Source organism: Apostichopus japonicus, chromosome 21, assembly GCF_037975245.1.
Source record: "Apostichopus japonicus isolate 1M-3 chromosome 21, ASM3797524v1, whole genome shotgun sequence".
NCBI lineage: Eukaryota > Metazoa > Echinodermata > Holothuroidea > Aspidochirotida > Stichopodidae > Apostichopus > Apostichopus japonicus.
Window position 1 is genome coordinate 4112764 of NC_092581.1, and position 125373 is coordinate 4238136.

General features: G+C 38.5%; 7 protein-coding genes across 12 annotated transcripts in view; 3 read left to right on the top strand and 4 right to left on the bottom strand.

Moving 5' to 3' along the window:
* Nucleotides 1–8433, bottom strand: part of LOC139962442 (uncharacterized) — a 15233-nt gene extending 6800 nt beyond the window's left edge. Inside the window, exons 1-4 of one of the 2 annotated variants that reach the window (XM_071962392.1) lie at nt 8146–8433; nt 3683–4051; nt 2119–2315; nt 1–1338 (exon numbers count right to left, since the gene is read on the bottom strand). The exon at nt 1–1338 is cut by the window's left edge and continues 402 nt beyond it. In XM_071962392.1, the coding sequence (XP_071818493.1) occupies nt 1–1338; nt 2119–2315; nt 3683–4007 (1860 nt within the window). In that variant the 5' untranslated portion in view covers nt 4008–4051; nt 8146–8433. Of the gene's footprint in view, nt 1339–2118; nt 2316–3682; nt 4052–7916; nt 8062–8145 lie in introns of those variants that run through there. The other variant, XM_071962393.1, reaches the window with a different exon arrangement.
* A 20656-nt stretch (nt 8434–29089) lies between these two features.
* LOC139962446 (uncharacterized) lies at nt 29090–47348 on the bottom strand. Of its 2 annotated transcripts, none has more exons than XM_071962404.1 (8): nt 47009–47348; nt 43873–44069; nt 42014–42590; nt 41232–41501; nt 40081–40353; nt 39145–39414; nt 38200–38472; nt 29090–29320 (listed from the first exon to the last, which is right to left on the bottom strand). In XM_071962404.1, the coding sequence occupies exons 1-8, from the start codon at nt 47331–47333 to the stop codon at nt 29130–29132; spliced, it is 2376 nt and encodes a 791-aa protein (XP_071818505.1). In that variant the 5' UTR covers nt 47334–47348; the 3' UTR covers nt 29090–29129. The 2 variants fall into 2 exon arrangements, with proteins under 2 accessions (XP_071818505.1, XP_071818504.1); XM_071962403.1 differs by having other exon boundaries at nt 41978–42590.
* Nucleotides 47349–64600: 17252 nt separating this feature from the next.
* Nucleotides 64601–70681, top strand: LOC139962445 (metabotropic glutamate receptor 3-like). Its single transcript, XM_071962402.1, has 3 exons — nt 64601–67317; nt 67772–68913; nt 70014–70681. Exons 1-3 carry the CDS (start codon nt 66345–66347, stop codon nt 70593–70595), a joined length of 2697 nt encoding a protein of 898 aa, XP_071818503.1. The 5' UTR covers nt 64601–66344; the 3' UTR covers nt 70596–70681.
* Nucleotides 70682–71409: 728 nt separating this feature from the next.
* Nucleotides 71410–79502, top strand: LOC139962449 (uncharacterized). Its single transcript, XM_071962411.1, has 10 exons — nt 71410–71731; nt 72442–72583; nt 74477–74595; nt 74714–74926; nt 75422–75594; nt 76016–76272; nt 76837–77038; nt 77699–77772; nt 78259–78375; nt 78738–79502. Exons 1-10 carry the CDS (start codon nt 71624–71626, stop codon nt 78935–78937), a joined length of 1605 nt encoding a protein of 534 aa, XP_071818512.1. The 5' UTR covers nt 71410–71623; the 3' UTR covers nt 78938–79502.
* Nucleotides 79503–80017: 515 nt separating this feature from the next.
* Nucleotides 80018–87628, bottom strand: LOC139962451 (uncharacterized). Of its 2 annotated transcripts, none has more exons than XM_071962415.1 (5): nt 87486–87628; nt 86742–86843; nt 84604–84920; nt 83825–83929; nt 80018–82703 (listed from the first exon to the last, which is right to left on the bottom strand). In XM_071962415.1, the coding sequence occupies exons 2-5, from the start codon at nt 86824–86826 to the stop codon at nt 82128–82130; spliced, it is 1083 nt and encodes a 360-aa protein (XP_071818516.1). In that variant the 5' UTR covers nt 86827–86843; nt 87486–87628; the 3' UTR covers nt 80018–82127. The 2 variants fall into 2 exon arrangements, with proteins under 2 accessions (XP_071818516.1, XP_071818517.1); XM_071962416.1 differs by lacking the exon at nt 87486–87628 and adding an exon at nt 87276–87404.
* A 57-nt stretch (nt 87629–87685) lies between these two features.
* LOC139962450 (organic solute transporter subunit alpha-like) lies at nt 87686–98506 on the top strand. Of its 3 annotated transcripts, none has more exons than XM_071962413.1 (8): nt 87686–87827; nt 93358–93446; nt 93817–93977; nt 94533–94606; nt 95380–95541; nt 95838–95949; nt 96266–96518; nt 97066–98505. In XM_071962413.1, the coding sequence occupies exons 2-8, from the start codon at nt 93359–93361 to the stop codon at nt 97314–97316; spliced, it is 1101 nt and encodes a 366-aa protein (XP_071818514.1). In that variant the 5' UTR covers nt 87686–87827; nt 93358; the 3' UTR covers nt 97317–98505. The 3 variants fall into 3 exon arrangements, with proteins under 3 accessions (XP_071818514.1, XP_071818513.1, XP_071818515.1); XM_071962412.1 differs by lacking the exon at nt 87686–87827 and adding an exon at nt 89372–89554 and having other exon boundaries at nt 97066–98504; XM_071962414.1 differs by lacking the exon at nt 87686–87827 and adding an exon at nt 92446–92590 and having other exon boundaries at nt 97066–98506.
* Nucleotides 98507–99207: 701 nt separating this feature from the next.
* LOC139962441 (protein SFI1 homolog) lies at nt 99208–121573 on the bottom strand. Its single transcript, XM_071962391.1, has 23 exons — nt 121414–121573; nt 120662–120882; nt 119411–119570; nt 117260–117421; nt 116589–116659; nt 115438–115530; nt 113645–113742; nt 112418–112484; nt 111114–111244; nt 110861–110942; nt 110110–110202; nt 108919–109004; nt 108418–108589; nt 107604–107680; nt 106674–106873; nt 105843–106003; nt 105477–105551; nt 104726–104977; nt 103750–103895; nt 102943–103047; nt 102058–102792; nt 100668–100746; nt 99208–99643 (listed from the first exon to the last, which is right to left on the bottom strand). Exons 1-23 carry the CDS (start codon nt 121559–121561, stop codon nt 99548–99550), a joined length of 3510 nt encoding a protein of 1169 aa, XP_071818492.1. The 5' UTR covers nt 121562–121573; the 3' UTR covers nt 99208–99547.
* Between the last annotated feature and the right edge of the window lie 3800 nt (nt 121574–125373).

A 125373-nucleotide genomic window follows, 5' to 3' on the forward strand; every position in this document is an offset into this window, starting at 1 on the left:
TCCCTGATCGTTTGCCATCTTGTTTAAGAGGGCCTCACGACGATTGACGGTATCATGCGGTACCCTTCGAGTCCTGTCCTCTTCTCCCTGATTGTTTACCATCACAAACTCGTCCTCTTCTTGGTGTCGGGTACTCCTACCCAACTCCTTCTCCATATCCATGTGGGCCTTGAAGCAGCTTTCACACATGTCTGCTGTGTTTGGGTTGCCAGTCATTTGGCACTCCGGTAGGATGCACTTCTCCATGCCGGACACCACCGTATCGACCGCGATGGAATTCAAGTCGTCCACGTTGGGTCTGAAACGATCTTGGTCCGGTGGCGATGGAGGTGAGGCATTTGGGATTCCCCTGTCGGAGACGGGGCTCCTCGGGGGGTAACGGTCCACGGCGCTAGCCTGTTGAAATCTGTTGCCATCGTGACAGACCTTGCAGAATCCTTCCAGACCGACGTCTGCCTTGTTCAGACAATCTACTGACTTACACTTCTCCCTCTGGCCCTTGTTGTGGCACTCGACACAGTAGTCGCCGGTGCACAAGGACTGCTGGTACGGACAAGCAGGGGTCTTGCACTGACCTTGCTTCCTCTCGGAAGGTCTCGCAGTGGGAGGAAACTGTTGATACTGCTGGGAGATGTCCCCATATCCGGACCCTCCCTGGTACTCGGGAGTGCTCCTACCGATGTATTCCTCTTGATACAACATTGGCTCTGGTGCAATTTCACTCCCTTCAGACTCTGTGGCAGATCCCGGATTATATTCACCCTCGTTATAGATTCGAAGGTTTGTCTCCGCCAAATCAAAGTAGGGCACCCAAACGCTGTAGTTCCTGCCCATGTTCACACAACTGAGTTTGGCACCGTTCAGGCCCACGGCGGTTTCACGGTTCTTGGGACAGTGGATGAAGTTATCCACATGTAGATAGTCTGTGATTAGCGCAGGCGGGTTTTCTCCGGGCAAAGTGAAGTGGACCTTCGCAAGCTCATTGTGGATCATCAGCGGTACCATCAAGTCGACTTCATCCTTCTCATCTTCGGGTGCGGTGTGGACCAGCGGGAAGAAGTGAGAGTGGGAAAACCCGAGCACGATAGGAAACTTGCAACAGAGCGAGGGATCCCAGTCTAACGGTAAGTACAGCCCCGAGACCGATTGCGGCTGAAGTGAGGCACCCTCCAGGTTTCGGATCTTATCGTTAGAGATGATCATGATTGGACGCCGCAGCATGTTGGCGAGCGCATAGATGTGGAACTCTTCCAAAGACTTATATGGAAGATCGTATCCACTATCATCGACGATAGGAGCGGCCATGGTCTTGAGCATGTCATATTCCTCATTCCATTCCTGTGAGCCAAAAGAAATACATATGAAAAAAAATTATGAAAATGATCCCTACATTGATATTTAAATCTATAAAAAACAAACTCTGGGGTAGTAGTAGTAGTAGTCCTATTGACATACAGTACTTAGTTCTAACATATGAACTGTATATATATGCCCCCCCCCCAAAAAAAAAAGTGCAATATTACCAAAAAAATTATGCATGTGGCCAACCTCCAACTTGTGAGCAGCAGGGCTCATTCAGTATTTGCATATATATGTAAATTGATAAAGTCAATAGAATTGGTGGCTGCCAACAAAAATCAGGGTTCAATCAGGCTTCACAGGTCTGGATAAGCTTAATTGCACAGGGTATGAAAGAATCTCTGTATCTATTGGTTTTGAGACATGGAAGTCTCAACCTGCCACTGCCTCTGGATATCTGACTACTATGAACTTATGAAGTAGCTCATAGAGGGAGTGGGTATGGTCCTTCCATACCGCGTCCAGTTTGGACTCGAGAAGTATTAGTATTGCGACGAAAATCAATAATCATTTCTTTGGTCTTAGCAACATTTAATTGGAGGAAGTTAAGATCACAGCAGTTCGCAAAAGACTGAATTTGACGTAAGTAAGCTTCATCACTATTACCATTGACTAAGCCAATCATGGCAGTATCGTCGGCAAACTTGATGAGTGAGCACCCTTGTTTTGATGACCTTGCATCGTACGTAAACGTCTGGAACTTAAACCCTGTACTTTTGTGTCGGAACTTAAACCCTGTACGTTTGTGTTGCATCTTACCTTTGTGTTATATCTGAATTCAAAGCTCATGGCAGCCTGGTCGACAGAGCTTCGTTCCGCCTGCCATCTGGGCATGTTGTTATCAGAAAAGGAACCGTTGACCATGCTTTCCCACAAACTTGTCCTGAGAAATAGTTCCGTGTCTTCGATCCCCCACATGTAGAGCGCCGCCGCATGGAGAAGACAGTTTCCGTCACCTACAGAAGAATAATTGACAATTTTGTAAGGTAGTACTGTACCTAGAATCAGATTTAATATATATTTTATTACATAGCTGAGTACATTGATATGTTTTACTTTAAAACATCTTTTCCAGAACGAATGTCATTGTCATTAAGGTACCGTACAATTTTTTTCTGATTGAAGTTACTTTTGTAACATGGACGTGGTCTAAAAATATGTAAGCCCAATACAATTAGCTATACCAATACCAATATTCTATACTATATATATAGATTACCTCCAATATCCTATTTAGTAATTTATGTAGATTACCTCCAATAATTTATACTATATACCTCAAATATTCTATAATATAGATTACCTCCAATATTCTATAATATAGATTACCTCCAATATTCTATACTATATATATATTACCTCCAATATCCTATTTAGTATTTTATATAGAATACCTCCAATATTCTATACTATGTATATATGGATTACCTCCAATATTCTAAACTATATAGATTACCTCCAATATTCTAGATTACCTCCAATATTTTATATTATATATAGGTTACCCCAAGTCTTACTGTATGTATATATATTACTTCCAAATTCTATACTATGAATATAGATTACCTCCAATATTCTATATTATGTATATATAGATTATACCACCAATATATATTCTATACGATGTATATAGATTACCTCCAATATTTTATATTATATATAGGTTACCCCAAGTCTTACTGTATGTATATATATTACCTCCAAATTCTATACTATGAATATAGATTACCTCCAATATTCTATAGATTATACCACCAATATATATTCTATACGATGTATATAGATTACCTCCAATATTTTATATTATATATAGGTTACCCCAAGTCTTACTGTATGTATATATATTACCTCCAAATTCTATACTATGAATATAGATTACCTCCAATATTCTATAGATTATACCACCAATATATATTCTATACGATGTATATAGATTACCTCCAATATTTTATATTATATATAGGTTACCCCAAGTCTTACTGTATGTATATATATTACCTCCAAATTCTATACTATGAATATAGATTACCACCAATATTCTATAGTCTGTATAGATTACCTCCAATATTTTATGCTTTATACATAGATTACCTTCAATATTCATTCAAACATTTTCTCTGTATGTCATGATAATCTAGCTGTGAACATATCATTATGTCTCAATTTGACAATTTCTGAACAGTGCGCATTTAATTAACAGAGTGCTGTAAAATTGCAACTCCTGTAGGTAATGCAGCTACCTGTAGACCTACCGTTCCCCGTACAGTACATCTACAGTACCCCACTGACCCCACTTTCCCCCTCTACCTGTCATCTAGCTTACCTGTGGTAACCAGGGGATATAGAGTGGGAAGGCTTGTCGACCAGTTTATGAGTCCTTCCTTTTCAAACTGCCTCTTAATGGCCGGTTCTGTTATTTCTCGCTGGAGGAATCTGGTCATGTCTTCCGGATACAGTACCCAGTGGTAGGGTAAAGCAGCAGTGTACATCGGAAGTTGTTGGAAATAGGTTGCTCCCGTACGGTCGCTTAGCCTCTTGCATTCCTTCAGTGCCTTGAACAAATCTTTGTACACCACAGTAGGTAGAGCAAGTTGGTAGGGGAAGGGCATACCCAGGGGAGATCTGGAATTAGGTCTCGCCTGAGCCATTTTTGATTTTTTGTTGTATAGAAACTGATTTCTAGAAAGGAACTCTATTGGGAGAAAAACAAAATAAGAAAAGTGAAACTGTTGAAGGAAAATTTGGTTTGGAAGATTTTGCCAGTATGTAATGAAATTAGATCGGGAATACTTAGTATATATATGCAGGGATGTGCCCACGCTGGGCAGCCCCACCCAGCACTAAAAATTACCGCCCAGCACTGTCTTAAAAATCAGGAATCCCGCCCAGCACTATTTTCATCTAAAATCCTGACATTCCTAACAGTATATTCAACATAAATTGGGCCTAGCCTATGACAAAATCATACAGACTAGTAATGCATCAATTACGCATGCTAGAAACATTACTTACAGCTCTCAATCGGTCCCTTGTAAAATCTCTTTTATACCAACTCATAACTTTTACCACTTTTACGTAATATATATTTCACTAAAAAAAATAAAAAAATGTATATTGTTAGCAACACTAGTACTTGTGTAAATGCTTAAAAAGCTTCACAAGTGCCAGCATCTGGCATCTGAGCACCTTCAAAAATCGACCCTTAGACCCTTCCCCCAGGACGGCGATCAGTATACCCGGCACTCAGGAAATCCTGGGCACATCCCTGTATATGTTGATAAACAGTGCAGAAGATACTGCAATAAGATTCTGATTATAAGAACTTCTTATAATCAGTATGGCGCATCCATTCACCAATTATGACTTCAATCCAACTTGCCATTGTTGAGATATCATGTTTTCGAGCCAAAGGCGTCACATACACACACCCACATACACGCCATCACCATAGCATAGATTCCTTTCAGAGCCTTTGGGCAAGGAATAAAAAACCAGAAGTATAATGGCGGCGGAACCAGGGCGGCACAGGGGGCACGTGCCCCCCCACTTTTCCTCAGGTTAAAAATGTGCCCTTTTTCTACATAAAAATTGAGGTGTCTCAAGTTAGCAAGAGGCCAGGGAACCAGAATGAACACTCGGGAAGGGCCGTTTCCAGCCATCTGAGGGGTTTGTAAAACCAAAAATTTTCTAGTACGCTCCGCGCCAACCGATGGTGGCGCTCCGATCAGATAGTCGTGCATACAACTTTGCAAATCCTGGCTACGCCCCTGACTTTTAATGAATTTCTGTGGGTCAAACTCAAAGCTATTACGAATGGAAAAAATTTGTTAAGATATTGACAAGTAATAAACTCTAATTCGGAAGATTTCTACATTAGCAACTAGCATGATTTCACCTCATCTTGTCTCAAAAGAAAACTTGTTCCTTGTTTCCCAATTTGCACATTGGATATTGCAGTGCTAGTATGCATATTTTCCTTGAGGGGGGGGGGGGGCGGCGTCGATGGAGTGATGTTTATACGCAAATAAGATAATACAATAAGAGTTATAAAGGGTACTAAATATAAGGCTGCATCAGTCCAATCGAATTTCTGCAAAGTGCCCTTTGATGTCGGTGCCCCCCCAGATTAAAAGTGCTTCCGCCGCCCTTGCCTATGATTTTTTGCTGGCCCAAGTTGGTGTTCTAATCACTCTCCTTCATGATATATATTGGTCGTTTTCTTTTTTATTTGTTTTCTTTGCTATTTTGTTACATCTTTCTGACAACAAAATGAACTTTTTTTTTTTGGTCAACCAAAGGATATGACCTGGTTGTCGGCAAAATCCTTCAAACTTCCTACTTTCAATTCCAGAGTTAGTAGACCGCTACTGCTAATAATGTTGACAGTAGTCTTTGTTTTACAGCACAAATATAGTAGTAGCCCTTTAAAATCACCACCCACTCGTGCTGGCAACTCATGGTTCCTTCAATACTAAATCACTGAAGTGTGATATTATTCCATAACAACTCCCTGATGTTAGCCACTTCCTTTATGACACTGCAGTCGGTCATCGACTGTTTCAGGGAAGGATTGCGCAATCCTGGGATCTTCCCATGGTTGTGCAATCTAACAGAGGGCAGCAGAGCAAAATTTGGGTAGTGAAAACTGTATTATAGAGGCTGAGCCAGTGGAACTCTTGCTGAAGCCCATCATGTGTCACATGATTTCAATTTAATTGTTTTTGATTGGTTATAAGCTCTCAAATATGTCAAAAGCTTTTTATTCACAGTAAGAAACCACTGACTTGTTACAGATTGCTTTATTCCTGATCTTGGACAGTCTGAGAGAATTCTCCTATTTTTAAAAAGGAAAGGTCCATTCCAAGCCTGCTGAGGAGGTGAACCATGTTAGGCAGGGCGCATTTCTAAGGGCAGTGAATCCCTGTGGCCATTGCGCCATTTTTTAAGAACATTCCCTGTGATGGAGAGTTTGGAAAGGCCACCAGAACTGGACATTAGGGTTTTACAGTAGTCTGAACTGTTTTTAATAGTACTTACAAAACTGGTACTTTAAAGTTTAAGGCCTACCTGATGCACTGCTAAGAACAGATGTATATGCTATTTAGTGACAAGAAATAAGGAGCATTCACTCTGGATTAACTGTCAATTTGTTCCGATATATTCTTTTGTACCGTACGGAAGTATGCAAACCATTCCAGGGCAGAGTATCTACACTATTGTTCTTCCTTATTTAAAATGGGAAAAAAAAGCCTTTTTGGAGCCGTTGCACTTTCAATAATTTACACTTTTACTGCACAAACTCACTAAGGATCTCATGTTGAAACAGTACAGTAAGTTGACAGTCTCATGGATATTTAAGTTTTATCCTCTATGTGATATTTTGATGGTTTAACCAGATTCAGCCAGAAACGATGCTTGATGCACTGCTAAGAACAGAAGTATATATATGCTATTTAGTGACAAGAAATAAGGAGCATTCACTCTGGATTAACTGTCAATTTGTATGCAAACCATTCCAGGGCAGAGTATCTACACTATTGTTCTTCCTGATTTAAAATGGGAAAAAAAAGCCTTTTTGGAGCCGTTGCACTTTCAATAATTTACACTTTTACTGCACAAACTCACTAAGGATCTCATGTTGAAACAGTACAGTAAGTTGACAGTCTCATGGATATTTTAGTTTTATCCTCTATGTGATATTTTGATGGTTTAACCAGATTCAGCCAGAAACGAAAAGAATTATGCTTGTAAAGATCAGGAGTCTAACAGCTCAATAATGTATTGGAATTGAATGATCAATGAAAGTGTCTCAACATACAAAATTGATTTTTCTTTGTTTTGCTGTGGAAATTATGGCTGTTTTTTTAACGGTCTTGAAGATTGGCACTTGAAAAGGTGGTTTCAATTTGACTTACGAACACGCTGTGTCTATTTGAGCTACTACATATACAAAACACAGTATGCGATTGAAGTTTGGGAATATATATGAAGTTAACGCCGGTTAACGCCGGCGTCTCCCAGTCATGAGATCCCCGGTTCGATTCCCCGCCGACAGCAATGTGTGTCGTCTGGCAAGGGTGTTGTTCAATAACAACTTCCCGACATGGACGTTAAATGGATGTGTGCCGAGAGATTGGCTTCGGTCAGCTTGCGAGTCTATAAGCCTGCATGGCTTCTTTCGCGAGTTCCTGCTTGCGGGAAGATCACATATACATACATACATACATACAAGTTAGCGTTAGCTTGTTAATGATATGTCATGAAAGTAAATTGAAGTATTAATGCCTTCATTTCATTCAACTCTAGACTTATATATAATTTGCAATACAATGTAACCAAATGCATGTTTGAGTCACAGCAAACACCTCTGGGAGATGCGATGAAACACACCGTAACTCTGTTTTACAAGTGTAAAACGTGTGTATTGCTAAGTACCTAACTCAGGCGCCTACATGCGTGCTTCTAAGTTATGGAGATAGGCCTATTCTACAACATATATGTACATATTAGGCTACAGCAATGTGTTGTTTATATACAGGTTAGGACAGTAGGCTCACCTAATTACGGTGGAAGTTACTGCCGATCATTTCCATTGCGAAATCTCCAACCATACTATTACTACTTCCATAATCGAACGTTGAAAACACCATTGAGTGTATATGCTTTAGTGCGTTAGGCTAGGCCTTTAATGTACGTGATAATCCATCCGTTCATCGATATGGAATTTAAAAAAATGCTTACTTTTTACGGATATGTATTACAACAGAAAATTACTGTATCACTTACCCGCAAACTTCTCGTAAGGTAACGTTCATTAAGTATCCAAAATGACAGTTCAAAAGTGGTTTCTCATTCATACTTTACTAACGTACTGAAACTTGTAAGTTGTATTAGTTTTGGCTTGTATGTTTAAAAATAGCACTGTGTACGTGGGTCTCATAGAAATTGGTTAGTCTAGATATAGGACATTACAGTGCTACATCCTCTTTAACTAGTTGCGCAATATCGGGAAAGACCCAGAATTTTCCAGCCCTATGGGGAAATAGTGAAATCCAAACAAAAATATAATTCATCTGAGAACGTCCAGTCCGGAGTTTATGTTCAATATGTCGTCATCAAGAGTCCGTATTCATTAGGAGTACTTAAAATTTCAGTATCAGCATAATTTTATGTGTATATTTTTCCAGTTTCAAACTGACGCAACTCGATCGTTCAGTATGACTAAAATGTTATGCAGTGAGGTCATAAAACGGTTATAATTATAATCATCACCAACCTTGGTTATGATCATTTTGATGATGTCATCATTCGGATTGTTACTCGGCTTGGTCGTGTGACATCCAGCACGCCAAGTTTGAAGTAGGCCTGCACTTGACCTCACCGACTTTTACATTTTACGTTAACTAAAGCATTAAACAGTAATTTTAAACAGTAATTACTTGCTGTATGTGTATGACACTTTTTAAGTAAACAGTCTAGCAACTTTGTTAATCGATCATAAAAGTTCAACCACTTACCATTCATCTTTATATATATATATATATATATATATATATATATATATATATATATATATATATATATATATATATATATATATATATATATATATATATATATATATATATGATATTGACGGTATAAATTTTACACACGCATTTTTGAATACATATCTCATTCATGGTAGACAGGTGATGAAAAGATCTCATCAAAAAACTATTAACTAAAAATGTAACTTTTTATAAAGCATTGTGTCTAACTACTTGTCTTGACTAACATTTTTTTTTTCATTGATAAAAAAGGTTGTGATTTTCGTTTATTTGTAATTATTTATATTTAACATTTTTCGGTGACGGGATGTTGGATTTAGTTAAGAAATAGTGAGCTGTATAGACGACTAGCTTAATTTATTAATTTAATCAACAGTATACTGGTAGTGGACAAAAGTGTGTTGTTGAAAGATCATTGCATGATATATGTTACATTGGCAGAGTTGTAGCGTTGGAGTGTCGATTTAGTATTACGCAAAGTCATGCAGAACGAATTATTAACATGATTTATACCCAGTGGTAGGTAAGCCGTGTTCCAAAAAAAAAATGTTTGGTTTATCTGCTAATAGACTATAGTCGAAAGGGCGGTTAATTAACTGATAGTGATTTTGGAATTTGATTATTGGACCCAGTTCTAAACCAGCAAAAAATCATCTAGCGATAAAATTTCAGACAAAAAATCATTCGAGACGATAGGCTTTCATTTTTTTTGTTTTTTTGTGGAAGAGCAAATATTACAAACCATGCTATACGTATCAACACATATCTTATTGATGCACAGCTTGATAATTTCCAACAAGAGAACAAAACAAGTTCAGTGTATATAGAGTATAGATAGAGTCATTAGCATATGAAAGCATTTCTTCCGCAATTGAACTTTGTGGAAGCCTGCATGCAGTTGTAATGTGAAAGTTATTGGGATAGTTCCTATCAACAACAGAAACTCGTTTTCTGTTATATGAGTATAGTGAATTGGTTTAGTAACAAAGTATCTTAATTAAACCATGCAGAAACCATGCAGAAAATCATTGTAAGGTCTGAGTTGAAACTTCCCTCTTTCTAACGGGTGAATCATAATAACTATTCCAAGGTATGACACGGCGAGTGGCCGTTTTGGAACTTGAATCCAAATTACAAATTAAATGGCAACAGAGTTATGTTGGCTTAGGACATGTGCACAAATAATAATAATAATAATAATAATAATAAATAAATGCAAATTTATATAGCGCCAATATCCAGAGGAAAACCAATGCTCAGTGGCGCTAGTGCCCAGGAAAGGCAGTCAAAAATAGATGTGTTTTGAGTCTGTTTTTTGAAAATGTCAACGTTGGGTGCCGACTTGATGTGCAGTGGTAGTGAGTTCCAAAGAGTATGGAGCGGCATTAGAGAACGATCATTGACCGAATGTCTTGAGTTTCCACTTAGGTTAATGGAGCAGTAGCTGATTTGAGGATCGGGGAGAGCGGATGGTGGTCTTCCGACTGATCATGCTACTCATGTATTCTGGTGCTAATCCATGCAGGGCAGGATGATCTTGAAGTTTATCCTGTAGGAAACAGGTAACCAATGCAAAAGTTGCCAAAGAATAGGAGTGATGTGGTCGAACTTCTTTGAGCGTGTGATGATTCTGGCTGCTGTATTTTTGCGTGTGTATATTTTGCGTTCGCTGGAGCAATCGAAGCTGATTATCTGGTAAACCATATAGAAGCGAGTTGGCATAATCCAGTTTGGCAGACATAATAGCATGAATGACATATAATGGCATATATCAATATATCTAGCAATGAAGCTGACATGTAGCTATGAGATGTGAACTGTTCCATCGTTAACGTTTACTGAATAATCATACACATACAGCCAATACTAATTTGCCCGCTGTGATAGCATTATGTGAACATTTTCCCCAAAACACAATTTTGAGAAATCTTGATTTTCATGTGAGCAAGACCAGAGTATTTTAACGACGTTACGTCATACTTCACAGCAACATTGCTCCTGTAAGTTGTGGCTCAGAGCAACGTTGTTCCCCTAAGTTGTTGCTCAGAGCAATGTTGTTCCGGTAAGTTGTGGCTCAGAGCAACGTTGTTCCCGTAAGTTGTTGCTCATAGCAACGTTGTTCCGGTAAGTTGTGGCTCAGAGCAACGTTGTTCCAGTAAGTTGTTGCTCAGAGCAACGTTGTTCCAGTAAGTTGTTGCTCAGAGCAACGTTGTTCCAGTAAGTTGTTGCTCATAGCAACGTCGTTCCCGTAAGTTGTTGCTCATAGCAACGTTGTTCCGGTAAGTTGTTGCTCAGAGCAACGTTGTCCCAGTAAGTTGTTGCTCAGAGCAACGCTGTTCCGCTTGAGGTTGTTGCTCAGAGCAACGTTGTTACGGTAAGTTGTTGCTCAGAGCAGTATTGTTATCAGGCGCGTATCCAGGATTTTTTAACCCGGGGGGGGGGCGCGAATTACTATCTAAGCGGAGCGGCACCATCTGTTGGCGCGCAGCGTATAGAAAATTTCTGGTTTTGATACCCCCCCCCCCCCCCAGATCACCGGAAACGGCACTTCTCGGGCTTGAAATGACCAACCAGATGTATACTTTTGGCCTGAGAACCAAGTATTTCGTAATAGTTTTTTTCCATCCATAACCTTTTTGAAGATTGTCAACCCGGCACACGTCATGTTCGACCTGATCGCATGTCCTGTGGGTCTTTGCTTTTGTAGGTGATTCTACGTCGCGGCCCACAATACCCGTCAGTCCCACTTTTCAAGGTTTTAAGCCCCAAATTTGTTCAGAATTTGAAAATTCACAGTTCTCGTGAATAAACTCACTTCAAAACATACCCATAATGTTGTACAAAATTTCATCTATGGACAACCAATATAGAAAAACTACCTTCAACCCCTAACAGACCGGTCAAAATTGCACAAAATTGAGGGAAGTGTGATGCAGAATGTTGGTCAGAAATTTTCAAAAATTCAGACACAGTTAATTTATTGGTGTACAAATATTAAACCTCTTATAACGGCTATTATAAAACTTGGTTGAAGGAAATGAAATAATAGCAGATATTTCCGAAACCGAACACTACACACATAGGCGTAGGAGGCGCGGCGGCAGTGGCGGAGCTAGGGGTATTGGTCAGGAGGGGCGAGAATGGTCCGTAGGGGCGCTTTCGACACTATCTAAGCGGAGCGCCACCACTGGTTGGCGCGTAGCGCACAGACAAATTTTGAGTAAAGATACTCCCTAGATCGCCGGAAATGACCCTTTCAGGGCCTGGCTAATTTGCAGATAAACGAAGAATAGGGTGTCTTCGCCAAATTACACCAACAAAATGTGACAAATGTCAATAAGTAGATGAGAGCGCAATAAAAAAGTCAATAATCTAGTATAAGTAAAAAGTGGTAAAGAGCTGAAAAAGGCACCAGCAGTCCATTTGAGTCCGTCAGGGGGCGCATCCGCCCCCTGACCGTATGGACGCTCCGCCACTGGGCGGCGGGGGTGCAGCCCCTAATTCGCCATTACTAATGTAAAAGAAACTTTTGACATAATTGGACCTCCATGCTTTTTATACATCTACATGAGACATGTCGTTGTTTACATTAGCATCCCGCGGTATACTGCGCAATTTTAACGGACCGTACGGTACATGATGACATGCGATGTAATAACCGATGCTTGCTTATATGATAGTGACATTGACACGCACGAAAATTTTTGGTTATTTTTTCAGGCAAGTCGGACAGTTTTGAGGATTTTCATCCTGGAACGCCATTTTCATGCTCACTGATATGATGTGATATCTGCTGTTTGCGTTACAAATTCGAACAGGCGCGTAGTGAGGAATTTGCCAAGGGAGGGGCGAAGCCTGTAGGCAAATTATCTAAGCGTAGCGCCACCATAGGTTGGCGCGAAGCGTACAAGAAAATTTTGGCCGAAAATGCCTCCCAGATCGCTGGAAATGGCACTATACCCAGGACCATTTGTTAGCGCGAAGCGTACAAGCAAATTTTGGCCGAAAATGTCTCCCAGATCGCTGGAAATGACACTTCCCAGGCCTTGTAAGTTGCATCTAAACACTTTCTATTTTGAAATTACTTAGCGATATCATTTAAAAAAATGCTGAATGGGGGGGGGGGGCGGTAGCCCCCATCCCAAAATGCGTCATGTTCCCCGACGACACGGTCGAGTTCGAGACCAGCCACAGTTGGTTTCATAGCACAATTCTACATACGCGTTATGATAGACCATATATAGTATATATATAGATCATTGGTGAGAGAGGAAAATGGAGACGTCAAAAAATGGAGTTGTCGGTGTAAGGGGTAGGATGAGGCACACTTTTACGAAATCATTGATCCATCACTGGCTACCCTTCAGCGCTGTGATGTCACTGTTCCTCTTTCTCTTCCCGGTGTCTTCGCGTTTTCTTTTACTCCCTCCTTTTCTCCTTCTTCTCTCTTTCTTCTTTTTCTTTTCCCTTCCTCCTCCTCTTTTTCCCCTCTTTTTTCCTTTTTTCTTCTCTTTTTTTTCTCTCCTCTTTTTCTTCCCGGGGGGCGCGCGCCCCCAACGCCCCCCTGGATACGCACCTGGTTATTGTAGTTTGTTTCTCAGAGCAACATTGTTCCAGTACTAGTCCATCACTTTTACAAGTCACAATACACGGTCACGGTCTACATGGTTACTGATACTGTTTATGACCTCTACTCACGCAGATACTAGCTATCCAGATTTTCAAGCATGAATAGGCTAACTGTGTGGTAAGGTGCTTCCCTTCTAACCGTGGCGCTATGGCAATGTAATGTTGTGTTTTGAATTTTTACTCCAGATATGATCTATGGTTGTTTGCATAAAACCAAATGCAAACGGCCTTCTCTTTATATAATAGAATACCGGGCCTTTTGCGTAGTAAATTGATAGTCATAGATGAATACGTCCATCAGATGCCGCGAGAAAGATTTATGTACATAGGCTACAATTGATGTACACAGTCGTCAAAAAAGTTTATTACGTTCATTCATTAATGGTATGTTGTTTGTAAAACGTGGAGGCAAGTCAGCCCGCACATCACCAAAAATAATAGTTTGTCTTGTCAAACTTGATGAGGAATTGAGGATTTTACAATCGTTTCTTTTCAGTGAGGTATAAGGTTCAGTTGAAACAAGACAGGCAAAATTTCCCGCCAAATTATTTTGTTTGAACCAAACAACAATCGGCCAGTTTTCGCGATTTTTCACCGGCGATGTTACATTTTTGCCAACAGTAGTTCTAAACATCGGCCAATCCAATGTCTGATTTAAAATTGAGGCATGGAACCCTGAGTTTTGTATAAACGAGGATTGCTAAATAATAATAAATTAGTTCGTTGCGTATTACGCTTAATTTTTACAAGCTAAATTTGGCTCAAATAGTGCACCACTTGCAATGTAATGTACCGTAGGCTATACAGATATATATTTAGTGCATTGGTAGTGCAAACCATCGTAGTGTAGGCAATGCATCAGTGCACGTGCACGTTACGTAATATGATTTAGCTTTACAGCAAGCGAGCTGAATCTGCGTGACTGTATGAAAAAACATAGCTACGGTACAGTTAAAGATTGCTAAATTATCATCTCTGACGATAAATTGGAAACAATTTACAGTAATAATTTCTTCACTAAATATATAAACGAAGAATAAATAGGTGTCATCGCCATTTGTCAGAAAATCGCACCAACAAAATGTGACAAATGTCAATAGGTATTTCAGAGCGCAATAAAAAAGTCAATAATCGCGAATAAATAGAAAGTGGTAAAAAGCTGAAAAGGGCGCCAGCAGTCCGTTTGAGTCCGTCAGGGTGGCATCCGCCCCCTCTGACTGTATGGACGCTCCGCCACTGGTAGGTGCCCGAAAAATTCTCAGCATATTGCCCAAATTTTCACCCAAAAAATTGGAAAACACACTGCAAATTATTACTCTTTCAGTAGGTGCCCGAAAAATATTCTCAGCATATTGCTCGAATTTTCACCCAAAAATTGAAAAACACATTGCAAATTATTATTCTTTCAGTAGATGCCCGAAAAATTTTCAGCATACTGCCGAATTTTCACCAAAAAAAAATGAAAAACACACTGCAAATTATTATTCTTCCAGTAGGTGCCCGAAAAATTCTCAGCATATTGCCCGAATTTTCACAAAAATAATTGGTTGGAGGGCTGCAGCCCCCCAGCCCCCGCCTCCTACGCCTATGCTAACACCCTCATTTAGATTACTGCTTCTTTGTGTAATAACCACAAAATGTGTTTTCCTACAGCTTTCAGACTACACCCTTATTCTACTGATAATTTGCTCTCCATGGCCTATGTTTTATGTCAATACTCTCTTTTCAGATTCTTTGCAACGTAATGTTCTGTTTGATCAATTCAAATTGCAATTGGCTGAGCTCTTGACCGTGCGTGACTGTTTAATGTTGTGTACCTTTTTCGAGCTGTCACCGAGAGACCTTGATGGAATAAGTCATAGTGATAATCCTTGTCTGCATGTCGTGCATCATTTGGAGGTGAGAGGTTTCATCCAACCAGGAGATGTGATTCAATTATCAGTTGCTCTGTTGAAAGCATACCAACAGATAATGTTGTGTTTGTTCGTTTGGGGTGTTTTTTTTTCCTGTCCTTTACGAAATAACCAATAAAGTAGGCTTAGTAGAATCTTGATTGTTATAACTGATTTATTCTCTCTTCTTTTCTTACAACTTCGAAGCACACTTCTTCTTCTCCTTCCTCTAATTTTCCACCCTCGGAAACCCGTCACGTAAAACAAGCATATGATTGGACAATGATTATCACATGAGTAGGGGAAGTACCCTTTACGTAATTAACTCTGAAATTTTGAGATCACTATACGACATTCCCCTAATTTAGCAAAAAAAAGGTTTGATACACAAATCCTTTTTTTCTTTTAACTCTTGTTACACCAAAACTCTGAAAATGATGCAAAAACTTTTTGTTTCCTTTTGTCAACCAACAAAAACTTGAAAATTTCTGAAATCAAGAAAACAACCTTTTGAAAAAACATAAAATCACCAATTTACATCTGATTCATTCTATACATAACTCTCAAACACTCTAATATACTGTACATGTCAAATGGTTAGTTTCAAGATGTAGAATATCATTTCCTGTAATAGGTTAATAACATGTATTAACATTGATGTTCATAGGTCCTGTTACTTATAAGTAAATGACTTTGAAAAGGTGCGCTCAAGACAACCAGATAATAGTTTTGTCTTGTTGGACAATTACATTATAGCATCATAGAGAATAATAAACATATTCAATCCAACTTTGTCTTGACATTGTGAATCTGAGGACTTCAAAATACACAATAATACTATAACTGGCGATCCAACCTCAAAAGCATTTAAATGAAGAGATTGACAATATCATATACTGTAACATTAACACAGGACCATAGTTTTAGAAAACCTCCACTAAATTACACATGAAGCTTAATCTTTCTGAAAAACCTTTGTGGACTCTTAAAATGCTTGTAACAATATCCTTTGACTCTGGATATGTTTCAACATTCCACCAAAAATAACAAATGTGATTTTCGCCATCATTAGTAGTCATTGCAAATGACAACAAAACTTGCAATTTTCCTGCTTGAAATCTAGCTCTACAGATAGTCATTTCATTATCTGTTGGCGCTTCAACAATTAATTTGAGCTGTTTCTCAAGCTGATCTCTACTAATTGGATACGGTACAGCTAAACCATTGTTAACTAACGGACAACTCATATAATCTTCTAATCCAACTGATTCAATTTGTCTTACACACATAAATTGTTCTCGTGTAAGAGTAGGTAATGAGTTCCCCTTTTCATCTGTAAACTCAATGGAATGTGATGTCTTTTGATCAGTAGAATTTGCAGTAGCTTTACCCAAAGCTTCTTTTAGCTTTTGCAAATGTGTTATATTCTTCTTCTCACTAGAAGCTCTGATAAATGCAGGCTTAAGTCTGTTGTAATTGAAAACATCATGTAATATCTCCCCTTTTAGTGTAGCAAGAATATAATGTGTTCTATCAAGAATTTGAGGAACTACGAAAGGTTCACACCATTTAGCACGAATTTTCCTTGAATTTGCCGTTAAAGATGAAGAAGATGGTTTATATAGGTAAACTAGTTGTCCTATTGAATATACAGGCATTCTGCTTAACTTCTGTGTTATTTCTACATTTTGCTTTTCCTGATGTTTTCTCTGAAGAGAAAGAATAGTTTTTGAAACAGTTTGAAATTTCTTTTTCAAATGTTCAACATAATCTTGATAAGTATGAGACATACCCGACATAGGGTTGAAAGACAAATTACTCAAATCAGGCGCTTTTCTACCAAATGTCAATTCGTATGGACTGTAATTGCCCAGATAAGGCGACGAGAACGAATTATAGGCATAACATGAAGTCGCTACAAAACGCACCCAATCTGTTCCGAATTGGTTTAAATTGACCTTCACAAAGTTTGCAACTGTTTGGATGTGTCGTTCGACTTGCAAACTACCATGGTTTTCAACACTTATTATCTTCTGGTCAATTTGAAGTGTGTTACATAGTAATTGAACCAATTTGCCTGTGAGAGAAGATCCTGAATCAGTTATAAGACTTGATGGTGGTCCAAAAATACAAATGATCTTTTGAATAAGTGCCTCACAAATAGTTTCGGCATCCAGACTTTTCAGTGGTGCACAAATAATAAATCTTGTTATTTCACAACAGGCTACCATAAGGTGCTTGAAACCTGTAGGTGAAGTCGGCATTGACTTGAAATCAAGACTAATTCTATCAAAAGGTCTGTAATTGTCAGGAACTCTAGGATGATAAGGCCTTAAACAATCTGGCTTATTTCTAAACTGCTGACATCTTAGACAAGACTTGACATACTTGCTAATTGTGTCAAACATATTAGGCATGTAAAAATTACGTCTGATAGTGACATATGTACGAACAACTCCTTGATGATTGCATAATAAACTGTCATGATATCGAGAGATAATAGTTTCTGATAGACTCCCTGGAACAGCTAGTTGCAATGTAAAATCATCATCTTTATCATGAAAGAATAATCTGAATAAGACACCATTGCATAAAATGTACTGTTCTGCTTTCATTTGCACACTTTTTGCTGCTTTTCTGTCCTTAGGCAAAATGTCATAGGCTAGATAATCATAAACTGGCTTAAAATAAATTGATGTTTCCTGTTCTATTTTTAACTGCTGCACATCAATTGGTAAGTTGTAATCTCTAATAATTTTCCTCTTTATAATATCCATCATCTTATCTAACTCGGCCTGTTTTGGAACATGACGTGTCACAAGACCATCTACTTTGGATATCAGTGGTTTGGGCACCCTATACAATTCAGGAGGGGGATCTCTGACCAACTCTTCAGGTTCCCTATCCACCAGTCTGGGTTCATTGGTTACCAATGGTGGTGGTCTGGTGTTAACATGTGGTCTGAGATCTCTAACACCATTTCGCAAGTGATCATGTTCTGGCAAATTAACAGGTCTATGCAATTGAAACTGTCTTCTGGAGTTCCCACTATCAGAAGACCGATTAGCCGTTTGACCATTAGTTTGAGCGATTTCACTATGCGATTGCGTTGGCTCTGCAACAGTTTGATTTGTCTTTGAGCCCTTTGGGAACAAATCTGGAATATCTATACCATGTGTCCTTGCATATGACCTTGTAACTATTGGGTTACATACAGGTTGTCTAACTTCATCATTCAACAGTTCTGAAGTAAACAGAGAAAATGCTATAGGAACAACTTCGTCAATCTCGGAGTGACTATAATTTGGATTTCTTGACAAAAAATCTGCTAGAACCAAATCTGATCCCTTTTTGTAAGCAATCTTGAATGAATAATCGGATAATTTCAGGATTAATTTTCGCAATCTAGAGGTGCTAGGTTCATCCTTAGATTGTAAGATCTGAACTATAGATGAATGATCAACAAATGCATTGAATTCATTTGGCTTCAATAGATGCTTAAATGCTGTGATGTTTATCAACAATCCAAACATCTCTAACTCTGTAACACTATAGTTTTGGCAGGCAGGTGGTAAGACTTTAGAATAATAACCAAGAATATATTCTTTGTCTTCAACAGTTTGAGTTAAGTAAGACCCAGTAGCAGTGCGTGAAGTATCACTGTACAAATTGAATGTACCAATACTTCTTGGCAAATGCAATATTGGTGGATTAGTCATCATTGATCTTATCTGTTCAAATGCTGCCTCATGTTCATCACTCCACACAAATCTTTTATGCTTTCTTGCAAGGTGATGAATTGGTCTCAATACACTTTGGATTTTGGGAAAAAAATTTGAAATATAATTTACTGCTCCAACAAATCTCCTTGTTTCTTTTGGAGTTTTTGGACGTTTCATTTTCCTAATTGCTTCACATCGGTCTGCGAGTGGTTGTATACACAGACAACCCCTTTCATTCACAAAAATCTTATGACCCATGTATAATACACTGCTTCTGAACAATTTACATTTCTTAGGACAAACTTTCAATCCATTATCTGCCAAACATTTCAGTAACAATGTTAAATGCTTCTTATGTTCACTCTTATCTTTACTGAATAAGATAATGTCGTCGTGATGTGCAATACAAAATTCTGTAGAACCAGGTATAGCTTGAAGAATATCATTGATTTTCGCCTGAAATATACCAGGAGAAATATTAAGACCTTGTGGCAATCTTTTATAGTAAAAGTGATTTCCTCCATTATAGGAAGCTATTCCTGTATACTGTTGTGCATGCTTGGAAAGTGGAAGGCAATGAAAGGCTGACTTAATGTCTACTACACTCAACACTCTGGCTTCTGAATTCCCTATTGTCTTTAGGGTCTCAGAAAGCAATGGGAAAGGATGATTGATTTTCCTTATTCTAGAATTCAAGTATCTGAAATCTGTAACTACCCTCTTTTCACTTGATTCCTTCTTTGATATGAGTAACACCGGAGATGTGTAAGACTGATGTCCAATGGACAAAATACCTAATTTAACCAAATGGTTTAACTCTTTGTCAATGGCTTGCTTACCACTATCGGAAGCAAAATAAGGTCTGATATAAAATGGTTCATCATTGGATAGCTCAATATCAACTTCAAAGTTTGGGCAGCTTGACAACTCTCCATGTAAGGAAAATGCTTGTCTATTTTGTGAGAGCAAGTCATACACTTCCTCTTTTTCATCAGGTGTTAACACACTCTGAGACAAACTGACATATTTATGGATAATCTCATCTTCAGACAATTTCAAATTTGGATCATCTAGATCCAAATGTGGATATTTCTTAACACGTTCCTCAACAATAGTGCTAGACTCCACAGATACTTTGTGCAATGAATCATTACTTGACTTTTGGGTTACATATTGTGATGGCAAAGGTTGTACAACATCAGTCAACTGGCTGAAATGTAGAGTAGCAACTGGCTTATCTGACACAACATGTATAGTCTGACGAGAAATATTCTTAACTGGAATACTTGTTCGACCTCTTCTAAATTTCACCAACATTTGTGATGGACACCATTTGGAAAGATACCTGTTGGGTTGAATGATTACCTCTGCATTCCTTAAATAAGGTGGTACTTTTCCTTTCAAAGTGATGAATTTTTCTTGACCAGGTTTAATTGCAACATAAGCAGAAGGTCTGAGATGCAACTGTTTGGCTGAGATCCTGAACCTGTTAGTTTTGAATTCCAAGGTCCCATCTAATTCTGCCAAAGTTTTTGATCCCAATATCAAATCAACTCCAATCAGATTATCAACAACCATTGCTGAAATTCTGAAATTTCTCTTTTGTATTGCTATTTCAAGCTCTATCATAGTATCTGAGGTCAAATATGATCCATTTCCTAAACGAAAAGTGACTGGATTTACATGAGAACATTTCAGTTGTGACAAATACTTAGAAGAGTTAACAAATGAATGAGCAATGATAGATTTTGTAGACCCACTATCAAATAGTACAACAATACCCTTCTTGTCAGGTAAATAACCTTTTGCATAATTGTTGGAATTTAACTGAATCTCAACTTCAACTTTGTCCAGATATTCTGCCTTATGATGATTATTATCACCTTGTTTCTTATTAGGCTTAGTTGGTGTCCTCAAAGAATTTACGTAGGGAGAGGGTTCAGGAGCGCACTGAGAACTCTCCCCTTCTAAAAATCCTGAGTCATACCTTGACCACCAATCTGAGGATTATCCCTTTCAGAAGTAGGTCTTGCCTCTCTTTGGATTTGGCGTTGTTCAAGGTCTCTTTGCCGTTTTCTACAGTTACGCCATGTATGACCGGGATACAGGCAATAGTCACAAAAAATTTTGCGTCTGTAATATCTACCAGTATCCTTCCCTAAGTTATTGTGCGATCCTGAGGTTCGCCTATTAGGGCTTTTACCTCCTCTGTTAACTGATGGGGAATTTGATCGGTTACGGTTGGGAGTACTGTCACGCTGCAATTTGCGTGGTTCTCTGAACTCTCCTTGTGCCATATTTAAAGTCTGCAACTGATCTTTCAACTGTGTTATCTCATCATATATTGCAGAATTTGGGGCAGGGGCTACTTCTCTAGCAGAGAATGATACTTCCTTAGAAGCTTTTTCATCCTGGGGATCAAAAAACACTGGGTACGAGTAACTATGGTCTCCAAAATGTTGTCAGGAGCTGACATTAGTACAGCAGTGCGACATTTTGATGGCAGGGTTGATAAGAACTTATCTCTTACTTGGTCATCCCCATACCCTATTATTTGAGCAAGTTGTCTTATTTTGGATAAGTGTTGCTCAGCACTTTCCCCAGGAATATATGTAATATTCTCAAACTGGGTGACATGGGCTAATTGAGACTGTGATGGACTGAAGCGATTGACAAATACAGTTTGTAAATCCTGTAATGTCTCAAATACCTTTCCTTCAATCCATAATCTAGCAGTACCTTGGAGGCTACGTTTGAAAAGTTGTACAACATTGTGAAGTTCTGCCTGATCAGCAGGTTCATGCAGGTCATGAGCCTCTAAGTAATCTACGTAGGTATAAAAATGTGCTCGACACAAATCACGGTCGATTCTATCACCACAAAATCTTGTAGGAAGAAAATCTGTTACTCTTAACCTTTGCGCTGGTTGTGCCATGTTAACTGATGAAACACTAATACCCAAAATAAATTCACATCAAAAATACCACAAAACTCAAAGTGAATTGTGAGACAAAGCTTAGCCAAATCTGAAAATTTGCACAATTTAGAGCTAGGCCCTTCAGTATGGCAGACCAATATTTGCCTTAATCAATGTGCATGCAACACCAAGTAACATGAAAAGATTGACCAGTGTATCAAATATCTGTTGTAGGCTATGTAAGGTTACAACTCGACTGACGATAATATAAATAAATTTTTACGTTAGACTGGTTTGTAGTTTCTTGCACATAGGCTTTCGAGTAGTAGGTACTGGTATGGTAGGCCACCGGTAGAAAACTGTTGGTAGATGCTGGCTAATACCAAATTTCAGGAACGGTTAGAAATTGCTGCAGAGACTTTCTGATGCTAAAGTCTTGAACGTGTTTTGTTTTGTTTTGCATAGGATTAGTCCAGGCAGGCTAGATTGTTGAGCTGAATTCCCTTGTAAGACTGTGTTGGCTAGGTTTTTTCAATGCTTCAGGCTGCATTAGTGTAGTAGGCTGCAGTATGCTATTCCAGGTTACAGTGCTGTAAGCTCCAGTAAGGGCTAGGCTCCATGGCTCTGTGTTGAAAGCATAGGCTAGGCTATGGTGAATTCAAGCTGAAGGTTAGTGTAGAGCTAGGCTTTGGTTGGCCACAGGGTCATCGGCTCCACAGTGAATATAAGCTCGAAAAAAAACATCCAATCTAGGCTACGTCATCAATGAGGTTCTATAATTTGCCTGTTCAATTTCAGTCCGATGCCAGTCACGTTACGAACTTACGGTTGGCTATGGCTCACAATGTACGTAGGCCTACGACCGATAGGCTATGATAGGATTCGTTAACGATGCAGTTAAGCATATGGAAAGTCTCGAGCCTAAGTTGCGTTGTACACTCTAAGCAAAAAAAGGAGATCGATGGTGGCTTCGTCACTGGATGGCTAATTTGGATGTGCGTAGGCTAGGCTAAGTTCATAGAATATCAGTGGTTGGTCATGGGATAGCCTAAACTTTTGATGGTCATACTCACAAATGATGGAAAGTGTGTTTCAGTCCCAAAGATTCTAGGCTTATTTAAATGCCTGAAGACGGACACTACATCAATCGCAGCTACGCCTGATGGTTACAGACGTAGTCTCGGCTAGGCTAAATCGTTATAGCGTAGGTTCGTCTACCTAAGCTAGTCAGACGTTTGGTTGAACTGTACGGTAGGATACGGCTTGAATAAAGTTCCGCGGATGGGCCGAAAGCTCCGCTCCTGCACCATGTTGTGTTTGTTCGTTTGGGGTGTTTGTTTTTCCTGTCCTTTACGAAATAACCAATAAAGTAGGCTTAGTAGAATCTTGATTGTTATAACTGATTTATTCTCTCTTCTTTTCTTACAACTTCGAAGCACACTTCTTCTTCTCCTTCCTCTAATTTTCCACCCTCGGAAACCCGTCACGTAAAACAAGCATATGATTGGACAATGATTATCACATGAGTAGGGGAAGTACCCTTTACGTAATTAACTCTGAAACTTTGAGATCACTATACGACAATAAATTCAGAAGAGCTAGAAGAGGAGGAGGAAGAGGAAGAGGAGGAAGAAGAAGAGGAAGAAGAAGAAGTGGAAGAAGAAGAGGAAGAAGAAGTGGAGGAAGAGCTAGACGAGAAGGAGGAGACGGAGGCGGAGGAGGAGAAGGAGGCGGAGGAGAAGGAGGAGGAGGAGGGGGAGGAGGAGGAAGAGTATGATGATGAGTTGTAATCATTGTAAAAAGATAATCCTGGATTTGAGGTTTTAAGGTTTTAAGGATTAACTTTTTGAAGAACCTTGTACATGTCTGCTTAACTGGATGCACTAAATTTAACTGGTAGAAAAGCATTTGATTTGAAAAGAAGTAAAACTGGAGGTAGACTTCCCAGAATAATTTCATGAGTGTTGTTATTGACATCATTGTGCTTTAGTGTGATTCATTGTTAGACTGTGTTAGGTTTCTCTTGGTCGTGAAACTTCATCTTGGAAAAGAAACTGAAAAAATAGAATTAGTCAAGCAAAGTATATATATATATGTGACTCCAAATCTTTCGGGGGAAGGGGAAAACAAAAAACAAAGTGTGGAGAGCATGTTACACCTAACATTTCCAAGAACTAAATCCAATGTACTTTGAAGAACTTTTCATCACGGTGAAATAATCATATTGCATGCCCAGGTACCGAGAACTCGAATAGCTCAAACCAAATCAAGCATCTCCCAAGTCTTGACAACTTCAAAAATATTACAAATGAAATAATCAACAGTATCTCAGAGTGAAAATCAAACCAATTATCTGCAAGTAACAGAGAGTACGATTAAATGCCCATTACCTGATTTGATTCCTTGCTGGAGACAGAAGGACTCGACGCGATGGTGTGTGTGTTTGTAAATGGGACTTGCTTGTAAACTTGGTAAGTTGATAGTGGGTTAACTTTATACTTGGTGTGTGGATCCATCTTATTGAGTACTGTGAAGTTCAATGGTCATTTGGGGTTCACAGAGGTCAAAGTCTGAAAACGATCACGTTAACTCAAAAAGTACATCGTTGTTGAACTTCATACATGGCATGTAGATTCTACTTGTTGGAATAAAAGAACCCTATTGAAATTGGTGGAGGTCAAAGGTCATTTGCAGTCAATATTTTAGTGAAAGTATGAAAATGTTGTAAATACAAGAAGTACATCTTTCTTGGACTTCATACTTAGTATGTAGATCCAGCTTGGTGAGTACAAGAATCCTATTGAAATTGGTATAAGTCAATGGTCACATGAGGTCAAAGGCATTAAAGTCTGAAAACTTTTTAAACACTCCAAACTTGAAAGCTACAATTAATCAGTGAGCAAAATATGGCTTATCTCCTTACTCACAGGAATTTATTAAGCTTTATGAACCAACTCGTTCCCTGCGCTCTTCTATCGTAGCATACGCCCATTAAAAGCCCCATTGACTTACAATCTAAATCAAAAAGTAATGTGGTCTTTAAGTCTAGATAGAAGTTCTCACTAGCTAAACACTACCCATTACCGGATAGCTGACCAGTTGGCCTTTCATAGCGCCATCAATTTTCCGAATCATGACCATGTAGATTTTGGCTATCCGAGCCGGAATTTTTCGTCACTTGTAAACAAACCTCTTCACTCAGTGGTAAACAATTTTCGTACGATGCTCCTGGGAGGCCTAAAGGGGTCGAAAATTGCCTCAACAAACCCAATTTTCTCACCAGATGTACTTCCATTCATGCTCTTCAACATGTAAGCCACACAAAAAATAGATCATGATTAATAACAGATCAAAAAAGATGTTCTCCTGCTGCTTTTTGGCACTTTTCCTGAAGGAGAACAATCGAGCAGATGGATATAGACTCTACTAGGAGTATGCCACCCTAACAAATTGTTACTTTCTGTTACAATAAATCCACGCACTCAATTTTACGGTGGACGTAGTTTTTAGTACGCTGCCCCATATTTGTGGAATCAACTTCCCATGAATATCCGCTAAGCTCCATCTGTTCTCAATTTCAAATCGATGCTCAAGACCCACCTGTTTGGTTATTTTTTGATCACTGATGTTGTTTTTTCTCATCGTTTTTCGCCTTCATCTTGTTTGTGTTTTGTTGGCGCATCAAGGCATCTGCATTATGCGCATTATAAATGTACTTATTATCAAAATTATTATTAAATTGAAATTTTAGAATGTAGATCAAGTTTCTTTTCTATAAATGAAGAAAATGTCAAAAAAGACAATTATTCATGTGAATTGCCCTTTCTAGGTGGCTGGTTTACAATATGTGTCTGTAATCTATTCATACTTTATTTCGTTTCACTATTTAAAAACAATTTTTTTTAAGCTTTTCTAAAATGAAGAATCAGAAAGAAGCTTCCATCGTCAAAGTTTGAATTGCCTTTTTCTACGTGGCTGGGTGACAATAGGGAAGTGCCTGCTTTAAAATCAAACAGAAGATAGCTGAATCTAACAAAATTTAAACAACGCATGGTAAATTACTTAAGTTTTTGCAAAATGTTCCAAATGTTGAATATGTTGAAATGATAAACAAAGATTGATATTTTTTCTTTGTCTTACTTTTGACATATGATATATCTGCAAAACAAAATTCTGCCTTAACTGATATCCATGGCATGCTAAGCGTGAATAAAATATTGCTCAGACAAGGAATATATTTCCCATAAAGGCTTGAAAATAAGTACAATATGCCAGAAAACTAACAGCTTTATAACTTGGTACCAAAATCTTATACAAATTTGTAATCTTATCTCTACATTAATTAACATTGACTACATTAATTACACGGGAATTTTAAAGGTACAAGTAAGTTTGGCTTCCAGTTCTAAGGGAAAATGTCAAATGAAAAACCTGAGGACACCGGTGAAAATATTAAACCAATGTTACCATCAATGAAGTATCAAAAACCTTTACCCATGGATTACTCTTTGTTCTTCCAACTTAATTTGTGTTTTTATCCTTAAAAACAAATATTTATAAATGAAAAATATAATTTCAGTTTGTAGAAGAGAATTTCTGGGCATCTTGGGCTACAATTATATTCTTCTCTGTAAAATATAATTTACCTCTGCCTTACTGATTCAAGTACAGTTAAATATCACTGACATTATAAATTAATACAGTTAACCATCTATGTTTTGTATGTTATTACACAGTCGAGGATCAAGAAAAAAGGGTGAAAGTTTGATAAACAGTACAAAGAAGTAACTTTGAAAGTGAGTTAATTAACAACACTTAGCAGAATGTGCCAAAATAATGTTTCAACAGAATACAACCAATTTTTCAAAATATAGATTTATTAGCTATCAGTCTCTCAAAATTTTCAGTGAATTGTTATTGGACAAAACTGAATACCTTTGGGAATAAAGTGCAGGACAGATTTCTGCTTACGATGAGATAATTCATCTAAGTTATTATCGAACTTAACAGCCTAAAAAATTCAAATGTTACAACAGTTTATGTAAAACCATCTCGCCAAAAGCCACATGACTTTTTTTTCATTTTCTTAGTTCTTCTTCTTAGTTCTTTCTTAGTTCTTCTTAGTTCTTCTAATAGTTCTTCTAATAGTTCTTCTAATAGTTCTTTCTTGGTTCTTCTTATAGTTCTTTCTTAGTTCTTCTAATAGTTTTTTCTTAGTTCTTCTTAGTTCTTTCTTAGTTCTTCTTAGTTCTTCTAATAGTTCTTCTAATAGTTCTTCTAATAGTTCTTTCTTAGTTCTTCTAATAGTTTTTTCTTAGTTCTTCTTAGTTCTTTCTTAGTTCTTCTAATAGTTCTTCTAATAGTTCTTTCTTAGTTCTTCTAATAGTTTTTTCTTAGTTCTTCTTAGTTCTTTCTTAGTTCTTCTAATAGTTCTTTCTTAGTTCTTCTAAAAGTTCTTCTAATAGTTCTGTCTTAGTTCTTTCTTAGTTCTTCCTCTTCTTAGTTTTTCTTCTTCTTAGTTCTTTCTTTTAGTTCTTTCTTAGTTCTTCTAATAGTTCTTTCTTAGTTCTTCTTAGTTCTTCTAATAGTTCTATCTTAGTTCTTCTTAGTTCTTCCTTAGTTCTTCTAATAGTTCTTTCTTAGTTCTTCTTAGATCTTCTAATAGTTCTATCTTAGTTCTTCTTACTTCTTCCTTAGTTCTTCTAATAGTTCTTTCTTAGTTCTTCTTAGTTCTTCTAATAGTTCTATCTTAGTTCTTCTTAGTTCTTCCTTAGTTCTTCTAATAGTTCTTTCTTAGTTCTTCTTAGTTCTTCTAATAGTTCTATCTTAGTTCTTCTTAGTTCTTCCTTAGTTCTTCTAATAGTTCTTTCTTAGTTCTTCTTAGATCTTCTAATAGTTCTATCTTAGTTCTTCTTAGTTCTTCTTCTTCTTAGTTCTTCTACTTCTTAGTTCTTCCTCTTCTTAGTTCTTCCTCTTCTTAGTTCTTCTTAGTTCCTTCGTAGTTCTTCTTAGTTCTTCTAATAGTTCTTCTAATAGTTCTTTCATAGTTCTTCTAATAGTTCTTTCTTAGTTCTTCTTAGTTCTTCCTCTTTTTAGTTCTTCTTAGTTCTTTCTTAGTTCTTCTAATAGTTCTTTCTTAGTTCTTCTTCTTCTTAGTTCTTCTTCTTCTTAGTTCTTCCTCTTCTTAGTTCTTCCTCTTCTTAGTTCTTCTTCTTCTTAGTTCTTCTTTTTTTTCGTTTAGCGTCATAAATGATTGCCTCAAAGTAAAATAACTATATATGTTAACAGGTCACTGTCTTAATGAAAGGACAAACAATGTACACTGAAACTACACACTACACTTTCCCAACATATTCCCAACATATCACCCCGATCCTACAGTCCTTCCACTGGTTGTCGATTAGCTCTCGCGTCATTTTCAAAATGCTTCTCCAAACTTACAAAGCAAAATGCGGCTTATCTCCTTCTTACTTACAGGAGCTTATTAAGCTTTACGAACCAACTCGTTCAATACGCTCTTCTAACAAATTGTTACTTTCTGTTACAGTAAATCCACGCACTCAAGTTTACGGTGGACGTAGTTTTCAGTACGCTGCCCCATATTTGTGGAATCAACTTCCCATAAATATCTGCCAAGCTCCATCTGTTCTCAATTTCAAATCGATGCTCAAGACCCACCTGTTTGGTTATGTTTTTGATCACTGATCTTTTTTTTCTTGTTGTTTTTCTAAGAAATGTACTTATTATTATTATTTCGGTTGCACAATCAGCACAGATGACCAAATCTCCATTAATCATGTCTGTGTTTTGTTGGAGCATATAGGCATCTCCATTATGCGCATTATAAATGTACTTATTATTATTACTATTATTATTACTTAAATATATTCTTCCATATGGTCCAGTGATAACGACTAGTTACTTCCACTCATGCTGCCCGGAGGTGCATTCTAGGTACCAATGTATCTTCTTACGGTAATGAGTTATACATGAGACACCGAGATGCAGGGCACAGCATTTTCCTCATTTTTTCAGCATTTTTTTTCCTGCATAGAACCAATCACGGCATGTACACATATATTTTGTCGTCAATTTCAGTGCGGCATATCGGACAGGTGTCTATCCTGGTTGCACAATCAGCACAGGTGACCAAATGTTTACAGGGAAGAAATAGCATCTCGATGTCGTTGTCCAGACAAATTTTACATAGGTTCTTCTCTCGAAGCTTTTCAATCTCCTGTGACTCCAAATCTATCGGGGGAAGGGAAAACAAAAAACAAAGTGTTGAGCCTGCATGTCACACCTAAAATTTCCAAGAACTAAATAAAATGTACTTTGAAGAACTTTTCATAACGGCTTTGAAATAATCATATTGCATGCCCAAGTACTTAGAACTTGAATAGCTCACACCGAATTAACGCATCTCCCAAGTCTTGACAACTCCAAAAATATTACAAATGAAATAATCAACAGTATCTCAGGGTGATAATCAAACCAATTTTCTGCAAGTAACAGAGAGTATGTTTAAAATGTTTTACACGGGTCCAAAAATCGGGAACCAGGTACCCGAGAGCCGTTACCGGTTGCATAACACCACACTAAGTCAATGAGTAATCTAGCCTGTTTATTAGCTGAAATTGTGACGCAGTTATAAGATATCCATGGAATACTTTCATTATTGCTGTTATCTCCGACCACATGGTAGCCTAACACCACACTAACTCAATGGCAAATCTGCCTATCCATAGGTTTGCCAAAACAAACAAAAATCACACTTTGCGTAGGGTTTCGGGTAATAAATTAGGAACCGGGTAGTATCGAGTCGGGCGGGTACCCGGATACCCCGTGCAAACACTAGAACTTTAAATGCCCATTACGTGATTCTCCTGGCTTTACAAAAGTTCACTCTACTTCCAAGGGCTAATTGTTGATGCAAATTTACATATCAAAATCAAGCTTATATATCTTACAGTGATGAGGAGTAGAAGTTCCTGTGTAGTCAAGTAATGATAGAGGTATTGATTTCATGAACGGACTAGAAATAGCAAAGTGTATTTCTCAAAGTGGTGATTGAAAGAAACTCTTGCAAATAATTAAGGCTTGACTATCTAAAAGTCATGATTAGAAGAAACTGCTGAGTAATCGAGTAATTATCAATGGAGCTGAATACATGAACTGGTAGTCCATCGGGGCAGGCTCGATATCGTTCACTGTCGTTGCGTATATTTAGTACCAAGGATTGACCACGTATTCTGGTGTGTTTTATATGCTGATTACAATTCTCGATGTTGGATGGTTCGGGAAGTGTTATTTTACGAGTAAACAGCAGTTTAAGACGGACTCATTGAGTCCGCTTTGCGTTGTCAGGACTTCCCCCGACGCAGCGATTTTTCAGTAAAGAGCGAATCAAAATCCTTATTGTGTATCATGTAATATGTCAGCTGATACAGAAACTGATCGGCTGGGCGTGATGTATATACACAGACTGTGTGTATGTAACGTTTGTACGTGTTCACAATTCGTCTGCATAACGAACTGCATAACATTTTTCATTTTTATTTCATTTATTTCGTCTATGCATAAGAACAATAGAACAAAGTGGTATAGTATAAACAGGACACTAGAAAAACAATAGTAGTTTATCGAGCTAGCGACCAAAAATAACAAAAAACGATGAAAGAAGGAAACAATTAAGAGTAGAGATAAATAAACATGAGATAATCAATACTCAGTCAGCGTAGTTTTCAATTAGGTGGGCTTTAAGTTTGTGCTTAAACGTTACATAAGATTTAACAGTTTTTATATCATTTGGAAGCACTTTCCAGGTTTTATAGCAGTAGTTGTTCAAGAGTAATTTACCGTGTTTCGAGTGATGTCTGCTAACAGAAAAATGGGTATTATTCCTCCTACTGTTACGAATATACGCGGAATTACTGGGATTAACAATATCACTAAAGACACGGGGGAGAATATTGTTGATATACTTATAAATAAAATAACACATCTTGAGAACATGAATTTCGCTGACCTTAAGAATACCAAGGTCTTTGTGCAAAGTACTGGTAGGATAACGTCGATGTTTAAAGTAATGGTTTTTAACATTATATTTTGGAGGATTTGTAAAGGCTTAAGTATGGTAGCTTTAGCCATGCCATAAATTTCAGCACCGTAAGAAATCTTAGAACAAATCAGTGAATAGTGTCAAAGGCTTTCTTGAGATCTAGATAAAGACCCAACACATTCTCACCATTATCTAGATAAGTACGAATACAATTTGTAGTCTCGAAAAGGGCATGACTTGTATCATGACCCTGAAGCCGAATTGAAAGTCAAAAAGGGTATCTTTGTTGTCCAAGAATATTCTCAGACGTTTCTCGATAGATCTTTCTAGCAGTTTATTCATACAAGGTAGCAAGCTGATCGGCCGGTAATTTTCTGGAAGGGTGTGATCCCCCTTTTTAAAAATCGGGATGACTTTTGCAACTTTCAGGGCATCTGGATAAGTACCAGACGTGAGCACAAGGTTGAAAATATGACAAAGAATTGGAACAATAACATGTGAGATGGATTTCCAAATTTTAGGAGGAATACCAACGATACCAGGTGATTTTCCATCTTTTAGGGAATGGATTTCTTTGTGGATTTCTACAGATGTGATGGGCGAGAGAAATATAGTATATGGAGTACCATGCTGCATGAACTGCAGAGGATCAGAACCACTAACAATATCATGACCAAGTTTGTTGCTAATGGTTGAGAAATAATAATTGAAAGCATTAGCAATGCCAATGTCATCAGTAATGGTTGCATTGTCATAAGTGATAGTATTAACTATAGAGGTAGACTTCCTTTTCTTGTTAAGAAGTTCATTAAGGACAACCCAAGTTTTTTGGGTCGAGTGCTGCCTCTAAGCCTGAATGATATGTTTGTATAGTAGGATGACTTGGAACAACTGATGGACTAGTTAAGAAAACGTCTGTACTGTGCCAATTTGCTTTCTTTTCTGGTGTAGGGTTCTTAATATATTTACGAAACATGGTGTTCTTGTGACTTATTGACTTTTTAATACCAGTTGTGATCCATGGCATATTTTTAGATTTCTTTCGAGACATTTTGACTCGTGGAAAACAGGCATCGTGAGTGGAACTAAGCATAGAAATAAAAGTGTTGTAAGCGTCATTGACACCCGTTAAACCATAAATAGATGAAAAATCTGTACCATCGATTGAGTGAGTGAATGTCGCAAAATTATGACTGTTGTAGATCCTAACCATTGGTCTAGTCATATTCCAGTTGGTATCAATGTCACTGATAATACAAAAAATTGGCAAGTGATCACTCATATCACAATATAAATTACCAGAAGTGATATCTGTTGTGTGACCAGTTGGAAAACGAACAAAAGTATGATCGATGAGAGTACTAGAACTCTCAGTAAGTCTGGTAGGTAAAGTAATTACAGGTGTGAATAGATTGCACCTCATAAGAACTATCTACTGCAGCAATAGTATTGATTTAAGGAGATCAATGTTTATGTCTCCTCCAAAAATACACATATCTTTGGACTCAACAGACACTAAAGCAGACTCTAAAGCTTCAATAAAGTGATTGATATTACCTGTAGGATGCCTGTAACAAACAACAAACTTGTAGCACTTGTTGTTGCATTTGACATCCAGCCATAAATCTTCGACTTGGCAGTTGTTACATTGGCAATTTAAGTTACGATTAATTACATTCTTCATCAAATTAATTTAATAAACTTACGATTATAAAAAATGCCAACCCCCCCCCCCGCATTTAGTGGGCGGGAATACAATCTCAAACGCATAGTCAGGTAAAATATTACAAAAAGACTGTGAATGGCAGCAACCTATTTCAGAAAGCATTCCTCGATCGTTTGTTACTCGCTTGACTCCGCTCTACACAACACATATACTGTAGCCTATTGTACTGTGTATAGCATACAACTCAATTAATAAAAAGTGCATTTGTAATTGTATACATGTAGCCGATGTACATATGTACGAGGTGTTTGTGTACATTCGGAGTTAGTTTAGTTTAGTTAGTTAGTTTAGTTTAGTAGAAAAAGGATCAGGAGGGACACTTAAGTCCCCATCAAGGACCCTATAGAGAGAGAAAAAAACTGAAGACACAAACACTCAGACCCGATTACAATGCTTAAAGTGCTTGTCTTAAAGATGATATTTGTCCAAAGCATTCTTAAACCCATTGACACTACTTGCAAGTACAACTTCAAACCATTCCACGCATTCACAACCCTATTAGAAAAAAAGTTATGCCGAATATTAATCCTACTATGTGACTTTTGGAGTTTAAGACAATGACCTCTGGTACAACTACTGTTAGCAAACATGAAAAAGTCGGTATAAGGATAAATTGTCGAAACCATACACAATCTTGAAAACCTGGATCAAGTCCCCACGTAACCTCCTGAGCTCCAGTGTGGTGAGATTCAACAGTTGTAACCGCCTATATTAAGGAACACTCTTTAATGAACTAATCATCCTAATAGCCCTCCTCTGGAACTTTTCAAGATGCGATACTTTTAGTTTTATAACCAATGTACACAAAAAAGGCATTTGACGATCTGTCTGTATCTTTTGACTTGTTCGCTGTTTGACGTGTCGCTGAGAGCCATTCAGAATCGAGGAAATAATTTCAGTGTCAGTTCAGTTTGGGGAAAAAATATTCGCGGCCCGGAAAGGGTCATATCCGGCGATCTAGGGAGTATCTTTACTCAAAAAATGTCTGTACGCTACGCGCCAACTTGTGGTGGCGCTCCGCTTAGATAGTGTCCAGAGCCGTATATACCTCTGATAGTGCCGATGGCGCCCCTACGGACCATTCCCACCCCCTTACCAATACCCCTAGCTCCGCCACTGGCTACTAGCCAAAATACCATTTATTTCATGTTTAATTTGTTATGAAACAAAGAAATGAAATCAACACCAGTGTAAGTTCGATAGGCAGACTAACTTTAGGCCTTTCAATATTCAATTTAGGCTTATGGTCTAGCCGCGAGTCTTGGATTATGTTGTCAAAACAGGTCCTAACTAAGCCCAGAGCATGTTCATATGGCTGCTGGTAGTACTGACACACACAGAAACAAATGTAGCGTGTAATGTAGCTTATACAGGCCATTAAATAGATAGGCCTAGGCAATGCTACAGTATTGCCTAGTCTCAGATCCCTTCTTGTATTTTGTACACCTAACCAAGCGAGTTGGCATTTGTAAGTTTCCAGCTATATAGCATCAGCATGGGCACTCGATTTAGTAGCACCTATAGTCTTATTACAGTTTTTAAAAAATTTGGAATAAAATATTTTACATCAAAGCATCTTGCTTGGTTTATTTTATTTTGATGTAGGCCTATGTATGGTGAGGTCTTCTTTTAGTATGGGAAATCCTGTCAAGTAGGGGTTGCATGTGTTCTCTAACCTTTGTAGTGTGTGGGCTTGTAACTATGCCCTACCAAGCACATGGCTCCAGGCTTACACTGAAATAAATTGAATATCAGTTGAGTTCCAGTGTGGACAATTAATGTGAACCACAATGTGATCGACAGGACAATTCAAAATACTGTATCAACCAAACAAATTTGTTTTCGATTTGTTGCAGATGAAAGTGCAGGCCCATCGGCGCCAAAGAAAAGGATATTTGCGGTGCTTCCTCTCCAGAGATTTCTCTGGCACAACAAAAACTTTGGAAATTCAGGACTCAAGTTTTCGAAAGGAAGAATATCTGGGCAGAAAGAACAGCTGCCTCAGTGTCTGACACGAGATGCTGAAAACGGCTCAACGAAGCTGCTGAATAGAGATGTGATGAAAGGATGAAAATGCTATATTGCCCAAGACATTCTGTTTACACATAACAGAGGAAGACTACTTCTTCCTAAGCAAGTGGCTTTGGGTATTGGTCATGTTGACAGTGACGAAGAAGTCATATAACTCAGAAAGGATTGTTTGTGTGACCAAAGCATAACCTGGTTAATGTTTTGTTGTTGTTTATGTTGATCATTTTCTTTCATTTTCCAATTTTGTTTAATTCATTTGATCTTTTCCTTTCTTTTTTATTTTGTTTTATTCATTTGACAATGAATAACTTACTATGGTAGATTGAGGAGTTCCCTAAAGTTTCACTTTTTGGCTACTACTACAGGGCAACAGGTGGCCCTGTGTGACCTTTGTCTCTATTAAACATAGTAATTGTTTTGTGTGGTCCTTTGTTTTCTAGGAATACATGTACTGGCTCCAAGCCTCAATCACTTTTGAGAACTGTGGGAGAAATAGACAGTTTAATAGCTATTTTAGTTTGGTAGGAATATTCTTGGTGATGAATGTGTATCTACAAATTTATTTAAGGACATTTATTAGTTTAGATTCGGGTTAAGTAATGTTTCTGGTAATTATTTAGTAACTTAATTGACAGCTGATAGGTCAATGGACCCCAGATACCAGGGAGTGAAGAGCAAGCTGGTCTAGAGCCGTCCAGAGAGCCAACCTACCCAGAGACGTCCCCCAACAGAGTGAACCTGCCCTGGAAGTAACCCAAGGAAGCAGTTATATTTCGCGACTTTGTATTTGGTTGACCCGTGCCGCGATTGTGTTCTTATTTCGTTAGAACATTTAAGCATTTTATTTTCCAATAAGTTCAGTGGATTTCTTGTTAGACGTAACAGCTCTGATAAGATCTGCAAGTTACCCATTTATATCATAAATGACCCCATTGTTTTTAATACAAGATTAATGTGCATAGTAAACCTACTATTTTACCTTATGTTTATTTTTGTATGAGCGTTAAGCCTTTTCAAGTTGTCCCCACGATCTCAGAGTCATCCGGTAATACTTTCATGGGAAGGTGCTACTTGTATTTTTCCCAAACCTAAATATATATGTATTTGCCTGGTCACTGCGTTTTTGACCAACTACATTTGCGTTAAAGGTGAGTCTCGAGGCAGACTTCGGGAGACGGACAGTGTTAAAAATGCATTTATTCAATTTATGTTTAACACAACATAAATTTGTTGTTTTCGACAAATAACACTGCTTTAAGAATCCAACAACTCTGAAAATATTCTTCGGACATTCCTCTATTACTTCAGCCAACACATCCTGGTTCTTAATACTGTGTTTAATTATTTTATCATCTTGCTGTGACAAGAAACTGCTCTGTTTAATTGTCGTACAGTACAACGTATAAGAATGACGTTATTTGTTTATTGTTTACTCTTTACATAACACCTCTCCTAGCACCCAACAACTCTTTAAATCATTTTGATATCCCTACATTACTTTCAACCAACACATCCTGTTTCTAAATAAGTGCAAGAACATTTAAATTATGTCGTTTCATGTTAAAAGGAACTCCTGAGTTTTAATTACCTATACCTATACTATAACAGTGACGTCATATGTTTATTGTTTACTCGTAAAGTATTACCTTTTTTAGCATCCAACAACTCTTTTGTAAGTATTAGGACATTTCTTCACATCATTCAACCAACAAACATTGGTAAGTGAGTTTAGTAACATTGAAAAACTATTATCATGTTGCTGTGAATAGTCCTTGCTGATTTTCAATTTAGCCCACACTTCGTAGTGAGGTAATTTGTTGTTTACACGCAAGATAACATCTCTCCAAGCATCCAACAACTCCTGAGATAATCTCAGGACATCCCTCTAAAACTGTCAACAAAAAATATCTAGGTTCTTATAAGTGCAAGACCATTTAAATGCCGTTTTCATGTTGCTGTGACAAGTAACTGCTTTGTTGTAATTGTCGTACACCGTATAAGAGTGACGTCATTTGTTTGTTGTTTACTCGAAAAATAACACTTCTCCAAACATACAACATCGCGAAAAATGTTCCCAGGACATCCCTCTACAACTTCCAACCAACGAACCTTGGTACTAAATATGTGCAACGAAAGTCGTTTTTTAAGCACTTTTTGAAGCCTGCCTCGATGGACTATGACGTCATATGTTTATTGTTCACTAGTAAAGTATCACCTCTTTTAGCATCCAACAACTCTTCAAGTATTCTTAGGACATTTTTTTACATCATCCAACAATAAACCTTGGTTCTAAATAGGTTTAGTAACATTTTAAAAATATTATCATGTTGCTGCGAATAGTCGTTGCTGATTTTTAATTTAGCCCACACTTCATAGTAAGGTAATTTGTTGTTTACCCGCAAGATAACATCTCTCCAAGCATCCAACAACTCCTAAGATAATCTCAAGACATCCCTCTATACCTGTCAACAAAAACATCTTGGTTCTAACAAGTTCATTTGCATTTAAATGCCATTTTCATGTTGCCGTGACAAGGAACTGCTTTGTTGTAATTGTCGTACAGCCGTATAAAAGTGACGTCATTTGTTTGTTGTTTACTCGAAGATTAACACCTCTCGAATCGCGAAAAATGTTCCCAGGACATCCCTCTACAACTTCCAACCAACAAACCTTGGTACTAAATATGTGAAACGAAAGTCGATTTTTAAGCACTTTTTGAAGCCTGCCCCGATGGACTATGTCTTCCAAATGGAGACAGTTATCTCTATCACATAGATTCAAATGAGGATGGTGCGGGGTAGTGCGCCTATTGTGGCTGAGGAAAGTGGGGTCTGGGGTGATGGTGGGGGTGAGTTCTTCATGTCAGTTATCTCTATCACATAGATTCAATGAGGATGGTTGTGTTGTTTGCCTATTGTGGCTGAGGAGGGTCGGGTCTTGGGGGAGGGGGTGGTGGGGTGAGTTCTTCATGGCAGTTATCCCTATTACATAGATTCAATGAGGATGGTTGTGTTGTTTGCCTATTGTGGCTGAGGAGTGTCGGGTCCTGGGGGGGGGTGGTGGGGTGAGTTCTTCATGGCAGTTATCTCTATAACATAGATTCAATGAGGATGATTGGGTTGTTTGCCTATTGTGTCTGAGGAGGGTGGTTCTTGGAGGGGGGTTGGTGGGGTGAGTTCTTTATGGCAGTTATCTCTCCCACATATATAGATTCAATGATGACGGTTGGGTTGTATGCTTATTGTGAGTTCATCATCTAACATGGACTTATAATTATGGTTAGGTTTGTGTCTCCTTCAGGCCAATACTTACCTCTCAGCTGCGGTTCCAGGTGCTCTGTTGTGTTCTCCATCGCCTTGAACTCCATCTTCTTTGGTAGCGCAGGGTAACTATTAATGTTAGCTTCTCCCCTCCCTTGAATCTGCTGAGGTGGCGCATCCAGTCTGCGTTCAAGGGGAGACTGTCCTGGTTGAGAATGAGAACGATCTTCCATCCTTAGCTTATTTAAGAGGGCCTCGCGGCGGCAATTGAAGATATGAGGTGGTAGTTTCTCAGAACTATCCACTCTCCTTGGAATCCTGTCCTCTACGAAAATGTTAACAAAATGTTTGACACTGAAACCAATATCATCATCAAAGTCATACAAGTATCTAGATCAATAAGTTAGATTCAGCCAAAAAAATACATTTAATATACAAGTGGCACAATACTGTCATATTTAAACTTAATCAAGTCTTCAGACTTGTGTGTGAAACATTCAACTTGGACATTAAACCTACTCTAATATCTTCCAAATGGAGACAGTTATCCCTATCACATAGATTCAATGAGGATGGTTGGGTTGTTTGCATATTTTGGCTGAGGGTGGGGTCTTGTGGTGGGGGGGGGGAGTTTGGGGTGGCTTCTTCATGGAAATTTTCCCTATCACATAGATTCAATGATGCCGGTTGTGTTGTTTGCCTATTTTGGCTGAGGAGTGTGGGGTTTTTTTTGGGGGGGGGGTGGTGGGGTGAGTTCTTCATGGCAGTTATCTCTATTACATAGATTCAATGAGGATGATTGGGTTGTTTGCCTATTGTGGCTGAGGAGGGTGGGGTCTTGGAGGGGGGTGGTGGGGTGAGTTCTTTATGGCAGTTATCTCTATCACATATATAGATTCAATGATGACGGTTGGGTTGTATGCTTATTGTGAGTTCATCATCTAACATGGACTTATAATTATGGTTAGGTTTGTGTCTCCTTTAGGCCAATACTTACCTCTCAGCTGCTGTTCCAGGTGCTCTGTTGTGTTCTCCATCGCCCTGTACTCCATCTTCTTTGGTAGCGCAGAGTAACTATTAACATTCACTTTTCCCCTCCCTTGAATCTGCTGAGGTGGCGCACCCTGTCTGCGATAAGGGGGAGACTGTCCTGGTTGAGAATGAGAACGATCTTCCATCCCTAGCTTATTTAAGAGGGCCTCGCGGCGATTGACGATATCAGGTGGTAGTTTCTCAAAACTATCCACTCTCCTTGGAATCCTGTCCACTGCGAAAATGTTAACAAAATGTTTGACACTGAAACCATGCCATCATGAAAGTCATACAAGTATCAACATCAATAAGTTAGATTCAGCCCAAAAAATACATTTAAAATACAAGTGGCATAATACTGTTCTATTTAAACTTAATCAAGTCTTCAGACTTGTGTGTGAAACATTCAACTTGGACATTAAACCTACTCTAATATCTTCCAAATGGAGACAGTTATCCCTATCACATAGATTCAATGAGGATGGTTGGGTTGTTTGCATATTTTGGCTGAGGGTGGGGTCTTGTGGTGGGGGGGGAGTTTGGGGTGGCTTCTTCATGGAAATTTTCCCTATCACATAGATTCAATGATGACGGTTGTGTTGTTTGCCTATTGTGGCTGAGGAGTGTGGGGTTTTTTGGGGGGGGTGGTGGGGTGAGTTCTTCATGGCAGTTATCTCTATTACATAGATTCAATGAGGATGATTGGGTTGTTTGCCTATTGTGGCTGAGGAGGGTGGGGTCTTGGAGGGGGGGTGGTGGGGTGAGTTCTTTATGGCAGTTATCTCTATCACATATATAGATTCAATGATGACGGTTGGGTTGCATGCTTATTGTGAGTTCATCATCTAACATGGACTTATAATTATGGTTAGGTTTGTGTCTCCTTCAGGCCAATACTTACCTCTCAGCTGCTGTTCCAGGTGCTCTGTTGTGTTCTCCATCGCCCTGTACTCCATCTTCTTTGGTAGCGCAGAGTACCTATTAATGTTAGCTTCTCCCCTCCCTTGAATCTGCTGAGGTGGCGCATCCTGTCTGCGTTCAAGGGGAGACTGTCCTGGTTGAGAATGAGAACGATCTCCCATCCTTAGCTTATTTAAGAGGGCCTCGCGGCGGCAATTGAAGATACGAGGTGGTAGTTTCTCAGAACTATCCACTCTCCTTGGAATCCTGTCCTCTGCAAAAAATGTTAACAAAATGTTTGACACTGAAACCAATGTCATCATCAAAGTCATACAAGTATCAACATCAATAAGTTAGATTCAGCCAAAAAATACATTTAAAATACAAGTGGCACAATACTGTCATATTTAAACTTAATCAAGTCTTCAGACTTGTGTGTGAAACATTCAACTTGGACATTAAACCTACTCTAATATCTTCCAAATGGAGACAGTTATCTCTATCACATAGATTCAATGAGGATGGTTGGGTTGTTTGCATATTTTGGCTGAGGAGGGTGGGGTCTTGGGGTGGGGGGAGTTTGGGGTGGGTTCTTCATGACAGTTATCCCTATCACATAGATTCAATGATGACGGTTGTGTTGTTTGCCTATTTTGGCAGAGGAGGATGGGGTTTTGGGGGGGGGTGGTGGGGTGAGTTCTTCATGGCAGTTATCTCTATTACATAGATTCAATGAGGATGATTGGGTTGTTTGCCTATTGTGGCTGAGGAGGGTGGGGTCTTGGAGGGGGGGGGTGTGGGGTGAGTTCTTCATGGCAGTTATCTCTATTACATAGATTCAATGAGGATGATTGGGTTGTTTGCCTATTTTGGCTGAGGAGGGTGGGGTCTTGTGGGGGGTGGTGGGGTGAGTTCTTCATGGCAGTTATCTCTATCACATAAATTCAATGAGGATGATTGGGTTGTTTGCCTATTGTGGCTGAGGAGTGTGGGGTCTTGTGGGGGGGTGGTGGGGTGAGTTCTTTATGGCAGTTATCTCTATCACATAGATTCAATGATGACGGTTGGGTTGTTTGCTTATTGTGAGTTCATCATCTAACATAGACTTATAATGATGGTTTAGGTTTGTGTCTCCTTCAGGCCAACACTTACCTCTCAGCTGCTGTTCCAGGAGCTCTATTCGGCTGTTCATCGCCTTGTACTCCATCTTTTTTGGTAGCGCAGAGTAACTATTAACATTCACTTTTCCCCTCCCTTGCATCTGCTGAGGTGGCGCACCCTGTCTGCGATAAGGGGGAGATTGTCTTGGTTGCGATTGAGAATGATCTTCCATCCCTAGCTTGTTTAAGAGGGCCTCGCGGCGATTGACGATATCAGGTGGTAGTTTCTCAGAACTATCCACTCTCCTTGGAATCCTGTCCACTGCGAAAATGTTAACAAAATGTTTGACACTGAAACCAATGCCATCATGAAAGTCATACAAGTATCAACATCAATAAGTTAGATTCAGCAAAAAAAATACATTAAAAATACAAGTGGCACAATGCTGTCCTATTTAAACTTAATCAAGTCTTCAGACTTGGGATGGTTGGGTTGTTTGCATATTGTGGCTGAGGAGGGTGGGGTCTTGGGGGCGGGGGTGGGGGTTGGTGGGTGAGTTCTTCATGGCAGTTATCTCTATCACATAGATTCAATGAGGATGGTTGTGTTGTTTGCCTATTGTGGCTGAGGAGGGTGGGGTCTGGAGGGGAGGGGTGAGTTCTTCATGGCAGTTATCTCTGTAAACTGTTGATACTGCTGGGAGATATCCCCATATCTGGACCCTCCCTGGTACTCGGGAGTGATCCTACCGATGTATTCCTCTTGATACAATATTGGCTCTGGTGCAATTTCATTACCTACAAACTCTGTGGCAGATTCTGGATTATATTCACCCTCGTTATAGTTGCCAAGGATTATCTCTGCCAAATCAAAGTAGGGCACCCAAACGCTGTAGTTGCTGCCCATGTTCGCACAACTGAGTTTGGCACCGTTCAGGCTGACGGCGGTTTCACGGTTCTTGGGACAGTGGATGAAGTTATCCACATGTAGATAGTCTGTGAGTAGCGCGGGTGGGTCTTCTCCGGGCAAAGTGAAGTGGACCTTCGCAAGCTCATTGTGAATGATCAGCGGTACCATCAAGTCGATTTCATCCTTCTCGTCTTCGGGTGCGGTGTGGACCAGCGGGAAGAAGTGAGAGTGGGAAAACCCGAGCACTATAGGAAACTTGCAACAGAGCGAGGGATCCCAGTCTAACGGTAAGTACAGCCCCGAGACCGATTGCGGCTGAAGTGAGGCGCCCTCCGGGTTTCGGATCTTATCGTTAGAGATGATCATGATTGGACGCCGCAGCATGTTGGCGAGCGCATAGATGTGGAACTCTTCTAACGACTTATATGGAAGATCGTATTCACTTTCATCGACGATAGGAGCGGCCATGGTCTTCAGCATGTCATATTCCTCATTCCATTCCTGTGTTCCGAAATAATATTTAAAAAAATATGAAAATGATCCCTACATTGATATTTACATACATATATATATATATATATATATATATATATATATATATATATATATATATATATATACACACACACATATATATATATATATATATATATATATATATATATATATATATATATATATATATATATATATAGAATAGTAGTAGTAGTCCTATTGACATACAGTACTAAGTTCTTACATATGAACTGTATTTATGCACCCAAAAAAAGTGCAATATTATCAAAAATGTCTTTAAATATCTCCACCATCTAGTATGAAGAACCCAGTAGGAGTCGGGTTGATAGAAAATGTGAAACAAAATGGAAATGAAACGTGGCTCCAGAATGGTAGATGTGTTAGAAAGTGAAAGTGAAGTGTAGCACTATAGTATACTTAACTAAACAATTCGGCCATTAATGGGCAGTTTTAAACTTTTACTATGGGTATGTACGGTATGTTCAGATCTGAACGATCGGGGAGCGCACATATCAGTGTAGTTTAACGATCTACGACGTATCAAATTTGATCTTGTTCGGAGAGACTTCCCTTTGAGGGAAATGTGAATTGCACACTGACTGGCAAGATCAAGCAAGCTTGGTATCGGTGTTGTTTCCATACAGCAATATCATGGTTTCTTTGAAACCTTTTATTAGATTCGTGGGTGTGTTTTTGTATTCATCGAACCAACCACCAAAAGCAGGTTCTGTTTCGGACACCAGTGACGGCTCTAGAAATGACATTGTACAAGGCAACCACATATCTGCTTGCAATTGTGTCTGACGGAAAGTGAAAACACAGATGAAATTTGAGCAGTCGTACGACGACGACGCACATATCAAAAGTTGGCTGCATGCAGCAGCACTATCATTCCGGCTGCGTAGGACATAAAACCTTTGGGCTCCGCATAAATTGATTCCAATGAAATTGATCTATTGCAATTCAACCATGCATCGGCAGGATTTTCCAGCTTATCTTTTTGACACTGTCGACGTTTTTGGGAGAAAACGAAAAGGACATAATCTTTCTATATCATGTTGCTGCATCTCATCATTGTTACAAGTATGCATTTGGCCAACCTCCAATGTGACGATTTGTCCCTATTTGTAAATAGCAGTGCTCATTCAGTATTTGCATATATGTAAATTGATAAGTCAATAGAATTGGTGGCTGCCAACTAACATCAGGGTTCATCAGGCTTCACAGGTCTGGAACTTACACCCTGTACATTAGTGTTGCATCTTACCTTTGTGTTATATTTGAATTCAAAGCTCATGGCAGCCTGGTCGACAGAGCTTCGTTCCGCCTGCCATCTTTGCTTGCTGTCATCAGAAAAGGAACCGTTGACCATGCTTTCCCACAAACTTGTCCTGAGAAATAGTTCTGGGTCTTCGATACCCCACATGTAGATGGCCGCCGCGTGGAGAAGACAGTTCCCGTCACCTGCAGAAGAATACTTGACAAATGATTCAATATATATTTTATGACATAGCTAGAGTACATTGGTATGTTTTTACCTTAAAACTTCTTTTCCCAAAACGAATGTCATTGTCATTACGCTACCGTACAATTCCATTTTTTCTGATTAAAGTTACTTTTGTGACATGGAACCGGTATTTAAACTCACAGGCAAAACTATTGGTGACCGTCTAAAAATATGTAAGCCCAATACCATTAGCTCAGGCATACTGGTGTGCATATATACTCCATTTTGAGGCCCCCCCCCCCCCAAATAATAAAGTGTACAATGCATTAAAAACTTTGTCAAGGAGAAAGAGTGTCGAAGGTCATCCAAGGGTCAGTGGCATGCACACGTTAACGTGTAGACATAGTATTTGGCATGCACACATTAACGTGTAGACATAGTATTTGGCATGCACACATTAACGTGTACATAGGATTGGTATGTTAGGTGTGTAGGACGTTAAGCCTTCAATGTACAGGTGCGTTGACAATCTTCACCGGTTGAGTGCTAAAAATCGCCCAAATCAACTTTTTTTCACAGACATCGATGGAAACTTCCTGGTCTTAGAATTTCTAGCATAGAAGGCTGTCTAGTCTTGCCCTACTTTGTGTTCTCCAAGCGTTTGAAGTTTACAACTTTAGCAATGCTACTGTAGTCTTGTGACATAACAGTCCTCTAGCATACATAGATTACCACCAATATTTTACATTATGTATATATAGACTACCTCCAATATTCTATACTATACATAGATAACCTCCAATATTCTATACTATACATATAGATTAGTACAGGTCTCCAATACAGATTACCTCCAATAATTTATATTATGTATAGATTTCCTCCAATATTCTATACTATATACCTCCAATATTCTATACTATGTATATAGAATGCCTCAAATATTTTATACTATGTATACAGATTACCACCAATATTCTATATAGATTACCTCCAATATTCTATACTATATAGATTACCTCCAATATTATATTTTATGTATATAGATTACCTCTAATATTCAATACTATGTATATAGATTACCTCCTATATTTTATATTATGTATATATTACCTCCAATATTCTATATTTTGTATATTACCTCCAATATTCTATACTATGTATATAGATTACCTCAAATATTTTATACTATGTATACAGATTACCACCAATATTCTATATAGATTACCTCCAATATTATATTCTATGTATATAGATTACCTCCAATATTCTATACTATATATATAGATTGCCTCCAATATTCTATACTATGTATATATAGATTACCACCAATATTCTCTACGATGTATATAGATTACCTCCAATATTCTATACGGTACGACGTATATAGATTACCTCCAATATTCTATATTATGTTTATATAGATTACCACCAATATCCTATACAATGTATATAGATTACCTCCAATATCTTATACTATATACATAGATTACCTCCAATATTCAAATTCAAACATTTTCTCTGTATGTCATGATAATCTAGCTGTGAACATATCATTATGTCTCAATTTGACAATTTCTGAACAGAGCTCATTTAATTAACAGAGTGCTGTAAAATTGTAACTCCTGTAGGTAATGCAGCTACTATAGTTACCCTTCCCCACGGGCGGCGATCCTGGGGGGATGGGGGGATATATCCCCCCATGAAAATGGGTGGAGGGGATGTAATACACCATATCCCCCCCCCCCCCCACCAAATGCCAGGAATAAGAATATTTTCATGCCTTCATTTATGCATCATCGTGAATGTACGGCTCTTTTTTAGCTTCATTTCTCGCCTACCATAAACGCAGTGCGATCTTTTCAAATAAACCGTCTTTATAAAGCAAGAATAGTTGACTGTAGGCTTCATTGGCCCTATAACAACAAAATGTATTATTGCGCCCACGGTATTGATATATATATAGTACATATATGCACCCTCATAGTATTCATATAGGCCCTATAGTAGGCCTACACACGTACATGTTCCCTCGAACAGCTGAGAATCTCATGTTACCAGGGTAATGCTTAATTAGGGACGTCGGAGCGGTTCGCCGGACCAATATTCACGGCGCAAAAAAAAAAAAGGAGAAAAAAGTAGCACTAAGAAGAAAAAAAGGCAAAAAATAAAGAACCAAAATGAAACATACTTCAAAATGTGTTTCAGAAGATTAATCGGGTACAAAAACAGACAAGGGAGAATGCACAGAAGAAAAGCTCGGGAAGTGCCATTTCCTGCAATCTGGGAGGCATTTTTTCAAAATTTTCTCCATTACGCTACGCGCCAACCAATGGTGGCGCGTAGCGTAGTTTCACCTTCCAAACGTCCCCCCCCCCCCGATAATTATGGTAGATGGCCACACTCTGATCTTCCGTACCAATCCCAAATAGCTTCCGACGCCCCTGTTAATACACGTACGTTTCACCTGGATGCCCTAGCAATCGGTACCTAGGAATGTAACTATGTGTAATTGTGTATTGCATGTGTATAGGCCTATAATAGCCTGCATGAGGCCATTTTCTTCATCGAATAATATAAAGAGCTCTCGAACATTCTAACGTAGCGCCTGAAGCAAGATTGACAGGTGCAATTTTCCCAAAATAACACCCGAAATTAAAAAAAAAAGTATTTTGGATCCTGATTATGAGATATTTCGGACATGATATCCCTATTTTAAAGTTGGGTATATGCCGCTTGGAAACCTCGGCAAGTGCCGTTTCCGGCCATCTAGAGGGTTTGTAAATCCCAAAATTTTCTTGTACGCTTCGCGCCAACTCATGGTGGCGCTACGCTTAGATGGTGAACAAGGTCATATCCCCCCCACTCGGAAGTACGGATCGCCGCCCATGCCCTTCCCCATACCTCTACAGTACCCCACTGACCCCTTTCCCCCGCTACCTGTCACCCAGCTTACCTGTGGTAACCAGAGGATATAAAGTTGGAAGGCTTGTTGACCAGTTTATGAGTCCTTCCTTTTCAAACTGCCTCTTAATGTCCGGTTCTGTTATTTCTCGCTCGAGGAATCTGGTCATATCTTCCGGATACCGTACCCAGTGGTACGGTAAAGCAGCAGTGTACATCGGAAGTTGTTGGAAATAGGTTGCTCCCGAACAGTCGCTCAGCCTCTTGCATTCCTTCAGTGCCTTAAACAAATCTTTGTACACCACAGTATGTAGAGCATGTTTGTAAAGGAATGGCATACCCAGGGGAGATATGGAATTAGGTCTCGCCTGAGCCATTTTTGATTTTTTGTTGTATAGAAACTGATTTCTAGAAAGGAACTCTATCGGGAGAAAAACGCAAATAAAAAAGTGAGACCGTTGAAGGAAAAATTGGTTTGGTAGATTTTGCCAGTATGTAATGAAATTTAGATCGGGAATATTTAGTAATATATGTTGATAGGTTGCAGTGCAGAAGATACTGCAATGGACATCATACGTCCGTATGTATATATCTTGAATAATTTAACTTGTGCATTTCACTCGTTCGTGATACTAAAGAATGACAACTTAGGACAGGTTTGGTAACTCTAGGTGAGGCTGTGGTCGAATGTGAGCAGGGGAGATTTTGAGGGTTACTGCTAGGATGTGTTTGACCGTGAGATCTGTTTACTTTCCTCATGGATACATGTTAAAAATATTGTCTGACTGTTCGGAGGAATGAGGAGAGAGTCAGCAGGAAGGGGTTGGCTACTAGGCTGATCGATACAGTATGACCAATGAACAAAGAAATATTCACCCCCACTTCCCCCCCCCCACCCATCCACACCACCAGCACCCCTGTCCACCTACCCCCCCCCCCCCCCAACAAACACAACATCCACACCCCTTCAGACACCAAGTTCCCATTATTACCTCAGTATAAGTCCTGTCTGATTATATTTATTCCAGATTTCCAAGCACATGTATACAGTACATTCAAGATTTGGCACGGGCACATTAATTTATGGTACAAATAACATAAATCAGGGCAAATCTATAACAGTAGGCTAGCTGCATGATTTTCAGTTCGAGACATCCAAATTTCTGCTCAGACAAAGAAAATCAGCTCTGGATGTGATCTAGCATAACTAGTTATTAACATTAAGTTCATGTTGCATTACAACTAATACCCACAAGAAGGTCAAATAGCAAAGGTGGAAACGCCTATCTGCATTTTTGGAATACATACAAGTACTGTAGAAAAAACCAGAAAGCCAGTGGGCTTACTTTGATTCCTTGCCAATTGAGATTATAATCCCAAGCTTTCGTCATTGTTGATTAAATTGATCAGCAAGGTTCTTTCACTGACCGTGGACCTACCTACTAAATATGTTAACTTACCATGTTTACAAGCTACTTTTAGCAATAATTAACTCAAGCCCTGCTTCCTAGTAAATGCGCATAATATCACATTGAACATACATTATCATGTGCCCACTATCTACCAACACCTTCACACAAAGTATGATTCAATTCTGAAAATGTTTACATTTGACCCTGTGACCTCATTAATATTCCTGAGATGAGCACAAAAATCAATAGGGCTCTTCTACTCACTATGGCGCATGTATATGTACCAAGTATGACCTCAATCCAACTTGTCGTTGTTCAGTTACCGTGTTTACGAGCTATTTTAGTAAAAATTTAAGCCAGCCCCCTACAAAATATGCAAAATGACAACTTGAACATATATCACCATGAACCCGCTATCTACCAACATATTAATACCAAGTATAAATAAATTCTGATTTTCGGTTGCAGAGTTATTAGCATTTGAATATTTTTAAGTTTGACCCTGTGACTTCATTATTATTCATGAGATGGGCACCAAAATCAATATGGTTCTTCTACCCAGTATGGCGCATCCATGTACCAAGTATGACTTTAATCCAACTTGCCATTGTTGAGTTATCAGGTTATCAGGGAGTTATCAGAGTTATCAGGGAGTCTTCCACACTGTTAAGCTTTTAAGCTTTATGGAAGACTTCCTCCACTTTGTACTTTTGTGGCAAACAAATAAATAAATTCTTATAAAAGTTATCATGTTTATGAGCTGAGGGCGACACACACACACACACCCTCACATACACGCAATCACCATAGCATGGATTCCTTGAGCCTTCGGACAAGGAATCAAAAACCATAAGTAGTCGTATGCTTATGATTTTTTGCTGGCCCAAGCTGGTGTTCTAATCACTCTACTACATATTTTTTTTTTTTTTATTTGTTTGCCACAAAAGTAAAAAGTGGAGGAAGTCTTCCATAAAGCTTAAAAGCTTAACAATGTGGAAGACTCCCTGAAGAAAGAAAAGAAAAGAAAAGAAAAGAAAAACAAAACAAAATATATATATGTGTATGAATACATACATAGATATAAGTACAAATTAAATGTTCAATATATATATATAGTAATTACATAGAGGTATAATTTAGTTTTAGTCAGTAACTAGCAATTATTTCCTTACAAAACCACTTCTTAAAGGATGTGACTGACTTTTTACTCTTTAAATCGTTCATTAGAAGATTCCATGTTTTTGTTGCACGGTTTTGTAGGCTTAAAGTTCCAGTGGTGGTATTGTAGAGATTATAGTGGGCATGATTAGCATGCCTCGTGTTGTGATTATGTACATCTCTGTTACTGGTTAAAAAATTGTCAAAGGCAGCTGGTAGTAATCCATTCCAGGTCTTGTAGGCAAATAATGCAAGCTTAACTTTAATGAGATCGTGCAATTTTAGTAAGTTGAGTTTCTTAAATAGGGGACTGGTGTGCTCACGTGGGGCTGAGTGTGTTATGTGGCGAATGGCTGCCTTTTGGAGTATTATAAGATTGTTAAGGTTGGTGTTGTATGTACCAGACCAAATAATGGAACAATAAGTGAGATGCGGGACAACCAGGGTCTGGTATTGTGTTCTGAGTATGTTTTCCGATAGATAATATTTCAACTTAGATAATATGCCAACATTCCGTGCAATTATACTGCAAATAGTTGAAATATGGTTGCGCCAGCTAAGTTTACAATCAATATTTACACCTAAAAACTTAGTAGTATAAACTTGCTTAATTATTTTACCATCCATACATATATCTTAATTCCAAATAAGTGTATTACGAGTATTAAAGACAATGTAATTACTTTTTTGTACATTTAGTGATAATTTGTTGGCTGAAAACCAATTACAGAATTTATTTAATTCATTTGACACGTTGGAAGATAATGTGATTATGTCGTCGCTCTCGAAGAAAATACTGGTGTCATCAGCAAAGAGAATGATTTTGGCTAGTTTGGAGACATGACAAATATCGTTAATATATAGAATAAATAACAAAGGACCTAAGACTGAACCCTGTGGAACGCCGCAACGAATTTTAGCAAGATCGGATCTAGAGTTTTTATACAAGGTATACTGATATCTGTTCGAAATATAGCTTTCAAGCCAGTTGAGAGTAGTTCCTCTAATGCCGTATGAAAATAATTTATTGATTAGGATGGTATGATCGATCGTGTCAAACGCCTTCGAAAGGTCGAGGAATACACCAATGCAATTTTTGCCATTATTAAGACTAGTATGTAAACTGTTAAGTGCATCTGCCAAAGCCAGTTCAGTAGAATGTTCGGGTCGAAAGCCGTACTGTTCTTTACAGAGAATATTATATTGGTTAAGAAAATTAAATATGCGATTGAACATAAGTCGTTCTATGATTTTAGAAAAACAGGAAAGCAATGAAATCGGTCGATAATTCTCATATATATTGGTAGTTTTCTTTTCTTTATTATTCATTTTCTTTATTATTTTGTTACATATTTCTGGCTACAAAATTTTTGGTCAACCAAAGGATATGACCTGGTTGTCGGCAAAATCCATCAAACTTGGTACTTTGAATTCCAGAGTTAGTAGACCGCTACTACTCTACTGCGAATACTTTTGACAGCAGTCTATGTTTTACAGCACAAATATAGTAGTAGCCCTTTAAAATCACCACCCACTTGTGCAGGCGACTCATGGTTCCTTTAATACTAAATCACTGAAGTGTTGATGTATTGTTATAGACCCTTCCCTTATGACACTGCAGTCAGTCACCAACTGTTTCGAGAAAGCATAAACTGCGCAATGCTGGGATCTTCCCGTGATTGTGCAATCCTAATAGAGGGCAGCAGAGCAAAATTTGGGTAATGAAGAATGTATTATACAGGCTGAGCCAGTGGAACTATTCCTGAAGCCGATCATGTATGTATGTATATGCATGGGCGGCGATCATGGGGGGGACGGGGGGACATGTCCCCCCCAATATTTTAGGTGGGGGATATAGTATCTAATATCCCCCCCAATATTTGGTGGCATAGTTTTTTTTAAGCATATGTTTTGTATTTTTTTATGATATCGCTAGTAATTTTGAAATAGAAAATGCTTAGATGCAACTTACAAGGCCTGGGATGTGCCATTTCCAGCGATCTGGGAGGCATTTTCGGCCAAAATTTTCTTTGCGCTTCGCGCCAACTTATGGTGGCTCTACAATTAGAAAGTCTGGGTACAAGCTTTGCCCCTCCCTTGGCAAATTCCTCGCAAGGCGCCTGTCTAACCGTGTCACAATTGGTTACTATATATGGCCGAAAGTATTTTTTTCTTCTTTTTCTCGAAGTGAATAGCTAGACGGACCGCATCCGTAAAGAAATTTGGTTTGCATCTTGTGTAAGAGTGTAAGTACGTACAATCATATATATGATCCACATCGATATGGGTTCACTGGGTTTCCATTTGGCCTGTTTCCTACAAGATTTCTAACCGCAGGTGCATAGCCAAGGGAGGGGGGGGTGAATGGTGGAGACCACCCTCCCCCTCGAGCAAATTTTTTTGGTATTTTCTATGATATCGAAGTTTTATAGTAGCCGTCATAAGAGGTTTTAATATTTGTACACCAATAATTTAACTGTGTCTGAATTTTCGAAAATTCCTTGACCAACATTCTTCATCATACTTCCCTCTACTCGTGCAATTTTGACCGGTCTGTTACAGGGACGTAGCCAGGGGGGAGCAGGGGGAGCGACCGCTCCCCCCCCTTTCAGTGTCGATTTTTTTTTTTTTTTTAACTGTCGTTTTTTTAGCATGGTATTTTGTCAGTGCTCTTTTGATCTTGAATACTCGTCAGCTCCGTTAACTCGATTGTAATCGTAGTAACATTCACGCCTACTGATTCAACTACTTACTTAGTTTGGCAGATGCAATTAGCTAAATTTAGCTTATAGCCAATTACAAGCCTACAGTTGGCCACTGCGTTATAAAATACATATTGCCTACCTAACCGCACTCTATGGAATTTTACGAACTGTATGCACAACAACGTCGACAACGTTCGTTCAATGAGTCGTCCTAAGTTGTTGCACGAACAGCATGTTATGAAGCTAAGCTAGCAATCGTACGTGATACGCACTTCCTATAAATAATTATTACACTGCTAATACACTGCGATAACGATATTTGTTTTTAGGCCACTGCATATCTGGCTGTATTACAAAATATGAAAGTTTATATTGTCCATCAGTTAAGTTCGTTAAATGTATTAAAGTCCAGACATTGGACAATAAACAAGAATCATCCTACTGGAAAAACTTGTAAAAGAGCACTATGTTTGTCTTTCTGATATATTATGTAAAAGAACATGTAAAAGAATTTAAACAGGAAACAAAATCTGCTGATACTGATATCATATGATCAGGGCGTAGCCAGTATGTAGCACGATAGTTTCATTCAACACTCTACCCGCCGAAAAAGACTATAGGATCCGATCTTGTCAGTTTTTTAACATGTAGTTAAGAACCCGTTTACGCAGATAATATTTCAGTTGAGAAAACACTTGAGAAATTTGCATCAGATGGCAATCGTCGGATAGCTCTCACCTTCTCTTATTAGGCTAACTTAAACATTTACTAGCTACAGTTGTATCAAAGACATTTCTGGACTATCTTTGTATCTACAAGTATCAGAAGTTGAAAAGTAAGACTACTCTGTGCATGTACCTTCAAGGGCGGCGGAACCGGGGGGCACAGGGGGCAAGTGCCCCCCCCCCCCACTTTTCCTCAGGTTAAAAATGTGCCCTTTTTCTACATAAAACTTGTACTCTTGATCACCTTATTAGGTCAGCGATATTTCAGTAAGAGATCTAATCCTAATTTAGAACTATCAGGGGCGTAGCCAGTATGTAGCACTGTAGGCCCGGGCCTACACTTTTTTTGGCCAAGTTATCTTTTTTATTAAAACACCCATAATTCGAATCCATAAGCTTGCTGGACGAGTTTAAGAGTCTAGACAGGAAAAACTATTGAAATGAACGTAGCAAGATTATGGCTAAATTAGGTGACCTATTCTTCTGTCATCTAGGCTGTCATTCATATCGCGTGCCGTTTCATTCAATACTCTACCCGCCGAAAAAGACTAGGATACGATCTTGTCAGTTTTTTAATATCTACTTAAGAACCCGTTTACGCAGATAAAATTTCGGTTGAGAAAATTCCACAGTCAAATAAGCCTATCGTTGATTAACAGACTGTATATGTATAGAGCTGCAGCACTTTGTTGCCTATTGTTGTCACGATCGGCGTTCCAAGTTCCAAAACAGCCTTTTCGATAAACATTTACTAGCTACAGTTGTATCAAAGACAAATACTGGCTATGGTTGTATCAAAGACATTTCTGGCCTATCTTTGTATCTACAAGTATCAGAAGTTGAAAAGTAAGACTACTAAGACAGGGGGGGGGGGGCGTTGATGGAGTGATGTGTATACGCAAATAAGATAATACAATAAGATTTATAAAGGGTACTAAATATCAGGCTGCATCAGTCCAATCGAATTTATGCAAAGTGCCCTTTGACGTCAGTGCCCCCCCCCCCCCAGATTAAAAGTGCTTCCGCCGCCCTTGTGTAACTTGCTAATTTTAATACATTATGTATTATTGAATTACGTACTATTTTAACTCGTTTGTTTTTTGGGTTTAAAAGTGATATTGAATTAGGTGTCTCAAGTTAGCAAGAGGCCAGGGAAAATCCATATCAATCGCAAAAAGTGCTCCCCCCCCCCTTTCAAATTCCTGGCTACGTCGCTGGTCTGTTAGGGGTTGAGGGGGGTTTTTCTATATTGGTTGTCCATAGATGAAATTTTGTTCAACATTTTGGGTATGTTTTGAAGTGAATTTATTATTCAAATTCTGAACAAATAATGGGCTTAAAACCTTGAAAAGTGGGGCTGGCGGATATTGTGGGGCGTTACGTAGCATTACCTACAAAAGTATTAATCCACAGGAGATGCGATGAGGTCGAGCATGATGTGTGACTGGTGACAATCTTGAAATAAGGTTATGAATGAAAAAAAAACTATTAGGACAAACTTGGTTCTCAGGCAAAAGTGTACATCTGATTGGTCATTTTCAAGCCCGAGAAGTGCCATTTCCGGTGATCTGGGGGGCTATCAAAACCAGAAATTTTCTTGTACGCTGCGCGCCAACCAATGGTGGCGCTCCGCTTTGATAGTAATTCACCTGCATCCAAGCAAATGTCCCCCCCCCCCCCCAATATTTGAAACAGATCGCCGCCCTTGTGTATATGTGATCTTCCCGCAAGCAGGAACTCGCGAAAGAACACATGGAGGCTTTTAGACTCGCAATCTGACCGAAGCCAATCTCTCGGCACACATCCATTTAACGTCCATGTCGGGAAGTTGTTATTGAACAACACCCTTGCCAGACGACAACATTGCTGTCGGCGGGGAATCGAACCGAGGATCTCATGACTGGGAGACGCCGGCGTTAACCACTAGGCTATACACTCCGCCTATACATATGTCACATGATCTCAAGTTTATTGTTTTTGGTTGTTTATAAGCTCTCTCAAATGTCCAAAGCTTCTTATTTACAGTAAGACACAACTGACTTGTCACAGGTTGCTTTATAACTGATCTAGGACAGTCTGAGAGAATTCTCCAGTTTGACAAGGAAAGGTCCTGTCCAAGCCTGCTGAGGGGGTGAACCATGTTGGGAAGGGCGCATTTCAAAGGGCAGTGAATCCCTGTGGCCATTGCGCCATTATTTAATAACCTTCCCTGTGATGGGGAGTTTGGTAAGGCCACCAGAACTGGACATTAGGGTTTACAGTAGTCTGAACCGTTTTTAATAGTACTTACAAAACTGGTTCTTTAAAGTTTAAGTCCTATTTGATGCACCGCTAAGAACTGAAGTATATATATGCTATTTAATGACAAGAAGTAAGGAGCGTTCACTCTGGATTAACTGTCAATTTGTTCCGATATATTCTTTTGTTCCGCACGGTAGTTTGCAAACCATTCCAGGGCAGAGGATCTACACTAAATATTGTTCTTCTTTATTTAAAATGGGAAAAAGAGCCTTTTTGGAGCTGTTGCACTTTGGATAATTTACACTTTTACTGCACAAACTCACTGAGGATCTCATGTTGAAACAGTACAGTAAGTTGACAATGTCTCAAAATGGAAAGCTACATGAATATTCATGGTGGTTTATGGTGAATCAGCCAGTTGGGACAATTTCCTAATGATAATACCTCTCTAAAGTGTACTCCATTATCATGCTCTCAAAGCTCTGGTATTGACAGTGCAAACAGTTCCTAACCTTATAGATCTGATAGAAACATGATATTCATACTGCTCGTACTGACAATACCAGTACGCATGTATTGGAATGGAAATGTCCATGAAAGTGTCTCAAAATACAAAATTGATGTTTCCTTTTGACGCTGTGGAAATGTTGACTGTTTTTTTAACAGCCTTAAAGATTGGCGTTTGAAAAAGTGGTTTCAATTTGACTTACGAACAAGGCAAGGGCGTAGGAACCGGTGGAAAATATGTAGGGGCGAAAGTATCATTCCGCCCCCCCCCCCCCCCGGCTTCTCAAGTCAGAAAACCCCTTTTTCATTTCCAAATGAGAAAAAAATGTCTTTGGAGCACCAAATTGCATCTAAGGCCAGGTGAAAATGCAAAATTATATACAAAATGTAGTGGGTGGGTTGAAGTGTGCTTTATTGCACCGAATTGCATCTGAGGCCACCTGGAAATGCAAAAAAAAATCCAAAGGGGAGGGAGACACCCCCTCCCCTTAGACCCCTCCCCCAGGCCGGCCATCAGTCTTCAGCCCCCCCCCCCCACTCAAAGGTACCTTCCTACGCCACTGGAACAAGGCAACTGCTGTTTCTACCAGTGCAGCTACATATCTATAACAGTATGTGACGGAAATTTGGGAGTACATATGAAGTAAGCGTACACCACCATAATTGTTAAGGATGTGTCATGAAAGTAAATTGAAGTATTAATGCCTTAATTTCATTCATGATATTATATCATTAGGCTTATATGTATATATAATTTGTATTGCAATGAACCGAATACATGTTTGAGCCACAGCAAACCCCTCTGGGAGATGCGATCCCATCCTACACGTTAGATACATGAAAAACACCGTAACTCTGTTACAATACCAGTATTGGCCTAAAATGTAAAAGTAAAACGTGTGTATAGCCAAGTACATACTCAGGCGCCTACATGCGCGCTTCTAAATTATGAAGTTAGGCCTATTCTACGACATATATGTACATATTAGGCTACAGAATTGGGGTGTTTTTATACAGGTTAGTACAGTATGCTCACCTAATTACGGTGGAAGTTACTGCTGAGATCATTTCAATTGCGAAATCTCCAACCATACTATTACTACTTCCATGATCGATCGTTGAAAACACCTCTGAATATATATGCTTCAGTGCGTTAGTACGGAAGCGTATAAGGGACATTGCATTGACGAGTTACCGACTTGACAAAACGACAATTATCTGCAAATTGACGAGTTGACGAGATAACGGATCTCGTCAATGCATCAATTTTCTGCAAATTGACGAGTTGCACAGTTACTGCAATCTCCACAAAATGCCAAATTCAGAAAATTGACGTTTTGACGAGATAACTGATCTCGTCAATGCATCAATTTTCTGCAAGTTGACGAGTTGATCAGATACTACCATCTCGAAAAAAATGACAAAATTCAGAATAATGATGCGTCAGCTCGTCAATTTGCAGATAATTGTCGTTTTGTCAAGTCGGTAAATCGTCAATGCAATGTCCCTTCTACGCTTCCGTACGTAAGGGTAGGCCTTTATACTTGATAATCCATCCGTTCATCGATATGGAATTAAAAAAATGCTTACTTTTTACGGATATGTACTATGCATATGGATTACAACAGAACATTATTCTATCACTTACCCGCAAACTTCTCGTAAGGTAACGTATATTAAGTATTCAAAATGACATGAAATGACAGTTCAAAAGGGGTTTCTCATTCATACTTCACTAACGTACTGAAACTTGTATTAGTTTTGGCTTGTATGTTTGAAAATAACACTGTGTACGTGGGTCTAGCTATATACAGTACGGTGTTACATCCTATTTAACTATAATTGGCTGCAATGGCTTTGAAGTTGCGCAATATCGGGAAAGACCCAGAATTTTCCAGTCTTTATGGGTGAATAGTGAAATTCAAACAAAAATAAAATTCACCTGATAACGTCCAGTCCGGAGTTTATGTTTAATATGTCGTCATCAAGATTCCGTATTCACTAGGAGTACTTAAAATTTCAGTATCAGCATTTAGTAAATGTATTTCTTTCCAGTTTCAAATTGACGCAACCCAATCGTATAGTATGACTAAAATGTTATGCAGTGAGGCCATAAACAGTTCATTGAAATCATCACCAACCTGCGGTTATAACCATTTTGATGATGTCATCATTCGGAATGGTACTCGGCGATGGTCTGACATCCAGCCTACAATTGACCTCACCGACTTTGACATTTAACGTTAACTAAAGCTCTTAACAGTAACTTTACTTGCTGTATGGGTATGACACTTTCAACTTGTTTTTGGTTTGTCTTGTTCGTGATCACCTTTTAATTTAACTTAAATTTCAAGCAATTTTGTTTGTCGATCATGAAAGTTAAACCACTTACCATTCATATATATATATATATATATATATATATATATATATATATATATATACATATATATATATATATATATATATATATATATATATATATATATATATATATATATATATATATATGTATATATATATATATATATATATATGTATATGTATATATATATATATATATATATATATATATATATATATATATATATATATATATATATATATATATATATATATATATATAATTCATGGAAAAAATTCACCTGCCGGAACAAACGAATGATAAAAAACAGTTGCCAGATGAATCTAACCCGTGATCCCACAATAAATGTATGAAAGCCCAACAAGAAATCTTCCAGCAATTGACAGTTGTCGGCCACTGAAAACGTTCATCGGGTATTCTGTTATTGAGGCTGCAAAAAGGGAATCCAATTTTAAGGCGTATCATATATTTCTCTCGGAAATATTACGTCACTGATGACGAAATCTTTGTTTAGTAATATTGTGTGAAACTTCAACTTTGTTACAAGTTTCAGCTACGTGCAGGGTGCACGTGAATGATAATTATTGCCTATAGCTTTCAGGTGTGTTGATTTTTGAGTTGTTCATTTATTAATTAAGACCGATTAGAAATAAAATTATACTCCAGCACTAGTAAAGACGATGTATCGCTTTCAAATCAGTTTCTACAAAAAATATCATCAGATTCAGTGTCAATGGCGTCGCCCAGACATTTAAATTTGGGAGGGGGCGGGGCACAGCACTTAATGAGGGGGCACAATGTGAATGCCGTCCTGGGGGACAATTTGTGGTCAATTAAGGGTCCTTAAATGCAATCTGGTGCTATATTTTGCAACTTGAAGTAACTTTTTGTTCAAGAATTTTCGGGCTTCGTCTGTCCGATATTTATGTTTTTAATTTAGGCGGATGAAAAAGTTATACAAAACATGGAAATTCACCCTTTTGCTTTGATGTTTTAAAGAAGAGTGTTGAAATTAAAATATAAATTCATGCAGGGTATCGTGGTGAAGTTTAAGCATTAGCGGTTCCTCTGTGACCTTGTTAGTGGGAAAACAACTGGTTAATGTGCATGATAGTCGGTGGAAAGAAGTTTTACTGATGAACATAATACGTTTCGTCCTTTGTAAAGAAAAGTTTTTGACTGAGTATTTTTTAACACTATAAATCGCAGCTGGGAAGGGAACCTGGGGGGGGCACGGTTTTTTTTGGGGGGGAGCACGTGTCCCCCCCCCCCTCAGGCTACCCCTTGGCGAGGCCATGGAACAGTGTAGTTCTGTTTTCTCCCCCATTTAAGCATGGACTGATATTACTTGCCAAGATTATCGGAAATTATTAGTTATCCCCAAATATTTCACATATTGTTACGATATTGTAGTTTATGATACAACAGAGTTTCGACAAATACAACCATAAAGTTGGTTGCTTCATTCATGCTGACGATTTCTTTGCTATAGCAAACTTGTAAAGATTCTCTGCAATCTTTTAACGCAACGATTTAGTTTGAAAGGATAAATATGCAGTAGCCCAAAAAAATGTCTCGAATATTTCTCATGTCTCCATAAAAAAATATAATACTTATAACGCATTACAACATGTGAAACTTACTAAAAGTGAACGCAAGTCCACTTTGTAGAGTCAAAGCCCAATCAACCTTGGAGTGAATAAGTGACAAGTGTGCTTACCATCTCATCAAGTACAACACTATATTCGACTTCATGCTACCGTACAAGAATAAAATGACGACCGCAAGAAGCAAGAAGGGCCAACCACTTATCCATCCTCTCAGCTCATTTTATATATCTGCTCAATAAAAGAGAAATCACCGTTGAATAGCTCATTACATTGGCTACTTACAAGAAATCAATCAATCAATTAAAATCAAGTATGGTTCCTTATGTAAGCTATCGAAAACAGTCTTAATTGTGTGGCAAGGGACACACGTTTTGTCAATACTTACACTATAACGGTCTTGGTCAGGCATAGCGTCTTTTTTTCGGCATAATTAGCTCTCGATAAATTAAAGCTGCTTCGAATTGGGGATTGATAAAAATGAAAAATTCATAAGGTTCCACATATTAATCAGTTGGTATATTTCTATTAACACATCCTGAAGAGCAAAATAGGTTAATTCAAAAGAGACAACCTAATATGGTAATGTTTCCTAAAGAACTTATAGGCCTACCTATGAATTATCCGGCCGTCCGGTAGCTATAGGTCATTTGGCTTTGGCTAAAAGATATTCACATCGGCGTCATGTGTAGATAAATATCAATATTGTGCATATTACAAATATTGTAAATCCATTAGTCCGCTCAACTACTACAGGGAAAGTCCCAAACATCAACAGGAAATATTTTTCGATGTGTTACCAAACCAAAAAAATAATACCATTTTGAAGTTTGTAGATCACACTACACGAATGGAGGGTACGTGTGGTGCAAAACAAATGGAAACTGCAACGATATCTGCTTACTTGTCACCGGGCTCTCGTCGCTTGCCACAATTGCGACAATTACGCCCAAATAGAAACTGGATTAGTCTTGCACACTCTATGCAAATTTATCTCATGACCTAACCAGAATCTGAAGTGGGATGGACTGGGGTTACCATGCGAAAGAAAATCTCGTTTAAAAATTGCCAATGCACTTTTGGTGAAAAGGCTGGTTACGTTAAACTGATACGGATATTTAAGTAATGGTTTACCAAGTTTAACTCAGATATCAAACATGTATTAATTTTAACTTTTTTTTTATAACTTTTTTGGTATATGTGTTCTGATTTCAAATTTTAATTAGTTACAATATAAGACAGACATCACTGTCTGATTCATTTAATGATTTTAATTGTTGTTTAAAAATTAATGTATATATGTTATAGGCCTATGTTTGCAATATTCGCTAGGTGAGCCCTGACATTCTTTCCTGTGTAAAATGATGTTAAAATAAAATGTTTAATTAACAATCCAATCGTGTAGAAATATTATCATTATGTATGCAACTCAGAATTCAAACGTTTCACAAGTGGTTTAGTAGAACTTCAGCTACTGTTTACCATTGCCATTGTTTTAAAAATAAAAACATTAAATAAAACAAGATAGATATGTACTCAACGAGAGTGGGTATTTGAGCTACTCCCTCAAGTACCTCATTGTAACGTCGATTGAGATGTATAGGGTGTGTGGTCAAGGGCGTAGGAACCGGGGGGCTGGGGTCGCCAGCCCCCCAGTGAAAAATGTGGAGGGGAGGAAGTATCATTCCGCCCCCCCCCCCCCCGCTTCGCAAGTCAGAAAACCCCTTTTTCATTTCCAAATGAGAAAAAAAAAATCTCGTTTGGAGCACCAAATTGCATCTAAGGCCCGGTGAAAATACAAAACTAAGTTTTCAAAATGGATTCGGTGTTGAAGTGTGCTATATTGCACCAAATTGCATCTGAGGCTACCTGGAAATGCCAAAATTTCCAAAGGGGAGGGGGACACCTCCTCCCCTTAGACCCCTCCCCCAGGCCGGCCATCAGTCTTCAGCCCCCCACTGAAGACTGAAGACTGATGGCCGGCCTGGGGGAGGGGTCTAAGGGGAGGGGGTGTCCCCCTCCCCTTTGGAATTTTTTTGCATTTCCAGGTGGCCTCAGATGCAATTTGGTGCAATATAGCAGATAGTCGTGCATACAACTTTGCAAATCCTGGCTACGCCCCTGACTTTTAATGAATTTCTGTGGGTCAAACTCAAAGCTATTTCGAATGGAAAAAAATTGTTAAGATATTAACAAGAAAAAACTCTAATTCGGAAGATTCCTACATTAGCAACTAGCATGATTTCACCTCATTTTGTCTCAAAAGAAAACTTGTTCCTTGTTTCCCAATTTGCACATTGGATATTGCAGTGCTAGTATGCATATTTTCCTTGAGGGGGGGGGGGGGCGTTGATGGAGTGATGTGTATACGCAAATAAGATAATACAATAAGAGTCATAAAGGGTACTAAATATAAGGCTGAATCAGTCCAATCGAATTTCTGCAAAGTGCCCTTTGATCTCGGTGCCCCCCCCCCAGATTAAAAGTGCTTCCGCCGCCCTTGACCACCCCCACACATACACTTCCCAATTAAATTAAAAAACATGTTTATTACTGATATTAATCAATAAAACAATATATACTTGGCCCATTTTTGGAACATGAAGGAGAGAAGACCAATTTGTATTCCTCCAAAAACTTTGCAAAAACACTGAAGCCTTCGTATATCAGAGTGGAATCGTGTATATGTAAAATATCTTCGATAAATGTGTAACCGTCCTTTACAGATCATTGTTTTTAATCATGAATATAATATCCACAACTATATCCATTTCTCCGTATATTGCATGACTCCTTAATTACCGCTGTATTCCTATATGTAGGGAATGGAAAGCATGTATCCATGAAACTGAAAATTGTAATGCGAATATTGCATAATCCATTTCATACCTTACATATCACACCCAACCTTTCTCAATATATAGTTTTATTTAAGACTTTAACTGGGCCTCCATACTTACTCCTCCAGCTGCAATTGAGAAATAGAATCAGGTTCTACATTTTCATATGAATGAACAACTTTGGAGACCATTTTTCGGTCACCATTCGTTTCGGTAAAATTATAGCAAAATCCAGTACTTTCTGTGTTTTTTTCATTCACCATATTCTTGGCACAAATATAGTTTTCTTGCCCGTATATAAGAAGCGCAATAATGCGTTATTTTCCTTCTGTGTATATAACATGATGAAACAATAACGTATTTGATTTGGGAATATGAAATCATCTCGTATTCCATTTTGGATGTTTCGGAATCGGTGTTTGGTCTTCAATTTCTGTTCTCCAAAGGAGACTTCTTTTTGGGGTATAGTTACTTTTAAAGCATTCTTATAACTTTTTGATCATCCACATAAAATATTACAATTTCTGTTATAAAAAATAATATAAAAAATACAAGAGAAGAGGCTTTAATTTGCAACGAATTTTTGCACAAGTTAAATTTTCTTTAACAAGTGCATGGCAAGTACAGTTTGCTCTAATGTTTATTTAAAGTTGAAAAGGTGTTATATAAGTTATGATCAATTAAAATCAACATTAAGTTCTTGCTTGTTCTAATTCAACTAATTAATGCTCTTCATTCGGGTTCTTGTTTGTTATTTAAGTTATTTCATTTTCCATTTCTTCTTGCAAGTTTGACAGTACTTTAGTCATACGTACAAATGACACGCATAGATGATTTTAATAAAGATGAAACAAAAAAGTTATCACGTTGAATATACGGTCACCATAAGTCCAGTTTTAAATGGCCATGCACAAAACTTATATTTTTACCTAATAATTATCAACTAAAATGTCGTTGCTTGAAGAAGCATAACTTTGTAACAATCCAACATTCTTTGCATCTGAGTTCAATATGTTAGGGAACACGAAGTATCCCCTTATGTCACGGTTTACCATGAATGTTTATTTTTCGACGTCCCCCCGCACCCATAGCTTTTCCAATGAATGAATTATATAGATGTAGATGAATCTGATGTAAGTCAAATTACAATTATTTGGCTTGTTTCAATGGTGATCTCTTAGCTTATCCGTTTTTATTTGGATTTGCCTCTCTTATACCCCCCCCCCCCCGCCCCACTCTAAGAAATTTTTTGTTTGTTTTCATGTTGTGGTGTATAGGCACATCAATGTTTGTTTAGTTGTTCCACTAAATACTTCTTCAATTAAGCGAGTTCATTACTCAATGAACAATCAATCACTACTTTTTTTATATACCATATACATACTAGTTATAGTTTGGGAACCTTTACAGTTTCAACAGTAAAGTATATATACCGGTACAGGCTCAATGCAAAGCACAAGAGAAATTCATAAGGAAGTCGTTATAACTGTTAACAAAGTATGTAGGTTAAGCCTATATGTGTTTGTATCATGTTAAGTTCAATCGTCGATTCCCCCTAATTGCATTGCCCGGTCATGTATTCAACTAAAGGCCCACATGACGAATACCGCAAGCTATTACAGCATAAGAATGACTAATATTGAACAGGCCTACAATCTGTGAGAAATCCGTAACTATACTGGTTGTATCATATAACATATGTTATATGATATAACCAGTACCTATAGATTTTGTTAAAACCTGTAATAGTACGTTCCAACTTTCCAGTTGAGGGTTTCAAGTCTTCCCGATAGCACTCAAATTTGGAATCTGTTAAATTTAGACAGTCATTGCAAATGGGAAAAGCGTAGATTGCTCTTGGGTGAAACGCTCACCTTACTATGACCCAGCCGGGTATTGAACCCGGAACCTCCCGATTGCCAGGCCTCATTGCTTCATATGCCACCGCCGCTTTATTAACACCTGGAAATGCAAAAAAATTCCAAAGGGGAGGGGCACACCCCCTCCCCTTAGACCCCTCCCCAGGCCGGCCATCAGTCTTCAGCCCCCCCCCACTCAAAAGGACCTTCCTACGCCACTGTGTGTGGTACTGACAGGGGCGTCGGAGCCGAACGCCGGACCAATATTCACGGCGCAAAAAAAAAAGTAGGACTACCGCAAGTAGGAAGAAAAAAAATTGGCAAAAAAATAAAGAACCAAAATGAATCTGGGAGGTATATTTTTCAATAATGATGAAGGCAAGTAGGCTAAATGTGACTACTCTGGCATGGCAGGGGTCTTGTTTTCAAGCCATTTCCTGCAATGTGGGTGGCTTTTTTTCAAAATTTGCTCAAGTACGCTACGCGCCAACCATGGTGGCGCGTAGCGTAGTTTGACCTACCAAACGTCCCTCCGATAATTATGATAGATGGCCACACTCTGATCTGCCGTAACAATCCCAAATAGCTTCCGACGCCCCTGACTGAGAGGTACCTATAATCCTATCCGGGGATTAAAACCACAAAGAAATGTGTTGGTGACGTTTCAAGTTTGATACTTTTCAAGTACAAGTTCGTAAAGTATTGAAGTTTGATTTATTTGTATATATAATCCAGGTTTCGGGGATTTTCAATAATGCGGTTTAGGTTGCTACAAAGTTGTTCATATGATGTATGATTATTATAGTGTTATAGGCTTCCCTCAGGTGTTATGCACTTCTAAACACACCTCATTTTAAGAATCATCACCCCTCTCTGCCACTCTATAATGACGCCTTTTGTTTTATTTCTTTATTTTGGATGCTAATCTCCAGCTGTCGCTGAAGGTCTTTGGTAACTAAGTTTACTGACTATTTTTTTTTATACGAGCTAATAAGAGGCGAGAGATTGAAGCCAAAGATAAAGTACTGCAGATCTTCTTGTTTATGAAAACCTTTGGGATGAACTTTGACCATTGCATCATGGTCTGATGTTGACTCGTGAGTTAGTTATCGCGACGAGATGTATATCTGGTAGATCGCCGTATATGTGGAATTCAGCTATATAAGCTTGGCTCTGTTTCTATATACATCTTTTGGATTCCAAGATTTGTTTTTAAGAAAACGAACAGTTTTGAGTATAAGAAGGATGAAGCAGTCCTTTTTTTATTATCTTCAATCGATAATTAATCATTTTGGTTACGTCACCGATCGCCAAACAACTGTGCAATTCGGCTTGTCTCATCTTTGAGCGGGGACACTCAACGACATCTTTTTTTCCTGAGATGATTTAGAATTTAATGACACGAGATAAGCTCAGTTGATTCCCTCACTACGTCAACGGAAATGAGCTTTGCCGAAACAACCGAAGCAACTGTTGGTTTCCCACCGAAATTTAGATTCTAATGACTCGAGACGGCAGAAAATGGATCTGAGTTCTCGCGCTTACAACCATCAATTGTGTTTGAACAGTAATTAAGTCTTCAAAGATAAAAAAATACTGCCAAGTTATCTGTCAAAACGAAGAACATACAAATATGAACTTTCACCAAGCAGATCGGGCCAAACAGATAATACGCCAAAAGCAAACGTGCTCATCTGTAAGTTGCAGTTATATATGATGTTAAATATCAGTACAGTTCGTCATGATGAATATGGATAGCTGTCTTTGTTTTAATATAAAGGAATTTTGAGAATTACAGAAAGAAAAAGTTACCAAAAGATGTCACAATATCGACGATTGTTGAGTTGGATATTGACCCCCTCCATGTGAGGCTCATATACCTTCCAAAGTAGCTCGTGTTGTGTATACCTTTTTCGATGGACAAAATATATTCTTTCGTGTTTGGAAAGTGATTTCTTGTTGTGTCATCATGTTCTTTCATAGGAAATCTATTCTAAATTGGTATTTGTTTCTCTTAATTACTACATTGTTATTGCTTTGTGGTTCTATGTCCGGTACTATTCAACCTGATATCGTTTACCGTCGAGATGGGGATATATTGTTGGGAGGGTTGTTTCCGTTACATATCTATGATGAATCGATCCGTTATTGCAATGACATCAGGGACTTATCATCACTGAAAAACTTGGAAGGCATGGTGTACGCGATCGACGACATCAATCGACACGAAACACTTCTTCCGAATATTACCATAGGATTCGAAATATACGATTCCTGTTTTGATTTCGCCGTCACTGTCGCGAGATGTTTGAACTTCTTAACGAAGAAGAGGGAAAACGACTGCCTCTGGAAGATCCCCGGCGATGTATGCAGGCGAACAAGTGATGGCGGTCCACTAGTTGGCGTTGTCGGTGCCCAGAGAAGCGTCTGTACCATGGAAGCAGCGATGCTTCTGGCTACGGACGCGATACCAGTCATTAGCTACTTATCCACCAGTGATGAACTGAGCAACCGCTTCAAGTATCCTTACTTCATGAGGACAGTGCCACCGGATACCCTCCAGGTTCAAGTCATCCGGGATATTTTGATCCATTTCGGATGGACCTTCGTGAACTTTCTTTATTCCGATGATAATTACGGTCAGATGGCGTTTCGAGACTTCTCTGCCGAGACGGAGACCAACGAATATTGTATTTCTTTTGCGCAAGAAGTTTCATCCTACTGGGACGACGAGGACTTTGACAAGTTGGTGAGAACATTGAGGCAGGATCCTTATTCAAGAGCAAAAGTATCTGTCCTTTTCATGTACGTCGAGCAGGCTAGGAAGTTAATGCAGGCAGTCCAACGAGCAGGGGCCGAAGTGGAGTTTACGTGGGTTGTAAGTGACGGTATCACCGTAGACGGAGTGAGGGCCCTCTCTGGGTTAGAAAATGTTGCTGCGGGTAAGAATATAATCATAAGCAGAATTTCATTTGATGTCAAATTGTCTTAATTATTCATCTATCATGGAAAGGTAATACACTTGGAATATTTGTTTAGACTGCTGTCGGCAATGTTTTCTTTGTTTATAATTCCATTAACACTAAATTAGAGGTTTAATATTCTTCAGTGGATAAATGGTTGAAATTTTATAAAGAAACACATCCATATTTTAAATCAAGGGTTATGATGGTATCTGTCACTCTGCTGGTTGCCCAGTTGAGGCTACACCTAATATTAATAAATTTGACAAATCCATATTTTCGCAGTACAAAAAAATGCTGAAATGATGAAGTTTAAACGGGCCAAAGATGCAGACACATTTCCAGCAAGTTTATTAAGAAAATCCGACTTTAGCCCAGACTTTCTCTTCAAAACATTCTAACTTGCAGGCTAAACATGTTTTTTCTTCACCAGGAACTCTGGCCGTCATACCCTTCTCTAACCGTTTAGAAGAATTTGATCTTCAATTCTACACGAAGGACTACCATGTCGATCCAAATCCGTGGGGTGTAGAGTTTGAAAACTATTATTGCGCCAGCCATCTTTTCTGTCGATCGAATTACACCGATACCCTCTCGGATTACTCGACTACTGATACCTTGGTGATGGACGGTGTCTACGCATTTGGTTACGCGCTTCACGACCTTTACTACACACTCTGTCACAACGGGTCCGACCCAAAGCTCTGTTTACAGACTATTGCCACAAATGGAACATTGCTGTATACTTACCTAAGAGATGTCAAATTTATCAGTTTAGCCAACGGCTACGTCACATTTAACGATAATGGAGACGCGGAAGGGAAGTACGCCATAGAAAACTACCAACTAGACGAAGATGGTATACTGCGTCGTCTCAGAGTCGGAACGTGGACCGAACTGAGACCAGAAGCTGTGCGGCTTATGATTGAAGACGATCTGATCGAATTTAACTCCAATTCGTCGTCAAGTGCGGAATCGTCAACTCCCGTGTCCGTTTGCAGCCAGCCGTGTGACATCGGTCTGGTGAAGTCATTCTTTACTGAAAAGTTATGTTGCTGGGAATGCAAAGAGTGTCTCGATAACGAAACTGTACTTAACAGCACTTCTTGTTCTCCTTGCCCACCTGAGACTTCACCGAACATGAACAAAACTCAGTGCGTGACTACAGTCAAGGTCTTCTTCGGTGATTCTGGTGGCCTGGGTTGGACCATGACTTTTATTGGGTGTCTGGGCTTCCTGGTAGAATTGATTCATATTACCCTGTTGCTCTATAAACGGAATTACGTCGTGGTCAAGACGATGGAACCTGTCTTAACCGTATCAATATTGTTTGGAATAGCTTTAACTTTCATTTCGACTGCCATGCATTCCTTAACGCCAGTTACAGCAGTTTGCTATGTCCTTCGTATGGGTCCAGGTGTGTCTCTAGTACTGATATACGTTCCTCTTGCTATTAAGACTGTACGGTCCTATCGAATCTTCAAAGCAGCCAAGAAAACAGGTTCACAAAGGGAAGCGGAACTATGGAACAACAAGAGACACATCATCTTAATTTCCCTTGCAGTTATAGCGCAGGTAAGGTTTATTATTATTCTTTATTTATTTTATTAAAATAACATTTTAAAGGCATTGAAGACTCGCCCCAAACCGCGTGCGGCCATCTGAAAAAGTTAACTTTCTGTTGCTTGCAAGTGACATTTTGTTTGTGTCGCTACAAAATGCAGACAATAATGAAACGTGATACCTTGTTATCTTTAGCTGGACCAGAGATGTCCATCGCTGTATCGTTTATACACTGTGCTGTGGGTATCGACCGCAGCTGTATGTACTGACTGTACACTAGTGTCTAATTACCGACAGTAGCAAGCTGTGTGTGTATTTTCTGGGATCGATGGTGGTGTCCAACACTCTGTTACACCTCATTCGAAACTAGGTCAGATTACCTGCTCGAGATGTTTCTTTGTGCGCGAGTCTTCAATGCCTTTAAGTACTGGAGTTTATTTGATATTAAATGACTCAAATTGTTGGACGTATATGCAATAATGAGAGAATATAAGTTTTCTTTCTATATATCCCGTAAACGCCGCTTACCAAACATGATAACAATAAGTATAAATGACGTTGTACATATGTAATGAACGGTGCTAAAGGGGGGGGGGGGCATGCAGTGACGTAATTGCGCGCTGGCTTTTACCTGTCCCTCGGAGCTTTTGTGTTATGCACATGAATTTCTTGTCGAGTCACAAAGATGGAAAAGTTCGATCGAAATTTGGCATTTCGATTATCATTAGTATTTTTTTTTATGTAAAAGCATTGGTGTCTCCAACGAGACGGAATCGTGGAAACAATTATTTGTGATATCTATGATGATAAAAGACAAGAAATCTTCGAGAAATTAAATAGGTCAGTACTTCCAAACGAGTCATGACAAGTGGGCTAGCTAACTACAGCAAATTTTCATCTAGGGAATCATCACATTTCACAGGATGTCATTTGAGGCAGAGACAGTAAACCAACATGTGGTGATATGCCGAGAACTGCGAAATTTTCACTGATTTCGTTTCAGAAAATTAGTCTACCAACTTTATAGTGAAGAATTCGGTTTTCATGCTGGAGATAAATTAGCATTGCCTCCTTTTTACTTATATTGTTATCTTTGCTTTGCTTATTAACAGTTGATCATTTGTGCCGTCTGGTTAGCAACTACTCCACCCGATTATCATCGTAGCATATTCTATTCGGAGGAGGGCGGGGTTTACCACCACGACGCATGCGCCGTTCCATATTTCCAACCAATCAGTGACATTCTGTTCAACGCCATCTTCCTCACCATCGGATGTATCTTTAGTATCTTAGCTCACGCATTACCAGATAATAACTACGAGATCAGACTTCTGGCATTCTCTTTATTTGGGACCGCCATCTTGTTTTTCTCGGTGACTGTGCCTTACTTTACCAGTCCCACTGCCTACCGATCGCTTCTTTACATAGCCATAGGTCTTAATATTAATGGAGTCCTCGTTATGGTCTGTGTGTTCACTCCTAGGATGTACATTGCTTGTTTTGGCCCTAAGAGAACAGAGAATGATGTCACAGCCCCGGAACAGACTGGTGGTGGTATGCAAGGAGTCTACAGACCTCGGCTGAAATCCAGATCAAGCTCACTGAGCTTAGCAACGCGTGACGTCAGACCAAGGAACAGATCACACATGGCTCCTGTAAAGGAGGCTGAGCCTTTAGAATTCTCTTCCATATAAATTAATATATGTGTACTTGTCTATGACGTAACCTGAATTACAAAGCTTTTACAGTTTTGTACAGATTAAAACGTTCTATATATATATATATATATATATATATATATATATATATATATATATATATATATATATATGTGTGTGTGTGTGTGTGTGTGTGTGTAGAGAAAGTAAAGAAAAAATCATATTGTTAGTTTCATGATTTAGCGCACAAAGTGAGAACAATTTGAATCATGTATTTTTTGGGGGGATATAATTTAATTCCAATCACTTTTGGAATCAAAACATCCAAGACAGCCCCAAACCATGCACATATATCCCATTTCCTCCCCTCCCACCAATCCCCCAATCTCACCCTTTACCCCTCAGAAAATAGGTCAGTCTCTGCATGCCGCTCGACTTGCACAAGTTCATTCTTCATTATAATATACAACAAAAAGTGCGTGAGTATACAACACTAACTTATGGGAAAGCTATTTTTGCGACCTCCCTGAATCATTATAGATATTTCCATATTGTGCTAAAGGTCCTATGTGTTTGCAGTGCGGTCTTTCATGTGACCGGCACGAATCAGTGTTACCGCGTGATACCTCGCTGCTAAAATCCGACTAACACATCGGATAGCTGCACTGTAGTGATTACAAAGACCTCTTTAGTCTATGACTCCTTCAAACTACCCCTTTACCCTACATCATACCCCCCCCACCCTCCCCAGAGCCTTGACGTACATTCAGTATAACATCATTCGAACCATGCGTTAGTACCACTTTAAAGTTACTATCCCAATCAACACAAACGAATGATATACGTTCAAATTTTTGTAAAGGATTGTTTTCAACCTTGCGTTGAGATATAACAATGGATAACTAGTATTGACACTGCTTTGTTTGATGTCAAAGTCCTCGTCAAGGTTTCAAACAGGGGAAAAAACAATCTAGTGACCTTTCTGCAATCCGTTCAACTATACTGCATGGACATATACGCGAGCTGTCAGTAACCCCAGTTTTTTTTACCATATCCATGCCAAGATGTTGTTACCAATCCTGCTTCTTCTCACGATGGGTGCGGTCGACAGGACCTCCGCCCACCTTTGTATTATATCTCCAGTTCAGAGAGGCTCCATCAACATACAACAGGTAAAGAATCTTTCAATATATTTATATTCACCTTAGTCGGTATAAATACCGATAGACATACATGATTGATAAAGAGCTCAGTTAGGTATAATGCTACTGTGTTGCCGAAATTCGTGTACCAAGCAATATAAATATAGCAATAGCTAGCGGTGACCGGCCAAGTCTAGTCGTTACAGGCAGTGTGAAAAGTAATAAGGAAGGAAGAAGGTAACAATTAAGGTTATACATATCAATATTATATTACATATATTGTATTTTAAGGTTACAAGATCACCGAGGTATACGGTTCTCTCCTAGGTTGGCAGCAGACTTATTTGTGGTAGTTGCGATCAATTACTAACAACAACAAGTTATAATAACAATAAGTCTTTTTGATAAGTAGGCCTACCTTTTACACCGGCCGGGTGGACGCAGGGTTTTTAAAAGGAGGGTTGTGGCCCTGGATTCGTCAGTGAAGGTGACTACCACGTAGAGGTGTGTAGAAATATACGTCCTGAAAAACAAGAATATTTTTGCGAGTAATGGTGCTTACTAAGGCATTATTAACGCTTTCAACAAGGGGGTTAAAAATAGGTCCACACACAAGGTTGTGTTACTTCTCATATTTGTGTGGGGTTGAGAAGTTGGGGGTGCACATACCTAATAAGATCTATCTAGACTATAGAGGATTCTAGTTTTCAATTAAATTATATCTAATTATACTTTCAAAGGCCGGAGATTCATCCTGTTTCCGTCATCAATCACCTTGCGGTGGACAACCCGCAGAAGATCCTAAAGTTTCCCTGATTGGTGGAAAAACAACATTCATCAAATTTCAGCAAAATTTTAATCATTACGAAGTCGGATATCCAGGTAAGATAAATATTCACTGTGGCACCAGGCCCGGCGAAGATGGGAAGGGTGGGGGCGGGGGTGAGGGGCATACAGTCCTATGGCCCGTGATCATTTTGGACGCCCAGGAAGAATATTGAGGCGGTCTGAAAAATATGGGATAATATATAAAGAGTGCAAAAAAAAAGCCTGACGCAGTAACAAATTGTCTTCGGGGTCCGATATGGCTCTCGACGCCACTTTAGCATGGCGCCCCAGGGGCGTATCCAGGATTTTCCAATAGGGGGGGCGCCAGGCATGAATGATCGCCGTCCTGGGGGATGGGTCTAAGGGGAGGGGTGTACAATTTTTGCTTTCAAAGAAGGGCTGAAATGCAAAATGGTGTCATATGCATGGGTGGCGATCCGTACTTCCGAGTGGGGGGGGGGGATATGACCTTGTTGACTATCTAAGCGTAGCGCCACCATGAGTTGGCGCGAAGCGTACAAGGAAATTTTGGGATTAACAAACCCTCTAGATGGCCGGAAACGGCACTTCACGAGGTTTCCAAGCGGCATATACCCAACTTTAAAATAGGGATGTCATGTCCGAAATATCTCATAATCAGGATCCAAAATACTTTTTTTTTTAATTTCGGGTGTTATTTTGGGAAAATTGCCCCTGTCAATCTTGTTTCAGGCGCAACGTTAGAATGTTCGAGAGCTCTGTTATATTATTCGATGAAGAAAATGGCCTCATGCAGGCTATTATAGGCCTATACACATGCAATACACAATTACACATAGTTATACCGATTGCTAGGGCATCCAGGTGAAACGTGTATTAAGCATTACCCTGGTTACATGAGATTCTCAGCTGTTCGAGGGAACATGTACGTGTGTAGGCCTTCTATAGGGCCTATATGAATACTATGAGGGTGCATATATGTACTATATCAATACCGTGGGCGCAATAATACATTTTGTTGTTACAGGGCCAATGAAGCCTACAGTCAACTATTTTTGCCTTATAAAGACGCTTTATTTGTAAAGATCGCACTGCGTTTATGGTAGGCGAGAAATGAAGCTAAAAAAGAGCCGTACATTAACGAAGATGCATAAATGTAGGCATGAAAATATTCTTATCCCTGGCATTTGGTGGGGGGGGATATGGTGCATTACATCCCCTCCACCCATTTTCCTTTGGGGGATATATCCCCCTCCACCCAGGATCGCCGCCCATGGCCATATGTGATCCATTTTTCGACCTTAATAATAAGCAACATTTCCAGTAAATATGGACATAAAATGCACAATTTATAATTAGTATGGCTGGCATGTCATTTAGTGTTTATAGTGATAATACAAAAACAATTACCATCTATGTTTCTAAAACTATTATGCCGCCGAACTTCGCCAGAACCTTTTTTTGGCAAACAAAAAATAAAGCATACGGGAGGGGGGGGGGGGGGGTTGAGCGATCACCGACATCTCACATAAAGGTCGTCATCAATTTTTTTTTTTTTTTTGCTAAACTTTTTTTTTTGGTGACGGCCAATAGGGGGGGGCGCGCGCCTGTTGCGCCCCCCCCCCTGGATACGCCCCTGCGCCCTATCCAGGTAAGATTCTCCTGGAAGTGAACAGCGCGGCATCGAGGTGTTAATCATTTTCAATTGTTGCATCATTGATATGAACCTGTCGGTCCCATATTTAGGAAACGGAAGACGATAAAAACATATTGAGGATTAATTGCAATGACGGAATGGTGCTACCGAGTATGCGGAACCTTTTTTATTAAATTTTGTTTTCCCTTTTTGCAATTTTGTTTGTTCGTTTTGTAAATAGGCCTATTTGTAATTTTTAATAATTATTTTGTTTTTAATTATGAATGATATATGATCTATTTTACATATTTGCTGTCTTTATGTCAATGCAGGTTATATGGACATAGCTCTGTCTACTTCTCCTGATGCTACTTCCTTTAGTACATTGGTTGTTATTGGTGACAGATATGAACATGCGCAATGGAATCAACAAAATTACACCATCCCAGTGGTAAGTACGACCATCCCCCTTTTTTAGTATTAATGCCACTATATTTTTCATCAACAATATTTATCAAATATATTTAAATAATTGTGTGACATATATATATATACATCTCTCTTTACAGGTTATTCCAAACATAAAATGCTCACATTGTGTCCTACGGATGAGATATGTCTCAAATAAACCCGGAGAAGAAATATTCTACCAATGCTCTGACGTCACTATTCTCAAACAGAACACGCCCACTTTGACGACGTCAGATCTTTCCGACCAATTGAATTTTCCAACCGGACTTGAACGATTGAATAAATTCCTCGTGAGGAGTAATCGAGATAGCGTAAGCAATAACTAAAAGCATTTATTTTCCCATTATAATCAGATAACAGCAACAACAAAAATTAAAACGACCGACTGGAGAACCCCGATATTTCTTATTTCTCGTTTGACAAAACTTGAATATAACTTCAAAAATCCTTAACAACGTAAACAAAAACATCCATGAGGGTGTGAAGACTCGCGCACAAAGAAACGTCTCATGCCGGTAATTTGACTGAGGTGTTACAGAAGTGTTAGACACCACCATCGATCCCAGAAAACACACACACAGCTTGCTACCGTCGGTAATTAGACACTATAGTGTACAGTAACTATACATGCAGCTACGGTCAATACCCATAACACAGTGTACATAGCGGCAATGGACATCTGCAGAATTATTTATACATTATGATATCATCGATCACTGTGTCATAATAAATAACATTGTTTGACAAGGTATATGCATTGCGGAAGTTCCTCTCTTTAATGTAAATATCTTGTTCCTCTATTTTAGAATTCTGTGAGAGACTCGACACAACTGTACGGTTTTTCGTGGGATATTTTGCAAACTTCCGGTTCCGACTTGATCAGTGTTGACACAAACACGGGGGAAATCACAAAGAAAAGTTATGAACCGTTCTATTTTAATATGGGTATCGGTGTCATGTATGGTACGCCTTCTCCAATGTAAGTGATTTCAATAATATTGTTGGTGGGGTTAACCAGTGGGCAAGGTATGGGGTAATGGATGGGGAGTGATCGGGGTTGCAGCCCGGGCTCGGGCTCAATTAGTGGAGCAGGTATAATACGGAATGAAGAATAATATATTCTTATTTTCATAATATACGGAAAATCTTGAAATACTATAGGTTATTGCTATGGACGAAATACTTTGGACGAATTACAATCATTTAACTTAATGCTTTTTACATGGTATACCGTATTTAATATTTACGCCACCTATTACTATTGCATAAGTTTTGCTCTACTTAACTTCAGTGAGCTTCAATTTCACTAGAATCATTGAAAAACGAAATAATTGTTTCTTTATATTTGTGAGGTAATTATGAGGTAATTAAGAGGTAATTAACCTTATATTTGTTCAAAGGGCACAGTCGTTCAAGTTTCTGATGGATCAGATTGCCTGCCATTCTCGCAAGATCCCTTACATCTTTCTACTAGAACATCGCAACGGTAACATAACAGCAACACCCAACAAGATTCTCTGGATTGACTTGGAGGCAAAGGTCATCGCTGGAGAGTACGAAATCAAGCAACCTATATCGGGACACTTTATAGCCCTTAGTCCTTACCAACAGTCAAACTTCCTTAGTCTGGTATTGGAAGAAGATACAGAGAAGAAAGGTAAGGGAGATATACACATAACACCACACAACACCACACCACATAACATCACACAACACCACATAACATCACACAACACCACACAAGCACCCGCCGGAATCAGGACAATGTGTTTCGGTACTCTTAGCGGAGTAAAACATCATGTATACTTGGTACACTAGAACACGCAAGTCATTTGCTATAATATGTATATGCTACCAGTGTCAGATTAACGCCGTCCTAAGGCACGATATGACCCCCCCCCCCCCCACCCATACGACCCTTCTCTTCGTGTAGGTGTAAACAAACAACCAGATTAGTTTCAGAAGCTACACAAATATTTACAAGAATGTGCTTCAAAATTGCATAACATTAGGCCACGACATGATATCTTTACGAGAAAGACTGAATGCTATAGGTGAGGATATACCAGTCATTATTGTGAAAAGAAAATTCTTCCATCTTCTCCAACCACTGAACCGTGAGAAAAGATCTTAAAATGCCTCAAAAACTTCGTACATGTTGTCATATGAGGAAAGAACTTTGGGTGTTTTTTTTTCTTTCTTTTTCTTTCTGCTGTTGCAGGTTCCTACAATTTAACGTTCTCAACCCTCGATTACATGGGGAATTATCAGAAAGAACTAACCGTAACCATTGGCAGTCAGTTTATTAACTATCTGTGGGCGACTCCAGATCTGACCAAACAACTATATTACGTCGTCATGGGCGACGAGAACTCAGCACGTGACCTGAAGGCTTCGATTTTAACTTACAACATAACTAAAAAGTATGAATACTTCCTCCATTTCTAAACAGACTATAGTGAAGAAAAGTCTAAATGTGGGGGGGGCGGGAGGGGTCGGGTGGGGATGGGGGGACTAACGGAGGCGGTCGCCTGTGTTCAGCGTGGAAGGACAGTCTTTACTTCTTATATTGCTGCCTAATCCCGCCACGAACAAACAGAACATACATTCGAAGTAAAGTATAAAGACAATATACGGAAGACTGGTTTACGCTTATAATTAATTATCAATAATTAAAACGGAAATGAGGAAAAGGCTTCATTAGAGAATTCATTTTAGTAATCAAAATATGTATGATACCAGAAAGAACTTAAAACCGAATAAAAGAATATCATAAAATACCAAAGGCTGTTTGAAAAAAATAATTTCCAAAAAAAAGATGTAAAATAAATGGTGTTGCTATTTCTTTGCTAATCTAGGTCAATTAAGCTGCTATCGATATCCCAAATTGGATGAGATTATCGAATATAGATGCTTTCGCGTTAAAAAGAAAAAAAAAACTAATTAATGTGTTTTGATTCCATTCGTTTCTGCCGAAGATTTGATGTATTTTTGTTTGGTATATGATCTCAATTTGCCTTCGGCCAAAGGAACATAAAAATGTGTCTTAATTTTACATGTTTTCTGTTTTTATTTTTTAACAGGGCCTTGGTAACCAGCATGCCTTTGGACGTGTCAAACTATACAATATCGTCTGTGCAAGTCTACGAGAAAACAGGTAAATATATTTCGGTTAAAAAAAATTCACTCCCAATTTGCCGTTTAAAGTCTTGTCTTATTCCTTAAAGTTTCCAGTCACTCATTTTGCATTTCTTGTACAAAGCCTCTTACTTGCAACCAGTCCTTACAGAAAAGGGCGCCATGATAGATCTGGAAAAGGAAATGGCTGATTTGATATTCAAATGAACGAATGCTGTTTTGCTTTCAAAAAAAAACGGGAGGCATGAATTGACTTTGCCGCAAGTAATTTGAAGAGATAAGCGTTTTTGGAGGAGTTTGTAACGATAAATTGTTTGAATAACTTCAAAAATAAACACATTTGCCTTATTTGATCTCACGATAACGCGTTTTTTTGTTTGTTAAGAAAACAATCATAGCATTGATGTGATGTAATTGGTGAGAACTTCGACAAGTTTACAGGAAATGAATATAAAGCACAAATATTCTAAACAGGGTATTTTTCCAATGTTCCTGTTTTTTATAGGTAAATTGCTTGCAGTTTCTCCGGGCCTTTTTGGTCAAGAGATGCCAGCCTGGTCTTTAGTTGAGGTGGACCCTACGACAGGCAACATCTCTTTCGTGATGGATATAGCCCCCGCAGGTAAACATTCTATTTCAAGATCTGGAGAAACTTAAAGTAATATGTTCAACTTCCCTCGAGGTCTGCACCCCTCCACCTCCAAACACTCACAAAGTGAACCCTCTTCCACCCCGCCCCCCCCCCCCCAAAGTTCGCACATGTCTAGAAGCAGTGTTGTTAGTATATACTTTTAAAGTATTTCAGCTTGAAATTTTACGATCTTTACTTCGTTTATGACTATTTGAGACTTAAAGCAAACAAATATTGCTTTATTCTAATTACAGTATGGATCATGCGCATTGGGCCAATAAACGCATAAATCAAGTTAAAGGGATGATCCATGGAGTTATCTTATATAATATTTCTCGTCGTTCATTTTGAAGGTCTTTTCGCTGAGTACTATGGAGGAACTGTCTTCAACCTGGACCAAACGAATGGCCTTATTTATCACGTGTTTCGAGTTGCAGGCTATACCGCTGACGTCATAGCGACAATCGACTTGAACAACCAATCCGTTTCATTCTCGCAATTAACTAACCTTCGCCATGTGTACAATCTTGCCAATACGTACTTTCCTGTGTAAATTCTACTTTTTCTCTTCAGTCTAAATCTTATATACATGTATAATTCAAATACGCCAAGTCAGTACTCTCTGAAAACTTGTAATTGAGTATACGTAACATGCCATACTGTTTTAATTATTCAATTAGTATACTATTGTATACAATAAACAGGGTATTTTTCTTTTGCACATTTTGATGGAGGTGGTGGTTGAGGAAGGGTGGAATGGGAGCGGGTTGGAAGTTTCAGTGTACTTCAAATAGTACCCTTTGCCGTCAAAAAATCGTGACGAACACTTTAGACGGTGTTGGTCATTTTGGGTTACTTGTGGCATATTCTGGAACAATATATTGTTTCATGTAAAATGCTACTTAAACCACTTGTTTAAAGCTTGATGTGGAACACCTCTCCGACCTAGAGATATACCCATTGACAACGTTTTAAAATTATGATTAGATCTTTGGGTATTACTAGCATATTTTGGGACAATACTGCTGCTTTTAAAAATGTTACTAGAACCATTTATGTCAAAGCTTCAACTATGCACTGATAAAAGAGAAAAAATTAAAGGAAGAAAAAATCAAGTATTACCCCTCTGTCACTTTCTCCATCCTCACCCCATCCTCTTCCACAGCACCACCGTGACCCTACCACCCTCACAGCCACAACATCCCTGTCACTTTCTCCATCCTCACCCCATCCTCTTCCACAGCACCACCGTGACCCTACCACCCTCACAGCCACAACATCCCTGTCACTTCCCCTATCCTCACACCCATTCCTCTCTCACATCACCACCCTGACCCTACCACCCTCACAGCTACAACATCCGTCTCTTCCCCCATCCTAACTCCCATTCTCTCTCACAGCACCACCGTGACCCTACCACCCTTCCACCCTCACAGCCACAACATCCCTGTCACTTCCCCTATCCTCACCCCCATTCCTCTCCCACAGCACCACAGCACCACACTGACCCTACCACCCTCACAGGCACAACATCCCTGTCACTCCCCCTATCCTCACTCCCATTCCTGTCCCACAGCACCACCCTGACCCTACCACCCTCACAGCCACAAAACCAAGAAAGGACAATAAAGAATAAAGTTTCATAATTTTTTTATTCTTGGGAAGACGAATATAAACTCTTCCACTGAAACTAGCTGTTTCGGTCATTTATCATAAATTGTCATTGTGATCATAATTCGAATGTTTGTATCAAATTTTATAAACATACTTTGGCAATTAATTCACTCTTAACATGAATTATTTATCAAATAAAAGGATTAGTGTCAATGAAAGCTCCCAATCAAACTAATTTAGATTTATCAAATACAAACTATTGTCATTGTAAAAAATGAAACACAAATGAGAAAAAGTATAAAAACAAAAATATGTATAAAAAGACTTTGATCATAAAAAAATAACGAAAGCTAACGTACGAAAGATTAACACAACTTTAAGTTATAAATAACTTGTCTCGACCACACCCCCCCCCCCCCCGAAAAAAACACTTTCTTTTCATATAAAAGAACTTTATAGCTCTGCAAATTATTTTTTTCAAAAGTATACCTTATTTTCTTATTCTACAGCTCCAAAAAGTGTGTGTTTATATGTTAATATGAAATAGTGTGGGTGTGAGTGAGTTTGTAAAGCCTTTGAAAGTTGTGTTTTCAAAATAATCTCTCAAATCACTTAACATGAAAAGCACGTAACTTACAGCTATTTTTGTTGAATCAGGGACACAGCAGCTGATTAAGAACTTTAAGAGAAGTCTTTTACCTCACAAAAAAATATCAACACACATATTTTTAGAAGTATATGTGCTATCATTGACTCGTTATAGTTTTCTTTAATTAAACTCAATTACATAATAAAATATTCTTAATTTAATAATTTGTAATCAGCTTCATACTTCTTCTGTCTTCATAATAAATATATTTTAAAGTACTCCAATGTTTGTTCATGAATATCGCAAAATAAAAGCAAAAACAAACACTTTTTGCCAAACCAACTACCATCTGAACATGTGATGACCAGAGGCAATCACACACATAAACAATTCACAAAACACACTTATTGTTGTCAATATGATTTGGTCCTATTGATAAATGCTGCCACCAAGCCTGGGAGTCATTTATGTTACTACAATATATATGTATAGACACACGAATGTGGTAAAAGTAGACATGCTCGAAGCACCAACAACTTACCCTATTATACAGAGTTGTTATCCATCAGGTCCCAAACCAGCCAAAATCCATATCTAATAATTACAATGGGGCAGTATTTTTGAAAACTTTAAATTTTTGGATGTCGATTAAAGGGGCAGTATATGTAATATTAAATTTGGTACAAAGAACCAAACTTTTGATATATTTATGGCTCTGGAGAAGAAAAGAGGAAGTTTTCCATCTCCAAGAGTGCAGAAAAAAGGTTCAGATTTACTTTACAAGACTTTGCTAAAAAATGTCAGAGAGATGGCTAAGTCTTGATACGGGTAGACTGAAGTAATAATGACTGGCAAAATTGATCAGCTACCCAGTGCGGTAAACTTGATAAATGGGAAATACTCTTACAATGTTCAATGTTGTCTTTGGCTTTTACATTTATGATCACAAGAACATTCAGAATCAATAGAAACACTCTATGCAGTCTTTACATGTAAATGAGTTTGAACTATTGAGCAAAGTAGGGACAGGGAGGGGGGGGGGGGGCGGGGGAATCCACTGATGAAAATCATTGTGTTATTGCCCCAGGATTAATTTACTTCTTGAGGATGAACCTGTCAATGAAGTGGAAAAGTGATTTTTTCTCATTTAAGCAGGACTCAGGAGTTGAGTTTCCTAATTTCCATCAACATAAAAATATGTCTGCTTTATACATAACATCCGATGCAGGTAATTCCAGATATGGTCGGTCTAGTATCAAACTAAAACCATCAGCAGTCCTCTGTTATTGTCACCTGTGTTCTTTTTCCTCACAGAGACATTTCTCTGCTTCTATCTATTCTGACACGAATAATCTACAAAAGGACTCTTTCGGTAAGAACTACCAAGCAAGTACTTTTGGTATTCTTTTGGCCGCTCTCAAAATGTCACCATCACAATTTTTTCTCTTACGATGGTTTCATTATCGAAAAAACCTATTTAAAACTCAAGGCACCGTTCAAAGCTTTCCGACAATGTCCTTGATCTTGATTATTAAATGACTCAGCATTTACTCTTATCGAGGGTGCAATCAATTTCCATCTTCGGCGGGTTACAGTAATGAGCCCACAGGTAATCGTGAAGTCCGCCGCTCTTCGCAAAGTCCACCACTCGGTCCATCATCTTGGCCAGGCCGGCATCTCTAGTCCATTCCGTTCCAAAGTGTCTGTACATCAGGATGTTCACCACAGATAAGTCGTAATGGTGCGTATGCTCTACCGTAGTGCCATTGTCCACCCAATCTGGAGTCGACCCCTTCGGTGCTATGCACTTCCAATCCTCCGCGCAGTGTCTCAGCGGGGTCCAGAACGTATCGTACAACTGGGAGTTATTCATCACGACCAAGACGTGCTCGGAAATGGCGACCGCGTTTGGAAACTTGCCCTCAAATGTCTTCAGGTTGACATTCAGAGACCGGAACGTTTCGGGGTGAGTCGAGCTCACGACCGTCACGTTCGGCGTCAATTTGCCGATGATGCCCTTGTGGTTTTTGATGTACGGGAGCAGCAGGTTGACGGGAGCTCGGAACCTGACTTGCGGACTGGCGTAGAAGAATGCTCCGAACTCCGCGAGCACTTCCTGCGCAAGGAATCAAAAGGATGGATGTTGTATGCGGTATAGACTGAATTCTATCAGCACATGGGAAACGTCTTTAATGTTTACACAATGTTTTCTATAGATTAACATTATGTTTATTGATATGGCCTACATTGATATTACCTACGAACAAACAAACGAATAATGATATCAACTGACAACAGATGATTGCATTTCTTCTGTAATCTCCTCTCTCAATATCATGTAAATGCAGTACCACATACAACTAGTTTTAGTAAGGTGGACTGATCTCACATCAGGTACTATTTAAACACTTGGAAAATATCTGTTATGTTTCAAGACTGGCACTTTATCATAGGGTTGCCTATGACACCCATCTGCACTGCAAGGAACCCCACCACCATTATTTACTATAGGTAAAAACACCCCTAAATGGCTGGAAATGGCTGTTCCAAGCACTGGACATGATTTTTTGACTCCCACACAAAATTCAAACAACCTGTCATGAACAACATTCCCACACAGCTGAGAAATATCTCATTCTATTTAGAAGATGTCACAGATTTAAAGTTTCTTCACATGTCAGGCCGAAGACTTGATCAAGTCTAAATATCACACAATATATAATTACAATTTTCATATTTTTCTTCACTTTTTGCAATGTTTACTTTCTATAATAATGGTGATGGGTTTCAATCGGTTACATGACCTAACGATAGACCTGTTTCAAGGGTCGAAACTGTCAACGTTTCAACTTCAAAACACATGGAATGAATAAAAAAAAGAAGAAGAGAAAGTAAAAGGTGTTAGATTCTAGTGGCACTATGACATCACTGTGACATCACAGATTTACAAAATCACAGCTCTCATATGAAGACTTTTCAACTAGGATATCTCCCAAATGGAGCAAGACTTTACTTTAGCTTGTTTGGGGAAGTTTTTCTACCCAAAGATCTCTGTAATATAAGCTAAGGATGATGGTTAGGATTGTGTTTGTTGTAATTCAGCCATTTTTAGCTGAAAATTTTGACCAAGGTTGAATCAAACCTTGTGAGTACACAAAAATATTGAAGAGAAAAAAAAAACCTAAGAAAAACAAGCTTTATTCTATTTACACAGTTTCATACTGAGTAAAAGCTTACCATCAACATATAAACTCTCCAGGCTCTGCTCTCTGGTTTTGAAACGATTCGGGGGTATTTATTGAAGTCGACATTCCTTACTTCCACATTACACATGGACCTCATCTGAAAGTAACACATGTACAAAGAAGATGACGACAGTTGGTTTGAATCCTGGTCTAGCCATAAATTTCTTTGTTCTTTACCCAGTACAAATAACAATTAGCATATTTCTCATTTAGACGCATTTTTCGAGCAGCATCCGAGAGTTGGCTGGTTTACGAGGTCAAGACATTATATGTTACAGGTATGCGAGATGGGGCAAAATTGCTATAGAAGTGAAAAGATGGATAGCAGTTTATGTACAAAGATACCACAGTACATTTATAAGGATCAAGTTTCAGAGCTATAAAAAAATACTATGCAAATTTTGGACACTAAATTAGTCCCTGATACAGTACACATGATTACTTTTAATATCTTTAAATATCACAGAACATTCATTTTCCACTCTACTCTTACTTCAATAGATAATTTACCCCACAAATTGTAAAAGTTGCTACGACACTGTTTCAAAAAGAAACGTTGCCACAGCATTAAAATCCCCTGCTACAAAGCCGAAAAGAAAAGTAATAGAAATGCATTGCCTATTGTGTGAAAGTGCAGATTCTATCCTATGCAGCCCACCCTCCCCGCCCCCCCTACCCCTTAGCATCCTACTTCTGACACAGTGTCTATGTAAAATGCTATCAGTACTACCTACTTCCCATCGTAATTGGTTTTGGAAGCATCCCTCCTACCTGTTTCATGATTTTAGGGTGCACCCCCATCGTGTACACAATGATTCTCTTCAAGGGCATGTGCGACTGGACGGAGGCCACCATCCCGAGTCCCAAGTAGGCTTCGCTCTGTCTGAACCCGGTCACCACCGGCATGTGGCGGTCCAGTTCCACCGTGTCGGAGTACATCCCTTTCGATACATCTATGGATATCTTCTTGAGTGTGTAGTTGTTGCTGATGGGGTAGTTATATTTCAACTTCCTCTTCGGATCCCGCGTGATGTGTTGCAGGAGCTCCCTCTCCCTGAATGTATCGATTCCAAGATTGTTTGAATCATCTGATGAAATAAAACAGGGTCAAACATTCATCAACTAAAGATAGTTTAAAGGCATTGAAGACTCGCCCCAAACCCTGTGCGGCCATCTGAAAAAAGTTAACTTTCCGTTGCTTGCAAGTGATGTTTTGTTTGTGTCGCTACAAAATGAAGACAGTAATGAAACGTGATACCTTGTTATCTTTAGCTGGACCTGAGATGTCCATCGCTGTATCGTTTATAAACTGTGCTGTGGGTATTGACCGCAGCTGTATGTACTGACTGTACACTAGTGTCTAATTACTGACGGTAGCAAGCTGTGTGTGTATTTTCTGGGATCGATGGTGGTGTCTAACACTTCTGTTACACCTCATTCGAAACTAGGTCAGATTACCGGCATTAGACGTTTCTTTTTGCGCAAGTCTTCACAACCTTTAAATAAGGCTAAACTAGCGACATACACTCTTCCAGACCTGATATCAGAGGCATAACAAGCATGGAGGAGAGAGTTGGGGGCAGGGGTGGTTTATAGCCTTCTCACTAGGTGGAACTATTGCCTCCCACTTCCCGCCTTACCCTCCCCGTACTGAAACAAAGCCACAGTAGCCAATATTTTAATTAAACTAGACATTAAAAAAAAAAATAGAATTTGAGTTCACCTTTGGATTTTTTTTATATGTTATTCAATATTTAATTTCCATAACAATGTACATTCTGTCATTAGCCTTGGGTAGCTAAGTTCCATTTTGAAAATTAAATTATAATGCAGAACAAGTCAAAAGTTTGAAAAACTCAAAGTTGGCTTTACGAGTGATGCAAAGTGTTACGAGTGATGCCAAAGGTTTATGAGTGATGCAAAATGCTGATGCAAAGTGTTTGGGTTCCAAAACGAAAACTGGGGCCCTGATTCAAAAACCAACTAAGAAACCATTGTATTTTGGTACTTGGAAAATGGACATGGAAAATGGACTTTGTTTTTTGTCCTTTCACTGGTTTTGAAAACAACCACGTTTGATATGGATGTGCTGCAGTGATAAAGTGCTTTTAGTTTCCCTGTATCAGAGAGGGGTAAAATGATGGAATACACTATCGACCAATGGGTACGTTATACCAGCTACCTGTCGGCTAAGCAGGAATGGCTTGCGTAATATACAGACCAGCCTCTTTGATTCTCTGAATATTACAGAAAAATGGAGGCTTGATCTTCATCCATGATCACTGCATTAATAGAGTATCACATGAGCTAGTGGCTTCCTAATCCTTCCATGGATAAACTAAAGTGAACTAACTTCAACTTCTCTTTGAAACAGTAAAGAAAATTAGTTACTGTTACAATTTTAAAATCTCTCCTCTGCCAATGAAGCTTTCAAACTACACAGCCTTACAACCATTTCTATGCTTGGAGTGCTATTCAACAGCCAGATTACCTTGTAAACCAATGATCTTCATTCATACAACCCATTATACAATTTGGAAAAGACTTCAAGAAGAAGTTTAAGCAGCTGTATGTACTGACTGTACACTAGTGTCTAATTACCGATGGTAGCAAGCTTTGTGTGTGTATTTTCTGGGATCGATGGTGGTGTCTAACACTTCTGTTATACCTCATTCAAAACTAGGTCAAATTACTGGCATTAGACGTTTCTTTTTGCGAGAGTCTTCACACCCTTTAAATAGCTTTTTGACTGAGTTTAAATCAACAATTTTTAGCAAAGTTACATATTGACCAATTAAACACTAATTTAAGATAGGGCAGAGAAAAAAAATCCAACCTCTTTAAATTCATTTATTATTTCCCAGTAAGATGTCTATTTTTAATTTGCTACAGTAAACTAAGATACTTACTGCCATCAGTTAGAAACATCGTAACAATCAACAGGATCAGCAGTAACGCCAACAGAATGAAAAGATTCTGTAATCTACACCTCATCTTCTTTCAATGTTTTACTGCAAGTAGAATGGTTAAACGTAAATAGTTTCTTCTTCTAACTGTCAACTAGTAAATTTCTGAGTGTCAAATCACAAGGCCTAAGTTTTAGGCCTCACTTATCTGGGAGGACCAAAGAAAAGCCTGTATAGTAGCCTATGCGTATACATTACCAATTCGGTATATTTAAGCCCAACACTAACACATTCACGTTTCTGTGTAGCTTATATCGTCAAAGTGAATTGCACTTACTTAGTTACTACCATTGTAATGACCTAGACTAAGTAATACCCCAAGCAGTCTTGAGGAAAGCCTGACGGACTAGGCCTATACTACGTGGCTATGCCTAGTGTAGTAGCCCTGTAACTGTACACATGCTAAAACTAAAAGAATTGTCAAACATTTAACTTACGCTCTAACTTTAAGCCACTACTTAGCTACGTTTTACATACCTTGTCACAGCAATTGGAAGAATAGAACAATTGGAAAGTATCATAGATAATGAAATATCTCAATCACCCTAGGATAAATGTCATTCGCGTTTTGCCAAAACATTTCGTGATTAATCAATTTCGCTGAACTAGTCCATTTATTACGCCACGGAACGTAAGCACAGCCTAATCTTAAGTTATTTAATTTAATCACTAAACCGTAACACTAACCTACAACTATGCACAACTATCGCAACAATGTATTTTGTAAAGACTTCTGGATGAACTGGCAAATCAAAATAAAACATAGCGATATGGAGAATCACGAAGTCAGCTTTTGTTTATGACATTTTGATCTTCTACCAACAACTTGCACACAGTTTGAACTGTCTCCGACCTGACGTCAATTACTTTTCCATACCAGTACATCTGAGAAGGAAGAAACAGCTATATAGGGTTGATCGTTGTGGAACTAACGGAAGATATTGGTGCTGTTGCCATAAATCGTTGTCGAATTTATGCTCATCACTCAGCAGACCGAGAAAAGGAGAAAATTGCGTACTGATGTATATGGTAAGTATATAAATTGATTTTAGTATTACGTGAGATTAGGCATATATAAATGAGTAGACTATAATGCGAAGGCTTACTGTACCACGAAATTTGAACTATATGGGTAGCTCGTTCACGTCCGGTTGGTATTGAAAACAGTAGGGGGGGGGGGGGGGGTAATCAAGAATGGCGAGGGGAAAGGTTCACGGAAATCGATAAATGTCCAACATTCAATATGAATTATTTATAATAAATATATTCATATATAATCAGTAGAACTTCGATTCTGATTATTCAATATATATAGCTTCGATCTATATGGTAGGCAAATATAATGACGATCGACACCGCGCCGAACCAACCGAGCTGCCGTCTGTCCTCCATCTCTACGTAAGCTACACCGTTACCTCTTGCAATTGAAGCAAATGGTGTTTTAACTTAGTAACCCGGAATCTGGCCCTACATAACGTGCAGAGCAGCGGCGTCGCCAAGGGGGGGGGGGGGGTCTTGGGGTGGGCACGTGCCCTCCGAATCAAAAATCGTGCCCCACAGGTGCCCACATATGCGATTTGTAGTGTTAAAAAACGTACTCAAACAAAAACTTTCTTTTTACAAATGACGAAACGTATCATGACCATTACAATAACCAGTTGTTTTCTCACTAACAATTTAGGTCACAGGGTCCCCTGCGTGAATCGCTGGTGCTTAAATTTCACTTCTACCCTGCATGAAGTTCAATTTCAATTTTTCAAAACTCTTATTTAAAAACATTATCAAACAAAAGGGTTAATTTTCATTTTTTTTATAACTTTTTTATTCGCCTCAGTTAAAAACATAAATATCAGATAGACTAAGCCCGAAAATTCTTGAACATAAAGCTACTTCAAGTTGCAAAATATAGCACCAGATTGAATATAAGGACCCTCAATTAATAAAAAAAAAGGGAGGGTGGAAACCCCTCTCCTAGACCCCACCCCCAGGACGGCATTCACAAATAAATATTGTGTACCCCCTAATTAAGTGCTGTGCCCTCCCTGTGCCCCAGATTGAAATGGCTGGCGACGCCACTGGTGAAGGAACACGAACAGGTAACCGTGGGTTTATAGGCTAAATTAACCAGCAGGTAGCTGGCCAATTGGTCTCCAATTAACCCTCCCCCCAATAAAAATAAATAAATTATATACCAAAAGAAGAAAGAGTGCGTAAAGGAGAATCGGTAGGAGGAGGAGAAATCCGAAGAATGCGAAGAGAAATTGGCGATCATCTGACACGTGTCAGCTGCGGAGGAAGTTAATTCTCAAACTTCAAAGTTAGTAACGAGAGAACAATTGGAAACATGAAACCCTCCGACCCCCCCCCCCCCCACCATGGTAGAGATATATACCACACCTCAACTAGATGATATGCCTTCTAGTTGTAATATATCATCTAGGTAACTAGGCCTATAGCCTAGATTAATTAAGGCATCTTATCTTGCCAGACTATATTTATCGTGTTGGACTTTCACCCTCCCACTGTATGCTTACAACTGCAGAAAGCAAAACTAAAAGTTGGATATTAACTATAGATACACGTCTGACTCATAAAGCTAAATGCCTGCAGTATTGTGAATGGATATTGCCTGCTTGTACACTAGCTAGTGTCTCGATATTATTCCGTCGTACTTAAGTCGAGCACGTTCAACCTTTCTCGCAATGAACTACTGTTTGAGTAGCACGTATATTGACGCTGAAAATTGAATATTAGTGGTATGTATATTTACTGTTCATTTCTAGGTTACACGATTTATAAACTTATGTAAACATATGACTACTAGTAGGCCTACACGCCTTTGCTTTATATATACATAGTCATGCGTGCATGGCAAGAAGCCCAGAGCGGGAATACGCACATGACTAACTCATATAGCAATGTACTACCTTCTATATGTGTATAACAACTCTTGTATACTCGGTATACAGAGGCCTATATCGAATACAGGGCCAAAACTTAAAAGCGGGAACGTCAAAATTCTATAAACACGGGTCGTAAATTATGATAGTCCATGGACAGTCTGGATGGTATAGCTAGGAGATTTCGTTTGGGTGGCATTCCTGAGATGATAACAACGAATATTCCCGCACGTTAGAAGGAACCCAGCGTTACATTTCTTGTGCATATGGCATAGTTATTGACCCTGGGGTGATGATCTGGGGCATCGGGGTCCTGTAGGGGCACTGGGAATTACCCAAGAGTATTGGGGGGGGGGGGGTAACCCGTTCGTGCCCTCATCGTGACTGGCCGGGTTAGGAAGGACACCGTGGAAATGGATTAGGAATGTTATTATTTTGATTACGCAAACCGAATCAGATATACCGCAGTCAAATACTACTGTATCTGCCTGCGGTATTTTCTTGTGAAGGTTTCAAAGGGTAATGCAGAATTTTAATATTGATAGCCTATGTGATAATTCATCAAAAACTTGACAAATCAATGGAACCAAATTTAGTGCCGTTAATGTTGGTCAAGCTTTATTTGGTTGCAAAATATTTACCTTTAAATTATGCCAAAATCTCTGAAAAACACATATAAAGCTAAATGGATCTGACGTAGGCTCAACTCAGTGCAAGCCTTAATGATAATCCATTGTTTAATAAATTCTCAAGAAAAAAGAACGTGTTTTTTTAAGGGATGACTATAAGCACAAAATTGAAGTTTGTTAAAAAAAAACACTGCTTTCGGCCAATGATTATTTGTTTTCCCATATACCACTTTTACTTTTTGAGAAAGTGACCCTTTCAACTAAAGTAACTGGCCCACTTAGTCTAAAACAGAGACCATATAGAAGTCAATTTTTCAACTTTGCACGGCAAAGCTCACTAGGATTTATAAGACTTAAACATGATTACAATACATTTCAAATTTGTCTATAGGACACTCAATTGGCTTGAATGGCATTCCATGTTGTTCTAAACTATTGTGGGGCATATGAACGTAAGTGATCATAATTTAGTAGGGATCGAGTTCATTGAATTTACAAAAGAGTGGTTAAACATTTTCATTATAAGAATTACTCTGAGGATCTGACGTCATCACCAGTTTATCCTTAAAGGAACATTCCAGATATTATATAAAACAAACAACAACAGAAAAGCTAGGCTACATAGAAGCATGCAATAATATAGCACTGATTTCGGTCGTTCGTTCGCTCCATTTTCTTTCTTTTTTCTTGGAATAGGGTCTATGATAGGCTATGAATTAAACTGCCTAATGCCAACTAGATTTTAACAATTGAAAATAAACATTGAACTTTCACCTATATATGCTTTGTGAATTTTTCTTGCATCGTTACACGACGTCCTATTTCTCCCGGTTGAATGTATACCTAAAGATTCACCCTTCTGCAGATGAGACTAGAATGCTAAGATACATGTGCTTAGATACATGCAGCGGTATACACTGTTCGACTCTCTGTAAGAGTTCGCTTTGTTTCCCTATGTCTGCATAAATTATAAGTTGATAAACATATTCAGCACGGTGAAACAAAGTCATATGCCAAGCGTTATTGTAATATATATTACCAGGGGTGACAGGAGCACGTTGCTACAACAGCTCAACTTTAACCTACTGGCCTGTCGGATCTATGTGATGAACGGAACTGTAACGTAACTATAAAGTCAATATAAAATGACAGAACCGGTGTCGGATGATGTTTATAATACGTCGTAACGAAGCAGTTATCCGTAGTACTACATGAGTATAGGCATATACAAATTTCAGTGTTATAATTATCAACACAATGAGTACGTACTTGGATACATAATACCGACCGGTAATAAAGACAAAGGTAGTACGTACGTACTATAAATGACTACCTCGGCCGTTGATGAGAAAGCGCATCAAGTCGATTAGTATATCAATTTATTGAAGTCCAATATAAATTAATTTTGTTTTGCCAATTAAGACGAGATTGGAAATTAAATTTGAAATTTTAATGATGACCATGCTTAGAGTTCATTTATAGCTAGTCGTGGCTTCAATTGGAAAACTTAGCTGTTGTTTTTCGATACTGCAAAATTTCTTATTTATACAGGTATGGGGCATCCTCTACATTTACAGCCCCTCCGCCAACCCCCTCGGTGTAGACTACGTAATGGGTCCTCCACCTGCGCCATCATCATGTGTACAAAATTTCACAAATTACATGGCACGAGTATTGTGCCGGTCCAAAAAGTGTTGATTACCCCCCCCCCCCCCCTCCATCTCGATCCCTACGCCAATCGGTCTAGTATTACGAGCCGACTTCAAAATATTGCTGAACAATATCAAGACTTGATTAAAATAACTGACCTAAACTTTACTCCATTGTCGAACATTTTATGCGATCGAAATATATGTACATATAACGTCCTGGACAATGGTTACGTAACAATTATCTTCGATAAAGTCAAGGCGAGAGATGGTAACCTAAATTTAATGCCGGACTTAGACGATTGGATTAGTCTAATGACTTTAACAAGTAAACAACCCTTATTTGATTGGTAAACAGTGTATTATTGACAACTAGCTCCGATCTAACTACATTCCCCTTTGGTTAAGAGCCTATCTATGCTTACACGCGCATCTTATATACTATTGGCATATATGAGGCTTTGCCTGCAGTGAGTCAGGCTGTGTAAACTACTGCATAAAATGACCGAAAACAGTACATGACAAAAGGCTGGACAATCGTTTAATTATACAGTACCAAGGACCCATAGAGAAACATTTGTAAAGAATCTTAGAGAACTCTAGTCGACCTCCATGTAAGTACGGTCTATATATATGCACAACAGCTCTCATACGGTTTTTTTTTAATTCGTTTATTGTGCAACCTGAGCTGTGAATAGCTACGGACTATTCATGTATAGCGTTCATACACCATATATGTGTAACCATCGAGGTGCAAATATCCCTGCAGTATTTACTACATACACATCCTTTCATACATTTTCTATCGAAAACCAATCGCTTTTCGGCCTTCTGGCTAAGATCATGTGTAGTATCTGTTCCCTTTCGAGGGGAATGGTGATGAACACCTGACGATGATCACACAGTCACAGTCCCGATGCAAGGGGACTGGATGGGGGATTGAGAGCGGATCAGTCGTTCGGTAGTTTGGTTTTCATGCCCAGGTTCTTTCCTGTGTGACTTTTTCTTAAAAAGTACCAATCGTCAATCGCCAAAGTGTCAGTGAGGTGTAGTCCATGCTTTATAATATAATTCTATGTTCTGGTGGAGATTAGCATAATTAGAACTGGGGACACGATATGGCTATCCCATCCCCCTCATCCCCACCCCACCCCCCGCCAGGCTCCCATTCTTAGATCATCCATATCTACAAGACTGCAATGCTACACTACGACCGATTGCCAAACAATCAGACGGTTAAAGTTAGCCCCCCCCCACACCCTTATGTTCGTAGCTTTAAATCAATTACCGACGCTCGAATAAAGCTTAAACGATTTGACGCAAGTCTAACATGACATTGCTATGAATATTCATTCTTTGCATTATTCTTATTAACCGACAGTATGGGAATAAATTTTAGAAGAGGAACACTGGATCAATACGTCATGAATTGCACCGATGTCACGGTCACAGCGTCCGACGTTTATAAAGGTAAGGTGATTTCTTTGGGAGTGGGGTTGGGACATTTCTTTGGGAGTGGGGTGGGGACAGGTAGGATGATAAAATAGGAGAGAAAGGTATATAGAAGAAAACACTCATTCATCCACAAAGGCATGAGGTATATTTCACAATTAATTAATGTAATTAGTACGGTGTAGTATTTTTTAAATTATAATAGCAAATATTTGGTGTAATAAGGACAAATACGATGATGGGGGAAGGAGGGAAGGGGGAAGGGTCAAACGAACGGTTATAGACTACATTTATGCATGTGGGCTGCAAATGTATTCACATAATTTGTTTACATTTATTTTATTGATTTTGTTGATGTTGATAATCTCTTTCCTTTCGTCTTATAAAGCATATTTACAAAACGGCTGGTCGACTGCCATTTTCTGTACAACCATAATCTTCGCCGTTTTAACATATGCACTTTACGGCTACTTAAGTATCACCATCCATAAACGAACTCAATTTGGGCCCAGAAGAATTTTTGTGGTGCGACTAATTGGTCTATTTCCGGTGAGTTTGCAACACTACTTTCATACTCCATAATTATGTTTTAAGGTCTGCGGGCAACGATTGGGTGGGGTAGAAAGAGGGGAAGGGGGGTATCAGTTTTTTTTCTCCAGAAAAGTCAGCCATGATAGATCCTGGGCAAACAAATTGATTCGCTTTCAATCCCAGCCCTCTTACATCGAGACTCACAGGTTCATGATGACCAGCAATGTTAAGTCCTTTGGAAAGATAGGGGTATCAGTGTATAACATAAGCCTATTTGTAACGCAGGATTGTCTGGGCGGTGGCGGGAGGGGGGGGGAAGCTCTGTGTCACTCAAGGTTGTCGATGAACATAAACTTTTGTGGCATTTTGAAGCAGGAATTACTGACAAAAATATCCACAAGATAAAAACAAAACATTTTGATTAGTCGGATTGTTCGTGTTGATAAATTAAAAAGATGCGTGTCACAGAGATAAAAACTCTCGAGATATATGATGCAAGGATAATTAATTTCACTTGCAAAAGTTGATATTCTTTTCATTCTTTATATATTATGTATTTTTTCATATATATAGATTTTCTCTCTGACGTCATTAACGGGATTTCTCGTACCAAGAGCTTCAAACATTGCAAAATGGGGATCAAGTATGTGAGTAGCTGTTAAAATATTCACGGTGACGTCATAACTAAACCAAACCGTTACGTCACCAAAGTCAAGTTTACCCCATTCTCTCACATCCCCTCCTGTAATATCTATTATTATTATTATTATTATTATTATTATTATTATTATTATTATTATTATTATTATTATTATTATTATTATTATTATTATTATTATTATTATTATTATTATTATTATTATTATTATTATTATTATTATTATTATTAATATCATTATTATTATTATTATTATCATTATTATTTTTATTATTATTATTACTTTTATAATTATTATTATTATAACTATTATTATTATAACTATTATTATTATTATTATTATTATTAGTATTATCCATTATTAGTAGTACTATTGAAGATCGTACACTCAATAGACAAAACGAAAGTAATTTGCATATGTCATCTATCCATCTTGCGTCACTATAGATATCGTCCAATGATGTGTCAGCAGACGGTTCGTTGTGGTTGCATATCACACCAATCGAACACATGAACACAACATGTAGTGTTGATTCGTTGCTTTATATAACTGTCATAGTACCACGAGAAAGTATGCATCTTCAAATCCAATTATAACATTCCCTTATCAACTATTTACACCGGTGTTATTGTACTTTATTATGGATATCCACGTGGCCTAATTTGCATAGAAATTCCTGGGGGGGTAGTTATTATTATGATTATTTGATATTTATGTTCATATTGTCTTTTGTACCGTTGACCACCTTTCTATTTCCACAGGTACTTAGCGCACACTATTTATTCTTTTCTGTTATTACTAATCGACTATTACGGCGGACCACAGGATATGATAAATACAATTTGTCGAAAGCCTGTATCTATAGCGAGGGCGCCTTTGGCCTGCTGTTTCGCGCCATTTTTGCCAGAAGTACAGTTAGATGTGTAAGTAATATATGTCGTCTACATGAGTTTTACAGTATTTGCCACCTGAATGCCATTCACATCACCAATGTACACCCATTTAAAATTGTATCTGAGGTATAGGGGCGGCGTGGGGGGGGGGGGGAGAGGTAGGAATAGCATATTACGTTTCTTTCAGGAAGACGATTTTTCATAATTTTTTTATTACTTACCCGATTAATGTAGCCTTAATATGGAAGACAAGAATTAATATAGGGAAAATCGATGTGTAAGTGTTGTGACCTTTACTGACCAGGAGTCACGTCATTTCCTTTCAGTAAACGTTTCCATCTGATTCGGTACCTGGTCCTTCAAGTGACGATTATTCGCCCTACGTGTGTATTCCTGAACGCCGTCATGTGGGCTGATGGCGTACAGGAAGATTCGTTCGTAAGTGTAGCTAGTCAAATTGACCATCATTAATTGTTTTAATTCTAATTAATAAAGTATCTCTTATGTCGAAATGATCATGTATATTGCAAGTCATGACTTGAAATTCAACCACATTATATTTCCAACGAGATCTGATTCGCACCTTTCTAGAATGTTCGTGTGCTTCCAGTAGAAATTGCAGCGTGTACTACCAAAGAGATAATAATGTTTGCAATGTTTTTCCCGTTTCTCTACCCACTAAGTTCTTTCCAAATTTTTTCCTTCAAGTAATTTGTAATCCTTTGCTTTTCCATTTTTATTTTCATGTTTTAAGGTTGATCCCTTAGTCGCTGGACTCTATCTGCAAGTAGTAACGATGGTGTCTACTCTCATAGCCGTCTATGGACTCCAGATATTCTACCATGCGTCACTCGAGTATCTCAGACAAGAGGAAATTCGACCAAAATTTGCTATTCTTCAAACCGTCCTTCTTTCAACGAACATAGAAAGTTTCATCTTTACTCTACTGGCTAGACTCGATGCTTTCCCTTGCATTGGTCCTTGGACATCCGGCTCACGAACCGATGGTATGTAATACACTCCCCACCCCTCCTTGCCTCCCACCCTCCTACTCTCTTTCCTCAGTCGGACTCCTTGACTATACAAACAATGACATCACGGCGAGGAGGTAAACGGTCCACAGAGAACCACAACGAAACCCCAACCACTTCCCTCCTTACCCCTTTCCCACACTCATTAAATGACTATTTGTGATAAACATCTTATGTTTCATGACCTTTCCTGGGTTAATTTAAAAGCATTGGGAATACACGACTCATCTTTGACCGGATCTCACCAATCGGCAAGGCAACGCACAACTTTTCCTTTGGGTTGAAATGTACGCCAGGGACAGGTGAAATATGGAGATAAAATTCTCCTGTCCCTTTATAGCCTGAGTATCAATTCCCTTTATGTTCCCTATCTACTGCATTTTAAGTGCACGTTTCTGACCATTTTATTATGATTATTATGATTACATATATATATATATATATCTATATATATATATATATATATATCTATATAGAAAATCTTTTTATTTAATATATATGTTTTTCCCCTTCTCATTTGTAGTCGTTTATAACATTATCGTCGTCCACGAGATGTTTATTTTCCTCCTCGTGTTTGCTCTCCTTCATCTCCGCAACCGTCGACGGCAGACGCAAGGGTTTGGTGCAGTCTCCAGGGTCGAGGTCGAAGCTCTACCATCCAAGCGAAGTCTCTCAGCTGATCAAATAAACGAGATTGCTGAAGATGGCGACGGCCTGCAATCATCGGCAGCCATCGAATATAATTTAAGGAACTCCAGAGAAAGTGTTATTTAGAATCAATATTCTCGTACGAATTAACTTGGTAATGGTTGAGTGAGGGAAGAGGGTGCTTGTGTGGGGGTGGAGGGAATGAAGGGGTTCGGTGTCGATCAGCCATTTTGAATTGCAAAGACGCCGAGTCCACCCGTTTGATATGAATAAGCAGGACAGACCGAGACGTCGACAATGTAAATTTACGTACCAACTCCCCCCCCCCCCCCTCACGCACAGCACTATTTCTTTATGAAGTATTCTGGCGTGATCTCATTTCTGTAAAGTGGGGTACACTATAATTGCTCCAGAGGAAAGGTTACACATTTTTCAGTTCAAATACATTTTGAGAGAACCCCCCCCCCGTTCCCCTTCCCTCCCAACCATCACAACATATTACCACCCGATTGTTTTGATATATTTTGATATCATCTCATTTTCATAATGAATGATACTTCAAGATCATGTACAAGTTTCCCAAAGATTGGTTTTGGATGAAATTTCGATCGAATGAACGTCATTGGAGGCCTAATTATGAGCTTAACTAATTTGAAGTGATTGACTTCTAAACGATTTTTCTTCTCTTAGCAAAGCAAACTTTTAATGTGGAGATGAATTCCCAACTAGTCAATGAAGATATTACGGTTATGATCAGGGTGGCTTTAACCATGGAAGTATGATTTAAGATTATCCGGTCTAAGAATCATTGCGATTAGTTGTATTTTTCGTAATATATTTTCTATGAGTGCGCAATTCCTTTTTTATTGACATTTTTCTTTCACGTCGATCAATGCATTTTTATGTGTATGAGGTAATATCGTACAATATAAAGTTTCTACTTTTTTTTAACTGAACATTAATGTAAGATCGTTAAATCACATTCCGTTTCTCTCAGTACATGGCCTCTTTTAGAATGACCAACCACTTTTATATGGAATTTTGTATGTAAATTTCCACGCCATGAATTTGCCATTGGTTTTTTTGCACAAGAGTATAAATTATTTGCTTTGCGAGAATTTCTTAGGACTGGGTTGTCTTCTCCGATCTTCTTGGTCCGGTATAAACTGACAACTACCTTTAAAGGGTTAATTAAGTCAATTTTAGTGGATGACTGAACCAGACAACTGCTTCTTTTTTATTTTGCTTTTCTTTTTAAGTAACAGCTCCATGATTGAGGACTGGGTGGGTCTATGTCTTCTCTTTAGATGAAAAGGGAATAAGGTAAGGTAGGGTAAGGGGTGGGGGGTAGGAGGGATGAGTTTCAAGGTTGCCCATTGAGGTTTACCATATTATTCCATTTTGTATTCCATTTTCAAGGTTTTTATAATTGCATGGGGCCACTTGGCAAGCTAGAATGGGGCTGCGAAGGTTTTTACTGAATCCCATGAGGGTCAAATAATAATAAAAACTAAAAAACGGGTGTAATACCGGGCCTATAGGTACAGAAATCTCGCCAGTTCTTTCACTGACCATGTGTTTATGCTCTTCATGTCTACTGGAAGAAAATGGCCAGTGGGTTTTTTTTCTACTGGCAAACAGTAAAATCCACTGGTAATTAGCCAGAAAATAGCTGTAATTTCAATACCTGCTACATGAGGAACCTACTATAAGAGTGCATGGCTACTAAACACAATGGATTGCACACTGGATAGAAATAGTGACATTAATGTTAGGGATTTCTTGTTGCACACCCTTAGAACTAGTGACATTAATGTTAGGGATCTCACCTGGCAAGGTTTGATTAATCATCTGTGCAAGCTTTTTTTTTTGTCATTGAAATTTAATTAAAAAAATAACAACATAAAAGTTGTTTCCTGTTATTTTTGTTATATATTTTATTTTATTTATTTTTTATTGCTTGACAACAACAAGCACCTTCCATTTTACAACAAAATTCCAAAGAAGAAGGGGGGACACCCCTCTGCTTAGACACCTCCCCTGCAGCCCCACCCCCATTGAAAGCAGAACAAGAAGAAGATCCTGTTTTAATTCTGTATCCTATGATGATACATTGTCTTTCACAAAGAATTAACCCAATGGTGTTATTTATTGCACTTGGATCATACGATGTCATATTATCCAGGAGGGGTTGCTGAGTCAGTGGAACTGGTAACTGATCCCTCAGGCCACTTCACTGCCAGTTGCACTATACCCCTCAAATACCCTTTCTCTACCACTCCTCTATCCATCCTCTACCCCTCATCTACCCTTCCTCTACACCTCCTCTCCCTTCTATAAAGACATCCAGTTTATTATCAGCTGTTCTGTATGCCAATTTCTACCATCAATGAAGAAATTTGTTCTTTTATGGCCGTCAGACTCTGTGAATGTTGCTGGATGTCTTCCTGTACCTGAAATGATACGAAAACACAAAACAAGAAAACATTGCACCCTGGGAAATTTAGCAGTGAAGAAAAAGTTCAAAATGACCAAAATTATGTCAGTTTTTAGAGATGATAGAGAAATCATCCAGCAGTGATTCCTGATCAAATTTAGCCGTTCGGTTATGGTTCGGAGAAGGTATTAAAGGTACAAGACACAGGTTTATTTACAACTACCATGATGGTAGAGGATCGAGGATATAAAGCCATATTTGACATGTTCCCTTTACAGTGGTGTGATGCATATATTAGCTAATCCTATGAATAACATTCGTATTATATACAAAAATTACTCACAGTGTGACATGTACAATATAAAATATTACATATATGAATTGTTTAAAATTATTTCTTAATTAATCTTTTTAGTCTAGGATCAGATTTGGATCAAATTGAAACTGATGTCCTTTAAACTATATGGGTGTGTGATCTCTAAAATGTATCTAGGTGAATTGATTTTATCTACAGTATTAGTGAATCAATTTGAAAATATTACATATATGAATTGTTTAAAATAATTTCTTAATTAATCTAAGATTTGGATCAAATTTAAGTCGGTGTCCTTTAAACTATTTGGGTGTGTGATCTCTAAAATGTATCTAGGTGAATTGATTTTATCTACAGTATTAGTGAATCAATTTGAAAATATTACATATATGAATTGTTTAAAATAATTTCTTAATTAATCTAAGATTTGGATCAAATTTAAGTCGATGTCCATTAAACTATATGGGTGTGTGATCTTTAAAACGTATCTAGGTGTATTTATTTTTATCTACAGTATCTAGTGAATCTGTCTCCTATATTAAACCCAGCAAAAAAACTTCCTAAGATGTATTTCATATCTGTTGTGACAATAATTCAGTCAGTTTGGCAACAATTCAGTTTGTGCTCTTGTCTTTGCTTGATGGGAAAGGTTTTACTGCAAAGACAATCATGGATTTGAAGCAAAAGTTATGGAGTAGAGAAGAAAGTTATCTTTATAGTTATTCACCAATTTGTATTCTTCTCTAGTCCCGTCTCCAGGTTCTTCCAAGAGAAACATCAGGGCTTTCCTCTGATCTTCAAGCAAACTGGCGATAGAATATTATAGAATGAGATTTAACGCTTCACCAGAATACCATACGGCATAACAGTAACAATACCATACGACGAAATATTATAAAATACCATGCAATACTTTAACAAACAATGCAATACAATAACATACAACGCAGTGCAATACACTACCATACAATACAATAAATTACCATACAATGACCATTCCATACAACACAACATTACATACCATACAATACAATACAATTACCATATCATTCCATACAATACAACACATATGCCATACAATACATTACCATACAATGCTATACCATACAATACAATACCATACCATACGATACATTACCATACAATACATTACCATACAATGCTATACCATACAATACCATACCATACGATACATTACCATACAATACATTACCATACCAAACCATACAATACATTACCATACCAAACCATACATACATACCATACAACAACCATATCATTCCAAACAATACAACACAATGCAATACCTTACCATACAATACCATACCATACAATTACAATACCAGTCCATACAATACAACTCATAAACAATACAATACATTTATCATATGGGTAGTTAAAGCAGTTTCACACTTTCAAGCAATAGCTTTAGACTTGTTTAACAATTGATATCTACATCCCATATTATCCCTAATGACTCTAATTATTTTAAGAAAAACTTGAATACCTATCTCTATATCTGTCAAAATCAATTACTTGGGGGAACTATTCAAAACACACTAAAAACTAATTGACTGTGTGGGGTCTCTAATATCTTAGATACAAGGTGGTAAGCACTCCGCAATCTAAATTCTTCCTAAATCAACAGCATATGGGTGACAGCCAATTCCGCATCCATCTCATATTTGAGTTTTGTCCAAACTGCGGCGTATAAGCAAATAACAATCTTCCCATAAACACTGGACACAAACAGATTAACCAGAGTTGATTATTAATATCTCACAAAGTTAATTACAAGAAACACAATCATATTGAGAGCGTGGTGGCCAATTGGCTAAGTCGTTGGACTCTTGATCCAAGGATTGCTGGTTCGATTCATGCCTAGTTCATTACGTTGTGTCCTTGGGCAAGATGGGGGTTAAATGGGTACCTGTGAGGTAACTTGTCATTGGGCGCAGTATATGACTGCTGCCGACTGGAGGGATTGTCTCTGGGACAGGTTATCATTGACCAGGGGTAACATAACGTCTGTAAAGCGCTTTGAGACCTAACGCTGGTATAAAGCGCTATATAAAAAAAGCAAATATATATCTATATATATATTGACATAAACTCACATGACTTGATTCTTAAGTCGTTGGTATTCTAAGAGGAGGTTCTTTAACGCTAAGATCTTATCTTTGGTTGTGACTGTCGCTGTGTTGGAACTTTCAACGTGATCGCCGCCACTATCATCACCGTAATCATCATCTTCATCTTCCTCGTCATCACTATCATCCTGCCTCATCTCGAGATGATGACGATGATCAGTGAAATGCTTCTCTCTCTTGCCGACATCCTTGACAAATTCTTCATCTTCTGTTTGTGTTTCAGATGCTTCACTTGTGACCTCTTGTAGTTTGGAAGACCAGCTCACTTTACGTTTTATTGTCCCAGCCACTTGTTCCACCTCTTCAGACTGCATATTCATAAAGGCAGACTGCATATTCATGAAGGCAGACGGAGGGAGGAGTCTCCTAGTCTGTAGCCGTATGATTGGCTCCCTCAAAGAAACGGAATTCCCCTCCTCCTCTTCTTCCCCCTTCTCCTCCGTTGCAGTTCTTAATTTCTTGTCTCCCAGAATGTTTAACTCGGAGCTGAATGAGACGTCATGACCTTGGATATCCCCCAGAGTGTCATCACACGATCCACTAGATTTATTTTGCGATTTGCTTGATTTCTCATGCGATGTTCTCCTCTTATCACATGACTGAACTGATCCCTCAGGTAACGTCACATCCAATGTGTCGCTTACTTCATAATAAGGTTCCCTAGTTTGTTCACTCTGTGTTTCGTTTTCATCCACCAATTCCCTGCGAGGGAAACAAAAAGCAAAAAATGACCGAGGCATATTTACGAGTAAATTTCTACCGGGGTCCATCAATACCAACTTTGCCTCCTAAGAACAGTTAATCTGGGAAAACAGATTGAAACATAAAACCGAAAATTCAAAACCCAATTACCGTCTTGTAGGACGAGACAGGCTTTCTTCCACACTCTCCCACAAACCAGCGTCCTGTAGTGAACTACGTAAGAAATCCGGCCACTTTGGACGGGGTCTGGATGTACTGTGGAGAGAGAATAACAGTACAAACATGTATGAAATCATATCTAGAATCCCACAATGTTATTCACTTGCCAAAAGAATGACAGTATTGGCCCAGTACTAAAATTACTTACTACAGACTAAATTAACTTTTCTCACTAGCATTTTCCTGAGTTATGTACAACACACATCGGTTACTGTACAGGTTTTTGAGAGCACAGCCAATAATATTTGCTGATAATAGGCAGTGAAACAAGGTTTATGTTAGGTATGAAGGGAATCATGTCAATTCTTTGACTGACGAGTGCTAACCATACCATGTGTATAAATTCTTAATAATATCTCCTGGCAGAAAATGGCCAGTTGCACAGTTCCTTTTTTACTAACGGAAACAGCAAAATCCACTGGCAAATAGCCCAAAGCTTTTGGGCCAGCTGTTAGCATATTACATCAACAGTCCACATTGACTAGATTTTGCATATGTTACAATTAACATGTTAATGCTTAACACTATCCTAACAAATTCCAACTGCATCCCTAGGCCAAAAATGGCCATTACTAGTTGCCCTGTTCATCAACCAAAACTCGGTTGACCATGAAATAAAACAATATTCGACTGTCCTCAGTTTGACCCAATTGATAAAAATAAAAAACAAATAAAAACAGTGAAATTAAGTTCTTGGATATAGTCAAAATAAAAAGACAAATTGAATTAGCGCTATACCTGTTCGATATCTGGAAGGACGCCCCCAACCAGAAATCTGAGCTCGGTTCCTTTATTCCACCTCCCTCTCGAGTCCGTCTCATCAATGTCTTCTGCCTCCAGTGGAGAGCACATCGTCTCACTACGAGGAACGATTTAGATGCAGCCTGAAGAGAGAGGCAATGAGTTATATGTCTGGTTCCTTGTCTTTGTCTCAAGGCAAGAAGAGTTAATAATAATTAGTCTTATATAGCACAGAATCCAACCTAAAGGTGCGGGCAGAATAGCAGAAACTGCGATCACCAAAGGTTCTCGTGCGTGTCACAGGAACAGTAAGTTGATAGAGGTATTGGGAACGAGTAGGTCTATCTGTTGTTCGCTCTTGGATAAGGTCGTGAAGATATTCGGGGGCACCATACTTCAATGCCCTGAATACCAATATCAGAATTTTATAGTTAATCCGAGGGTTAACTGGGGGCCAGTGTAGATCGATAAGTGTAGCGGTGATGCTGTTAAATCTAGGTAATCCAGTAACAATTCTAGCAGCTGTATTCTGAATCCTTTGTAATCTTGCAAGTCGGGACAAAGTTGCTTCATATAAAAGAGAGTTAGACAGGTTGTAAGGGAATGTGACAATGAAAGAAGCCCTACGTGAAATGTCTTCTGTTGTCAAGAATGAACCAACGACCCAATAAACAAGGCTTAATAGAGAGCAGTGAACCCATGCCTAAAGAAATTGAATAGGGAAAGAATGACACAACAAAATGGTTTGAATTGAATAACAACCCTCCCCCCTCCCCTTCCCCCCCAACAAAGTTAATTAGAAGTGTTCTAAGGGTTGCGGTGATGTCAGAATATACCTTTGATCTCTCAAACTAAACATGCTGACTAAACCTCTGAATAGGTTTGTAACACTGTAGATAAATGGACCCCTTTAGGTAAAATTCATTGCAACCTACGAGGCATCACATACCACTAGTAGTAATATTTGTCATACCTTGCCCTGCTTCTCCGACAGATTTTTGACCCTCGTTTGGGATAATCCATCAGCTGTCATTATCCACTTTCTGAGACCAGTCTCCAGCAACCTCTGGTGTCGTAGTACCATTGCGCCCTCTATCCTCTCCTTCTTTTCCCTTCTAGTTTTGACATAACTTTTCCATGCGACGAGTGCTTTCCCCTGTAGTACCAAACTCCAGTGCCATAGAGCGACATTGGTTTCCGAGCGCTCCCTCAGAGATCGGACATACTGAATTAAGAAGAGTATTAATATATGAGGAAAGAATTTCAAACACAGATGCAACACTAGTACTAAAATAACATTACGACCTATACTCTGACAAAAGGTGGCTTACCACAGCTACTATTTAACAAATGTTCGAAAGATTTTAAGAATGTTATGAGCATAAGAATGGCATTACCATTTCAGTTCAATTGTATGTCACAATGAGACGGTTTCTGGTGTCTTTAATTACAATGCAAACAATACCAGCTGCACTGAATTCTTCATAAGAAGGAAAAACAAAATCAGGTTTTGCCAAAGATTGACCAATTGTAATTATGAGGTTAACGAACATCAAATGCAGGTAACATAACAATAAATAAATAAACTAATAGGAAAAACACTAAAGATATAACTACATAGTATACGTTGCTTTAAAGATCGTTCCTTTTTCGGCCCAAAATTTTAGCAATGATAACAAAAAGCTGATCAAACACAGCATGCATTAAAATCTGGTCTTCCTTACGTGTTTCTTCCACAGAAGGAAAAACTTTGCCTCCAGTCTGGTAACATCCAACCAGGTAGACTGCTGGTGTAGTATCTGTAGTAACATAAACATGTAAAGCTAACACTGTAACTGTAAACAAACTTTATCATCATTCTCAAATTGCAGGAAAAAACTTTTGACTACTCGCCCATGTTCAAGGTGATACAACAGTAGCATTTAAAAACATATTGTTACATAGAATGTCAACGCTGTATTACACCCTGTGACCACAGGACACATGCTAAAGTGAAGAGATAACGGCTAAGCTAGTCGAGGTTTGAATTAAAACAAAAACTTATTAGTAAAAACTTACTCAAAAGTAAAACTTTTGGTTGAAATACTTACCAACTTTCTGGTTTGAATTTGTTTAAATTCCTTCCATCTCTTGAAAACATCTTTCATCGTCTTCCCATGAAAATGGTCCGTGGCCTTCTTATAGGCTGCTCTGTAGGCAGCGTGATCTCTCCTCAGGAGCCGCCAGTCGCAGAAATACCGTCTTAGTTTCTCTGGAAAGAGAGAAAGAAACAAATAAATTCCTTTAAAGTCATTGAAGACTCGCCCCAACCCACGTGCCGCCCTCTGAATAAAGTTAACTTTCCCTTGCTTGCAAGTGAAGTTTTCTTCTTGTCGCTACAAAATGCAGACAGTAGTGAAACGTGATACCTTGTTATCTTTTATCTGGACCTGAGATGTCCATCGCTACTATGTACAGTGTTGTGGGTATTGACCGTAGCTGTATATATTGACTGTACACTAGTGTCTAATTACTGACGGTAGCAAGCTGTGTGTATTTTCTGGGATCCATGGTGGTGTCTAACACTTCTGTTACACCTGATTAGAAACTAGGTCAGATTACCGGCACCAGACGTTATTTTGTGCGCGAGTCTTCACTCCCTTTAAGGTTTAGTTTAGTCCGTGGTGCATTTTAGCAAGATTCATTTATTTTACAGGTATCCTGCAAGACGCGAATAATTTTTTATATTGGAGCAGGACAAGAGTAAGATCCACAATGTACTAATATACAGAATAATCACTCCTACGAGATAATCCAACATTGATGAAGGATATTTTGAAGTGGGGGGGGGGGGGGGTTGAATTGTTTTAATTTGCAGGAATCATACCATCACCACTCTTACTATATTGATTTATTTAATACTGATATCAATGTCTAATTACCTCGGTCGAGTTGTTCCAATGCTTCGCTCAGTTGATCCTTCTGTTTCTGTACTTTGATAGCACGGGTCAGCGTATACCGATGCCAGGCATTGAATGATTGGCTCACGATCAGGTTACCATGGTGACTCTCTGCAACGTCCTGACACTGCCTGGCCTTCTTGTGTTCCTGAACGTTAGACCTCCAAAGATCGAATGCGAGTCTGCGTGAAAGATACATCGATAAACAGTTCATGATACACGCTCGCCGGGCGCAGGGAGCGAGCACCAGGCGATTACACATACTAAACTAGAAGTGGGCTATCGAATTTCTCTGTTTTAAGCCTACACTACAAAATGCTAAATAAAGTGTACTTGAACATCAGTGATCTTACGACACGACACATTTCAATATCATTGGTAGACACATCTCCATCAAATCGTCAGGGGTGACGTATCTATTTAACATACATATAGCTCAATATGCAATCTGTACACACGTTCATAGACCAGCAATATCTCTCTGTAAGTATTGCAAACTTAACAATCTGATTCGTCAATTTCTATTTAACATACATATAGCTCAATATGCAATCTGTACACCCATTCTTAGACCGGTAATATCTCTCTGTATGTATTGCAAACTTAATAATCTGATTGGTCAATTACTTCAGATGGTGTAGTAAATGGTTGGTTCTCAAGATTGGCCCCCCCCCCCCACACTGCCAAGCGGACTGACCACAACCTTTGATCAATGTGATCCTGGTTTTTGAAATGTTCGTCAATACATCCACAGCTGTATACTGCATACTCAATAACTGATGATCGCAGTGTGACACACACTGAGAGTTGTCTGTTACCCGCCATCACATGCAATATTACTTTACTGTGATTGGTTTACGCATGTTGTAACTGGACAGTTCAGTTTAAGAACGTCCGTAAACTGACCCTTACCTCATTCTTTCCTTCATAATGCGGTTGTATTTACTCTCTGAGATGGCTAATTTTGTCGTCACCTCCGTTTGATAGATCTGGAAAGGTTTAAGCAAAGATTGTTCGTAACTGTAGGCAACCATTAAATACTCATGAATATTTATATATTCTATTGGGTGTCACATTCTGTTACTTAGTATTATTACGAATATACGACAGGAAGTTCATTAAGATAACCTCCATGCCAAACGAAAGGCAAGGGAGTTTATTCCAAATAGAGGTTGCCAACTTGGGCTGGATCTATTATGAAAAGCTCTATAATAATAAAACATTGCCCAATAATCCCTACTAAACACCCTCCCCACTCATGTCTTCAGTTAAAAACATCAAATATCTAAATAGTCTTACTAAGTGATCATTTAGGGTCAGTGCTAATAAACTCTAGAGCAGGGGTGGGCAACCTTTTTGAATGAATGGGCCAGATATAAGGAGTGAAAAATTGACTGGGCCGCACCTAACCAACGACCAGCTATTGATTTCAGACCTTTAATTCCGAGGACTTTCAAGCAATAGGTGTGTGTACTTAATCTGTGTTCACAAAAACATAATATCAATACAGTACATTTGATAATTAATGGGGATAATAGGCCTACCTGACAGCATCATTAGTGCCGATAAATTTTAAGCAGCTAGCTCGTGTTTTGTGCTGATGTAAAATAGATTGATTTTTTCTTTTTCTTGAGACATCTCAGGGCCGCCAAAAAAAAATCAATGGCGGGCCGCATGTGGCCAGCGGGCCGTAGGTTGCCCACCCCAGCTCTATAGGACATCATACCTTCCAGTGTGTCATAGCTAGACGCAAGATCTTGAAGTCATTATACTGTTCAGCTTTCCGAATGGACGTTGCCTTTTTCCTTCGTCGTTGGGTATCTTTCGTCCAAGCCGTCCAGACCTTACGCAGGATGCAGACGTTGTAGTGAATGATGGACGTCCCCTCCTTTACTTTCCTTTTAAGTACAAGTTTAAAAGAAAATTTTCACATTTTCTACAATTTGCAATTGTGTATTATAAACATTTCTTCAAAACATAAACCAGTTAGCAACTTCAGTATTTTCATAGCATATATAATATTAGCGATACCTTAAAACTGGTTCACACAAAATGTTGATGTTATTTAGAATTCCCTCTATATATAACAGAGTTCATTGGTAATGATTGGAAAGAACATGCATAAGTTGATACTCTCAATCCTGGAAAAATCCTTCGAATAAAAATCTTTGGAAAATTTCGTATGTCCAGTTCTTTCCGTCTAAATTTATTTCAAAACTTCACTGACCTTTCTTTTGTATCCTGTACAAATTCTCTCCACTGATCGAAATGTTGACGGCAGAGATGACGCTTGAAGTATCTATTTGCTGCCATCTTGTAAGAGATGGAAAACGAAAGAAAGAAAGAACAATTCGGTAAGATGAATGATGTTACATCTTTGGTGAGTTTACACTTAAGTTTAATCTGAAGAGCTGTCAAAACGGGGGGGGGGGGGGGGGGAAGGGGGGTGATGAACAATGTGCCAGTGATGCTATATAACCTAGCAGTATTTGCTTCTATATCACTTGGGTGATGTTGATGTGTGATGTGAGCTATGGGATAATTGAAAGAAGGTTTTCTTGCCAACCAGGTTTTTGACATCAAGAGAAGTGCTCAGGAATAATAATAATGATAATATTCAAGTTTTAATAGCACTTTATACCAGCGTTAGGTCTCAAAGGGCTTAAGAGACATTACAAAATACCCCTGGTGAATGATAACCTGAAGGAAGAAGTCCTTACAGACCTTCATCAAGAGAATTGCTCAGGAATAATCATAATAATATTCAAGTTTTATATAGCGCTTTATATCAGCGAAAGGGCTTTACAGACATTACAAAGTACCCCTGGTGAATGATAACCTGAAGGAAGAAGTCCTTCAGGAATAAGCCATTACAGATGTATGATTAACAGGGCAGTGAAGCCTACATGGGGCAGGGAGGGGGGGGTGTAGTGAAATACTGAAAAAAACACCCCTTTCAATAAGTAAAAAGTGCCCTCTTTTGTACAAAATATAGCACATTTCCATTTTGATAATTTTTAAGTCCCATTTTTCTTTCCTATTTAAAAAGTGCCCTTCTTGTTGTAAACTTACATAAAATTTTAATTAAAAAGTGCCCTATCAAAAAAGTGTCATTAAATAAGTGGCTTGCCACCTCAAAGAAAATGTCATCATACTCACTGCCCCCCTCAAAGTCTGCCCGACCCCCTCCCCCCAGAGTGAACCTCCTGTGCCACCCCAGAGGATGTACGATATGACTGTACATGTAACTGACAATCAAGCAGGAACTGCTGAGAGGACCAACCATGTCATCGTACTCACTTCCCCTCAAAGTCTGCCCCCATCCCCTCGAAGTGAACCCCCTGTGCCACCCCAGACGATGTACCATACGACAGTCTATGAAACTGACAATCAAGCAAGAACTGCTGAGAGGACCAACCATGTTATCTCTTCCACACAGAACATCATCAGTTCGATTCTTCCACAATATGAATACAGCTGTCATAGAATTCTTCTGATGGTGCAGTATGGCCTGTGAGAATGAGAAAATGACAAGTTGATACTAAAATTCTTCAGTTCTTCCAGGTAGATTTAAGAACTGAAAGATATTACAGCAGTAGAATTCATGACTATTTCTACCACAGTAGAAATGTGCGTAGCTACTAATAGTCATATTTCCACACATTACTCCATTAATACCTGTACAATAACTGTAATAGACACTATTTGCCAAGAACATGGGACCTTGGCAAGATAACTGCACAATCATTTCATTCACAAAGGATGCATATTTTTGTCCCCTGATGACCTCATATGACCTTTGACCTCTATTATAAACTACTGAAAAGATGGTACTCATTGAGGGGTGCCTGTTACTGTACCTATGTACCAGATTCAATGCTTTGTTGTTGTTTAAACTCATCTTTTCATATCTTGACCACTGGTGACCCTCAAATGACCTTTCACCTAGACCAATCACGAAATCGGTCAAGACACACATAAGGGGCAGCTATGTACCACGTATGAAGTCCATACAAGCTACACAAAGTGAGTTATCAAAGTTTATGAGTTGTCTCACACACAGAGAGATACATTCAAAACATACACAGCGCATCACTAATCCATAAATTACTTCTGTCATCCATTGGTAAGGAAAGAACAATCCATCAAACAATACAGATGTACTTTACCATTCGTTCCATCGATCTTCGCTCAAGGCTTAGATGATACGTCTCCTTCCATTGGTTAAAAGCTGCATTCATCACATGATACCTTCAGGAGGGGGATGAAGAAAGGTCCACAGGTTTAACATTCAAAATTCTTTCAAATACAATCAATTTATGGGTTATATTCTATTCCTGATAATCCTAGTAAAACATTTATAAAAAAAAATCCCTCACCATTCCCCCTCTCAAAGAAAAAGAGATAAGATATTAGCAATACCTGTAAAACTGATTTGATTGGTCTGTGATCTGTCGTTTGACCTCTTGACCCTGTACATTGGCTGCTAGAGCGCAGAGAGCTCTGTAGCATAGATCTTGTTGGTGATGAGCCTCAGCCGTCCTGTAAGCATTCTACGAGAATATCCAGCCGTAATTAAAATCGGGGGATAGGAAAAAATTGTTGGCATATAAAGGTAAAAACAGATCAACAAAGGGGTATTTATTCTATTGGAATTCTGATATCAAAAATTGTATAATGCCTAATGAGGGCTGTCAAGATAGGCAGCACAATTAAACTATGTGGGGAGCAGTAGAGCATGTACAGAATATGCAAATGACATGCATGTATTTGTTCTCTTACAAGACAATGGGAGGAGAGTATCAGATGTATTTGCAGGTTTGATCTGCTGATGTCTTGTTCTACACCTGCCATAGTTATACTGCACTACTGTGCATTAAACTCTTGTTCTGTAATGATACGATTTAATTACAGCCTCCACGCATCCTAACAGTGAAAGGTTTATCTATAATAGCATAGGCTACTCTACAAAACCATCATTCAGCCCCTTCAAAACCATCTCACCATGTTAGAAGGGCCCTCAAACATTAGAAAACTACATTACGATCTTCCCTCCCTATAGCAAATACCACTCGAGTCCCCTGTGTTTGGCCATAAACAGGGGGAGATTGAATATCTGCCAGAGTTGGTAATGCTAGCCATACTGAACGCTCCTCTGCACAAATTCATGATTAAACACAAAGTGTACTATTCCAGCAGTCAAGCCAAACTTGTCTTTATACACAGGAAAGTAGTGCTGGCCATTAGAGCACTAATTGTGTTTACAATCATACAGGTGACTGGTCAATTAATTAGGCGTGCTCAAGGTTTAATCCTAATGGCAGTGTTTGTTTTGGGTAGTTTATGCTTCAAGTAACAAATTATTAATGCTTGAGTGAATTTGAGGAGGACTGTTTATTTATAGGCAGGCTTGACCGTCATGTATTCTAATTCCATCACTTGTGTGTCTTACTCAGGGATGAGCCTGGGGTAAAAAAAAATCACAGAATTTTTCAAACATTGCAGTATAGGCTCCAGTTTGCATATGCAATAGTGTGTTAGGGTAATATTTTGTCCCATGCAGGTTGGATATCCATAGGTAATGAAAAACATGCGAACCACGGATCAAATGATACAATGCTGTTGTTAGAAATTCACGGAAATTGAGAGGTGTAAATCTCGGAGGTAGAAAAGAAATCACGGATGTTCCGCCAATTTGCGGAAAAAGCTCATGCCTGCTTACTAACCTTTCTATGCTGCCTCCAGTTCAAGTACTGTCTCCAGGAGACCATTGTCTTCTTCAAAGTCAGTTGCCTACATTAAATGAATGCAATTGGACAAAATAATGAGATAATTTGCATTAAGTGGAGTCATTGTAAATGAGTCAACAGACTTTTCAAAGAGGCGATTAAAAAGTTTTGTCAAAATTTATTCCGCATAGAGGTAAAAATACAGTGATTTTGATTGAGGCACTCAGTCAAACTGATAGCAACTTGACTCGACCTGATAATGGCTAGCAACTCTTGGATAAAAGAAGACTTTTAGAGAATGAGTCTTCTATCCACCTAGGGTATGTAGCCTATTATACTGTACATATGCTAAAAAGCATATGGTCTCATGACTAAGAAGAAAAAAAAACACAAAACCATTCAGCAGGTTATAACTGACAACCAAATGACCGGAATATTTTCAGCGCTGTGTTTGACATACAAAATAGTCTTTATAGAAACCGGCTTTACATTTGTACACATTCTTAATGAAAACAGAACGGTTAGTTTGTACTGTGGTTTGAAGTCACATGACTCTCGTTCACATAATTGAAGAAGATATAAGGGTCAGAGGCTCTTTGATTCCTGTGACCTTTGTGGTCTCTATGGTAATTTTTGCCTGCATGGCACTTGGGACAGTTTCAATTGTTGCCTCCATGGCCATTTTACTACTGTATCCAGCATAACCCAAATGGCTTTTTTGGCCACTTGACCTCCATTTATAGTAAGACAGTCCACAGATCTTTTGGCGACTATAGAAAACAAATTTTTGCCTATATAGGCACTGATAGGTATAAGACCATTTTTAATATATTCTATGGTCTATATGTCAGGAAAATATGGTTGCTTAATAGGGACATAGGAAAGAAAACAAATTGAGATAAAAAGTCAAATTTTGAGATAAAAAGTCAAAAGTCTGAGAAAAAACAGTCAAAATTTTGAGATTTGGGGACACTAATTTTTCCCCCTTATGTCCCTATTAAGTCACCATAGTAAATAATTTAGTGTTCATATTTTGTGTTGCAGTTTCAAATGTTTTCCTCTCACTGTATACTACAGTTCCTGTGTATTTTGTACAGGTTTAGCAATTTACGGTGCAATACCAGATAAAATATTTCCTGTATGTCTGTTCTCTCTTGGCTCTAACCATTATTCAGCCACAAGGATGAATGCAGCAGCCTGCCATTATCTCTGTTCTTCTCTCACCTAAAATGATCTCTTGCCTTCTCTGTATCTTCAAACATTTCACTTTCTTCCCGGTCTTCAATTCTCCTCATCCATCGAGTCCAAGCACGTAGTAATGTCTACCCAAAATATCATGAAATGATTATTCATAAGCAATCATGAATAAATGATTATTCATAAGCCAATCATGATGAAATATGAAACATGGCTTCAGAATAAAGAATCCTCTTTATTAAATACTATCTCTGCTTCGTGTAAAACTACAAACTTGAAATCATTAAATGAATATTCATAAGCAATCATGAATAAATGTGAGACTTGGCTTAAGAATAAAGTTTTCTCTTTATTAAATACTGTCTCTGTTTTGTGTAAAAACCACCAACTTGAAATCATTTATATAATGAATATTCATTAGCAATCATGTATAAATTTTGAAAGATGTCTTCAGAATAAAAGTTCCTCTTTATTAAATACTATCTCTGTTTTGTGTAAAACCTCAAAATTGCTTTCGAATTCTGTAAAGAGTTCTGAAGAAGAAATATCAACCAGCTACAAACTTGGTTTCTTCACTATTTGTACCTTTTCAGTTTTTCTAATTTAAACAGCTGTAATTTTGACCAATTCTGCAGACGGAGTAATCATTGCACAAATATTGCAAACAAATAAAGTAGTCGAGTCAATTAAACTGATACAACTGTTAAGAGCTGGAGACACAAACCCAACTATTGTATTTAGCTTATATCATAGAAAGTAATGCGATGGGGTTCCCCAACAGCAAACAAACGTAACAGAGGGCGCTCTCATATCTATTGTCCCCCCAAACTTGACAAGCAGTTGCTACAAGTTTCAGTAGCATGGTGATACCACAAGTTGACCACCAGTACTGTAGTATTAAACAATTCCCTATTGAAAAGGAGATCATTTGGAACATACGTACAAAGTTTCACAGGCCAAAGTAATTGTCTTAAGAACCTACGGTTTACTAAAAGATGTTATTCTTTTGATGAAACTGCGCAAGTGGCACCGTCAACTAGTTCGAACTAGTCAACCACCCAGTGCATGCATTCAACCGGTGTGTTCGCAGGCTTGTGAGCACTTTTCTTGCAATCGTGTCAATTTGATTCTGAGATCTGTATTAAAGGGTGTGAAGACTCACGCAAAAAGAAACGTCTAATGCCTGTAATCTGACCTAGTTTCGAATGAGGTGTAACATCGGTCTCCGAAAATACGCACACAGCCTGCTACCTTCAGTAATTAGACACTAGTGTACAGTCAGTACATACAGCTGCAGTCAATACTCACAGCACAAAGGATGTTCAAAAGATACAGCTATGGACATCTCTGGTCCAGCTAAAGGTAACAAGGTATCACGTTTCATTACTGTCTGCATTTTGTAGCAACAAGCAGAAAACTTCACTTGCAAGCAACAGAAAGTTAACTTTTTCACAGCGCGGCACGCGATTCAGGGCGAGTCTTCAATGCCTTTAAAGCAGTGCAGCTCGGGCAGATTAGGACCAATATGACAGCGCACTCTATAATTCACTGGAGAATCCTATTCATGGGCTATATCAGTCAGGTTTTCATTTAAAAAAAAAAAAAAAATGAAATTTTGAAAATAAAAAAAAGTGTCTAGGCCAACATGTGAAGATTAGCATGGGAACTCTGATACCTTTAATGTTCATTAAGGTGCACTTAATTTGCTCTGATCCAATCTCACATTTCTTTGAATAATAAAATATTTACTAAATTATATTTAATTAAATGCCTGGAAAGGGACAATTTCTTGCTTTAAAGTTATAAGAGACCAACTTTACCTGTTTGTGGTGAAAATCAGATGCTTGCTCATTCTGCAACAGTTTTAGTCTTCTGACAACGACTGTTAGCTTCAGCGATGAGAATGCCAGTTGCTATATGAAATGAAATATTTTGTCATTTTGTTTACTTCAAACCAAAACCTATATAAATAGACCAGGATATGGCACAATGCAAAAACTGAATAGGGTATACACTACATTCATACATGTATATGTGACAGGTATGAATTATGCCCCCTACAAAAAAACTTGTCATTTTCCAATTGGCAGTATTATCGTCATTTATACGACTGCGTTCGCATCGATTCAGGTTGTCAGAAGTTAGCAGATTCCAATCTGTCAGTTTGTTTACTGCGGGGGCTGGGCACGCTGCTGGTTGAGAATACAGCAACGCCATTTTATTAGATACAATTTATATTTGTCTGTCTACTCTCTCCCCTCCAGGGGACGGTAACATATAAACATTGTGAGATGATTGAAGCATTTTAAACAAACCCTGGCCAAATCCTCTTTTGTCATGTCGAGGCAAATATTTTTGCTTGTTAGCTATTTATCGGCCTGGGAGGCAGTTATTTTACTTAGCAACCACATATGCATGTGGGAGCCTCTGAATGGCTTGTAGCTTACACTTCATCCCGGGCTGGCATTCTAATTTACAGTTTTAACTCACGTTGGATTTTGTCCAATTTGGAAGACCATTTTCAGACGGGAAAACTGTAAATACACTTTACTTTGGCCAGCCAGGGATGGAACCTTCAACCTCCAAGATGCTAGGTGTCATTGGTTCTGGTGACACTGCCTTTATCCACTTGACCACAGCACTGGTTACATTATATCAATTATATATATATATATATATATATATCAATATATATATATATCAATATATATATATATATATATATATATATATATATATATATATATATATATATCAATATATATATATATATATATATATATATATATATATAATTTAAAATGTAATGAGTAGGAAAAAACTTCCAGCCTCCACCGGGATTCGAACCTGGGCCTCCCGCTTTATATGCACACACCCTAACCACTAGGCTATGGACGCTGATATATATATATCCATAACTTACATGTAACGAGAGTAAATAACAATAATGACATAATTGTAATATTCCTACCATGAGGGATCCTTGGTGGTGGAGTACGGCAATTCTCATATTCTGCCTGTCGTTATAACACAATTTCACATCTGGTAGCTGAATTAAGGAAAGCAATAAATATATTCTATGGAAAACAAGATCATATCCCAGAATGACTTCAGTCCTCTGTGCTTTGCTACCATCCCCTCCCCCTACTCCCCCCCACAAACTCCACCACATCTGTAGCATAATTTCATTCAGTGCGATTCTTATCTGTTGCAATACAAGTGTAATTGGTAGCAGATATCAAGTGTACTTTTCCTTGCTAAAAGCACACCAAAAGTCGTGACTTTGTAAGCAGCGGTTTATGGCATCGAAGCAACAAGATAGCAAAGCCTATTTCTTTCCAATCATATTTGATGACAAACCAGTTGCTTTAAGCTAATGATAGAGAAATGTTGCACATTTTTTATGCCCAAGATTGGTTTTTGTCAGTGGACTGTTTCCCTTCAAAGCAGTAAAGACCTGTGGACTGCCAGGAAGATATCGGGAATTTCTCCTTCCTAAAAGGACAGTTTCCCAGCTGCAACCCAATAAGCTATATATACTCTACAGATGTAACATATTAACTATCAGTGTATCTTTCAAATAGAAACTTGTAGTTTAGCGTGTGGTTCAAACCCTTTTGACGACAACACTGTTAAGGATACAATATTTCCAATGCTTGATTATTCGCTTCAACTTTGACCTCCGTCCTAATGCTTCTATCTCTTCCTGTTTCTGTAATATATTCTGATGTACCGCCAATCGTCTCTGCCAGTGGTGGAACGTTTTTGATTGAAGTCTATCCATGTAAAATTGACTGGCTAAAGCTGAAGAAGATGAGTAAGGACAAAGAGAAAACATTCATGGATGTAAGAAAGTGTCTTTGTAACTCCTTTTCGAATAATGTGTGTCATTAGAAAGGGGGAGGAGGTTAGTGCGGGGGGGGGGGGGGCTACTAGGATGATTAGTTCCTTAAAGAGTGTTCCTTCTTATAGGCAGTTACAACTGTTGAATCTCACCACACTGGAGCTTAGGAGGTTACGTGGGGACTTGGTTCAGGTTTTCAAGATTGTGTATGGTTTTGACAATTTATCCTTTACCGACTTTTTCATGTTTGCTAATAGTAGTTGTACCAGAGGTCATTGTCTTAAACTCCAAGTCACAAAGTAGGATTAATATTCGGCATAACTTTATTTCTAATAGGGTTGTGAATAAGTGGAACGGTTTGCCTGAGAAAGTTGTACTTGCAAGTAGTGTCAATGGGTTTAAGAATGCTTTGGACAAGCACTTTAAGCATTGTAATCGGGTCTGAGTGTTTGTGTCTTCGGTTTATTTCTCTCTCCTATAGGATTCTTGATGGGGACTTGAGTGTCCCTCCTGATCCTTTTTTTCTACTAAACTAAACTAATAAAGTGTCCTTGTAACACATCGAATAATGTGTATCATTATAAAGGGGGGGGGGGCTTATTATTAAAATATTAATTCAAGCAGGCTTATGTTGGTAGATCTGCCCATTAAATTATAAGCCATCGTGTAGCAAGAAGAAAAACTGTTGCAGCTCTACAAAATCCCCTGCAGCAAGGCTGAATCAAATATCACGCAAGTTAGAAATTATCTCAGTAGAGTAAGACCTGAAGCCTACAGGGCCTACTGTGTGATACTGTACTGCCTAGCTTGCTGCAGCTGAGAATGCACTTAAAATGTAAAGTGTTATTAAGCCATGCCCAAGCTTCCCTGAAGTATATTCTCTTTCATCTGTACTTAGATTCTGTCTCCAACCTCTCCTGTCACAAGTAGCAAAGTTGAGTGATAGACCAGCTAGTCTATGCAAGTTCTGAAGCAACGTACTGTTTAACATTAAAACCAATCGACAGAAGTTGAACTTCATTTTCTTCAGTTTATGACCATTTAGTGATAAAATTGTTCTATCTTTAAAAAACATAGTAAGCACTCTCTGGTTGAATTCCACCGTTATATGAATTCAGTGTTATATGCTCTATGGGAATCAGTACAACATTTTCTTCTTTTGTAGTTTTTATTGGGGGCAGACCTATGGCATTCTTTGCTAAATACTGAATCGCACAAAACTGCAAACTACAGACAGAGTGATTAATGCTACCAAAGAATGGCAGTTTTCAGATATCATGTGGAAACATTCACTAATTAATTGTTACTACTTAATTATTATTAATTATAACGTATGTGAAAACACGGAGCATGGTGTCTTAGAGCTGATTGCTTGTGATTTTATTTTTGGCAAAACGCTACATAGTAAAGTTTGGTGATATCTTTACTGTTAACTCGAAAAAACATTCGCAACAAAATGAAACGAACTGTTTTGTTAACTCAACGGTTCTTGTGATTTAACATTAAAGAACATGTTCTCTTAACTTCATAGTTACAACAGATCACTCTGGGAATGACATTCAACACTAAAAATCTTATATTATTTGTTTTGTATTTTTTTTTTTTATCTGAGAAACTGACCAAATGGTCTTTGTACTAGAATATAAAGTCCAGTCACTTTAACTGATGTACCTCAACTGTTTACATGGTCAATTCTCACACCCTGTAAAGGGTTCATAAAAATATAACCCAGACTGGTAGCAGTGATTTTAAACATATCAAAATGAATTTCGTGCCTAAATTTAACACTCTCGTTACTAGACTCGATACATTTATCGAAACATACAAATTTTAACGATGTGCCTGTGATTATCATACATAAAGTGCAACGTTGCCTCCAAGACACCGACACATATGGGGAAAATGTCAACCGATATTGCGGAAGGAATGATAATGACTGTATAATTCACCTTTGGCCTCAAGTCTGTCTCGTCGGTGGAGAATATACGGGAGAAACCCCTGGAAGAGACATTTTGATGTCAGAGTCTTTTCATAAAATCTTTCAGCTTGAGAAATCTTTAACTTTTCTCCTCTCTGAAGTTTGACAAAACGTTTCCACTCCGAAAACATCTACGGAAAAGAAAATCCACAAAATATTTTAAGACTTTCAACGGATAATAATACCATACGCAAGGAAAATCGTGGGAGGTTAACGTAAAAGGAATTACTGTTGTAATAAAATGTAACGGAAATTTTATGATTTATGACGACTATGGATCAGTACCCATTGATTAGGAAATTACATTATTGTGAGACAGCTGATTTGTGTGTGCGTACTACTTTAATTACACCTGTATTAATGAATGTGTAAGTTTATGTAATCACATTAAGTATCATGGGATGTACAGCAGAGTTATCCTTTCATGTATCATTCTGTTCTCCAGCAGAAAACAAAAGAAAGCCTCTCATTTCTATTTGAATTAGAGTTGTTCTGTCAATACATCTTATTCTTGTACGTAGTTTTAACTACAAAGTCTTCTGTGTCCTGTTACGAATCCCCGGCAGCATCTCCTCTAGCTGGGACATAGAGACGACCTTACATTGCTATCATTATCATTAAAGTTGAAGAGACTGAATATTTCAGATCCTTGAAAAAAAATAGTAAAAAGTCGTATGAGCAAGTCATACAATATGTCGTACAATTAGTCTTAGAGAACAAAGTCTGATTAACGGGAACAGAGACCCCATTACCAGATTTGGGAAATTGTTTGCTAGTAAAAGTTACGAGACATTTCTGGAATTCATACCTAGAAGAGACAGGGGACACAAGAAATGAGTGAATGAAACTTAGAGGGTGTGAAGACTCGCGCAAAAAGAAACATCTCTTGCCGGTAATCTGACCTAGTTTCGAATGAGGTGTAACAGAAGTGTAAGACACCACCATCGATCCCAGAAAATACACACACAGCTTGCTACTATCGGTAATTAGACACTAGTGTACAGTCAGTACATACAGCTGCGGTCAATACCCACAGCACAGTGTATAAACGATACAGCGATGGACATCTCAGGTCCAGCTAAAGATAACAAGGTATCCACTTCATTACGGTCTGCATTTTGTAGCGACACGAACAAAACGTCACTTGCAAGCAACAGAGAGTTTTACTTTTTCAGATGGCCGCACGCAGTTTGGGCGAGTCTTCAATGCCTTTAAGACAAACCTTTCTCTCGAGGGTTTCTTTCCAGTGTCGCTGGGCTGTAGCATCTTTCTGATTGTGTATCCTGCTAATCTCTAGACTACCTAGCCACTTGACGAAGAACTTCTGAAGAATCTTCCTCTGACGAAACTCCATAGCTTCCATCTGCCTTGCATGCTTCAGCCGACACTCGACACAATATCCTTGCCAGTTTCTGAAAAATCTTTTGAGGATTACAAAATTTGCTGTCGAAGAAAAAGGAGATACAAACTTAAACGGAAATAAACTTATGACAGATATTTAATGGTAAATTCAAGTAAAGAATGAACATTGTACAATTATGTTGATACCAAAAAATATCAACAGTTTATAATAGTTTGTTATTTTAGCACATAATATCGAAATTATCTTTCTTCTGACAAACCTGTTTTTGAGTTAGTCCAAACATATTACTAAAGTTAACATACAGTATGCACATTGCTCTCAATGCTAAGTTCTGGCATTCAAGTTGACAATGATGGTTAGGTTCATGTCTCCAGGTGGCTGTTGTGGAGATATATGTAAAACATTAGTACGTATCGACCAAATACGTTTTAAGATGACGATGGTTGCGTTCTAAATAAATCCTTCATTTTGCCCTTTGATGGTGTCCTTCAACATGAGCATCTCTTTCACATCCTTGGTTAATCGTGTAGACAACCACGTATCACGATTCGTTGTTTTTCCTCCTTTTCTTCTGTCGATGACCTCCCATAACGGCAACGAAATAGAATTACCTTGCATGAGAGCTACCGATGCCTTTGCTTTCTTCACTTTCTGGCGTACGACGTAAACTTGCCACGCCCTCCATATCTTGAGGTAAAGGTGATACCTAGAAGATTGGAAAGTCCAAATCTGTTGCAGCAGCAGGTAAAGTAACATCATATCAGGGATATTATAATTAGTAAGTGTAATTTACATATTTGCCGTAAGTCTTCCAGCTTCTTTTAGGGTCCACTGTCCCCCCACTCCCAGCACTTTCCTTCCTCCACCTTCTTCTGCTAGGTCATCGCTGCCCCTGCCTCCCAATTTCTCACCTCTTCACCTCTACTTTACTGCCAGTGTTCACAGGGCCGTCTTAAGTGATCACCGGGCCCTGGGCCCGGCAATGGAGCGGGGCCCATCAATCAAGTGAGTTCGAAAAAAGTTGCGTGAAAAATTGACATCCTTGACAATCGCTCAAGCATAGACATGCCTGCATTTACCACCCCTCCCTATGTCGCGCATAAAGCATAAAACTTTAGCTGAATAACATACGTGAAATATCTAAAAAATGAAATACATTATAGAAGAGAAATCTTCCAGTTGCCCTCCATCCCTTCCCTAACAATACTGGACTTACCATTTGTAACACCCTTGTGTTGAGTCTTTCAACTGAGAGGGAGATGTAGGCGGTTTTACACTATCTAACGCAACGTAGTCGCCAAGAACATGAAGTATTTTTAAGGGAGGGCCCGAGGAACATGAACTTATAGCATGCTCCTCATGGTGAAACATAATTGCACCTATTAGGTGAATTGAGTGTACTGTTAATAGTAGGAGAGACTAGCGTAGGTTCTTATGACCAACTAGACCGGTTTCTGCTTTCAAACTTCATAGGAGGAGCTTCATCAGTAGTAGCCTTTGAATATTTTATATTCGGCCTGGGCGTCTCATTCTCAAAATGCATCTATTTTCTGTGTACAAGTTTTTATGGACTCATGGTGCAGCTATAAGAGCATCTAAAAGAGCTTCGTGTGAACCTTGAGAGTCAGCTGATTCTTCGTTAGTACGAAACCTTGAGTTAACAAGTAAATCTTTGAGATTTTGGGCCCTATTGTAGGCTAGAATCGGTTCTTTTGGAAACAGTTTGGATAATTGTTGCGTGTTGCGAGATTAAGTGCCAATGTTTCTAAAGTGTTTTTTTTTTTCAAATGCGTGGTTTTGATATGGGGTGTAAAGGTGAGCTTGAACACAAGTGGTGGTTACTTTTGTTTAGGTTTGGTAGTGAGGTATTGCCCACGGTTTTCAAATTTTATGCCTTTCGTGGCTGAGGCAATTTCCTCTTTCTTATAGTTACGGAGTAACAGTTTCTCTGTGTAAGCCTTCGGGGCATTGTATATTCCAGGGTTGCCAACTCAGATTTGAATATTTAATGTCAAACTCTCAAGTGTTTCACCAACTCTCGTCACAAGTTGTCAAGTATCGAATTCAATCAGGCATAATGGCCTATTCAATAAGTTTTCCTCCCAGATTAAGACACGGGGTTACTGTGATTGCGGGGCCCCTGACATCGCGGGGCCCTGGGCCAGGGCCCAGTGGGCCCATGCGTTAAGACGGCCCTGCGTGTTCACATAGGCGTAGGAGCCAAACATTATTAGGGGGGGCTGTAACGACTGGCCCGAAAAATATAACCAAAATTTTGAGCGTTCAACATGTTAACGTGCATATCATATAGACATGCATCGGTTATTACATCACATGTCAATAAATAACATACAATCATTTGCCATGTTATTACCCTTCCATATTAGTTAAAATTATTGGGGAATTCGTTACAATTATACTGATCATAATAATATCCAACAAATATGTTCAAATATACCAACTTCCCCACCTCCATCCTTCCCTTCCCTCTGCCCTTATTAAAATGAACCAATATAGACAGGAAATAATTTCATGTTCTCATTTTGCACAGCACAATTTTGATATACATAAATTCTGTTTATCACAACAGGAGTAAAACAAATCTATCAAAAGATGCTGTATATAACAGTGTTTGCACGGGTTATCCGGGTACCCCGGTACCCACCCGACGCTCTACTACCCGGTTCCTAATTTGTTACCAGAATCCTTTAAATTTGTTTGTTGAATGTGTATATTCCTTTTCTCTTACTTTTAAAGAAGTTTAAAAATGTTTCAAAAGCTACAAATTTTTTAAATAACAGGTTAATTGAAAGAAACAAATGCAAATTGAAATTAACGAACATGTATGAACATGGAAACATTGTCAGAGTAAAAATACACTTGATATATGATAGCATTCAATTTGCAATTTATTGAAAATAGCTATACCAGAAGGTAAATAGAAACATTTCTGGGTACCCGGATACCCGTCGGGTAACAGCCTCGGGTACCTGGTTCCCAATTTTTGGTACCCGTGTAAACACTAGTATGTAAAACCTGCTGTATACATCTACCTCTATGGATTCGGACGTAGCAGTTTCATCGTTTCACCAAAATAGTTTGATATGTTTATAGCTCCATGCTCTGACCAACGACGACCATTCCTTGAGTTCATCAACTTCCTTGGCACACATATCCCTCCAACTTCTGAATGTCATCCGAAGCAGTGTCTGCTGGTACTGATTCCTGTGGATGGGATAATTTAACAATCACAAATTTAATATATACTCCAAATTTTAACATATATAGATACACATGAAGATAAAACCTACATTACAAATGCCAGTTTACCCTCACGCAAAACTCAAAACTATGCATTACTTTTCTTCTGGAAGAAAGGATAGTGGCCTTTCAGAAATCTTACAAATAATACACACGCTTGCTACCGTCGGTAATTAGACACTACTGTACAGTCAGTACATACACTGCGGTCAATACCCACAACACAGTATACAAACGATACAGCGATGGACATCTCAGGTCCAGCTAAAGATAACAATTCAGGTATCACGTTTCATTACTGTCTGCATTTTGTAGCGACACATACAAAACGTCACTTGCAAACAACATAAAGTTAACTTTTTCAGATGGCAGCACGCGGTTTAGGGCGAGTCTTCAATGCCTTTAATTTTATGTTTATATCCTGCATACCTAGCAAGATCATGTACAGTAAGTACAGAGAGAAAATCATCTTCAGTGTCTTAGATTATATTATACTAAATACCTAGGCAAAGCTTTCTTTGACAATATTCAATAATCCGGCCCTGTGTACATAGATCCACTAACAGAGAAGTTTAAAGACACAATTTGGTCAACAAACGCATTTTTTCACCTTTTTTCTCTAATGTTGCTAGATTCTTTATTGCAGAAAAATAGAGAGTGAAAACCTGTTAATTAATATTTACGAACCACTTATTTCAGGTTGCACTCAGCATCCAGGAGAAAGTTTTCAATTTTAATGTCCCTGCTAAAATGAAGGGGGAAAATGGAAATAAAACATTGCATATTAATTCGATTAATTTGTCATTATCATATAAAAGGCCAACTTGAAACAATAGACCACAATTTCTTCTTTCATAAAAATCAATAAACAAAAAATTGATATGGATCTGGATCTGGAAAAAAAAACGAGCCGTTTAATTAACTCAAAACACTGAAAACATTTCCTTGTTTGTAATACTATCACTATATGAGTAGTAATTATCAACATTTTGATATATATATATATATATGTTAATATGTCAAAGGTCACCTGTGAATAATATCGCCCTGGTGTATATGGTCGACCGCTGCCACCAGTTGTCGCATGAACGCTCGGGTCTCCCTCTCATTAAGTCGACGTTTCCCGCACAAATGTTTCATAAATTCACCTACAGAAACAGAAATGGTCAAAGTTGAGACGAGAAGGATGAGAGAATATGAAACATAGATTGTTTAGTCGTTTGTAAAGTATTGATGAAAACGAAAGTTGCAAATTTGCAAATTTTGCAACGTCTATAGTTTAGCGTATACCCTCATGAATCCTTGAACCG

Excerpts from the sequence above, each read along its gene's own strand:
- LOC139962446 (XM_071962403.1), bottom strand. The coding sequence starts at position 47,333 with ATGGCTCAGGCGAGACCTAATTCCATATCTCCCCTGGGTATGCCATTC. Across the intron at positions 44,070-47,008 it reads ATATCCTCTGGTTACCACAG|GTGACGGGAACTGTCTTCTC; the intron begins GTAAGCTGGGTG and ends ATTCTTCTGCAG. Across the intron at positions 42,591-43,872 it reads AATTCAAATATAACACAAAG|GAATGGAATGAGGAATATGA; the intron begins GTAAGATGCAAC and ends TTCGGAACACAG.
- LOC139962445 (XM_071962402.1), top strand. The coding sequence starts at position 66,345 with ATGTTCTTTCATAGGAAATCTATTCTAAATTGGTATTTGTTTCTCTTA. Across the intron at positions 67,318-67,771 it reads GTTAGAAAATGTTGCTGCGG|GAACTCTGGCCGTCATACCC; the intron begins GTAAGAATATAA and ends TTTCTTCACCAG. Across the intron at positions 68,914-70,013 it reads CCCTTGCAGTTATAGCGCAG|TTGATCATTTGTGCCGTCTG; the intron begins GTAAGGTTTATT and ends GCTTATTAACAG.
- LOC139962449 (XM_071962411.1), top strand. The coding sequence starts at position 71,624 with ATGTTGTTACCAATCCTGCTTCTTCTCACGATGGGTGCGGTCGACAGG. Across the intron at positions 74,927-75,421 it reads TGAGGAGTAATCGAGATAGC|AATTCTGTGAGAGACTCGAC; the intron begins GTAAGCAATAAC and ends CCTCTATTTTAG. Across the intron at positions 78,376-78,737 it reads GATGGATATAGCCCCCGCAG|GTCTTTTCGCTGAGTACTAT; the intron begins GTAAACATTCTA and ends TTCATTTTGAAG.
- LOC139962451 (XM_071962415.1), bottom strand. The coding sequence starts at position 86,826 with ATGAGGTGTAGATTACAGAATCTTTTCATTCTGTTGGCGTTACTGCTG. Across the intron at positions 84,921-86,741 it reads GATGTTTCTAACTGATGGCA|ATGATTCAAACAATCTTGGA; the intron begins GTAAGTATCTTA and ends TTATTTCATCAG. Across the intron at positions 83,930-84,603 it reads ACCCTAAAATCATGAAACAG|ATGAGGTCCATGTGTAATGT; the intron begins GTAGGAGGGATG and ends TGTTACTTTCAG.
- LOC139962450 (XM_071962413.1), top strand. The coding sequence starts at position 93,359 with ATGGGAATAAATTTTAGAAGAGGAACACTGGATCAATACGTCATGAAT. Across the intron at positions 93,978-94,532 it reads GACTAATTGGTCTATTTCCG|ATTTTCTCTCTGACGTCATT; the intron begins GTGAGTTTGCAA and ends TCATATATATAG. Across the intron at positions 95,950-96,265 it reads GCGTACAGGAAGATTCGTTC|GTTGATCCCTTAGTCGCTGG; the intron begins GTAAGTGTAGCT and ends TCATGTTTTAAG.
- LOC139962441 (XM_071962391.1), bottom strand. The coding sequence starts at position 121,561 with ATGATGTTACTTTACCTGCTGCTGCAACAGATTTGGACTTTCCAATCT. Across the intron at positions 109,005-110,109 it reads TGTGTGGAAGAGATAACATG|ATGGCAGCAAATAGATACTT; the intron begins GTTGGTCCTCTC and ends ATCTCTTACAAG. Across the intron at positions 102,793-102,942 it reads CTGTCTCGTCCTACAAGACG|GGAATTGGTGGATGAAAACG; the intron begins GTAATTGGGTTT and ends TTTCCCTCGCAG.